This window comes from Harmonia axyridis, chromosome 4, assembly GCF_914767665.1.
Source record: "Harmonia axyridis chromosome 4, icHarAxyr1.1, whole genome shotgun sequence".
Lineage (NCBI taxonomy): Eukaryota > Metazoa > Arthropoda > Insecta > Coleoptera > Coccinellidae > Harmonia > Harmonia axyridis.
The window spans coordinates 16593437-16716863 of NC_059504.1; the positions used below are offsets into that span (position 1 = coordinate 16593437).

The 123427-nt window shown below is 35.3% G+C and overlaps 2 protein-coding genes across 2 annotated transcripts; both read right to left on the reverse strand.

Moving 5' to 3' along the window:
* Positions 1-2576: 2576 nt before the first annotated feature.
* LOC123678426 (insulin-like growth factor-binding protein complex acid labile subunit) lies at positions 2577-119613 on the reverse strand. Its single transcript, XM_045615450.1, has 3 exons — positions 118983-119613; positions 19966-20581; positions 2577-3966 (listed from the first exon to the last, which is right to left on the reverse strand). The coding sequence occupies exons 2-3, from the start codon at positions 20578-20580 to the stop codon at positions 2803-2805; spliced, it is 1779 nt and encodes a 592-aa protein (XP_045471406.1). The 5' UTR covers position 20581; positions 118983-119613; the 3' UTR covers positions 2577-2802.
* On the reverse strand, positions 97856-100428 carry LOC123677866. The gene is made up of 2 exons (XM_045614600.1): positions 99191-100428; positions 97856-98996 (listed from the first exon to the last, which is right to left on the reverse strand). Exons 1-2 carry the CDS (start codon positions 100426-100428, stop codon positions 97856-97858), a joined length of 2379 nt encoding a protein of 792 aa, XP_045470556.1.
* Positions 119614-123427: the final 3814 nt, after the last annotated feature.

Here is a 123427-nt window from a genome sequence, read left to right on the forward strand (position 1 = left end):
ACAACTAATGCTTCTGAGGCATGTTATATCTATATTTTCTTCTGTATATTATGATCACAAGTTTCATAAGCATTTATTTTTGATGAAATAATTGATGAACGAACCTGACGAAAATTTTTTGGACCCCTCCCAAGAAAAAAAAAGATCTACGCCCTTGGTCCTGATTCAATCTTTCTCTTATTTAAGCAAAGAGATGTTATAGCTAGACTTTTTTCACATTCACCTATTCGCCTCTTGAAATCAAAATCACCCCAGGTTTCAGTTAACATATTTTCCAAATAAAAACGTGAAAATAATAAACCTTTGTGTAAAATTCGCTGGATTTCGTCGTATTCGGGCGATTCCAATATTCCATCTCCAAATCCTCATTTTTACTCCGCTTTGTTCCCTCCCAAACAAAGACACTCGAGTTAGTCGAGCTTCCGTGAAATTTCGAAAAGCCCTGTTATTAGAGCGGTGAAACAAATTCGAAACTTTGTGATTCGTGTCCTAAAAAAGTGGGAGCAGAAAAGAAAATTCAATTCCAGCCCTTTCATACCTAGAGAGGTCAACAATTATTATACCATAGAAGAGCATCCAACTTTGAACTTTCACATTGCACTTGAAGCTAAAATTATTATCTGGAATTCAATTTTAATTGTATGTTGGAGAGGGACAATATGGCACTTGAAAGCTTCGGAAAATAGGAACAGAGATCAAAGTGCATACTTACCATTGCTAAAATCGCTTACGGTTAGGATTTGGATGTCTTTGTTATGTCTGTAAACATCGATTTTCTTTTCTTCTTCTTATAATGGAAAATATACCTATGTTAGCTTAATTCAATACCCACCAAAATAGATCTTTTGCATTCGGCAATTTAAAAAATGAGTTCCGGAATTCTCATAGTTTTGTTTGCCTGTGTTTCAAAGATTCTTTCTAAATTTTTGTATTTATTGAATGAATTTTATATAACAAATGTGAATATATATAAGGCTTCAAACATTAACATTTCGTACATCGTCGTATTGAAAACATGTACCATAGTGTCAATATACATGAAAAAAGGATATACTGAATTAAAACAACTTGTATTTCACAAAATTTATTTATAGAATCTGCATATAAAACAGTGGAAATCATTACAATTGGAAATGAAACAATTCAATTCATTTTAAGGAATATTGATATCATTTCACATATTTTAACGATAAATATAAAACTTTTGATATGATAATATAATCATATACAATTTTCATTTCAAATAATAAACATTGCTCAGCTTTGAGAATTCAAAAAACAAAAGAACGTTAGGATCTTTATACAGGATATGTTGACAATTTCGAAGGGTTCGAATATATATTTTTACAGAATAGTCAATAAGAAATCGAATGAAATAGTTATGATCGTCTAATAATAATGGCAGTTCATATAGGAGTGTTTCAGAGAGCTTTACAATACAATACAATACTTGAACAAGAACAAAACTTCCCAAAATAATTTTCCTTTTTCGCATCAAAACATTTTCTTTGTGTTGTATTTTCTTTTGAATAGAATTGGTTCTACAAAACTTAACAGTCAATAAATGAATTACTGAACTGATGAATATAGGTTCATTCTTCGGAAGTTGAGTAATAAAAACTGTTTCCATTGATGGAACAATAAGTAACTCAATATTGAACATAAATTGCACTTTACACAGACAGCGTACAAATCATTAAAACTTACTTCATCATTTATGAGCAATGGACTGAATATTTATTCAGTATATTTTACATTGCATTTGCATGGTTTCATATTATATTAAAAGATTGCAAAACAACTGAACACTTTCTGAAGGAATAAAGGGAGATATTTGATAGAATAATAATAAAGTTTTTGAGCGATGACAATACATCTAAACAGTGCTATCAAAAATCTAAACGAAATTGATCAATTAAATATAAAAAATGTAACATGAACACTCATCAGAAAAGATTGAGTGGGAAAATGAAAAACAAACTTATCAACAAGAAAACTTTTCTCATGGAAGCCTATTTTATATGAAATTGGGAGCTTCCTCAGAGTAATAAATATAGATACAGTGAGCATATATGTCATTTCCAGTAAGCAAATTCTGTCCCCAACATGAACTATCAAAGTTTACAAGATGCTCGCGGAAATGAAAACATCAGTGATACGATATTTCACTCAATTCGCCAGTTTCTCCACCGAGAACGCACTTCTTATGTCTCATATTGAATCAACGTTACAAATCAACTGAAAATATATTGAAATAAATACCTCAATATATCAGAAATTCAAAAACAAACTTCAAACGCGCCTAAAGACGTGAAACAAATCATTACACTAGGAGACCAAAAGTTGTCAAACCTTGGATTTCAGCAGGTAGATACAGAAAATACTAAATATTCTGCTCATTATAAATTCGACTATAAAAAAAGATCGGATTCCAAATATTCAATTTTCATATTTGATCGGGAATCTCAAATAAATATATTTCATTTAATATAACATACATTCATAATGATATAGTAAAATTGTGGATTTGAAAATAAATCACAATCTGACAACGTAATCTTACCATTTTGGGGACATGTAAAAATTGCGTATACTTCCTCTATCTATGTTTATTACTCTATGGGAGCTTCAAAAATGAAATGTTTGTAGACTCTCCAAAACACCCCTCGAAATTCGAACCCCTTACCGAATTTGCAATGACCTATGTACATTTCCATTCACAGAATGATATAAACTTACCCAATTATATATCACAATTACTGATTCGCATCAGTTAAACCGAACTAGGGCTCTGAGTAAACTTCAAATTACAGTTCCATTCGGTACACATGACGTTTGCGTATGACGTTTAATATCGTCTATCGTGCAAACGCTGACCTTGTTCTCCGTCAGGTCCAGGGGAAACTTGAAGGTTATGTTCTCCTTGGAGAAGACCGCCACCGGATCCGACAAACTGGCGATCTCGCGTTCTCTCTCACGCTTCTCAAACTCCCTAAGATTGAGCGTCCTTCGTCTCATACAGGAATACACGACGTATATCACAGAAAAAGAAAGGAGCACCAGAAAGCACAACACACCTACTAATAACGTAGATATATCTGTCCCCAAAACACTCTGTTTGTTTTCACCGCCACTTTCCAAGTTTTCACAACTTGTTAAGGCAGCCAACCGCAAATTCGTCAGCTTAGAACCCTTCAAATACTTCGGGGAATCACAAGTGGAGTTCCAAAACATGTTTGTCCGGTTTACACGCAATAAAATTGAGGTTATGTGGCACAGATCGCATGACCAAGGGTTTGAGGAAAGATTAACACTCTTTAAAGTTTCTAGCTTAGCCAAGACTCGATCGTTGAGTCCTTTCAGTCTGTTATGGGAGACGTCAATTATTTTGATTTGTTGTGGAAGCATTTCTACGCCTAGTTCCGTTAGATTATTACAAGAAATGTTCAACTTTCTTATTGTGCTGGGTAGGAAGTTTTCAGGTATTTCTTTGATGTTCATTTGAGCCATTTGCAACTCGTTGACCTTGTAAAGAGTTTGTAGGATGTCTCTTATCACCAGGAGGTTGAAATTGTTACCACTCATAATGAATTTCTGCAAGGTACTAGCAACGTGTTGCATCGCCAGAGGTTCCAGCTTGTCCAGTTTATTGTAGCTGATGTCCAACTCTTCCAGGGATGTGAGGTTCTTGAAGGAAGTGTTGGTTATCTTCGCCAGGCGGTTCTTGGCGATGTTCAAGTATTTCAGCTGGGTCTGGTGGACGAAGGTGTTTTCCAGGATAACAGGAAGTTGGTTCCCGTCCAGCTTCAGGCTGTGTAGTTTGTGTAGGTCTGTGAATTCGTCGGCTTCGAGGAACTGCATCCGGTTGTTGCCGAGGTCTAGATGGTTCAAATAAGGCAGCAAGTGGTAAATTTGGGTGTTTATCCTCCGCAGTCCGCAGCTTCGGCATTCGAGGGTTCGAACTTCCTGTAACAGGGATAAGTGTTAGAGGGGCGGGCGTCTTCGTAGAGGGTAATTTAAAGATAACATCATGTTAATGGCGAATGGGAATGGGTAAACGTTTGCGATAAAGGGGGAGAATTCATTATGAAGGCGAAATAACCAATTCATTATGGAATTTGGTGGAATCCGAAGAATTGGTGATTTAGGGGGAAGCTATTGCTAAGTCTACACGACTCTGCAGTGATTATTAAGGAAACTATTTCGAGTATTATTCTAAAGGGTGTTTTTGAACGCTCATTCTGCAAATTGATCGGAATGGTTCTAACTTGTAATGTTCGACTTGCTGACGAGGAAAACGTCTTCACATTTCATTCTGATTATGATAAGTTTCGAATGCGTTTAAGTCTGATGAAGCAGAATTTTACTAGGGCTCTTATAAATATGTGCATTACATATTTTGTTTTCTTCTTAATTTCAAAACTATAGATTCGATCTAGATAAAAATTCATTCAGATGCAAAATGACAATTTCCAGCCTCGTGGCTTATTGATCGCGTAATCAGAAACATAGGAAAGTCGAGGAGTATATCGAAAAGAAATAACCCAATGATTTTGTCACTCCGAAAAGCGGATAGGAGATTTCAGTTGTTGATATGCAGTGAGAGATTGAAGGTCATCAAAAACATAGAAAATTTAAGTGACATACAGGAAAGTAAAATCTAATTTTCTGTGACGTCATGACAGTCCCGATGGAATTGAATGAGATTTTACGTGTATATGAAGAATAACCATATCAAGCTCCGTGCAAGCTCTCGTGTGCATTGGAAATTCGGGCAGAATATCAGAAAATAATAACCAGATATTTCAGTGACAACACTGAGTTGAATTTCTACATGTATACAACAGCAATTGCGAAATTTGGAGCTTTTGAGCGCTCGTTCATTCATATTTTCCTAAGGGCGTCCTTGGACGATGTTCGAAAACATCGATATTGCAGTAAACCAAAAAATAAAATCAGAGATATTCAAATTCCGACCATGGCATGACGAAAGATGAAAAATCTTCCCCTCTGGGATTGCCATTTCCCTAACCCTGCTTTTTTTGAATGTAAGTGCTGGCTGTGGTCTACTTTGTTTATTGTATTTTGAAATGAGCGAAACGAAGTAACTTGTATTGAAAGAAAGGTTGACACATATGACAATTTCCGAAACTTAAGACTTGGGCGAGATTCGATAATCGATTATGTAACAGAACAAGTTGTCCAAGCTTACGGATATATTACTGATGCATTATCAGAATATGACGAAAATCGTACAACTCGCCAACTGTCTATTTCAGCACAGTGCAACGTAAAACTGTGCGATTCACTTTACCGTAAACATAGAGCACGATCAACAACCAATACGGTAGCATCTATAGAGTAAATCGCACACCGAATAACCTAAGAATAATAAACATAGAAAGAGGAAGCATATGTCATGTTCAGTAAGCAAATTTTGTCCCCAACATGAACTATCAAAATTTGACATGAAGAGAGCGGAAATAAAACATATCAGTCGTATGATATTCCACTCAAATCGCGATTTTCTCCAGAAAGAACGCACTTCTTATGTCCCATAGTGAATCAACGTTTCATATTAACTCAAAATATATTGAGATGAATTCCTAAATATACAGGGTGAGTCTTTGACTTGTACATATATTTTAACCGAAGATTCTTGAGGTCAAAAGAAACACTTTTTTCATTTACCATTTTTTCCGATTCGGCCCTGTTAAAAAGATATAGCCATTTTAAATTTTCATAATGAGCTAATTCACCCCTGGTAACCGGAACACCGAAGTTTTCGCAATTATAAGATCTACAATTTGAAACTTGGAAATAAGCTACTAAATTGGAAAAACCATCATAAACTCACTTTTAACATTCCATTTGTTGAGAAAGTAGTATTTATAATACAATAAATGAGTTATTCCAATTTCACTGACGATAAAGATTAAATATTTTTCTCTTGATTTTCTATTTCATTTTCGATAATCATAACGAATTGAGCTCGCTACCACCCATATTAGCTTAGCTCTGATATTCATAATTCATATCCATTCATTTATTATATCGCATTTATAATATATCGTTGTTTATTTCAATTTCGTAGAATTGCAATTTAACCTTACATTCTCAAATAAATAATATTCATCTGTGACAGTTCTAACACAGACTAGTAGTCTGTGGTTTTAAGTTTGAACCTAAGATGCATAGAATACCTGGTGTGTCTACTTATACCTGTAAAACTTTCAGACAAAACGGGAGATTTATACCTACTTGATTTCGAGGGATCGCGGGCTTTTCAGATGGCGCATACATCGTTTGAATTTGACATTTCTCTCAATTCTCGATACTTGTGAACCAAGGGCGTAGATCTTTTTTTTCTTGGGGAGGGATAATCGAAAAAAAAATTTTTTATGACAACTTTTATTCATATCTGTAATGTTAGAAAAAGAAGTTTGATAATGAAGTTTGAACCAAATTACTCGAAATAATTTTTGTTGTTACTAATTCGGTTGTTCTTACCTTGTTCTCAAATAAGAGTTACGAAGGAAAATGAGAAATTACTTGTATAATTTTGAGAAAAAAAAGTTTCATGAATATGAGCCCACAAACGCTTTGCTTTCAATATACAGGTTGTTTCTAGTGTGTCGTACAGTTTATCAAATATTTATTAATCTTCGCTACAGATTAGGTAAATAACTACCAAAACTTAAAGTTAATGCATTCATTAGAGCTTACTAGCTGGATCTTTATAATAATTTGGATTATCCTGAGGATTACTAGAGATTCTCTCTCGAAATCGATAGCAGATACGACAAAACTATAACAAACCAAAAAGTGTAGTACTGGACCAGAGTTTTTTTCTACATTTTTCTAAACTAACAGCCATTCACCAAAATATATTTTTGGTGGAAGGAAGCAGGCATCCTTCCAGAAAATATATCACCCTGTAGATTTGCATTCAAAATTAGCATATCACATAGTGAAAACTTTAAACTGGAATATCTTTGGCCAATTCATATTAAATATCTTGTGAAGGGAAGGTTATACGAGAAAATAACTTGAACTTCAACACATGTATCTCAAAACTAAATGTTTGGGGACTCATCTTATAGGACTTTTTTTCTTGAAATGATCCGGAAATCTGTCATTTTCATTTATATCTCCAATTTAGGAGCACCGTGTAATTACCCCCAGAATCCCCCTATTTCTACGCTCTTGTCATGAACTTTGAGTATAGAACAATAATATTTTATATTCTATGGTCTGTCATTATATTCCATTCATTTCAGTAAAAATTCGATATGAACTGAATTGTAATTTATTGTGAATGTTTGCAGTGTCTAAAATCAGTATTTCCTTTTTAAACGGCACCAGGGCAGATGCGGGAATTCGAAAAATTTTAAAGAGCGCCACCTTACAGCACTCTGGTGAAGCAGACCACCAAAGCAACAGGTGGGTCTCTCAAAAAGTCTGAAACAATATCGAATCAGTAAACACACCAGGTATTCTATGCATCTTATTTGAACCTCAAATTTCGAGTGTTGCAAATTTAAACACAGCAGTTCGAATTATCTATGTTCTAACTTCTAACCTAAAATGTAAAATATTCATTTACAGTTTACACTGTTATTGTCTTATGATATTTGCATAAAATGAAAATCATCGAAGATTTGAAGAAACCCAACAGAATATTGAAGTTCCATACATATTTTCAAGAAATTTAAAAACAATTTCCAAAATAATTGTGTGGATACAAAATAAATAAGTGTGCATTCTGATAGAAAGTAATTCCTTTATGAAATGAAGCATTTGATTTGTTCCAACTATCTCATAAAAATAAAAATAATGATCTGCTTCAATATTTTTGGAGCCATCAGTGTGAAAATATGGAAATGAAGTTTTATGGCTCTGTAATCAATGGAAAATGTTAGACTCCACTTGTAATCAAATTTGTTCTATAATATGTACCTACATTATAGCCAACTCTACTACTTGATTCTTCTTGATTTTGCCATTGAAAATAAATGAGAAGTATTCAATATAAATATCCACAGTTGAATATCCTGTTTCTTTCAACTCACCTATTTGTTTTCATATTAAAACAATTATGGCACTCTTGGAAGTATGTCAATCATATGCTCTAGGATGAATTTATGGAATAGCAAAAGAATAAAAGTATTTAATCTCAATCACATGAAAATTTGTCTAGTATGTACTTAGTGGTATGTTTCGATATGAGTTTGAATGACCCTCGAAGAATACAGTATTGTTCGATAGCAGCAGTCTTTAGTGGGATATTGACTGTTGTCATTATAATGGGACTATTTTGTGAAAACTTTTTTAAACATGGGCTTTATGGGAAATCTGGACTTTTCAAAATAGGATGTTGATTTTAATGAAGTATCTACTTTTTATAAGAGCTGTGTCAAAGCTCAGTAATTTGTAATCAAATAGAAGAGTTGAGGTGAGCTTATTCAAATAACTTCATTTTCAAACCAAGTTGGCTAGTACTTCAATTCTAAAATCTGAGACATGACATCATAGTAAATATTCATTTCTGTGGTTTTTTTTCCACAACAGAACAGAGTTGCATTTAGCCAAAGTACCCAATTTTTCGAATTTCACAGATAATTTTTTTTTTTAAGATCAAGTTACTCGAAAACGGCGCTTTGTAGGAGAAAATATGAAGAGTACTTTTATTTTCCAAATTGGCCAAATATTGTTCAATGAACGTTCAAATTACTTTTAAGAGTTGGGTTCTTCGAATTTCTGGTATTTTTATGTGATGTAATGTTCATAATGAAGAAACTAAAAGATGTGTAGGGAATCTTGTGTTCGGAGAAGATGTATCACATCAAGGAAAAGCTATATTTCAAAAATCATTTCCTTCTATAGAACCATTTACGAGATATAGCTGAAAATCACATTTTTTTATCGATTTTCAACAGCCTGTATCTTTGTAACCGGGCCGAATCGGAAAAAACTATAAAGGAAAAAAGTGTTTCTTTTGACCTCAGGAATCTTCGGTTGAAATATATGTACAAGTCAAAGACTCACCCTGTATATCAGAAATTCAGAAAACGAACTTCAAGCGCGCCAAACAACGGATGACACCAGAAGAGCAATAATTGCAATAACTTGGATTGCAGCAGGTAGATACAGAAAATAATAAATATACTGCTTATTACAAATTCGACAATTAGAAAAAGTATCGTTTTCCAAATATTCATATTTGCATATTCAATCGGGAATCACTCAAATAAATATATTTCATTCAATATAACATACATTCATAATGATATAGTAAAATTGTGGATTCGAAAATATATTACAATCCGACAACATTATCAAAACATGTTGGGGGACATGTAAAAATTGCGTATACTCCCTCTATGTTTATTACTCTATGCGAATAACCAATAACATGAAACCATTAGTAGTTTCCACGGAAACGAATAACAGACCGCGTAGCCGATTATTTTTCGACGTTTTTTAATTATGTCACGATTTGCCACCAGTTTTTGGATTTGCCTTTGTTTTAATGGAAATGAATGCCATCGTACGAAAAGTAAAGTACACAACTCGAGTAGTAGGACAATTCTAAATTGCATAATTGTCTCACATCTCGAGTTGTTTACTATACTTTTTCTAGTAGTGCGTAATATGCATCTTAAAACCCATGTTAGGTAATATACCAAACAAGAATCAGGATTGAACCAATTGATTCTAAGTTTTGTATTCTCAATAGAAAGTTTTTCAACATACTTAAAGAACTCGATGACATAACTGACCTTTATCACAGTGAAGAACATCATACAACTTTTAGAGAATACCCTACACAGACTTTATTTAGAGAATTAGAAAACACATAATGTACTTTTTTTTGGTTTGGAAGTATTAATGTATATGCAGTGTAATAGGCTGAAGGATCTCAGGTCGATGGCCATCAATAAACTTTATCCTTTTTTCTCTCTACTATTATTTCATCAATAAAAACTTTACACTGCCAAGTTGGTTTGTAAACAATGCCTTTTGAGTGAAATTTTCGGCTATTATTTGATGTGGCTGGTCGGAATGATTGATTCAAATAGACTTCCATCCTATATAGAAAAAGCAGTGCCGGTTATTGGTTAAATGATACGAGGCGTGTATTTGAAGTAAGGTCTCCAAGGCCATTGTATCGCCGCAAGTAGCGCTAGATGAGATCCGACAACACTGTTAGGCCCCTCTCCACCTGGTGGAGCTCATCAGGACGCTCAGTCTTGACGTAGCAGCTATTTGCAATGGAAGTGCCGGTTGTCGCTTCCGCCAGGTGCGAGTTACGTTCAGTCATTAAGTTTTTGCACTCAAAAAAAAAACTCCACCTATAGAAATTCATCGTCGATTGGAAGAATTGTATGGTGAGAAATGTATGGACGTGAAAAACGTTCGAAAATGGTGTAGAGAATTTTCTGCTGGCCGACCAAACGTTCACGACGAGGAGCGCAGTGGCAGGTGGTCACACTCGGAAAAAACAGTGCGGAAAGTTGAGGCGCTTGTGCTGAAAGATCGCAGGTTGACTCTCAATGAGTTGGTCGAAAAACTTCAAGATGTGTGCAGTAGAGACTCTATCCATTCAATTTTGGTGAATAACCTGCAATACCGAAAATTGGCAGCCAGGTGGGTCCCGAAAATGCTTACCCCGGAGCACAAAGTCAAACGTGTCCAATGTGCCCAAAACTTTCTCGACAGTTTTGAAGAGGAAGGGGAAGAATTTCTTCATTCAATCGTCACATGTTTCCTGCTCTTAAAAAACATCTAGGAGGAATGAAATTTGCGAACGATGAAGAAGTTCATGAAGCGGTCATTTCGTTCTTGCGCGAGGCGGCGGGATCGTGGTTCGAGGAGGGGATACAAAAGTTTGTCGTACGAATGAGGAAGCTCATCGAAGTGAATGGCGATTACGTAGAAAAAATAGCTTAGATTTCAAGCTTTACAGCAATGTTCAAAACTTAGTAAATAAATGTTATTTAATGTGAAAAAACTAAATGGCGACCTTACTTTAAATACACGCCTCGTATTCGAGATGGTTAATTACCTAACGCAAATGGACCAAATACAGTGGTGAAATAATCTCAAAATGAAGCAGTAGGAAATTTAACCTGAGATTCTAGCGATTCTGATCCTCACAAAAGTAAAGGTTATGAATCCAGAGCTCATCGACTGAGGTAACCATACCAAATAACGAGTATACTTCACAACAAACCCCAATTGACGTAATCCAACCCGTACCGGGCCGAGTCCCCTCAGAAAACTCAGCCTACTTCCTGCATCCATATTTCCATGTTATCAACCCAGCACAATCGCAATCCAATTATGAATAACTGGCATTGTTGCAATCGCGTCAATCCATTCGGAAATCTTTCCGTTTCCCGAATATAGCCGAGATGAAAGATGTATTCAAATTGGGATTCCGTGCCGGCCAGGATGTGTGGAGATGGAAATTGATGAGCGAATCCATTTGTTCGTAAAAAGTTCCCCGGAGAATCAAATCGATGAACACAAAAGAGACGCGGAGAACTCTAGGCTCGTGAGGGAATTTCCTGCTGGTGCAGATGTGGAAGAAGAGATCCCATACATATATTGATCTCATCTATAGCCAATTTGGATCCGGGACATTCAGGTTTCCGACGATTGATAGTAGAAATCGCGAAGATTTGTTGCTACAGGACCGTAGCGAAAATTTCGAATGACCGTTTCAGTGCAAAAAATAAGTTTTTCTTCAATTGATATCCAAAATAGGTATTTGACAACGCAAACGTCATCATTTTCGAAAACAAAACACTTTGTCGCTTATAAGCGACTAAATAAAAAAACGCTAGCTCTACCAATTATTAACTATAAATCGAATATGAAGCTCAAGCATCTTTTCTGAGGAAAAGAGAACGAGCAACAACAACAATTCAAAAATGCATTGGTCAGAGTATCCAATAACAACGAGAACATGACATCTTTCATTTGGGTGGAATATTTCCTAAGTAATATTCTATGTGAAGTGAATCAGCAAAAATTGAGAAGAAAATGATTGTAGTGATTTTTCATGTTTACCTCCTAAAATTGCAAATCCTGCTTAAGTAGCGACATTGAACCTATTGCCAGATAAGTCGTGGGGGAAATATGAACAGCAGTACGAACTCTCACATGGTGAAATTCAAAGAAAGTAATTATGGTTCTCTTTAGTTAAAAATCTAAAACTATGAACTTTCTATACTTTGAACGGTATACTCAATGCTACGATCTGGGTTATCTATAAAAAACAATATTGACATCAGCCAAAATACGAAGTTAATCGCTGTTTTGGAGTTGACTCAATAATAAACTACTGTTGACAGCACAAATGGAAATTTTTAAATGATGTCGTTGAATGGTCAAATCTTTTCAAAGCTCTTCCTCAATGGTGAAAATGGAAAATGGACCCATGACGAGCCGAGTCACAAGAATTCACTTAAACATATTAAAATCAGTGAACACACCAGTATTTTAGACATTTTAATAGCATATTCAAAATGCCAATCTGAAGGATAACAAAAAAATTCTTTTTCAAAGCGCCAGATGAAATATTTTCGATGAAAAAGGTAAATAACACCGGATCACTTTTGAACGGGGAGAAGTGTAACGTTATTAAGGTATTTTACGCAAAACAAAAATACACTCACACATTTACTCAAGCAGTTGTTTAGTATAATTAAATATACAATTGTAGTGACTCTTCGCTATTCCAGCAAAGTCACCCATAACACGCTGAAATTGTCAGCACAAGTTAGAATACTGAAGCCAAATCGTGGTTAAGACTCGGATAGGTGACAACTATATGACCACGCTATAGAAATGGAATACTACAATCACTGAGTGCAAACGCAATCCCCTCAAAAAATTAGCTTGGGTCAAGTACGTTTCGCCAATCATTGTATTCGGAAAATTCGAATTACCAGCAATATAACAAAAATAATTCAAACGTGTCTATTTGCCTTGTTAAATACTCAAATATATGAACAATTTTTCATATTATTATATTTATATTATTTTATATTATTCAACTGTTCGATGAACGGTGAGAAGTGTAATGCTATTTAGGTATCTTTATAATAATTTGAATCTTCCTGAGGATTAGCAAGGTACCAGATAATTGCTTGAAATTTTTTTCTCGAAATCATTCGAATACTACAAAAAAAACCAAAATATGTAGTACTGGACCAAAGTTGCTTCTCACATCCTACGAAACTACCAGTAGTTCACCAGAAATAAATTCTGGCATCCATGAGAAAAAAAATTGACTATCGCATCTCTGAAACAATCGAAAACAGAAAAAATCTTATGACACCATTAGAATCTCTATATTGGATAATGACTATAGACCGAATTTCGTGAAGTTATCTCCAGAAACAAATAAGTTATACAGAAAAAAAAGAAAATCTCGATTTTCAGTTCTTTTGAGATATCTCGGGAACCATTGGAGATATTTCGGATCTGTTATCACCAACACACTAATCCCTAAATAACGCAACTTTTTTTGTAATTCAAGCCACCCTGTATCTCTAACGATTTCCGATATCTCTGTAGTGCCCTTCTAAATAGTTCTAACCCTGTACAGTAGATGATCTTCTTGGAGTTCTGTATTCATATACTGAATTTCCCACATTGTAAACCATGGAAATTTGAGGAAGGTTATTACTTTTAACGAATATCCATTATCAGCAAAAATGAGCCAGAATTAAAAAAATCTCTACTAGGTTGACGGATTATTATCCCACCACTTTCCTCATTCATTATCCTCATTCTACCGATTAGTCCATAAAAATCCTCAGTCCTACAGTTATAATTACTTTCGAAAAAACTATCGCGATGGTACGATTAAGTTTTCGGAACTTTATACATTAATTAGCAAAGTTTTGAACTTCGAGATAACGAAGGGATTATTCGCTATGGTTTCCCAATACAAATATGAAACTCGTATCAGGGTAGGGAGTTGTTAGTTAATCCCCTTAGCGTCGTCAATATTCTTGATCCCCTTTGTTGTTTAGTTCATCAATATCACATGTCACGACAGAATTCTCCTTGTGATTTGAGCGGTTAATAGTTATTTATAATACAAGTGCAGAAGGCATTGATATTCTTCCACGAGTTCAAAATTCAAAAACGAGCCACGAAGTGGCGAGTTTTGGAATGAACGAGTGGTAGAATGAGCCTTCTGTACGAGTATTATACATTATTTTCTCTAATTCATTGCATTTTCATTGAAATTAATGAGATATTTCCATAAATATATTTTAGTGATTTTTGCATTGAAAAATATTGGATGGCAGAACTGATTTCTTTAAGGCAAATTGATTAATTGACAGATAAAGCCGTGGCGGAAAGTTCGGAGTACCAACATAGAATAATAAAATATAACCATGAAAACTGTGCGTTTCTGATAAATTCTCGCACGATTTTGTTCTACAAGATGTGGAAGAATGAACGGAATAACCACAGAATTAGAGAAAGATTATTTCCACATTCAATGCTAACCGGCAATTTCGTTGCAATTCTCATGATTGGTAGTGGGAGTTTCATTACCTACAACGAGTTGATGAAAGACTGTGTTGCGAAAACTGAACTTTTTTATTATTTGATCGACCTACTTACGCTACTGAAGACTTATTGGAAAGAAAAATAGCGAGCTTTTGTTGTTTTCCTTTTTGGCGTTGGTTCCGTGAATAGAGCTTAATATCATTTCATCACGATGTCTGTAATTTTCGAATTTTAGAGCTGGGATGTTTCCCAAGTGATGAGGTTGTTGGATAATGATAATTTCTAGCTTGATGCAATATTCAACGTTGTATCGTTGAAATTCATGTTACCGGTTGAGTTCTCAACGTTGTGAATTTATTTTTTCAATGATCAGTTTTCTGATAACTGTAATACGTTATTTTTATATATGATTAATATGTTGATATTGAACGTTATTTCGACATTGTGTTGAAACCATTCAATGAAAACCTATCTTTAGAGCACGTTAATTATACGTTTTTTAATAACTATATCAATACGTTTCCATTCAACCTTGTTGAAACATATCATTCTTACTCTCTGTCGTTTATTTCGGTAACATACACGTTAGTGTTCAACATTATTTCTTCGTTCATTTGAATATAAATTTTAATCGATCTTTCAACTTTTTTTTATCTCAAATGGCCGATAGTGATAATGGTATATCCGTATTAAATCCATGATGAAACTGCCATTTATTCATGTTACTATATCACGTAGATATATGCGCTATTATCCTTAGTTATTAGTATATTATCAAGCAACTTTATTTCCCTATTTTCTCAGAAACTTTCAACAAAATTTTTGTTCACGAGACAACCAAAAGTTAAAATGAAAACAAAATTGAACTTGTGTCTGAACTATTTAATGGTGACAACTGGTTGAAGCGGCAGAATAATTTATTTTTTCTTTGAAATAACGGGTTTTCCTTAATAAATTTTTATGCCTGTTTTCGTTAGTTTTTCGATAACATATTCGAATAGCCCGTGAAAAATACAATCATATTAATAGGTCGCTTTTCAATTTTGCTCAATGAATCAATCACAAAATCCAGTGACTCTCTCACGTGAACTACTTTGTACAATATTTGAATTTCGGTAATGTTTCTTATAAGGAAAAAGATCTATAATACAGAGATCTTTTTTGAATAACCTAGAAGTACAAAAATGATATTTCTTTATATTTATCTGTGATGTCCAAACATTCACACATTTACTTAAGCTGTTGTTTAGTATCTTATAGTGGGTATTGTTTTTATAGTGACTTTTTGCTATTCCTGCAAAGTCGCCCATAACATGCTGAAATTGTCACTTCACGTTAGAATAGTGAAGCCAAGCAGCGTCGAGCGCGGTTAGGATCACAGTAGGATCTGTTGTCACTGTAATAGGTGTTGTTTGATATTTTGCTCGCATATTCTATGATTCTGAACAAGCTATCAAATCGAAATTTTTCACGTAGCTCGAAATTATTCTTTCCGTTATCACGAAATATTGGCTGATTTTCTTTCCATATTCTTTTAAAATTTTTTATCTTTCTGCTTAAGCGTACAACATGAAACATGGAGTTTCTAGATCCTTCCGTCGCGTCGGACGGACATAATCAAATTTGAGTGGCTCGAATCTCATCATTTGAGACTATTTCTGGTTCAAAATTCTAAGGGAATAGGGAAATATGTTCAGGGAAAAGGCGCCAAACAATATTGTTTTCACCACCATTATTGCAATATATATTATCGATTTCCTGCTCAATCAATAGATATATTCATTTAAATCATTAATTTTTTGCATTTCTCTCACTAATAGAATCATTAAAAAGAAACCGATTTCGAAAGAAATATCATCCAGAATATAATTTCAACAAAAACTTGAACGGATTCCAGGATGAAAACTGTTAGAATTTCAAAAGAACTTCGAAAGGTTTCATTCCAAGAAATAATATCAAAACCAGTTCAACTGATCATTTTAACAACGAATATTGGATTCGATCGCTTTAGAATTAACCATTTTCGCACTCTGAATTGAAACCATAACTTACGAAACATCCGGTATAGTGACAGCCCATTCCTTGACACCCCAAATCCCCCTTAGCAGGCTATGTAACCGGGGGACACCAAAAACCGAACCTATTATTTTTGTGCTTCCAGCTTATCTCCCTCTAGCATCGTAAAACTGGAGGCTGCAGGATGATTTATTATCTGATAGCTGTTTTGGTTCGAAGCCATGATCGATCACCTACACGAAGTTTGATCTACAATATTTATTCGTTTTTTATTTCAGCCAGGGATGTTGAAGGCACGAAAAACGATCCTGAACTTTCATCACTGAACGAAATTGGCTTTGGAGCTACCTCCCCCAATTCTTGAATTCGATTTTGTTGAAAAATCGAAAATTTGGGTTATTCGGAACTGAAGGATCTACTATCGTTTACTGTTCTTTTGTAGCCCTGATGGTTTTATTGAAATTTGAAAATTTGAAAAGAAAAAACAGTGAAAATTGGATCTTTATAAGGAGCACTGTATTTCCAAAACTATGGATCACCACTCCTTCAGATAAAATGTTTTCTGTAGACTAAGAGTGCGTCTGTACCACACTCTAATATAAAGTCGTGTATTGACGTGTTACAACTTCTGGAATAATGAACTTAACTCTCAATTGAGTGCATTTTCGTAATCAACGATATGAAATTAATGAATGAAGTAGTATGGAAGTTTAAGAAAGGAACTTTTAATTATTAGAAAATATTTTTTTTTTTTCGAAGTGGTCGAATTTAATTGAATTAGATACGAAATTTGACTGATTTGGGATCGTTCATCCTAAAAATGTTTACCGTTTTTTCATAGACCTAATAATTTTCAAAAATCAAAATCAAAATTTGAAAAAAAAATGAAACATTCACCTTCACATGAAAAGATGTATCTTCAAACTATGAATCACAGACCAATCGAATGGAATTGTTTTCATAAATCAATATTTGACTGCTTACATACCAACATTTCTTGTTCGTATCTGGCCTCAATAAAAGATCGCCCCCTTGTGAAAGTTATAAAAGTTTTTTCGAAAATTACAGTTTTTACTTTATTGTGAATTCCGAAATAATGAGTTGATCTGCCGACTAATATCATCATATTTCCCTGGAGGAATTTTCAGTTTTTTTAATTTCTAAGAATTGCATAAATTTCATTTGGAAATTTGTGAATTTGTAAAACGTAAACTGTTAACACATATGATGGTTTGTTTTTTTTTGTCAAACGCTGCCAAATCTGCTATAAACACAATATCAATAATATAGATCGTCGCAGCTCCTGTTCTTCTTTCAATTTCAATAATACATTTTCAAATTTTATACTCATGAGAGTATATAACGCCTCTAAATAAATTCCGAACCTGTCACACAGATGGCACCACCGATGCTATACTATTTTTATCCTTAGTGCAATACTTTAAAAGATGCTCGTCAAATTTTCGGGATATAGAGTTAAGTCTGAAAAGAGATATTGAAGATTAATTGAGGCTACATTTGTTGTAATTTGACAAATTCATGAAAGAGTTTCGTCTATTGTGCAGTGAAAGCAAAGCAACGATTTGAAGTTAATCTGCTCTATCGATAAAAATGGTTAAAAGAATGTAGAAGTGATGATGATGTCTCGAAACGAAAGAGAAAATTTTCTATTGAAAAAATAACAGTTTTTTGCGATAATGTTACTGAAACATGGATATATCAAAATACTCCTGAATCAAAGAGAGCATCAGCTTAGTCAAAATAAGTCGCTGAAAACCGTCCAAACGACCAAATCCCAAACATTAGCTGGCAAGGTTATGGATTCCGTATTTTGGTACGTTCATATATAGTGTTCACGGATATCTTGGAATAGATTAAACCATCAACAGTGAGTACATTATGATATTGTATCGATTCAGTTAAAAAAAAAACGTCTTTTTCCACCAAGATGATTCTGATTGTCACAAATCGTTGAAAACTATGGTCAGATTGGACGAATTGCACTTCAAACTGTTCAATCTGACCAAATTGATTACTGGCATTTTGAAAAATGAAAAAGTGATTGCCTATTTCGAAAACAAAGAAAAATATTTCGTCGAAAAAGGTAGTAAAAAGTTAGAGGAGTGTTGGATTTCATGCATCACCCTTAATGGTAAATTTGCCGACGAATGAAGTCGAATTTTTGAGAAAAAATGTGTGTTTGCTTGTTCGGCCAGAGACTAATTTACTAAATTGGTACTTATTGACAAGAAAGTGAAAACTGAAAATGGTTCACAATGTTTCGGAATTTCCTATGAATTCGATAAAGCTGAATATAATGCCGTTGGAAAAGAATTAGATCTTATACTTCAACTCGACCTCTCTGCATTGGCTCATTACGTAAGTGCGTATATCCCCCCACAACAAAAAAAAACACCTCTCAAATTCCCCTCCGTAACTTCAGACGCAGTCGAAACTTCCAAATCAATGATAAACTACTGTTGACAGCACAAATGAACATTTTTAAATGATGCCGTTGAATGGTTATTTCTTTGTAAAGCGCCACCTTACCGAAGAAAATGGAAAAAGACCCATGACGAGCCGAGTTGCCAGAATTCACTTTAACAAAATCTAATCAGTGAACACGGCACTATTTCAGACATCTTAATAGCATATTCAGAATGCCAATTCGAAAAATTCCAACCAACAAATTCTTTTTGAAAGCGTCAGATGAAATATTTTCAACGAAAAAGGTCAATAACACCGGATTGCTTCTGTACGGTGGAAAGTGTAATGTTATTCAGGTAGTTCACGCAAAACAAAAATACATTCACACATTCAGTAAAGCAGTTATTCAGTATATTATAAATAAATTTGTAGTGATTTTTTGCTATTCCTGCAAAGTCACCCATAACACGCTGAAATTGTCAGTTCACGTTTGAATACTGAAGCCAAATCACCGAGCGCGGTAAGGACTTGGATAGGCTATCACTATGATCCCTAAATAACGCAACTTTTTTGTAACTCAAGCCACCCTGTATATCTAACGGTTTTCGATATCTCTGTAGTGCCCCTCTAAATAGTTCTGACTCAGTATAGTTGATGATCTTCTTGAAAGTTCTGTATTCATATACTGAATTTTCCAAAATGTAAACCAGGGAATGTTGAGATAGGCAATTGCTTTTGACACTGCTTATCGACAAGAAAGTGAGAACTGAAAATGGTTCACAATGTTTCGGAATTTCCTATGAATTCGATAAAGTTGAATATTATGGAATATTATATTGGAATGGAATTAGATCCCATACTTCAACTCGACTTCTTTACATTGACGTATTATGTAAGTGCGTAGATCCTTCCACAAAAAAAATACCCTTCAAACTCCCCTCCGTAACTTCAGACGCAGTCGAAACTTCCAAATCTACTTACGGGAATGTCCTTGAAGGCCTCCGGGTCCAACTCTTCGAAAGGATTCCCGCTGAGTCTCAACACGTGCAGTTTACCAAGTTTCATAAACATCCTAGGCACTAGTTCCACTAATAAATTAAACCTTAACGACAATATCCGTAACTCCGTTAAATGCTTAAACACACCACTCTGCAGATCCGATATCCGATTGTGGTCCAGGTTCAGCTCGACTAGATTCACCAGGCCCCGAAAGTTATGGTCCAGCAGCGTGGTTAGGTTGTTGAACGTAAAGTCTAGAACTCTGATCGTAGGCACGCCCCAGAAGGAGTGCATGCCGAGTTGCTTTAATCTGGATCTCTTCACTGTCAGTTCTTCCAGGTGTTTGAGGTGTTGGAAGACGGGGCTTAGAGTTAAGGTGTTGGGAGTATCTTCGGGAGCGTCGATCTCGAGGACTTCGACATTGAGGTCCAGTTCTTTTGTTGGCAGGTCGGTCATTCCACCTTTAAGGCATGATGTTTTGTGTTTGCCTCTCTGATCTTTTTCGCAGGAGCAGTGAGATGGGCACGAGATGCTAGTTGTTGTACAGATCCAAAGTAAAATCAGCCATATGAGTGCATGGTGCCAACTTATTAGCATCCTGAAACAAAAAAGGGGATGAGTTTGTATCATAGAATTTATTATATTGGCTATTATTTACTGTAGGTTTTTTTATAGAACATTTATTCAGAGAAAACCTACATATATTAGTCATGACTCGGATTTTGCAAAGGTGTTAAAACGACACGAAAAAAGTATCAAAAGATCTAATCATCAGGAGGGTCAGGTAGAAAAATTCAATTTTTATGATATTTTTTAGGTGCAGGTATTCAATGTATGTATAGTTCATTAAATATATTCGAGGATTAAAATTTCCTTTCATATCATCAATTCTAAGCTACAAATGATGTGACACTGAAAGAAAAAAGTGAGTAGGCCTTCGCTACCAATTATTTTTCAAGTGATTTTTCCAAGAAATTTTGTTAATGAACATCCAAGTCAAGTGAATTTTCGAAATTCATTATGTAGGTAAAACGGTTTCTAAAGAAATCTTAATAAACAGAATTTTTTGCGTCGATATGTAGCAGTATATGGAACATGAATATATATCCATATTCCATATGTTTCACATATGTGAAATCCCACAAAAGCTACCAACATGTCAAACCTTAGCTGACAAGGTTATAGCATACGTATTTTGGGTCGTGGGTCGTGCATTCTATATTGTTCATTAACTTACTTGACAAGAGTAAAACCATCAACAGCGTATATAAGATATATAACGTTATTGGATGGATTGAGTGCAGAAACTAATAAGAATCGACCTCAAATGCAAGAGAAAAAAATTATCTTCCACCAAAACAATGCTTCTTGACACAAATCAATGGGAACTATAATTGAATTAAATGAATTTCGCTTTCGACTGTTTGAACAGCCAGCTTATTCTCCAGATTTGTCAAAAGTATTTATTTGCATACTCTTAACTCAAAAGACTGCTCCAGGGAAAGAAAGTTGGTTCTAATGAACAAATGATTTCCGACTTTGGAGCCTATTTCGAATGCAGAGATCAATAATGAAGGAGAGGCATTGAAAAGTAAAAGGAGTTTTGAGAAAATGAACCACCCTTCAAGGTGACTAAGTTGAAAAATAAAGTCGAAAAAAAAGATTTTACTGGTTAGATTATGGACTAGTTTATTGAAGTGTTACACGCACAATTCCAAGTCACTCGCAAATTTTTGAGCTGAATCATAAAAAACTAAAGAAGATTATTACAAAAAAAATTAAAAAGGATTGATTAATTCACAAAGGGTACCCTTGGAAAACATAAATATCTGAATATATATGGTCTCACAAGGTTCAGTGGGCACATGAATGAACGAGCGATTAAAATATTTCCTGACAGTATCTAATGGCGAGAGCATCTCTGATGGGGCAATATAAATTTTAAGATCGCGGTGAACTGAAACTCCTATAGACAAATGGACAATGTGCTGTGTTCAATTGGTAAATTGCAATTAATCTGCAGTAACCATGCGATGTGTGGTCCCTTCATGCAATATAAGTACAACTTAGGTATTACTGAGCTCCTCCTTCTCCGGTGGGCAATGATTTGATAATGTCTGAATCACCTGCATCAGTAATGGACATCGTGCACACTCGGAAATATTTTCCACATGCTGTTCCCAATTCTACGTTATTACCAGTATAATGGTATATAAGTATTACAATATTGTTATAAAACGCTCTAAAATTCAATCCTCCCTTCTATAACAGACCTTTTCACTCCGGAACCATCACACGTGACGCTTCCACACACCCTACGATTCACCCGTCCCTGCCGGTCCGACCGCGTATTTCCGCAACGGGTCGCAGCTGTGTCGACCCGCGGTCACGGGCTGAAAAAAAGGTGCATTCAAAGGTCCGTTAGCCGACTTGTTTCGGTTTCATGGACCATTCTCTCCCGTTGATTCGACCAGAGAAAGCTCTTTCGAGTTTTATGAGTCACAAAATATGAACTGAAAAAGGAGGAGAGAGAGCGGTGATTTACGCGGCGAATTTTCCGCGTTCCGCCCCGGGCGCGGTCAACAAATCTGGGAAAATGTATTTCGTTTTTTCCTCATTCGGTGGGTTTTAGGGGGCAGGGGTTCGGTATGGCGCGCACCTTGGCCCGCTATGATTTAGTAGGAAGCGCGGATGAAAAATTCGCCGGTTTGGGACTGCCGCGTGATGCGGAGGCGGTTAACGATGATGAGGTGTCTACGTTTTGACGGGAGATTTGGGGAAATGTTGTGATTTTATTTCCGTCTTATGAAATGTTGGAAATAATGGAACAAAATTAATGTCCTGTATTTCTAATATTGATAATTGTTTCGCCGTTAATTTTACGTTTCGACTAATTCAAAACAGAACTCATAAATAGATTCATGCAGGGTTTTGAAAAACCTCTATGACAAACTTCAGAACATGATAATATTGCTCATTGTTTCCCAATTTATTTATTCATTTATCCATTCATTTTCGTCTCCCAAGCAGTAAAATCTCAGTTCAAACAATAGTTTTTAAACAACAATGATTCAATTTCAACAAAAATAAAACAACAATTTCAAATACAGAAATACATTACCGAAACTCAAGGTGCACCTTGACGTCACGGCACATTTTCTGGATAAATATTTTTGTTACAGACTATATCAACTGCTACAGAATTCAAAAATCGATACTTTCATATATTGGAGAATTCTGATTCTGATTCTGTTCTCCCGAAGAACGAATAAATTATTCTTCACTTTGTAAATCAATTTTGTTTCTTCTAATTTTCCAATTCACTTATATTCTACATTCGATGAACATATGTTCGATGCATTTTTGTCCAGAAGTAGCGAGAATTGATATTGACTGTAATTAATCTGTCAGCCAGAGAGGTGGCGTTATGGGGATCACGCCACACTTTAATGCGGCCCCGGTGGGTTTAAAGGAGCCGCCGCGTTGCAGCAGAATCACCTCTCCACGATGGTATGCGAAGATGTTTCATGGAGATCTCTGGATTGCCTAACTGAAGAGTCGATCAGAGATCTCGGGACACAACACTGTAATCCCTTGAGAGAGGGCGTTTCTACTACATTTGGCTCGAAAGAGCCTCGCCAAATGACAACTAGTATTTTTTCAATGTTTTTCAAAAACATGCCCACTAAAAACGGTATAAACACAATGCACATGTATGGGCACTGCAAAATTCTTAAGCCAATAGCATAAAAAGATTTCAGCAGAGTTTTGGGGTCAACGTTTGGGGTTGGATCTCCAATAATAATTTAATGAGAGTAGATGTTGTAAAAGTACGTTTTATGCAGGTTTGTATGAAAGGTTTTGAAACTCAACCATTTCGGCTTCATTGATGACCTAGAGCTAAGAATTATTGGGAATATGAGGTATCAGCAAGATGATGCACCACCATACAGTGGGAGACAAATATTCCCGAATAAATGGATACGTCAAGGGGGACTAATGCCATGGACACCTTGTTCACCGGATCTCAATCCATTAGGTTGTTATTGTATTCGTTGTCTATCATGTTGAAAACGTTTCAATCAATTAAATGAATTCAAATGGAGCAAACCAAATGAGAAACAAATTAAAACTGATCCGCCGAGTAGCGTATGATTCAGTTCGTGTGAGGCTTGCGTTCAAGCCGCAGGTAGACATTTCAAACAATTATTATTGCTCATTGTTGGGGAAGGTTGATAGAACGTTCGAAGTTGAAACTTATTTCTGACTTCGAAAAGAATTTTTTTTTCAATTTCGTGCAGCTTCTAAACAAAAACGCATCGGACCTATGATAAAAACAGTGAGAATGAATTCAGCAATCATGTGTTTAAATTTGTTATAGATCTTTCAAAACATTTTTTATTCCATTAAAATTATGTAGATGAAGCGTTTGAGTTAGTAACCAAATGAAAAGATTCACTTTGTTGTCATTTGTGAAAACTACAAGGTTCTGTGAAGAGAGAAAATATAACATTGACATTTCTGATTGAATAAAAAATGACTTACGCAGCCAGTAGGTAGAAACATTTCTTGAGGATTTCCAAATGACACAGTTGAATACTTTAGATTATCCGATTCATCTTCCTACATGAGGAACCGGGCACATCAACATTTTTGCTCCCCGATACAGGTGCTGATATTAGCATTAAAAAACGCCATGATAGTTGAAAATCAGGCAATGTTGCAGAGAGTTATTCATGGAGACATAAAAGAATGATTTCTAAGACGATTTTAAGGCGCATTTTCAAGATGATTGTAACTATTGAGTAGTTTACATGCTGACATTTGCTGCGATAGTTTGAAGTTATCATATCTCATTTAAATTAATTTGAAGATTAATTGATAAGAGTAGTTTTTCCTCCACGATTTCGTGCCAATCGTTACTATCACTATCACACTATGGTGCTTGAACTATCACCTTGAAAATGTGCCTTTATGATGAAACATTCGGAAAAAGGAAATCAACCTTCAAATTTCAGCGAGTTGAAAGTAGTGTATAATAATATACCAAAAAGCGCAATTAATTCTCATCTTTGGATATTCTGTATCTATAATTTATGGCGCATAATAATCGCTTCATGTTCTTTGTGTTAATCTCGTGGATGAAAAAAAGGATATCAAATTTGCCTTACACTTTTAAACATTTCGAGAATAATTTGAGTTTCATGAAAAAGCACAGGCATACATAAATCTTTTTGAAAACATCTAGTTCACATCTCGTATGGATGCCACTAGTTGAAACATTCAAAATTTTTCACGTTCTGAAACAGATATCGATTTTTTGAAGGCTACTGCCAAATTTCATTGAAGTATATAAAGAGATAAGATATCAAAGTTACGATAAAAAAAAATTTCTCATCGAAAAGAAGTTAGCATCGCGACGGAGAGATGACTCAACCCCCTCCTACCCCCAAACATCGATCGGTCCCCCAAACCACCCCCGAAGAAATCAACGCAACTCCGCTCAAAAAACACCAATACATCCCCTGCCTCCTAATGCTTTCCGATAAAAAACGCGCCCATCAAAAAATATCGCCGATCCGAATTTCCTCCGTCATTTTGCAGCTTCATTACTTCCTTTCAGACCGGTACAACAAGAGGGCCGGTCTCGGGCGTGGGCAGGACGAAGGGAAAAATTATTATCAAGCCAGGAAATAATTTTCAATCTAACTTGTTTCATTCGGAAACCGGTTAAATCACAATTTCGTCCGATATGTCGCTCGGGTTAAACCCGCCCCGTGAAAATTGGCGTGAAATTGTTTCGCGGCACTCGGAAAATACGTTTGTTACCTTTAAGTTGGTAACAGTGGATTTGTCAAAACTCGATGGTATTGATTGATGATATTGAATTGTTGGAAAGAAAAATAATTTGAGAGTGAATTTTGGTACGATGATCTAAAAGGGCGCCACCGATTCAAGATCAGCGACTACCTCAGGTGGTGAGCTAGGTGAATCGGAACCTGAAATGCTAGAAGGGTGGAAAAGGAGCCTATAGAAGGGTGAATAACAATCACTCAAACTATATATCTCTGGAGCTATAATTATCTGATAAAACAACAAATATATACAGTAGAATTTAACGAGCTCTGCAAAATAACAATAAATATAATAGAGAAATATTATAGTTCTTTAGTGTAGTAACGTTTGTGAATAGTGAAATATCTGAATAATTATTAAAAGATGACAATGTTCATCTTTTAAATTATCCGATCAGATTTGATCGAATTGTACAGATTTTTCGTACCAAGAAATAGTATGGAAGAATTCATAGAAAAATACTTATTGGATCAGAAATTACTCACAGCTTTCGTTAACTAACTTTAATTTGAACTCGTTATCTTTCGAACGATTGTTTTTTTCGAGGTATATAACTTAAAGTTAGCATTACTGTTCAAGATGGCGACCGATTTAACAGTTGTCAAGTGATTTATTCTCATTTTGGTTTGGCAATTGATCATGAATAGACTCACGCCTGAACAACGTTTGCAAATAGTGCAATTTTATTTCGAAAATAATGGTTCTGTGCGGAATACGTATCGCGCACTACGTCCATTTTATTTTGTTTAGCGATGAAGCGCACTTTTGGTTGAATGACTACGTCAACAAACAAAACTGTCGCATTTGGAGTGAAGCTAATCCTCAAGTGTATGTCGAAAAACCGTAACATCCAGAAAAACTGACTGTTTGGTGTGGTTTATGGTCATTCATTGGTCCGTACTTCTTCAAAAACGATGATGGCCAGAAAGTTACAGTCAATGGTGATCGGAATAGAGCCATGATTACTAACTTTTTCATTCCTGAATTGAACAATCATGATGTCCAGGAGCTGTGGTGCCAACAAAACGGCGCAACATGTCACACAGCAAGTGCCACTATCGATTTATTGAATAACACGTTTGGTGACCGCCTAATTTCACGTTTTGGACCTGTGAATTGGCCTCCAAGATCTTGTGATTTAACACCGCTAGACTACTTTCTGTGGAGCTATGTAAATTTATTGGTCTATGCGGATAAGCCACAAACCCTTGACCATTTGGAAGACAACATTCGCCGTGTTATTGCCGATATACGGCCACAAATGTTGGAAAAAGTCACCGAAAATTGGACGTCCAGATTGGACTACATCCGAGCCAGCCGTGGCGGTCATATGCCAGAAATCATATTTAAAATGTAATGCCACAAGATTATCTTGCGGATAAATGAAATTCATGTCAATCGAATAATTCATCGTTGTTTTATTGCAATTTAAAGTTCTAAAGCTCTGAAAAAAAACACCCTTCATTTAAGAAATAACACCTAAATACCTATGCGGTCCACTTACAATGTCGATTCCTGTACAAGAACAGTATTGGGAAGCCTCACCTTCAATGTTCACTGAAACTCTATACAAACAAAAGATACCATGAATATATAAGTATTCTTGGACTTGAAAACTATCAAAATACTTCTTCAATACTCGAGGTTTATATATTTTGAGGCAAAACTTCACAGAATAACAATACAACATGTCGTTTACGACGTAACCCAGCCTAAAACGGTGCGAAGATGAAATAATGAGAGACCGATTAGAAAAAAAAGAGGAAATACACGGGATGAGAATCGCCTCCAAATATCCGCAAATGCGATCAGAAAAATGCCTCTATAGGATCACCCAAATTTCAACTTGAAAACTTCCACTCAATACATCTATGCCATTTAATAAATGAGAATTAAGTCTCTTCTGATCCTTTACACGGTTTGATTCGACATTCTAAAAAGCGCTTTTCCATAAGTAACTATATCTAACTGAATAAAATGGCCGATTGCAAATCGAGCGCTGACAGAAACTATTTCAAGTCTGGGAAAAATATCCAACGTATCGAACCTGAACGATCTATAATCGTGAAAAACTGAGTTGAGTACCTCAAGGCTCCTTTCGGATTCCTTCGAAATGATTCTGGAAATAAAATAATGTTAATAATTATGGTGTTCATTTGTGAGTGATTCTCGTTTTCTATGATGAAAAATGTAGGGGTGAATTCATTACAAAGCATTCTTCCTAAACTGCAAACAGTTACATCTTCTATTTTATACCATAGTCTGTGATTACAAAAATAAAACCGTCTAACTTTTTATTTAGCTAGAGACCATCTTTATCCACATCTCTTCTATGGTCGTCCCGGCTTTCTTCTTCCATTGTGATGTTTGCAGACGTATGCAATTTTATTTGACCCCATCCTATCAATATGGTATATCAATTCCCTCCTTCTTTACCTACTTCACTTGACATCCTGTGAACCAGACTTTTCTGTTATTGCCTTATTGGTCGGTCTGTTTCTCAATCTTACTCCTGAAATTCTCCTTAAGATCTTAATTTCAAGCGTTCTGAGCTTCTATATGGTTCTTTCTGATTCCACACGGATTTTTATGACGCAGATCAAAATTGGTAGAACCATTGCCTTGTGAAGTCTCAACTTATTTTTCTGTAGCATATATTTGTCTTGTCAAACTATTATGTAAAGAACCACAGCTATCTGCACCGCCTTACTGGATTGATGATTTCATCTACGAGATATTTTAAGCTTATTTTCTGTTGAATAGCGGTGTGCCTTCCAGTACTATTTCGCATCGATCTGGTTCTTTACTTATCACCATGCATTCATTTTTGTCAATAGATATCTTTATGTTGTATTGTTTGCTGTTACCTGATAATATTGAACATATGTATCTGTATATGTATCTCTGTAAACCAATCCGCCAAAAGAAGTGCATCATCGTCAAAGCAAACAATGTTAATATTGTGGCTTTCCATGAGGTACTTTCCTCTCAAGGAGTAAATAATGCGGTCCATTAGCAAACTAAACAGGAAGAGGCTCAGTGAATCTCATTGTAAACGGTAATAGGTTATATGTGTTCAAATTCGCACAGTCTGTTAATTATAATCTGCCGTCAAGCCAATATAGTACAGAAGATTTCTCTTCAGCAGTACCACAATATATCGAAGCAAAGCTTGTAACAGGAGAGTAAGCTTCTTTGTGTAGAACCCAACCATTGTGATCGATTCTGAGTGGGTATTTCAATAAGGAGATTAAAATCGACTATTTGATAATTTTTCGACAAACCGATAGGTAACGTTAATCATCAAGTCTTTGAGGAGAAGCAGAGTGTCGTGATAGTTTAGTTTGCCTGGCTATTTTTGACTGTTTCATCTTTGTGTGGCTTCCGCAACAAACTATCAGATTCTGGAGGTTTGATTGTATCTACAAAGTATTTGAAAATAAATGAATAATACCACTAATACCCGATTTTTACAAATGAATCAGTCAAAAATCTCGAAAAGGAGATATCTTATAGAAAAATTTTTCGAATGAGAGGTTGATAATTTTGAGGGAGAAGGCCAGAATCTTTTCCATTTAGGGTCAATTTTGATAGAATTTTGGAAGGAAACCTCTGGTGTTTATTGGAGATTCATATTTCACAACCAAAAGACAAAAGTGTTGTTCATGAATCGTCAAAGATAACTCTGTATTCGAGTTAACGTACGCGATCAATTAATCTCTTCTTCTTTCAATGCATATCCATTGATGGATGTTTGCGATAACATTTTCCATTTGTTCTTTATTTCTGGCGGTGTGTATCAATGACTGTACATCGCGTAGTCCTGTCCATTGCCAGATGTTTCGCAGCCAAGACATTTTCTTCCGTCCGATTCCTCTCCGACCTTCGATCTTGTCTTCAATTAACAAATGCAAGAACTGATATTTCGTGTTTCGAATTATATGCCTCAGATATGCTATTTTCCTCTTTTTGATCACCTCAAACAGTTCACGTTGTTTGTTAACACGTCTAAGAACTTCCTCATTTGTCATCCTAGCCGTCCACGGCACCTTAAAAGTATTCTGCGGTATAGCCACATTTCGAAAGCCTCCAATTTGTTTACTGTGCTTGCCTTCAATGTCCAACCCTCCATACCATGAAGAAGATCCGAGCAAACGTAGCACTTTAGGAATCTTAGTCTTAGGTTCAGGTCAAAATCGGAACAGGTTAGCACTCTTCGAAGCCTCAGGAATGCCTGCCGGGCTTGTTCAATCTCAACAAGCATCAGGCTTCCTTATCTGATGTCCAGTCTTCACAAAGCCAGACGCCCAAGTATTCAAATTTTTCTACTCTCCCTATGGGCCTTGTGTCAAATATCAATGTGGAGTTTTCAAACATAAGAGGGTTTCTGGAGATAATCATATATTTTGTTTTCTTCGTATTTCGTATCAATTAATCATCAATTAATTATCAATTTGTGGTGGCTTCTCATAAAGCTCCACATAGCAACAATAAACACAGCACTCGGTGGCCTAGAGGTTAAGAGTCTAGACTCACTCACCGAGATGCGACAAGGTTCCGGGTTTGAGTCCCGGCGGCTCCCGATAATAATAAATTCCCCAAGCGTCTGTGACACGGCACACACAAATATACCAAAGTCACACTGATGAATTCGATGTGTGTGCCAGGGACGAAACGCATAAGTAGGCATATGTGAAATCCTACAAATTAATCATGTATTTCATATCAATTAATCATTCACATGAAATTTGGACGTTTCGTGCTGAATTGTTTGTTTTCAGTACATGTACTGTCATTGATCAATAAAAAATGGCAAAATTATTCGTTCTTGGTTTTAAATAGATCTCATTGATCAATAAGGATGTATCAATTGAAAGAAGATTATTTTAAATCCAGTAAAAATCTCCATTGAGCTATTTTTTAATGTTCAACGGTTTCCATTGTTTCAAGGAATAGTTGGACAATTTTCGACTAAAATTCCATGTTAATGAAAATTGAAATCGTTCAGACAAAAAATTAATAACAGAGCCATCTGCGACGATTCATGAAAAATTGTTTTATATTTTTTGCCGTAGAATACGAAGCTCCATTAAATAATTTGAGTTTTCGTTTGAAATTCCCTCCGTACCCCTTACAAAGGAAAATTAAAGGAAAGAGGTGCTCAAAACCAATAATCTTTCATTGAAAACATTTTTCCTTTCCAAATTTTTATCTAATTCAACATTAAAAAATCATCCAGTGCTTTACAAATTGGTGAATGCGCGGGTCTATACATACCGGGTCCAAATTCATTTCCAATTACCCTTTACTAAAAAATTCAAGAACCAAAAATAAATATCAACAATACTGAATCCCTCCTGCAGCAATTAAAAGGATCCATCCAATGATTCCATTCAATGTTCCACAGCATCAGGAATGAATCGAAAGATTCTTTTTGTGATCTGACAAGTAATCGAATAATTTTTCATCCATTCTCATTGTGATCTCCCTATTCAGTCCGAGCTTCAATCCCATTCCATTCCTCCTCAAATAGTCGTTACTCTAATTAGATTCTTGCAAGGATAAATAAAACCGGGTTTCATTGAAAGTATCGCGAAGGAAACGAAATGAAGAAAACTATCCCACTTTATGAACAACCTTCAACGGACGTCGGTTTCTATCGATCGAGTACACAAAATTACAGAAAACTTTAGGATAATTGGCAGAATAATTTCGGGATTGGAAATTTCGTTCTTCTTCGGAAACTGTTATTGCTCAGATGGAGGTTTATAGATGAACTTTCGCCAGTAATGTTTGGATACAATCAAATATTCGAAGTTTGATTGAGACTTTTGAAACTCCTGTATATCTTCCCGGATTTCTTTTATGATTCCTATATGAATTGAGTATATTCCGAATGGCGAAACATTTTTGGTCGATACCCTAATGGAAAGTTTTCAAAATTATATTGAGGCATTCTTATTCTTCTATCTCCGGATAGAAGTTTCGAAATTGGTTTTTGATTTTGGTCTGGAATAACCAGAATCGAATTCTTTATTTCAGTTCTCTATTATATTGGATGTTGTTCTAGATTTTTGAAGGAAATATTGTTAGGACATTTTCTGAACAACTGATTTGGGGATTTGATAACATTTATTTTTCGGATACTTTAGCACTGGATCGGTGTTGAGATTACAATATTTTTATTAATTTTGATTTGAAAGAATAGTTAGGTATACCTAACCTACATACTTGATTTTCTATTAAAATCCTTTGAAACTAGAATTTCTGTTTTTCGAAGTTTGATTGAGACTTTTAAAACTCCTGTATACCTTCCCGGATTGCTTTTATGATTCCTATATGAATTGAGTATATTCCAAATGGTGAAACATTTTTGATCGATACCCTAATGAAAAATTTTCAAAACTATATTGAGGCATTTTTATTCTTCTATTTCCGTATAGGAGTTTCGAAATTGGTTTTTGATTTTGGTCTCAAATAACCAGAATCAAATTCTTCATCTCAGTTCACTATTATATTGGATGTTGTTCTAGATTCTTGAAGGAAATATTGATAGGACATTTTCTGAACAACTAATTTGGGGATATGAATACATTTAGTTCTCGTAAACTTTAGCACTGAAGTTGTGTTGAGATTACCACATTACTATTAATTTTGATTCAAAAGTATAGTTAGATACCTAACCTAAGAAAGTACTTGATTTTCTAATACAATCCCTTGAAACTAGAATTTCAGTTCTTCTTCTTCAAGTACCTATCCGAATCGAATGTTGGTTATCATATTGGCAATCGTATTATCGGTCATTGAATTCATTGAATGAACGTATTTGTTGATTTTGGAAGTTTTCAGAAATAAAAAATAAAAATATCATCTTGTTATTGCACCCCGTTCGAATGAACAAAAAGAAGGAAATATTAATTGTTTTCTAAAATTTTTTTATTATTGTACAGGGTGGGCAAATTTCGATGTTTTAGCACTACAACTTTTGAACCAGAGGAGATAGACAAAATCTGATACCCACTTCTCGATCTCTTTTTCTGAGAAACTAACAAGGGTATTATTCATTTTCGGCCACCTTCTTTTGTTTTCGAGTTATAAGCGAAAATTGGAAAAATGGCGATATCGAAAAACATTTATATCTCCGCTTATACTGATGATAGAGCTCTGAAATTAAAACATTATACAGGCACTTTTTGACGTAGAATCCAGTGGCGTGCTCATTTTTCCAAAAGGGTTTTTAATTACGAAGCTATGATCCAAAGTTATGTTTTTTCAAATGAGAACACTAGATTTTTGTGTCATTTTCTGAAAACTTGATTTTTCCTGATTTCAAAAATATATAACATTGTATGATTCGGATCAATATAAATAATAGAAAATGACCAAAAACCTCTTTTCACCTAAGAGTCTCAATATTTCTATGGTTTCAACTGTTGATGAACACAGAAAAATTGAGCTTTCTATAACAAGAGCAGTGTCCTTCCGTCAATCTGATTATTTCTATGCTTTTCACTTATTTCTACAAAATTCAAATCTAGATATGTTTTATAAATTTTTTATCTAAAAATTGATTTGGAAATAACGGAGAAACCACAAGATCGAATTTTTCAATCGAAAGAGTTGTATTGAGATGCATATATCAGGAGATTATTTACATAGGTCTCCAGAATCAATACGCACAAGTACTAATCCATTTTAAACAGCATATGAAACAATGCATATATGATTGAACTCAACAATTTAATTACGAAGGGACAAACAAGAAATAATATTTAACCTAATAATGACAACAATTGCACAATGCACAGTCGACACCTCTTCTCGATATTTCAATAGATGAATATTTGAAACTGTGTTCAAGCTACCTAGAAAACTTTTTCCAAGTTCGTTTATCTTTTCGAAACTATTTGTATAAAATAAATATAGATTCGAATTTTGTAGAAATAAGTGAAAAGCATAGAAATAATCAGATTGACGGAAGGACACTGCTCTTGTTATAGAAAGGCTCATCAACAGTTGAAACCATAGAAATATTGAGAAAAAAAGGTTTTTGACCATTTTCTGTTATTTATTTTGATACGAATCATACGATGTTATATATTTTTGAAATCAGGAAAAATCAAGCTTTCAGAAATTGGCACAAAAATCTAGTGTTCCCATTTGAAAAAACATAACTTTGGGTCATAGCTTCGTAATTAAAAACCTTTTTGGAAATATGAGCACGCCACTGGATTCTACGTAAAAAATTGCCTGTATAATGTTTTAATTTCAGAGCTCTATCATCAGTGTTAGCGGAGATATAAATGTTTTTCGATATCGCCATTTTTCCAATTTTCGCTTATAACTCGAAAACAAAAGAAGGTGGCCAAAAATGAATACTACCCTTGTTAGTTTCTCAGAAAAAGAGATCGAGAAGTGGGTATCAGATTTTGTCTATCTCCTCTGGTTCAAAAGTTGTAGTGCTAAAACATCGAAATTTGCCCACCCTGTACAGGGTGGGCAAATAAGCGAGGTAAACGGCTATATCTCAGGATCCACTCATCGTAGAGGCTTGCGGTAAAAAAATTTACCACTAAACTGTGCAAGAGAACACACTGGAAATTGTTTTGAAGTTCATACCTCTACCGGTAGGGGGCATAATGGCTTCCGTCGAGTAGAAAAACGAATTTTACTCGAAAATATTTCACATGAAGTTGGAGAAAAAAAATCACCATTGTAATCCTTGGAAAATTCTCTATCTTTTTGAATTGTCACTTTCGATTTTACTACATCAAATAAGGGTATGTGAAAGGGAGAAATCTGAATGATTGAAACGCCTGTAACTTCAGTTTGGCTCAACATTTTTGAGCAAATTAGATCTCGTCTGATAGATAATATCTTGTTGATGGAGGACAAAATATATTCATGATAAATTTGTTTTTGCTGCTTTCGATAGGGGGCGCTAAGTCAGAAGTTCATTGTTTTGTTCATTTCACTGCGGAATTTCAAATGTAATGATAGGATTTTCTCAACAGAAACAGAAGTTCCATCAAATTTGCATGAAAAATCCTGAAGGTCGCAAAGCGATAATTTCAGGCGTTCTGAAGTTATGGCCGAAAGAAGATATTCTTCAACTGATGCACCGAGAAACTAAATTATGTCTTCTTTCGGCCATATTTCCAGAACGCATGAAGCTATCGCTTTGCGACCTTTTGGTTTTTTATACAAATTTAATGGGATTTCTGTTTCTGTCAGAACTTAAAGACACAATTTGGTTTTTCGCAGTGCATCAATTGAAGAATATCTTTTTTCGGCCATAACTTCAGAACGCCTGGAATTATCGCTTTGCGACCTTTAGGTTTTTTCATGCAAATTTGATGAAACTTTTGTTTCTGTTAAAAAAATCCTATTATTACATTTGAAATTTCGCAGTAAAATGAACAAAACAATGAACTTCTGACTTAGCGCCCCCTATCGAAAGCAGCAAAAACAATTTTATCATGAATATATTTTGTCTCCAATCAACAAGATATTATCTTTCAGACGAGATCTATTTTGCTCAAAAATGTTGAGCCAAACTGAAATTACAGGCGTTTCAATCAGTCAGATTTCTCCCTTTCACCTACCCTTATTTGATGTCGTAAAATCAAAAGTGACAATTCAAAAAGATAGAGAATTTTTCAAGGATTACAGTGATGATATTTTTTTTTCAACTTCATATGAAACATTTTCGAGTAAAATTCATTTTTCTACTCGACGGTACTTGTACACTTTAGTGGTGAAATTTTTTACCGCAATTCTCTATTTGCCCACCCTGTACATTTAAATGTAACAGCTTAGATTCTAGCGTTAAAACTGTCTTACAAAAAAAAAACATTAATTTATTTTGGATATCATGATTTCGGATTAGAATGTGACAGTAATCATTTCTTATTCCATAAAAGTATTATGGCTCAAAATACATTGTGAATACAGTGCTCCATCATCAGCACTGAGCGATGATGACATTTTTTTTCCAAGAGAGTTCGAATACTATTTGGATATTTATTCCAAACAAAACTCAGTGGAGATAAAGTTAAGAGCTTCAATTTCGTATTGCAACAAAAATATGGGAAAGAACGAAGAACCAAGAATATCAAAATCCAGTATGAAATTTTTCTATATCCCTTCTTTTCTGCTCAAGTTCCAATATCAGCAGAAATCTTATGTATTCAAATCAAAATTAAGTTTTTCATTCGTGTTAATACTCTATGCTGATGTTATTTTCCAGCCCTGTAAGCTGATAACATTTTCGAAATCCCCCAGGTTTATAGGAAAAATTAAAATTAGTAGTACTAAAACCCGATCCATGTGATATATAGCCTGGATAAATGGGAATGCGAAACGTCCAGGAGTATGAAAACATTATCACGGAAAATGTTTTCCGGTCACGAAAAACTTATTTCCTGTTTGAATACCGAGTTCCGATCTACAAAAATAATTGGATAGCCATTTTGTTTCGTCCTACAGGTTATGTCGTTATTGTGTTCACTCAGCTAATTGGGAAAAAAACGTTTCGAATGTGAAAAGTACATCTAGTTGGAAATTTCATTTTTTGACATTGGGAAAATGTTGAAAAAGCTAGTCGAATGAAGTAATAATTATAAAAATATCCTTTAAAAATTAGTTGGTTCTTCATGGGCTGCTGAATACTGTTCTGTTTGGATCAATAGTGCTCATGTTCAGAAAATTGATACACACCCTAACGTTTCTATGAGAATTATCAGTGTAACTATTAGATCACATTGGTTACCAATAAAAACCATACAAAGGATGTTCTTTTAGAGCTATATAACTTTAAATTGCAATAAAACAACGATGGATTATTCGATTGACATGAATTTTATTTATCCGCAAGATAATCTTGTAGCATTACATTTAAAATATGATTTCTCGCATATGACCGCCACGGCTGGCTCGGATGTAGTCCAATCTGGACGTCCAATTTTCGATTAATTTTCCAACATTTGTGGCCGTATATCGGCAATAACACGGCGAAGGTTGTCTTCCAAATGGTCAAGGGTTTGTGGCTTATCCGCATAGACCAATGACTTTACATAGCCCCACAGAAAGTAGTCTAGCGGTGTTAAATCACAAGATCTTGGAGGCTAATTCACAGGTCCAAAACGTGAAATTAGGCGGTCACCAAACGTGTCTTTCAATAAATCGATTGTGGCACGAGCTGTGTGACATGTTGCGCCGTCTTGTTGGAACCACAGCTCCTGGAAATCATGATTGTTCACTTCAGGAATGAAAAAGTTAGTAATCATGGCTCTATACCGATCACCATTGACTGTAACGTTCTGGCCATCATCGTTTTTGAAGAAATACGAACCAATAATTCCACCAGCCCATAAAGCTTACCAAACAGTCAGTTTTTCTGGATGTAACGGTGTTTCTACATACATTTGAGGATTAGCTTCAATCCAAATGCGTTAGTTCCGTTTGTTGACGTAGCCATTCAACCAGAAGTGCGCTTCATCGCTAAACAAAATAAAATGGACGTAGTGCGCGATACGTATTCCGCACAGAAATATTATTTTCGAAATAAAATTGCACTATTTGCAAGCGTTGTTCAGGCGTGAGTCTATTCACGATGAATTGCCGTACCAAACTGAGAATAAATCACTTGAAAGCTATTAAATCGGTCGCCATCTTGAACAGTAATGCCAAATTATAGTTATATACCTCGAAAAAAAAGACACCCGTTAGTTCCGCCTCATATTCGTAAACAAGTCTCAGTAAAGAAATCTTGGGAAAACTTTCTACCCAAACTTATTTCCAATTGTATATTACCTCCCAGATACTAGAACTGTCAATTTAATCAAAGTGACGAGGAAACTTGGCATTCGGAATGGAGTTGTTGTAATGTCTTCAACAAAAGTCTAATCGTTGATCCTTCAGAAAAAGTTCTCGGTTTCAATATTCCTTGGAAAATTTGGTGGATCTTAAATCCACTTAAGACAGGTCATAGTCGTTGTAATAATATGCTCTTCAAATGAATTCTATTGATATCCCACTATGTGAGTGTGGGGTAGAAGAAACCATTGACCATATGGTGAATACTTGTTCAATTTATGAATTTCAAGGTAGTTTTCAAGCTATCTATTCAATCAATGGATGTTTATTTCACTGTGAAGAGGATGTTCATTTAATTGCCTCTAAAGATGAAAAACAATATCAGCCAACGATCAGTTGTATGTCGTGCATAACTTCACGAATTCCATCTCAAACGTCTTGAATCGATTGTGGAGCATTGACATAGACCTTACCTATGTATTCAGAAGCCCCAAACAAAATAGTCAAGAGGTGTTAAATCAAAAGATCTCGGTGGCCAATTGTGATTACCTCTTCGAGAAGTAACACGACCAGGAAATTTCTCTTCAAAAATTGTGATTATTCCTTTGCTTGTGTGGTACGTTACAACGGAAATAAACGTCGTCCACAACAATATCTCCCAATTTCGGCCATAAAAATCGCTAATCATTGCTTGGTGATCTCATTGCTTTACCGCCAACCTCATTTTAGAATAAGTCAGGTCCAATTCCATCACCAGCCCAAAAACCGCACCAAACAATCACTCTAGGATCTAGAGAATGAAAAAATTATCCAAAAACCATAGCCCCAAATTCGCCAATTCTACTCATTAACTTAGTTTTGGTAAAAATGTGCCTCATAAACGAAAAGATGAATTTGCGATAAATATCATTTTGATGCATTTCAAGAGACCAATCAGCGAATATAGGACGTTGCTGATGTTTGACCGAGTTATTGTATACGGTGTTATGTTGTTTGTGGAATGCCTAATTCCAAGAAATAACAAACCTGGGTTTTCGTCAACAGTACAGGCTCAAGTGCTCAAGTGTCAACAGTACAGCATCAATATTTTCAGTTTATCTCAGATCATTCAAATCATTAACTTGTCTCAATAGCTTAAATTCTTCCACCAGTTCTACTATTGCCGGCCAAGAAGGTGCTTCCCGTCGATCCAAAAGGAGATCTGATTTTCAGAATAATTTTTTATAGACTAGCCTCATATACACATACAATTTCAGCGATATCTGATGATTGGATTCTGAGATATCGAGTTTTGAACAAACTTTCAATGATACACTAAATCTCGTTAATATTTAGGGGAAACCATCATCTTACCTGAAGCATTATCGGTTTTTACTCCTCGTCAGATGGTAAATTATTAACTTTTAGGAATTAAAACGAGAATTGTTAACTTTCAGACCAAAATCTCACTTTATAAAGAAGGCAATATTAAATTTCACTGAAACAATATAACACCATGTAAACAAAGTGCTCATAAAAGTTTCCCTAATGGAAATCTGTAAATCCGAGGAAATTCACTTCATCTGTTTCCCACTAGCGCCTGTGGAAGAAGTTTAGACAATGGGATTGAAGAATCTGGAGCTGCTACAACTTTCTACATAGTTGCAATGGGAAATATGCAACTACGGCCAGAACTGAATAAATAGTTGGAAAATTTCGTCTCCCAAGTTGGAAATCAGCTGGAGATCGATAAAGCCAAGAATAGGAAGAAGTTATGAATAATTTTTGTTGGTTTTCATACTTGAGCTCCAGAGGAATCCAATAACAAGGAATTATTGAAGAATTTTCAGCCCATTCAGTCAGATATGAATTCAATATTGAGGAATCCGCCGTGAATTCGGAATTCAGAGTGGTGATCACGGAGAAGTGGAAAAAAGGGCTCTGCTATTGGGACGACCACTCAAGGGATTAGGCCTCGGTATAATTTATATTTTCTGCACTTTCGGAAGAATTGTAAGAATAAGTTGTCCTGTAGATGTCAACTTAAAAACGTCCTCTGTTTCAGTTTAAGAGTTATAAGTTCATTTTTTGATCGAATTGCTTCGAATTGAAAAAGTCACCAAGTTTGACAGCTGTCATTATCATGAATTTTGTTACGGAATTTATTCAAGTGGAAATTTAAATTGAAAAAACTTTGGGAAAAACAGTGATATGAACCTAAGAGTTTGGAATCTACCTTATCCAAAGTTGTTGAGCCTCCATCAACAAGAAATATTTGAAAATTTCTGTGAGTACTCTCAGGGATTCTCTTCATCTCAAAATTATATAATTTTGTAGCCATATCATCCTTGCAAAAAATTCTATGAACTTTCGTGAATTTATTCTTCAACTGAATATAAACAAGATCTGAAGTGGTGATCCAAAATTTAATTTCACTATAGATTGGTGGTGTAGGATCAGAGAAACAGGAAAATGATACTCTGTTAGTTCGCCGACGTTTCGGAAAAATTTATTTCCATCCTCAGGGCTCTACAAAATTTACGGAAAACATCATTTGCAACATTGATGAAGGTGTTTACAAAATAAAGGAAAGATGAGCATTACTAAAAGTTATTGACTAGAAAATATCACAGAAAGGATGGTCTGGTATAATTTATATATACAAAGAAGCATTATAAAATTCAAAACATTTTTAGTTTAAAATAAGAGTAAAAATAAAAAGTAATATAACACATATAGGTATAAACAAAGTACTTACAAGCTAGACAAATGTATCTTCCCAAAATCATCTTATTAAAATTTAAATCAATTCTCCAATATTTTACGTGTAAAGAAATCATAATATGTATATTAAAAACCGGGGACAAACAATGCGACCGATGCATAGATAGTATGTCGACAGACGGAGGTGAAATCAAAGGAACAGCGGACTCGAAACAATTAGGGTAAAAAACTTTGACGTATGTATGTGATGCGCTGAAGTAATGAAGTCGATAGGGGCTAGAAATCTTTATTTTGTTTTATTATTATTCCGTAGTTGGGTATTTGTTTTTAATAAGGAAAAATAGAATCGGCTAAGTTGTTGTATGTCAGCTCTAGAATTTACTGAGTCATGGATACTTATTTGTAACATCTCAAAAATTAGCCGATTGCTCAAGTATGGCTCCCTATTTAATATTTTGACGTCTTCAAAATTAAAGTTGTGACTTTCATTCAGGCAATGTTCGGCCAAGGCTGTTTTAGGGTTGGAGATCGGCAAACGGACAGACCTAATATGTTCCTGTATTGGCGCTTATGTAAACAAGTGACCATTGTCCAAATTGCCTTCGGTTGAAAGGATCCTGCATATATCAATGGTGTCTTTCATGGACGACACTTATAGGAATATATATCTCTTCATTGGATGTCCTTGAAATGTCTCCTCACGTAATTTCAAAAAATTGGGATTTCAATTTTGGCTTTCATTTTGACATTATAGCTTTTATTGGTTATGGGTTGTTGTATGTTATTCTATAAATATATATAAAGAAAAAAATATTGAGTTGGCCATCGCTTAATATTATCATTGCCATGGAAACGTTCTTCTGTAAGTAGCCATTTTTAAAATTGCCTGAAATTTATTCACAAGAAAACAAGATTTGTGTTTTTGAAGCTATTATTTGAAATATAAGTAACTTACGAACATTTCTGTTGAAAGTTGAAATATTGTTCCTTCGGAAAAGTTCGCTTGAATTTTTTTTTCAAATCATTTGCAGATTACAATGGTTGATCTCCAGCCAGTAGTAAAGAGTTGTGGCTATAACGTCTGCGAAGATAGTTCTTTCACACGAATATTGAGTTTAACCAGATGATTTTGAATAAAGTTGTGGAGCGGCAATTCCTTATAACTCATGGGCTGTTGTCGTGTCACGCATTTTGCGAAAAATGCCGGTCAAGAGTAACTGCGGACTTTGAAATCTTTTTAGATGCCGCAATTATTTAAAAATGCCGGTCATGAGTATCTGCGGACTTTGAAATCTTTTTAGATGCCGCTATTATTTAAAATGTAAGTAACTTACGTACTTTTATAACTTGAAATATTGTTCTTTCGGAAAAGTTCGCTTGGATTTTTTTTTCAATTCATTTGCAGATTACAATGGTTGATCTCCTGCCAGTAGTAAAGAGCTGTGACTATAACATCTGCAAAGAGAGTTCTTTCACACAAATATTGATTTTAACCAGATGATTTCGAATAAAGTTGTGGAGCGGCAATTCCTTATAGCTGGGGTGTTGTCGTGTCACGTTTTTTGCGAAAAATGCCGGTCAAGAGTATCTGCGGACTTTGAAATCTTTTTAGATGCCGTAAAGTGATTTTTATGCCAGAGCATCTTTTTTCATAAGGTATTAAATTTCTTTTTATTTTGCTTGATTTATTTGTTTGGGAAAAAGACTAATTTGCTCGTATAGAATGAATTGTTTTTGAGAATAACGTCATCAAACTCTACATGTTAGATATTTTTAAGAGTAAACGTGCTTAGAAATCACTATTTTTATAACGTTTCTTCAAAACTTCTTACCCATCCAGCACCCTTGTTCACTCCCTATTCCGTACAACAAATCAGCAAAAATACTTGTTTGCAATCATTGATATTGTATTGGTGCTGGACGGTAAACTGATGTTGTGAGCTTCTTTTATTTTGTTGCTGACTTAAGGTTTAGGAATTATTTTTTTTTGGTAATTAATGATTGCGAACTAGTTTTTATGCTGAATTACTGTTTTTTTAGATATTTTTTTTTAATGTTTTCGTTTCTGAGAACGACATCAAACTGCAGAATTACAAGTGTGTAGTTATAAAAGGTTAGGTTATGGTTATGTTAGGTTACGTTTAAATATTTTTGAATAAAAATTGTAGAATTTTTTTGAATTGTTTTTGAGAATGACGTCATCAATTTGCAGAATCACAAGTGTGCAGTTATATAAGGTTTGGTTATGATTATGTTAGGTTACGTTTAAATATTTTTGAATAAAATTTGTAGAATTTTTCGAATTGTTTTTGAGAATGACGTCATCAAACTTTACATGTTAGATATTTTTAAGAGTAAACGTGCATAGAAATCACCATTTTCATAACGTTTCTCCAAAAATTCTTACCCACCCAGCACCCCTGTTCACTTCCTATCCCGTTAAACAAATCAGCAAAAATACTTGTTTGCCATCATCGAAAACCATCAAGAATCATTGTAGAATGCACATTTTCAATGAAAAATAACAAAAAAGTGAAAAATACGAGGAGGCGTTAAAGTAAAATATTACCGGCTTCTTGTTCTCAGAAATACTTACAGAAGAATTCTGATGTCTTAAGACAAAACTTTTTATACAATAGTTATGGCTGAAAAAAAACGAACATCAAGGTCAGGACAGTAAACGCGAGAGTCCATCATGATGAATCTTACTCATCTTTCAAGGTTTTGATGATTGAAAAAATAGGAAAACTTTTCGAAAGACATAACGTCGAACCAGTTTACAAACCATTCCAAAACTGAAAAACATCTTAAGAAGTTCTGAGAATAAAAGTGATGTCTTTTGTCGTTTGAAAGGAGATACTTTGCAACGGACTGTAGAAAATGTTACATTGAGGCTTCAAGAAAAACATTAGTCCTGGAATGTGAAAAGTTTTTCCTATTGGATCAAAAGAATTGACCAACGGACACAAATTTGTTCTCAAAAATTGATTGAATATGAATACTATCAAACTCTATAGTGCTGGCAAATCAGGCTTGTCGGTGTTCACTTTGTTAAACGTTGCCGAATTTTATTGCCACTTGGGGCAGCTTCTGGATTATTCTCCTTTTCCATTCTCCATTTAGAATGTTGATTCTTCAGAATCAAATGTGAAATATACGGGAAACGATTCCATTTCATTATTTCCAACTTATTATTCTTAAGAAATATAAGTTTCTTGATTCGATACCACATTCCATTATATCATTTCATACCCCTGTAGTTCTCTGGCTTTTTTTATCTCCCTTTTTATACGTCATTGCTCCGGTATTCTGTGGTGGGAAAATATAGTCCTGGTCAGTAAGGTCAACTGATCAACCAGATGTTGCCTCCCATACTTAAGCAGTTCACTTAGGATGCCATCTAGTCCGGGGCATTTTCTGTTCCTCAGCTGTCCAAGTACCAAGTCTACGTCTGTGTTCTCTATTTCTATGCTGGTATGTGGTCGTGGTTGATCTTCTTTTCTATACAGTGTTTCTAGATATTCAACCCAGGTTTTCTTCATTATGTGTTTCGGTCCAATAAATTCGTTCATTTCCTTTCTTTGTGTTCTTATCAATCGCCACATATTTTTTTGCAGTAAAAGTTACTCTCCATTCTTTTAGAGAATGGTTTTAGCTGATCTCATGAGCGAGTTTGTTTTGTTGTGGATATTTTTGTTCTTATCCTAAAGATACCAAAAAAACGGAAATTTTCTGTGTTGGACCAGAGACAATTATTACGCATTCATTGGCTGCGATAGATCTAGCTCGAACAATTCTCTTCATCATAACACCTACAGGCAGCAAAATAGCTATCATCCCTACGCATTCGCGGAACTCTATTCGGAATTCGACACGTAACATTCCAAAGTCTAAATTATATGAAATTATGCACATAACACGCCCTCAGGCCTCGATTGCCGCTCAAACGCTGATGTCAATGGGAACGGTAACGAAGTCTCGAGGGAGCTGTCGGCCTACCGCAGTCCAAGGAAATTAGCGGTGTGTCAACATCGCCGACATATGGCGTCCGATCACGCATAATCGAATTTTACGCCGTTCTGATCGCAACGACATTTCGGTCACGATAAAGGGCCTCGGAGGTCTCGGATCCTGAGCAATTATTAATTTCGTAGGTCCTATTATAGTTGCATTGTCGGAGGATGCTGGGCGTATTGATTGCGAAGGAATTTAATAAAGGCCTCTATGTGTGGGGTTGGGATGGGGATGCTTCCGCTGATCTGGATGGAGGTATGACGCGGTGGGAGGTGGAAAAAAGTGGGGATGTTTGTTGCTTGGGAATATTTCGATTCAAGGAAAAATAGTTTTCTTCTTTAGATTAGATATGATTTGAGAATTGGATCTTTACTTCTTCTTGTTGTTGTTGTTTATCCATTCCTCTATGAAGGCATTAATATTATAACTGAATCTGCATCGTTGCGGCTCTATTAGACTTCCGAGAACTGCGATCAAATTGATATTTCCTTCTTCATCCTACCTATTCATACAAGCCCAAGGAGACCGTCGATACTGTTTACGAAGCCGATGACATCCTTCGGAGCCTTGGCTGTTTCTTCGTGGGACTGACTTTCCCATATAAGTGGTTCTTAGGCCAGTCAACCGGACTATATGTGTTCACCTGTTTCTACCTACTTTCCAGGGAGCCTACAAATCTCATCTGCAGACTAACCCATGCGGTACAAAAGGTATTTGTACCGACAGTATTCTGTCAATAGTTCCACCATTACTCGAAGCTTAGCTCGTGGTAGCTGTAAGAGGTTACTGGTAAAGGTCCAGAGTTGTACCGCTGCCGCTCATTATCTTTTTAAATCCCACAGAAAGAATGAGGACCAACAGGTGTTAACCATGATGCTCTCTTCGAAAATACATCGGCTTTTTTGTTTCCTTCAATACCACAATTTCCCGGTACACATAGTAGAGGTACTTTATTGCCTCTGTCCAGTTGCTTCATAGTATAAAGGCACTCCCATGTCAACAGAGATCTCAAGAGCGCATATATAGACAACAAATGTCTCGGTTCGCATCATAGAAGGCTCACTTTCTATTTCGTTGGTTTATTAAACTATCTATTGTTATTTTGACCAGCCACATGTCCTACTCATTTCTTATTTTTTTTCGTATTACAACTACCACTTTATCAGTTATTTATCAGATTTCTTCTTATATTATTCTGTCCCTGAGACTTTAACCAAGCATCACATGTTTTATTGCTCTCTGCAACATCCTTAATTTATTCACTAACTTTTTTGAGTTTGCTTGTGTCTTGTCTATTTGGTGGCAATGGCAATAAACAGTTGCAAAAATTCTTCCCTTCTGAAAGTATGGCAATGCGGGTATTTCTCAATAGGCTGAAAACCAGCTTTATCCATTTTTCAGCTGTGTTATATACCCTACTCGATAATTAGCAGGAATTTTTTTCACCATATTTGTAAATCTGACAATAGAAGTGTGTTTCTTAGACTGGTTTTGTGGACATTTGCTGAGTATGCGTACAATTTGCATATTTCATCTGATGACAGGCTCTTGCACAGAAGTCAGTGCACCGTCAACAGTACCATAATAACTTAAAAAATATCATGTGGCAGCTGCAGGAGCTTCTTTGGGTAGGGTAGATATAATCCCATGACTCTTTTGCTTGTGTAAGGGACTCTCCTTGATATCCAATTGCTACCCTGTAGTTTTGTCTAACACATGAACACAATGAAGGGATTGTTCAGATGGTGTTACCCTTGATGCTCTTCTGCAAGTTCATCAGCTTGTTCATTGCCTTCAATTGCATTATGCCGTGGTATAAGTGAGTCTCGTTATTATTAATATTATCATGTCGATATTGCATGGTATTTCAGAATTACTAAGTCAACAGAAAGTATTACTCATGATCTTAATACTTTGCTCAAATTTTCTCTCTGAACTCTTTGAGATTATTCAATCAAATGCTATATTGATACTGACACAATTAAAAAAATTCTCGGGCATTTCAATTCGTATTCTTGTAATTTTTCCACGAAACCTCGCAAGAAACTCAAAACCATTATAATAAAATACAAATACCTACCATCAGAACATAGAATTATGTGATACTTTCAACAATTCTTCTTCTTATAACTTCCGTCGAATTTCCACTGTTTTCCCGCAAAATTATCCATATTCGCAGTTTTTTCAGGCGATGGAATAAAGAACGATCTGAGTAAATACAAAACGGTTTATTGATCCCCATATTAGGGTACTTTATCAAGATTTCCATGGCACGAACAGATCGCTCTCCTTATCGGCACTAAATCCTTTAGAGTGTGTAGATAAGCTTATGGGTTATTTAGCTGCGACCTTCCTTTGGTCTCCTGTGATATAGCGACTACGAAAAAGTCTACTCGCATTTCTTTTTTCGGTTGGAATGGTCATGGCAAACGACGCGATGCTTTGATTCGAATTTATTACGAGATTATTTTGCTTTATTCTGTAGCCCACTTTCTCAGATATTTGAACAAGGAAGATTTGTTATTTGTACAGCGCTTTAGGTTACGGTGATTCATAAACGCATAGTTAATTATGGGAAATGAGGAAGTGTTTTATTTTATGAGATGAATTCAATGTTTAAATTAAAGTACAACTTTCAAGACTCTACCTGTATATTCAGATAGCCTACATATATCTATAATATATTCAGGAATTATTGATATCCCTGCTGGCTTTGGCAAATCGAAATTGAGTTGGTAATGGTCCATTCAATATTATTTTGATTTGCAGAATTCGAATTGGTATTGAAAATGTTATTGAAAGAAGATACATATATATTTTGAATTTATTTTTGTTTGTTTATATTATTGCTTTCGATGTAATAGAGTATGCTGTTGAAGTAAATATAGAAAATACTTGCAACAGAATGTGAAATTAATTCATCTAGATGAAACTTGGATATTTGAAAATAGCAGTCAGACCCGACAATGGACTTTTGAAAGTAACTCAAAAATTTGCCAAGTATATTCATGGGTGAAGTTAGAAAGTCACTATTTTGAATGCTAGAACAATTGATGGATTTCATCCTGGTTATTTAACTCTTGCCAGTGGTGATTATAAGGAATAACACAAATCTATGAATGTACTATCATTCCATATATTCTTGTGTTAGTCCACAGCTCAGATATTGAATTTCAAAAAATCTTTGTAAAATTACTGAAGCTTGGATTTTTATGGAACGGAGACAAAAAGGGTTGGACAGATAATCAACAAACCTGACATCAAGCTATATAAATGAGATCTGTAAGCAATAAATATTGCTCGCCATTTTCATATATAGTTTCCTTTTTTATATGTCGAAATTGAATATTGTTGACTCTGTTTTTTTTGTTCTTCAATGAGTAATCTGAGAATGAAGTAAATTCTAATTCTTTTTAAAGAATTTTTAATTTTACAGAAAAATTTTTTTGGAAGAATGTATTTATGGATTCCTCCAAATCTTGATCATTTGAAGATAATAACAGAATGCAATTAACTTTACTAATTCACGAATTAAAAATAATTTCACAACATGGATAGTTTCAATACATAGTGACTTTTTAAAGTGTCTTACATTGAATGGCTGACAAATTTGTTTCCATTTTGAACATTAAAGATCAACTCGCATTTTACCTATCACAACTAAAACAAACCATAAATCCTGAGTTAACATTAAATTACACATTTAGAATTATTATATGATAAGAATTCGCAAACAAGTACCCAGCGTCCATCAAACATGCAATAATCAATGAATAGCTTTCGGTGAAAATGAACATGATCTTCAATGGGGTCTTTCATGGGCGTCTGTTATATAAGTTTCATTGGATTTCCTTGAAATGTGATAGCATTATATATTTTTTTTTGAGTTATCGAACCTGAATTTCCCTGATATATGAAATCATGGCTGTATGCCTTCCTTTGTAATTTAAAAAATTTGGAATCTTTGAGATAAAAAATGAGGAGAATAATATATACTATTATTACTATGATGAAACTACAGCAATGTTTAGTAATAACCACGACTGAACCAAAAAATTTTTCCTGCTCTAAAAGCATCAATAACAACATGACCTCCCTCATAACCACCCTTTCAAACAAAAAAAAAAAATACAGCACCTGCTCCGATGATAATATATAATTCCCTCCGAAAATTGATCAGGATTACAAACATGTGTTCCGCTGAGAACATTTGGCATTTAACAAAAACTTGTTTCGAATGCAAAATCGTAAGAATTTTCTATATGATGAATGTGTAAACATCGGCTTCCAAATAATTCGAATGCTAAAGTAATGTTGTTTTTTGTCTTTTTGAAATACCTTATGTTTTTATCCCTCTTTCAATAAGGGTAATAGGGAATTCTGTTTATATTGGTTGCAAAGGTGTTTTGGAGATTTTCACTACTGAGAATGTTGACAAACGCAGCGGAACATAAAAACCCCATGCTGTTCTTAAAAATCAAGGTTTAAATATGAAAAGTCGGCCAGCACACTAGACTAACTTGCCGCCACTCAAATAGTTGAAATGATCGATTCGCAGTTCCATTCCTAACGCCGGCCTCGGAATGGACTATAGTTGTCTTAAAGAATTAGATGTCGTTAAAAATGAACGACGATGACGCTTTCTGAATCGAAAACCCTGTGGAATAAAATCTAATGAAGCACGTATGTAGAAAAATAGTTCCTTCCTCGAATTCTTTCTCCAACCCAACTTAGAATTTAACGGTCCAATACATGCATTCCAGTTACATGTACGACATGCAGTAGACTTGTCATTCTTTTTCTACGTAAACTTCCCACACAGAGTCCGGAAGTATCTACGAAGTTTTATCTCGAGTTAGTTCCGTTCCTCATTCCTTCGTCCTGTATCTAACTTCGGGAACACAGGGGGAATGTAATTAAGTGGGAAGTGGGATTTATCTGTGTGCGATTTGGAATGCTGATTTCTTGTCTATTCTATCGCGAGAGTAATGCGAAGAATCTTCTTGCTTCAACACCCGCCGGAGTCATTTGAAATTTTTGGACGAGACGACTTATAAATTAATTCAGGACTGGAGGAGATTACAACTGTCTTCCTCTTCATTCTTCCACCTGTGGAAGACTTTGTTTGGAGTTTCTCACCTCTCGTTGAGAAAACGACATTTAACTAATTCTGTGGAAATACTGTTCATTTCGGCCAACCTTGTAGAACAAAATCATACGGAAATATCTCAGTTTCACATTAATTTCACGGTAAAATTTCATTATTATACAGGGTGTTTCCTAAACATGCGGCAAAAATTCAGGGGGTTGTTCCTTGGACTATTCTAAGAATATTTTGTCCTTTGATGATTTTTGAAAAACCTATTTGTTTCGAAGATATAGGGGAAACAAAATTTCAGATAATAACATTTTATTATGAAAAATTTCATGAAAATTCAACTCAACCTACAAAAACTGTTGAAAATGACCACCTCTAGCCAGCATACAAGCATCCAATCTTCTCCTCATTGACTGCCGAACCCTTTCAAAAACACCAGGATCATTTCTTATTAAGTTACACCCAGCAATCATCCGATTTCGCAAGTCTTCCACATTTTCTACTGGAGTGGTATAAACTAATGATTTTAGATGGCCCCATAGGAAATAATCTAAGGGGTTTAAGTCCGGGGAACGAGCAGGCTATAAATGAGGTCCACCTCTTCCAATCCAGCGATCTCCGTATGTTAATTAATTTTTATTTAAACTATTATTAACTTTAAAAATATGAAAAATGTTGTTCGCCCTGTATCTTCGAAACAAAGAGGTTTTTCAAAAATCATCCAAGGACAAAACATGCTTAAAATAGTCCAAGGAACAACCCCCTGAATTTTTGCTGCATGTTTAGGAAACACCCTGTATTTTGGTAATCGAAACTTTGCTGCATAAAACTGTTCTGCCAACCCAGATTTTTCATGTAGAAAAACAATGCTTATGGAAATATTCCATTGATTTCAATAGAATTTTAGTGAATTTGAGAAAAAGCTTTTAATTTTCGTGAAAAAGGCTCATTCTTACGATGGTACCTTCAAAAACTCGACACTCCGTTGATCGTTCTCAAATTTGAGCTTTTAAGAGGATATCAATGCCTTATGCCACTTGTATTATAAATAACCATTCATTTATGTGCAGTTTGTTACCCATTCAATCATGGAAATATACAAGCTCCGCCAACATTTAGACATTGAAATCAGTGCTCGGTTTTGAATACTGAGAAAATTTTGAGAGAAATTCATTATTATATTCGCTTTTATTCAATTAGAGTGAAATTTCGTTAAGGCGCTCCCATTTAAGACGATTTCCTGCATAATACGCTCTTCTAGGTTGGTCCCTTGAATTTTTCAATGCTAATACAGTAAAATAGTAGGTTCTCGGTAATTCGCCACCACTGAGCCTGTGGGGTGTGAGAGAGAAGAAAATTACTCTAAAGAAGACGACGATCATTCTCCCACACCTAAGTACAGTTACTGCTGGCTTGCAAAACGAGGATGAGCTCAGTTATATCCACTTTGAAAAATACATCGGACATGCTATGTTTCAAAAAAAGAATTGACGACTTCCTCTCCACACATGCTACAAGTTTCTGGAATATAATGCTTGTTTCAATAAAAACAGGCATGCTTTTGAAATATTTCGTATTTTGATTTGCAATCATGAAAATTGGAGGTGAAAGTGACAGGACTTCTTCATAACAACTTTTGATATAATACGTTTCGAATCTTTTCCCGAAGTTGCAGTATCTAATGATTGTTTCATTGATCTTTTGGAAGAATTACAACTTCGGAACAAATGGGATCTAATTCAGCTTAAATGCAGAAATACTCCAAGTAATTCCGAATTAATTTCTCCAAAATTTTCAATTGGTCGGAAAGCAAACGTACAAAAATTTTGGACATATGTTAGATAGTTACTCTGACGACCAATAGCTCGAAGAGGAAGACGATTAGAGAATTATCATATTCTTCGTGATCATCATTGGACTTTCTGTTATCTGGAAGATGAACACTCTTTTTTTCCTCTTTTGGCAATTTCCAGTTATGCAAAATGAAGATCTCGAGTCTATCTCTATTATTCTATGAAATAATTCATTCGAAAAATGTGTATGATGCAAATTTTGAAAACGAATCCTTAATTTCATCACCAGCAGTTTGTTGAATGACGTTTTCATCAAGAACTTTTAATGCATATTATGAAATTACCATGAAATAAAGACATAACCCGCTATTTCAAGGAAAAAGAAATACGAAGAATTTGTAAGTCAGACTCAAAATGGCGGAAGCGCCGGGGGTCCCGCAATTTAATATCCTTGAAATTTCTTACTACGGGCCTGTTCAATGGCCTAACCTATTGATAACAAATGATTTCAGAAAAATTAGGCGTAAAACTTTGCTCCCTCCGTTTTGCAATAGATGGCTGTGGCGGTAAGTGATAGTCGAAATAAATAGATCGATGATGACATACAATAAGTTTAGGCATTTGTAAACATAACGCCATCGAAATATTAGTCGATTTGTGTCTGCATCATAAATTTATTCTCAATTGAACATGTCAGCCTTCCAGCCAAATTCTCATAATTTGCGGGAGGTTTTAATTTTCTGCTTTGATATGAAGAATGCTCTCAAATACGTAAGGTGAGGCCGTTATTCGTGAAAGAACGTTTCAACGCTTCAAGAACAGTGATTTTGACGTCGAAGACCATCATGGAGGTGAAAGAGAGAAGGTTTTCGAAGATGCAGAATTGGAGGCATTACTTGATCAAGACTCGTGTCAAACGCTACAAGAATTGGCAGGATTATTGAAAGTGACGCAAAAAGCCATTTCGAAACGTCTGAATGTCATCAGAATGATTCAGAAACAAGGAAATTGGGTTCCGTACTAGTTGAAGCCGAGAGATGTTGAACGGCATTTGTTTGCTTGTGGACAGCTGCTTGCAGAGGCCAAGACGGAAGGGATTTTTGCATCGCATTGTGACTGGAGACGAAAAATGTGTTCCTTACGATCATTCCAAACGTCGAAAATCAAAGGGATATACCGGCCATGCTTTCACGTCGAACTGAATCAATCACAGGCAATCGTTATCGAACGCAATTAATACGTTCGAGCCGAGCATTGGACAAACGACCTCTATACAACGAGAGACATGATACAGGGATTTTACAGCATGACAATGCTCGACCCCGTGTTGCGAAAGTAATCAAGATATACTTGGGAACGTAGAAATGGGAAGTTCAACCCCACCTACTGTATTCTCCAGTCATTCCTCCTTCGGTCTATAACTTGTTTCGATAAATCGCACACGGCCTGGCTGACCACCGATCTTAGGAAGAAGTAATAACTGGATCGATTCGTGGATCGCCTCAAGAGATGACAAGTTTTTTCAACGTGGGATTCGTTCGCTGCCCGAAAGATGGATGAAATTAGTTGCCTCGAATTTCGGAAAAAACGGCAGAAGCAAAGTTGTACGCCTTTGTAATACACAGTATTGTCATTGTAACAATTATTGAATTTATAATTATTCCTTTTGGAAAACTCCTTATCTACTCCAAAGAGAATTAATTTTTTGAAAAACTCCTTGTCACTCTGTGGAAATGAAAATGAGCATACCTTCCCCGAATCAGTGCTCGTAAAATATTCATTTTTTCCAACATAATCACAATCACATTATTTTAACTAGGTTCATCCACAACGATAAAGTGATAGAGCCAGAATGCCGAGCACTTTAACGGTGAAGTGTTCAAAAAGCGGATTTCCACTTAAAATATGGAAAATAACCCGGTTTTCCATTCGGATCCCTTGGATTCCCGCGGCCACAAACTGCATTTCATGCTGACTGCGGCACTTCCCAAAATGAATTAATTCCAAGCGAAATCCGCCGCACTCACTGTCGTCTGTTTCCAGTGCAAATAAAGCGTTTTTCACTGAAACACACACTTTATTATTGCTAACATAAGGGGGCGAATAGAATGCAAATGAAAATGCAAACAGGATGTCGAGTACGCGTCGAAAAATGGTAATTGCGTAAAAATTCCATAAATTCGCGAGATGTTTTATATTAGGAAGGCGCCAGAAACGAATTGTGGGTTGATGAAATCCTTCAGTGCAATTTGCATGATTTTTCAAATAATATTTTGTGATTATATGCTTTGCGGGACTATTGCGTTTGAAGGTAGCTTTGGGTAATGCATATAACAAGCCAATTGAAAAGTCTCGGTTTATCATAGTAAAACACATTTTTTTTGGCAAAATTCGATTGAGTTGCCTCCGAGGGCGATACATCGATTATAGTGATCTTTCAACTTTTCGATACCATTTTTGTAGTACGATTTGTCTTTCGCTTCAAAATAGGCCTCAGTTTCGGCGATTACTTCTTCATTGGCTCTAAATTTCTTTCCAGCGAGCCTTCATTTGAAGTCTGAGAACAGAAAAAAATCGATGGGGGCAATATCATGCGAATACGGTGGGTGCAGATGCAATTCGAAGCCCAATTCATAAAATTTTGCCATTGTTTTCATTGATTTGTGACAGGGCGTATTGTCTTGATGAAACAGCACTTTTTTTTCTTCAAATGGGGACGCAAATATTCAGGTTTATTGCAGCTTCAAACTCTGCTCAGAATCATTAACACGTTGTTGCTTTTGGTCGATTGTGAGCTCGCGCGGCACCCATTTTGCACACAGCTTTCTCATGTACAAATATCCATGATATGATGTAGGTACACGTTTAGATGAATATTTCCCTCCTGTCAAAAATTCTATGTATCTGGAGAACAATTATCGAAAATTACAGCGATAATTGCATTGTAGGAAGCGAAACTGCACTGCGATAATTGTTCTGTTCATAGATGCTTAGTTTCTATGCATCTTACACAGTTCGAATCTATGGCAATTCCATTCTAAATCAGTTTGACAGGTAATGTAACAGTTTATTCGGGAAATATTCCCCCGAATTACACTCGTGCATCAAAATGACCGGATAATTTCGCATTCCAGCGTGTTTTCTTTGAAAAACTGCATTCGGTCATTTTAATTTTTGGAGAAAGAGCCCTCCACCTTCGGTGTGAACTCATGCAGTTTTTATGACAACACGCTGTCATGCAAAATTATCGGTAATTTTGATGCACTTGTGCAATTACTTACGATAACTTCACAATGTTTGCTATCTCGATCAACTTCAATTTACTGTCATCCTAAATTATTTAACGAACTTTTTTTATTTTTTCGTGGGTGACAGCCTCCTTTGAGAGTCCTCTGCGTTCGCTGTCTTCGGAGCTCATTTCACCACGTTCAAACTTAGCATACCATATTGGCCTAATATAGGATGAGTCTGTACCATAAAAATATTAATTTATTCGCACATCGTTTTTTCAGAGAGACATTTCACTCTCATACTGAATGAAGCCGAACTCAGTTTTTTATATTCTTCTGGTAGTTTGTTGTATAATTTCAGACAAGTGTGATTGGGGCCTTGTTGAGTTGTCTTAATTCTTGCTGATGGATTGGAGCATAATGTAATAAACATAGATAGAGGGAGTATACGCAATTCATTTGAATGTGTATTATGAAAATTTTGAAAACGAATCCTCAATTGGAATAGTTGAATTACTTTTTATAAGAATTTTGATTAATGTTCACAAGTCCCCAACATGGTAAGATTACGTTGTCGGATTGTGTTATAATTTCAAATCCACAATTTTACTATATCAATATGAATGTATATTATATTGAATGAAATATATTTATTTGAGTGATTCTCAATTAAATATGCAAATTTGAATATTTGGAATCCGATATTTTTTCTGAATGTCGAATTCATAATAAGCAGAATATTTAATATTTATTGTATCTACCTGCTGAAATCCAAGGTTTGACAACTTTTGCTCTCTCAGTGTCATCGGTTTTTTTTTTTTTTGTTTTCGTTTTTTGATATATTTAGGTATTAAGAGTTGATATGAAACGTTAATTCACTATCAAACATAAGAAGTGCATTCTTTGCGGAAAACTCGCGAATTGTGTATTTAATATATTGCATCACTTATATGTTTCCATTTCCGCGTGCTTCATGTCAATTTTGATAGTTTGGAGGTTTTTAGGGAATTTGTTCTGATGTTGATGACCGATTTACTCATGCCAGCATGAAAGCTCCTGTTATGGTCGAAATCCTTACACCTCTCTACAGCTGTTTGAATTTTTTACTCCGAAAATGGCCCTCATCGACTTCTTCTGCTGAAGAAGAACTCAACAAGCATCGACACAGGATGACACCATATACAACCAATATTTGGAAAGATGAATAATATGTTAGCTTTGCAATATTTGTGTTAGAAATTATTCTCATTCATTGATCATGAAAATGAAAGTTGAACTGCTCTACACAAACTTGATATGTGATTCTCCAATTCCACTCTCAGATACGTAGGTAATCGACTAGTATTCCTCACTTTTATTGATAAAAATATTTTTTTATGTTTTGGATGCATTCACTTAAAGTACATCAGCCAAAAACCAATTACTAGCACTAGAATCATCTCACTAGATTCATCTCTTGAAATAAAACAATTTTTCATTCACCTTCTTATCAGATTCGGCTCAGGTGAAAACTTTTAAGCAGTCAATAGTTTCATAATGGGTTGTAATGCATTCCTGTCCATTCGTTTACACCATAGATTACTGCTTCCTCATTTAGATTATATCACAATATGCACACGTGGAGTATGAATTATATTATATTCGATAGCATGCCTCTGGTAAGGAACGGAATTATTTATACAATGGTTTCCAATAAGCGGTTTCCTTTTGATTGGAAAAAATGAATAAATGTAGGATCCAGTTTATTGTTTCCCTGTAAATAATGGCGATGGTCAACCGGAACCTATTAGTTTCTTTTAATGTCGAGGGCATGACAGTTTCAATAGATTTACAGGGAACGTATTGTACATAATGTAAAAAGGATGTGCTATTCTTCGGGATGTCGAGGAATGTCACATGTCGATGGTAAAACTTAAGGGATTTATGGGGTTGGATTTATGGGGTTGGGAAAGGTTTCGGAACAAGACGATTATGCCACATGTGTTTCATGCTTTTTCTCAGGCCCTAGTTCTTCTAGAATATTCCAGGAATCCGGAAGATCTTTGGGGGCGGTATGGCAAAAATCCTATTGGACTAGGGGGATGGTACCTTCCCCTAAGGGTGTGGTCAAACCGAGACAGGGTAGTTCCAATCGACAGAGAGGACAGTTAAGATTAAGCCGAGGACGGAAACAGTTAAGATTAAACCAAAGACGTGTACAGACGGTACAGTTTAACTTAAGTCGAAGACGAGACAAGTTCGGTCGGTCAACTTAAGACGTAAGACGTAAAGACGGTTCGCGGACTAGATTAAGACGAGTCGCGAACAAGTTAAAGACGAGACGACCGAAATCTTGAAGTACGACGAAGACGTTTCGAGTTATCAATTAAACGTGTTAAAGACGAAATTCAGTACCGTAGTGGGAAACTTGTAATTAAGACGTAATTAAGATCTTCCCAATACCGAGTTTGTACTGTATAATTGTGGCTTTGTAAATAGATGTAAATAATTGAAAAGAGTTTAATTATTACAAACCCAACAAAGTCACGGAAAAAAAGACGAAAGGCCAGGTAATCGAATCATACCTCTAGACGATCGATTAACCAAGCCTACATAAATATATTTAAAAAATTTTTTTTTATCAATTATAAAACTTCTTCCAACCACGAGAAATTTTATAACGGGCTCTAAACGCATAACCTAATTTTTGCAAGAAAAGCTTTTTTTTCGACTGGTGAACATTGTGAATTGGTTGAAGCTCCTGTGGCCATCGTTCAATAATTTTTTTTTCACAAAAACTAGGGTGGCTCGTCTCAGCGAGAATAACTCCTGAAGATGACCAACAATCTAACTTACAAAACGTCATCGATTTAACCGTATACGAAATTATTCAATTCATATGCCTTCCAAAGAGCAGATAGAATATATTGATGAGATTATAAGCAAAAACATTGCAACTTTACAGGACTATCCGAATGAAATCAATGAAAATTGAATCGACTCCCACAAAATTTCATTTCACTCAATAGAATAATGAATGCCGAAAAAATTCAGATTAGAATCTTCTATTCTGAATTTTCATGCAGTACAGAATGAGATGTCATCGAACATGCATATATCTGCGCTGATATATTTTTCATCCGATAATAAAAATGATAAATACCTCTATAAATTTCCAAGGATAACGAATTTCTTATTCGTGATACCCGAATTTTCCTAGTTACTTTGGAACAGCATAATTTATCGGAGTACCCACTTGGAACATTGATATATACGAATTATACGACGAAAATATCATATGTATGGTAAAACTTTTGAAACTATTCCAATGGTGAAATATACCTAGCTGAAAATTCATGGATTTCAGTCATTTTTCTCAACTCCCATTATAAATATGTGGATAATTCGACAGTAGTTTGATTTTATAGCCTCCTTGATAAATGTTGGAGAGATTCTTCTTTAAACAGTTTGGTCCATCATATCTTCGCAATGTTTATAATTTTTCGATTTTTAGACTCAAATGGTCTCAAAGTATGAATTCAAACTTATCGATTTGGAATCCGTGATCAGTAATCCGTCCTCAAATTCGATTCTGTTCATCTGACTTCAACTCGATTCAGGTATCTGAATCTGACCAGTTCGTAAGGTGTATTAACACTCAGTTCTGGGATTGGTGGTTCTTCGTTGGGGAGAATCTTCAGCTTCCCCGGTAGCTCAACGTCTAGAGCATCGGACATGTACTTCGGAGGTTGCGGGTTCGAGCCCTGCTCGGGGAGGTACTTTTTCCAGAATTGAAAAATTGTCCGAACGCCGTGAATTTAATTTATTATTATTACATTGGATACAGAGTTGAGTATAAAAAACTATATTCATTAATATACAGACGTGAAACCATTATTTATCTATTAAACTTCATGTGAAAACCGAAAAACAACCCTAGAAAAAAATTGACAAATGAAGTGTCATATCTTTCACTATTACGATTCTTCAATTTCTTTATACAAATACAATGTATGAACTAACTTCCATAATCACACTAGCTAGACAACGTTAGACATTATTCAACTTCAAGCGTCTGGGATGCGAATGCAATGGTCGTTCGCAACTTAATTAACATGCAAATTACCACCGACAGTCTAAACTTCTAAAAGGTTTTAAATTAGTTTTGAAAAGTTCAACTTCCTGCTATATTCGGCACGCTGTGATGTTGCTGGTAAGGCATGGAATTTTCTGCGTGAAAATAGGAAGCCATACATGTTGACCACGTCGAGTATACAGGATGTTACTAAATTGGAGGTACAAAGGAAAATAAACATTATTTGGGTAATTTAAAAAGAATCTATCTCAGTTCGTACTTCCAATTAAGGACACCTTGTTAAATTGTACCTATTGCCTTCCATGAGACCTGCTCTTGAGATTTGGTTACCTAATTTTTCCTCCATCGGAACTCTTGTGTTTTGGAACTGGTCTAATTATTGTGTAGTTTTACACAGATATTTATGGCAGCTAGTAATACCAATCTGAGTGTATATTTTTAATGTGAATGCAAATGGATATTGATGTGGTGAAAAAATGACACTTTTTTTTTTAATTGTCACCGATGATATTCATTTTTATACAGGGTACTCTTCAAGCTTTTTGACAAACTTTGACAGATGAACATTTTTTTCTATGAACATAGGTCTGATCAGTTATTGTTTAGAAGTTACAAGATTTCGAAAGAGAACTTAAATTTTGTTGAAAGTTTCTTCACAAAGTCATAGATTCATTACTCTTGACATGTGTTCTGACAAGTCTTGTTCCATAAACAATCATGATAAACATCTAGAGCATTGCAAGATTCATGAGACATTAGACCAAGACGATTTAATCAACAACAGATTTTCAACGATGACTTGATGACCCTTAATACAGATTTGTATGCAAACTCGTTGAAGAAAAACCTTCATTGATGATCTAGAGCTCAACAATGTTGGAAATATGTGGTATCAGCACGATGGTGCACCGTCATAGAAGTAGCTACTTGATCAAATGAAAATTTCCCGAATAATTGGAGTAAACGAGTATCAATATATGGATCAGCTTGTCTATCAGGTTTGAATCACATTTCATCAACAATCACTTGCAAGAGTTCACAATGCAGCAAACCAAAAAAGAAACTACCCAAATCTGGTTTGCCGAGTAAAGAAACCTTCAGTTCGTCGATGTGAGGCTAACGTTCAAGCCAAGTGGACATTTCGAAGAAATTCCATTGTTTATTGTTGGAAAAATTTGATTCAAGTAACATTATAATTATATTTCTTATATCAACATGAGAATTTTTTTTTTTTCGATTCTCGGAACTTCTAAACCAAAATGAATCGAAGCTTTGGTTATAGGAATAGAATTGTCATAAATCTTGTAGAATACCTTGTAACATGAAATATTTTTCAGTTAGTGTTTTTGGGATAAAATATCAAAAAAATATTTTTATCGAACACAAAAACGATTGAATATATTAATTCCGTATAGCCGAATCGCGCCACTTCTTGAAATTTCTGATTACGCTATAAATCAAGGTTTTATTACCTATAATTTTCTCATAGGAAATTGGTATGATCATAAAGCCCGCTTTTGCATCTTCTTGCTGCAACGCCCAAAGTGGCATGTAGCTAAAATGAGCAATCAATGTGAGCGCGGCTTAATGCTTAACTAATTAAATTAATGCCACTGCGGTTGCATTACAGCTCGATTCTATTAATATTCTGCACGCTACTCCCAAACAGCGCCGCAAACTACTCTGAATGTCTTCAGTGGTATGGCTAATTCCCTCAGCTAACATTACTGATTGTAACAGGCGGTTTACAACTTGTTGTTCGGTCCCTTCGATTTGTTGCCGTAAAAACAGTCTATGAGGAACCACACGAGATACATCGACAATATCAACATATATTATTTTTTTCCTCATTCGAAAATTTCATATTGCATTCAAATTATGTTTGAAACACTTTCAGTTTGATTGAGAGAAAGGCTCAAAATAATAAAGGACATTCATTGATAGCAATCGGTCCATAATTATACTAATATTTCAATACCTACTTGATAATACTGAAGAGTGCCATATGGTACTACTTTTTCAGATTTTCCTTCTTGAAAAGGGATTCATCTCAAGACGATCTGACTTTAATTTTCTATCTTGAAATCCTAATGGTGATATGAACGTTACAAAAAGAATACAAGCTTTCATAATTCGAGAGAACCTCGTTTCGTAACTACTTGGAACATTGAAATAAACGAATTATACGACGAAAATATCATATGTATGACAATAATTCAGAAAATATTCCAATGGCAGAATATACCTAGGTGACACTTTATGGAATTCAGTCTTTTTTTCTCAACTTTCATTGAAAAATATGGGCATAATTACACAGTAATTTGATCTTATAGCCTCCTTGATGAATTGTTCAGCAATTCTTCCTTATCGGTCCATTATTTCGTCACAATGCTTATGATTTTTCAATTTTGAACCAAAATTGTCTCAAATAATGAGGTTTGACTCACTGATGAGGAATCAGTCCTTAAATTAAATTCTCTTCGTATACATGATAACACCAGAATTGAAAATTATGAAAAGCAAACAATATTCCAATGACCATAAAACTGACGTTTTTGAATGTTTTGGATTGAAATTTCCATCTTTTTGCAGAATTTGAAGCTGATGACAAAACCATGAAAATTCAAAAAGAATATTGAAAATGAATATTCAATATTTTCGTGACAATAAATCCAATCAAGATAGAATAACAAGTTCAAGATACAGAGGTCAAAACCTACTTGATAATACTGAAGAGTTCCATATGGTAATACTTTTTCAGATGGTCTTGAACAGAGATCAAGACTTCACTTTTTTATCTCGTAATCATAATGGTGATATGGATGTTTCATATAATGAAAGCTATGATAGTTCAAGAGTACCTCATTTCGTAATTCTGCAGTTAAGGAGATAGGTTTCTCCTCCAATTTATCCTGTCAAAAATCTCATTACTCTTACCGATGGACCGATAATGATCAGAAGCCCTTAACAACTTTCTTCACGTCATTAATCAATTTCAATTCCGATCATTACACGCTCAATAGATACCGAAGTGCAGAATTACCTTCGCGAAAAACTCTCCATTCCCATATAAAATTGACTATCAAACTTTCAAGCTCCAATAACCGATTCTCTCCAGGGTTTGTAGTTTGGATTATCCATCAAATCTAACGTCCGTACTCTCAAGTCGACCAATTTAGCGTGATTTCCAGGAGTTTCTCGTGTAGCGTATAGGTGCAGAGGAGCGATATTCATCTTAGTTACTATCAAGAACTGGATTGGGAGTTTCCGTGAAAAACGCGATATACGATGAGAAGAAAAATGTGGAAGTATGTCTGAAATATGGACGTAATTTTGTTCGTTCATTAATATCGTCTGGCATAATCGTAAGATTCTGAAAACTCGCAAGAGATTAAATCTGAGGAGCTACATGGCCAAGAATAAATTGGAAATTCCTGATTTGGCGTCTTTAAAGTTTTGGTATGGATTCCTCAAATATTTCTCGTCTGAGGATCTGGTGAGATCTCATGGGATCCTAAGACTTCAACATACATACAAAATTTCGAGTTGAAAGCGTTGGCAGTTCATCAGTTGTCATCAGATACAGATTATCGACAAAAAATGAATATAGCACTGACATGAAGTCAGAAACCTTTGAGTGCTCATTCACCCAAGCATTGCATTTGAATGGAGAATAACAGTTTCAAGCTTCGTGCGAAATTTTATGATGATTGCCTAACCAGAATCCATAGAAAATATAAAAACGAAACGAAAACAAATTACGCAAACATTTTTTTTGTTAGTATTGAGGTAAAATAACAATTCATTCATACAAGATTGTTCAATGGCCACATCAAAACAGCTATATTTGTGGGAGTTGTTTCTATCAGCTGGTGAACAGTAGATTCATCATCCGAGAGGATAATTGGAAATATTTAGCTGCACATCATTTTCGACGCCAGCATAACATACAATTCAGCTTTCACTGATGATAGAGTTGGATCTAGTTTATTGTTATTTGTTTCCAACTATGTTGAATAACTGATGAAAATTTATAGTTGAGTTGAAATAATAATTATTCAGCAATTTACTCCAAACAGATTTAATGAATAAAAATAGCAGATGGGACGATATGAATGTTTACTAATTATGTTTAATATAACACTCGGCTTGGTTATTCACTATTGTGAAAGTTACCATCTGTTTGACGTCTACGAGAGCATATTTGATTAAATAATTCGAGCTTTTGACAATGTATTCATACGACTCAAATATGTTTGGTTGATATGAATTTGGTATGTCAATCGAATAGAAGTTAAACTGGGTATATTATTATATCGAAAAGTAGAGGAAACCGGTCAGCCAAATATTTAGTCATCCAAATATTGGAAAGTAAATTCCAGATCATTATACCTGAATATAGTTACCTTCAAGAGTGACACATTTACTCTAATACTCCTCTTATGGCGCTCACTCACTAGGCTCTTTGGAAGTCAGCTTCCAGTCTAATTACAGTTGAACAGCTCGAGACTAGACCGCCCGACTGCAAATCAAATACTGAACTTGTCTGCTCGACTGGAAGACGCTCAAAAACAGGAGTCTGGTGAGTGACGGGTTTAACTTATCACCTTTTCTGTAGCAAGATTGGTATTCGTTTTTCAGATTGGTTCAACTTTGAAAATCACTTCTTCGTTAGAGCTGAATTTTGATCCTTTGAGCATTTTTTTGTGGTCTTCTTAAAGCCAGTAATCACCGAAGGCTAGATATGGAGAATAAGGTGGGTGGTGAAGCAGTTGGAAGCGTAATTTGTCCAATTTGATCAGAGAATTTATCTTCTTTACATTTTTCTCAATTTCTGCACCCTAACGATGCAAACAATAACGATATATTATTATTATTGTTTAATAACAATAATAACAATATTTTTACAAAGGTGGAACCATCAAAACCATCACATAATAATTTATGTGATGGTTTTGATGGTTCCACTTTTGTCAAAATAGTCAATTAATATATCATGTACGTCCCAAAATACGGAGCCATAATCTTGTCAGTGATTTGGCCGTTTTGGACGGCTTTCATCGACTGCATTTCTCTCAGCTTACATTTACTCTGACCCTGGAGTGTAGTGATGAATCCATGTTTGTCCATTGTCACAAATCGACGTGAAAAATTTTGTTTATTCTTTGTTGTTCACGAGCCAAGTTACGAGATGCGCCCTCTCCCAGGGATTTAGTGTTTAGTCCCGAGATCGCTGGTGGACCCTTGAGTTGGCTATCCAGCAATCTCTGCCCAAGACACACCCTCTCACACCATCGTGAGAGGTGACCCTGTTACAACGCAATGACCCTTCAAATATGACTGGGCCGAAGTAGTGTGGCGCGAACACCCATAGAGCCATCTATGACCAGATCGAGTCACTACATATATTCGTATTAGAGAGCTGCAAAAATCGTTCGGAATCGACGATACTGACCAGCAGTGATCAAGCTCGGCACTCATTTCGAGAAATCCTTATGGATAAAATAGTGAACACACTGCCTTCTGATATCTTCAACTTCACCGCTATCTCACGCATCTTCAATTAATGATCCCTCATATCCATTGTGTGAACTTTTTTGATGTTTTCTGAAATAACTTTATGTGTCCTGAGTGTTCAGCATCGTAGGCAGTTCTTACTATGTTAAAAGGCTGCAGAACACCTTTCAACCGTTGTTGTCAAGAGAGCAGAGTATGGATAACACTTATCAGTAATTGCTTTGCTTGCACAGTGGTACTCGGTACTAAGGAGAAAAGAATAGGAGATTCAAAGGCCAATGAAAGATTCCTTGGACGCTTTTGAGAAAAATAGCGCGGACCGGCAAAAGTCCTACTTATTTGTTATGATTATACCCGTTTATGGAATCTTTATTGATCTTTCTTTAGCGATTGGGTGAATAAGTACCGAAACTTATATTTAGTGTGTTCATCACAGCGTACTAACTGGATCTTTTAGATAATTTCCTGAGGATAACTACAGAATCCTTTTAAATCTTATTCTTTGAATTGGTATTCAATACCACAAAACTACAAGACACTAAAATGTGTAGTACTTGACCAGAATTCCTTTCTACATTTTCTGAATTACTAGTGATCCACAAAAAAAAAAAGGTCCAGAGCAAAAGAGCGGGCACTGTTCAGAAAAAATATCACCCTATCAGATTTTTATTCAAAATTAACATATCACACGATTATAACTTCAAATTGGAATATCTAGGAATGCCTAATTCAAGTTGAATATCCTGTGTGGGGAAGGTGCTATGGGAAAATTAAAAAAAAACGAATTGTAACACCCTGTACCTCGAATATAAAACGTTTGCCTATGTTTATATGACTTTTTTTCTGAAAATGATCCGAGAAACCTGTCATTATCATTTCTATCTCCAATTCAGGAACAGCCTGTAGAGTGACATGGTAAATTTATATTTCAATAAAAACCTATCCATTGGAACATTTCTAATACAGAAAAACTGACATCAATCCCTAGGGGGAATCGCCAGATCTGAGTAGCAGTAATGCTGAAATATCCCATTCTCCGCAGCATCCACCAATGTATCCGTATCATGGGATAACGAACAAAGGATGAAAGTTCCATATAAATAAAATACGTCACATTTATTTTTTCAGTATCGTTAAATCTCATCCTCGAATAATTTCTGCTTTTTCTGGGGCAAATTGTGCGAAAATTCCATTTACCGATGTACATTATTTGGCTTTCTGCGTAACAAATCGTTTTCTCAACAAGGGGGAAAGTTTTCCTCAGAATATCTCAATTTTTCCTGGACCATAACTTAAGATCGTTCTCTTGGGAACGGTGATTTATTTTGTTCGTTCATTATGCTAATCCAACCTCATTAACAAAGCAACTTCAGGGTTAATTTAATTTAAAGTATAACGGAAAAATTAATCTTTCGCTATAAAAGGTGATTGATACTCAACTAACTTTGTTTTCTATCCATATTGCGTTTTCGAAAGAAGTGCAATTTTTACAGCCGATGAAATATTGTGAAATAATCAAGAATTTTTTTCAGTTTTGAATGAGATTGTGTTTACAATACCTAGAAACCTCTGAAAATGTTTGAGTACCTACCATATTTCTAGGAGAGCAATAACACTACTCATAGGGATTCACGGCTTGACTCGATATTTAAGATTCAAGATACCCAAGTTCAGGTCGAGTAGTTTTTCAATGTAAAGTCAAGTGTTCATTTATTAAGTACTTGACTCAACACTGAAAAACTACTACTCGACTTGAACTTTAGTTGATTTCAAGTCAAGATCAAGCCAAGCCGTGAATCCCTTTCTACTTATATCGGGGGAATAAATAGGGTTTCTCTATTTCAGTATCGTAATGAGTTCATTACAGTTCTTAAAGCAGTGCTGTTATGAACTCATTACAGCATTGTTTTCGGTTATATTTTTCATTTTGTGGTTTTCTACCCATACTTCCAATCCTATCTAAATTCAACATAATATGTCAATTGAGAATGTAATATAATCTTGATTTAGTGAAATGATTTGCGACATTATTCGCAATTTCTCTCAATTCTTTTGATGTTAAATCGATTTCGTCAGACATAATTCACGAATTTAATGCGTAATTATTAATTATTTAAAAATTCGAAAAGTACGATTCAATTCGAATTCCGTAAACTGTCAATTTTCGTAACAGTCACACAAACTGCCAAGATAAAATACAAATAGCACTAGGATGTTTAATCTGAATTGTTGATTGAATTTCGACTCTTTCGTCGCTCGTTTTCGAATTTCGCATTCGTGTTGGAATAAGAGCCCATTCTGCAACTTCTTTTAGAATATACTATTATAATTCAGACAAAAAACGCGCATATTTTTGCTTTTTTTTACGATCTGCAAAATTGTCACCATTTCTTTGGTGAATTTTAACAATATCAATACGTGTTTCGTTTAATTTTTAGTAATTGCCTAGGTTTCACGCTCTCCATTCAGAAAATTTATCTTTCAAGAAATATTTAGAGTTTTTTCATCAGAAAAATGAAATCAAAATAATTAATGAATATATAAATATGGAAGAAGTTTAATGAACGTAACATATGATGCAGTTGCGAATTATTTTCCACCTGATACAAATCACCATCTCCAAAAAGACAAGAAAAAGTCCTCTGGTTACTTCCCTTCAGCTAGAAATAATTAAAAACGTTTCAGTCAATTCCAGACTGGTTGGAAGTAAATAAGAAAATCCGCTCAGCACTCAAGATGGACGCGTCCAATAAAAACGGCCTGAGCTAATGTATATCGAGGTTGCTCTTTGCTCCAAATATATCACAAGAACTGAAACGAAAAAGAAAGATAGAAAACTGGAATTTCTTGATTAGCCAACTCGAGGTATGTGGAGAACAGGGCAGAGCTGTCGACACGTCGACATCTGAGATACGATGGAAAACATACCTTCTATGTTATTCGCGTTCTGGTATCATTATTGCGACTGTGATGTTGAAGAAAACCTTGGTTTTCGTTGGGATGAATAAAAGGTGGTGATAAATGGCTTGTCTTTTCATCTCTGCATCCGAGCGTCAACATTTCAACACATTAATTTCATTTTATCATTTATTATGAATTCAGGACCTATGGAGGGAATAATTATTCAAGAGCGAAAGAACTGGCATGAAAGTAGTGTATGTCGTATTTCATAAATCTTCAATATTTTGCCTCAGATTCACCCCACTAATGGGATATCGAATCACATGCCATTTATTATTCCAAGCAGTGTAAATGAAATTTAGAGATTCACGGCTGATAGTATTTTTTAAATGTCAAGTTCAGTATTTTTTTTATTTATTTTATTTCCACACCAACACCATGATACATAGTAAATACAAATGCAAAAATTGAATCCCTCAGGATTTCCAAGTAGTCAAAAAATATAACCACATCATTATTCATAAGAAATTCAATATAGACAATCATTATCTTGTTTATAGTTTAACAAGAAAGAGCTCTTTATTATTCATCCTTAAATTCAACTTGGAAATCAATAAAATCAATAAAATTACAGTTTTGATTGGTAATGATTTTGAACAGAAATATCACTGAATTATACCTTCTCCTTTTCTCTGATGTGTACATACCGAAATCTTGTAACATGGATATACAGGGTGGCCATTTGAAAAAGAAACAGACGAGATTACAGACGAAATAAAGTTTTTCGATAGAAATGCTCGGACAGGTCGATTTCTGTTTCGAGGGGGACAACTTAAGATGTAGGTTACGGACGCATAGCGCTTCAACCCTTGCTGCTACAACCCCCACCCCCAATTTTTGAATAGGGAAGATGGGGTGAGTGATACTTCAATTTGAAGGTATTTTTATACTGATTTCAGTATAATTGCTTTTTCATTTTATGCATTAGTTCTCGAAATATTCATGCGTTAGTTAGTTTCGTTTTTTATTAGCCACGGACCCGGTTTCTTGAAACTTTGACACTAATTCCAAAACATACTTCCTATTAACATGTTTATCTAATTGATACTTAGTTAAGAATATTTCGAGAACTAATGCATAAAATGAAAAAACAATTACTGTGCTGAAATCAGGATAAAAATACCTTTCAAATGAGGTATCACTCACCCCATCTTCCCTATTCAAAATTTGGGGGTGAGGGTTGTAGTAGCAAGGGTTGAAGCGCTATGCGTCCGTAACCTACATCTTAAGTTGTCCCCCTCGAAACAGAAATCGACCTGTCCGAGCATTTCTATCGAAAAACTTTATTTCGTCTGTAATCTCGTCTGTTTCGTTTTCAAATGGCCACCCTGTATATGATTTCATGAAGGGATTTATTAATCAAGTACTCGAATTCTTTCAAGCTGCTTGATTTTTAGCAGTTTTATTGTGTAGTATCAATGATTTTGAAATACACATATTGAATCAATAATAACAGAATGAAAAATGAAAAAAATAACAATACAAATTGTCAATATTGCGAAACCTCGAAGCACTGTTTGAGTAAATGATCAGGCTTTTAGGTTTTGATAGACATCAAGCTAGAAGAACCAGCGATTTCTCCGACAATTTGAGAGCAGAAAATGTTTCAATAGAATAATAAATAAGCCTTTATGACCAAAAACAAAACTAAAGTTTCAAAGAGGTTCTGCTAGCTTTACTGGGGTAAAGTTTTCTTCCCTAATAACTTCGGGTATTCCCAAGAGAGAGGTAGGTATTGCTGGAATAGATGTGCAACATAATATATTCAAATACAAAATTCTTTGAACATGAGTGTTCGGGCTACAAGATAGAAGATACTTTTCGAAATTGCATCTGAAATACTAAATAAAAAATACTTATCTCATGAAAAAGGTTGTGTAATTTTCAGAATTAGAGTTGATCAATTCGATTCATGATTATCAATATTTTTGATGTTCTTTTTTAATACTTTCTGTGATTATTCATTCTCTAAAGATTCAACAATTCAACATTAACCATAGTCTCATAAAACAGAATTTTCTAAATCTGCCACTTTAATTTTCCGATGAAATTCCAGTTACATATTTTTTTCACGTTATGGTATATTTTCAACTGAAATTTAGATCATCTGTTTTGAGTGAGATGCCCTAAGTAGATTCCATCACTGTTTGAAATTATTCTCAGATCACAGCCACCAAAGAAGTTTGAAGATTTTATTATGTTCGCTTACATTCTTCCAAAATCAAGCAAAATCTCATTGAATAATGAATTGATTCATGGGAACAACCTAGGCATCCCAATTCCCAACCGTTTCTGTACCTTCGTGTCTCCATCGCCAGAGCTGATAATCGAAATGTTGAATTTTTAAAAACACAAGAATCTACCAAAATATTTCTGTCTACTAAACATTGCATAGGAATGCGAGAGAACTACTAAAAAAGTCACACTAATTACATAAACGACCCATTCATTAGACTGAATAAGAAAAATTGTCAGTAATAATTAAAAAATTATTTTCAGATATAAAATATTGAAATATTATGCATTTTCAAAGTGAGGATAAACACCCCCTCCATGAGTCAACTCTAGTTACAAACTGCTGGTGATCGCCTCAGTCATCTCGTGGATTCCCTTATTTTTTCTAAGCGCGCAGGAGCTTGGAGAAATATATGAGGTACAACTCGACCGTATCAAGCTGAAGTTAAATTAAGTAGCTTGATATTGAGTCAATAAATATCTATAATAAAATCAAGTCAAGTTCAAGTATGTAATTTTTCACGAGCTTCATCTTCAAGTCAAGTAGTTGGTTGAAATATCAAGCTAATTGGCTTGATGAATCCCTAATGAAATTGTCATTCTTGAATCTTACAAATGAAATTTGTTTCAAATCATCAAAAATTGTATTTCATGAAAGATTAATAAAATTCAGAATTCTCTATTATTACTCGAACCACGCTTTCAATTCAGAATTTCATTAAAACTAGCTCTTAATTGTATGTAATATATCCCAGGCAAAGTTTTCATTGAATTTCCAAGTATAATTGCCATCATTTAATCGACCGTTGCTCTTGTATCACGATAATAGAATAACGTTACTAATTTGTTGCATATGAGAGAAATCAGAATTGGATACATCAGAATTCATATGATACTCAGCCATATGAAAGCAATTCCATAAATGCTGTTTCCAATGAACCGTTATTTTTAATTAATTAGTCTAGGCTATCAAATGGACTGCAATTAACTGATATCATTGAAATAATTTCGAGTATTGAATATTGGAATACCGAATAATTATATATATTATATTATCGAATTCATTTAAATCAGAAATCAGTGAGTATAAATTAATTGGAATAACAACAGTCCTTGAGACTAGTGGTGAAACAAGAATATTCTGAAATATTAATGAACGTTATTATAATAATTATTGCATTAATACCAATTACATGCTATTGGAAAAGTCAGTAGAGATGAAAAAATAGACATAAATATGTCAATGTAATATAAATATTCAATAAACATAATATAAAGAGGTACAAAAGTGTGTTAAAAGCTACATTCCATAAATTCATACAGATTACAGAATGAGTATTGCAGCAGGAGATCTTCGAGAGATTTTTTTTAAATCACTAGAGATTTTTATTTTTTTCATAGAGATTGATAACTTAGTACAACTATATACCAGTAAACGATGTGCTCTTTGCAAAGGAAGTTGTCCAATGGACCGAAATAAGGAGTACATTACCATGACTTGTCTTATAATTCTGATTGTTAGTATACATATATGCCGGGTAGATATAAACAAATGTTTTTTTGAATGTCGCCTATTCAGAAAGTTCGCTTATGAACCCCGAAGATAAGATGTAATATTTTCTCTTTTGATATTTTTTTTCGAGAATCTAGAGTTTCCCCAGAAATATTATAATATTATAAAATAAATATTGTATTCCATAGTATATATTCATGAGTTATTGTTGAGAGATTATATTTTCAAACTGTGAAATAAATAAAGCATGAAAACTACTACATATCTTTCTTGAAATATAATCAGTACATGTTGGAAAAAACAGTAATCAGTCAAAAAACGTTCCAAGGAATTTTGTTGTCTCAGAAGACATCACATCCACATTTTTAGGGGATCATTCGTTATGTTGAATTTCGTTCCCATTCCCATAATAATTAAATGATTTTTTAAATACCATTTGGTAAAAACATCAGAAATTGAGCTCAAACTATCTTGCAGTTCTTCAGGAGAATTGCCATAGGTTGCAAAGTATTTGGCGACAAAAAGCAATTAGACATAATATCTGTGTCTAGCCGGAATTGTCGTCACAATACTCAATATAAAAAATGTACCTGCATTAGTGTAACAATGGTCTTTCGTGATACTTATGTATACAACTTTCTCTTGCATAGGGTTCTCAGAAAGATACAATAAAGAATATCTATATACTACACTAATTAGTGTGCAGGTATCATGATACCATTGCGCAGGCACACAACTTAGAGAATAAGCAAAGGAAGAAGAAAGTCACGGTGTACCATATGATTTTATGTTTAAAACCCAGGTAAAAAACTGGGAAAAAGAGAGTTCAGTGATGTAAGTTACGAGGTGATGACAAGTTGAGTAGAGTGTTCAAGGATGTTTCCAAGTGCTGTACCACAATAAAGTTCTCATCTGTCGTCCATCAGTGTTTTAATATTTTCCACGAAAACGTGATATCCCAAAAAAACATCATCCGCATATATGACCTTACACTACACATATCTAAATTCTACTTGATACGTAATTAACTATTGAACAACAGACTTGGACATACTAAAGTCCTCAAATTCGCCCATAGAAATAAACCGAAGAACACAAAAACCTCCCTTCTCAAACTGATTTACATTCAAGACCAACAAGAGACAATCATAATCTGATTGAACTGACAAGGCTATTTCAAATTGATGGAATTCAGAAATGATCCTGTTCTACATAATACCCATGCGACGTTCCAACTGTGTACTCACTGCGAACATAAATCTCGGTTAGAGAAATTATCGCCTTGGGACACTTCACCTTTGCCAACTATTCATGCAAACACCATCTGTAGGACTAAACTGTCCGAACCTGGCAATGAGCCTTAATATGGGTGTCCGAAAACGTGACTCTCAGATCTATTCGTGCTATCATTACAAGAGTAATGCAGGCTTCTGTGTAACATTCGGGTGAATATGTTCGTTAAGTCTAGGATTTTGTTCCGTCTTGTTTAAGGGTCGTCTTGTATTATTGCAGTTGTCCTTGTATTGTACACGTAGATGTTTAAGCTATTATATGACCGAACTTTCTTGATTTATCTTGTTGAGTTTGTAGAGGATATTAAGCGAAAAGAATAGTTCAGGGTGGTCTTTTTTATTTAATGTGAATACGCAAGAGTCTACATCACAGATATACTAGGTGGTTCAACAAGAAATTAACACCTCGATTTTCCGGTTTTAGAATGAAAATGTGTCAAATCACTTCTGATTCGAGGAGAAACCAGTTTTTTGCTATTTTCATCCCCGTTACTTCAATTCCCTAATGGGGGTAAGCAGAAGCCCTAGATTAGGAAAAGGGATGAGGGGTGTCACGATAACTAAATTTTGAAGATCGTAGCGAGTACCATCTGACCCTGATATTTTGCTGCAAAATATCCATCGATAATGAAATAACAAGGCAAATAGTGAAACAGGTAATATGGAATTCATTTCGAGAATATTATTCGTTCGACCCTTTTCAAAAGTATTCAGTAGTAAGAACTCTTCATTTTACGTGTCATTTCGTTATCGATGGAAATTTTGAAGCGAAATTTCAGGATCAGATAGTACTCGATAAGATCTTCAAAATGAGTTATCGCAACATCCCTCATCCCTATTCAAAATGAAGGGGTTGTGCTCTCCCCCGTTTGGGGGTTGAAGTTATGGGGATGACGTTAAGTTTTAATTGGACCACCTAGTATACAACTGCAAGTAATACATGTGTTTGACATTCAGAAGAAGAATTTGAAACAATAGTGATAAAACGAGAAAAAACCAGAATCATAAATTGGAAGATGAATAACCTGTGATAATCACAACTGGGTTAACTGTCGATCGAGACGGTTTTTGAAAGCGTTTATTGACGGGGCTCACACAATTTCACTAGGTATGGTGTTTCACGAGCGGAATAAACGATTATAGAAGAAATGCAGCTTGGGACGATGCTCACGATGGTCATCCCCTATTCAGCACAAAAAGATATATCATATCATCCCCGAAGAGCACGTCGTGATATCTCACAATAAGGACAACCCGATGGTCAGAAAAAGAAGGTAGAGACCAAACAAACTGAGCCTATCCTCGTACGCTGGACGTAGGTACCGAATGAAATCCTCGTAGCTCTCCGCTGAACTGTGTCTAGGGTTTCACGGTCTCAAGGATAGTCAAGTCGAATTATTTGTTGGTCTCCACTGAGCAACGATGAAATGATCTCTCGATAAGGTAAATAAGTTTAATAGCTCGCTACACTCACAATGTATCGGGACCAACTGATGTCTTCGGCTATAGTAAAGCCTTTTGAAACTGGGTAACATTCACCAAGTGGCCATCAATGCAGTAGTTTTGCTTTGGATTTCACTTACTCAAGTGCATAATCGCGAATTTATCAATGTTCAATGGCAGTAGAATATAGGATCCAAGTCCCGCTGCAAACTAACACTTGAGGCAGGATCAGCAAAGATCTTGGTGTCATCGGCGTACGAAGAGTGATGACAGATCAAGCTTGTCGGAAAATCAGTCACGTAGGCTAAGAATAGGATTGAGTCGATGACAGATCCTTGAGGCTTGCCACTGCTACATGCAAAACTCTGGAAAGTAACTTAAGCAACCCCAGTTGGAACTGGCTGTCCTGCAAGAAAGATTCCATCCACTGAAGCTGTCTCTACATGACACCAAAATGTTCAAACTTGTAAAGGTTTCTCCTATGCATTACACGATCGAATATAAATAGGCAACATCTATCGGAATGTTCAGATCAATTGATTTAGTCCACTTATCAACATTCCTCAGGAAGACGGTTATAACAAACCCCTTTTTTTAGATAACCGTGCTGATCGACCGGATCAATATAGGTCAACAGAAAAAATTATAAAATCCCAGTACTGATCAATCTCTTGGCAATATTACCAATAATCGAGAGTAAACTTATAGGTCTGTAGATTGAGGCATCGAACTTGTCCTCTTCTTATAGACTGGAGTCACTTTGGCACTTCCAGGCAGCAGGCAGCGATAGAGTCGAAGATATATTCGATGGTCTGGTGGTAGGGCCAGTGAAAAACTCAGCACATCTTTTCAGTATGCCATTGGGAATGTTGTCAGAACCTGGTACAGATGTGGGATAAAGTGATATCAGGATATCATTAATTTCTTCGGATCTGAAAAGAAAGTCTGACTACATCTTGGTGCGGGAGTTATGTCATTTGGCTCTTATGTGAATGATAAAGCAAAGAATCTTTGATCTTCGCCAGAGACTTTTCTTATCTGCTACAAATGATCCTCGGGTGGTACATGCACTGGACGTTTGCACTTGGACGACAAGTCGTGAAGGTAGTAACTCCAATAATTGATTAGTCTTTCGATTTTTTAAAATTGATACATCCGGTGCTTTTATTCAATGCCACTTTTACGAACAACGACATCTTTCGGTATAGAATTGACCATTAACTTTGTAGAGTCATCAATCTACGGTTACGGAGGTGTGGAAGTTGGGAACAATTGACAGTGCTGCTGGTAATTTAATCAGTGATCTCTGAATAGAAAACAATGTCAAACAACATAAAAAAATCCTTTCAGTAGGTCCGCAATGACAATTGTTCGAAAAATATCGTTCAACGTTATCCGATGATGAACTCTAGTTACGAGGCTGATACATTGTATTTCACCGAGAAACTAACTCGGAGACTAGAAGATCCAATGATTTAATATTTTGCGGACTAAATAACATAATATTGCCATCCCATACTGAAGAAGCTTCTTCACCTAATTCTTCAGGGGTAAGCCTTGAACTTGAATCCCTAGAGATGACTATATTACATTCAAATATCAGGGATTTTGATAGAACATGAAGATTCAATCAAAGCGGAGCTTATTGTAACAAAACAATGGATCGACAAAGTGATTGAATTGTTCGTCAGTTCGTATCCTGAAACTGCAAGCAGTTTGATGAACTTATTCCAGATCACCGAATTCGAAATGAGACACGTTCACTCTATGCATGCATACTGAACGGTATTGGGATTACGGTAATATGTAGTGGGTTTTTGGGTTGTATACATGTATAGGTATATTATCTATGTACTGGCAACTCATGTTGAATAAGCTTTCAGGAAATATTGAATACTGAGTGAAATTTGATGTGCATCATCTAGAAGAAATTTTTTCTTCAACTTAATTTGTGTTTGAAATGTGTACGTTAAATGTTTGTTCATACAGCTAGTGCAATAGCAAAAAGAACTGACAGTAATAATGAATTCATCACAACAAACTTTTGTATCATTATTACTGAGTGTTTTTCTACGTTACTTGTGACTCTGATCTTAATGGCTGTCTAGAACTCATTTGACTTGAATGAACAATATTTGTGGAGGATATAATATGCTTCACAAGTGACAATGAACCTGATTGAACAGTTGTTTCGAAAAAGAGCTCAACATTAGCATTTAATCGATATTATAATTAATTACTCATTTAAAAATCCATATAAAAATTCAGTAGATTCATAAAATATAGAACACATCGATAAAATGAAGTAATTTTCGTGTCCAACGTCCAGTTCGTGAAAGCACCTAACATAACTAATGCATTAAACTGTCCATTTCAATTCCCTTCCCTTCTGTCGTTATTACTCGAAAGATAGCGATCATATAAAGGTTTTTTGTACTTTTTTTCCTCGCTCTGGCGTTTTTCCTGCTGGGAAACGGTAGAACGGTCAATTTCGAATGAATTGAGGGCAACGAATTCTATCAAGTCCTTTCTAATTAGATTTTTAATTCCCATCGCTGTTCAAGAGATTCTTCTCTCTATTAGATCATCAGAGTAATCCACTCAAATCCTGAAGCTGTACCATTGCTCTTCAACCATTTAATCAAGTTAGAGTCGATGAATAGACGCACTGTCTCTTCTCTCATCACAAGTATATTTACTTCCAACTTCAAGACGAATTTTCTTGTTACACTATACAGGATGACAGAAGTCGATACGTTCGAATTAAGAATCCTATTTTCTGAAGAAATAGTTGAATGATCTGACGGCCATGGACTCATTTTAACGTCTCTACAAATGTCACTTGAATTCCTGTTTCAGGAAGGTGATTTTGAAATTGGATTTGTGAATTGAGATAGAATTTTGTGGCTAAATGAAAAATCACACGAATATAAAGAGCGTTTAAGCTCTAACTTCGAGTAAATGCTCTTCTGAGAAGAAGATCTTCATTTGTATAACTTGTTTTTATTTTATCATTTTATTTGAATGATCTGAGGGCCTTGGACTCATTTTAACGTCTCTACAAATGTCACTCGAATTCCTGTTTCAGGAAGGTGATTTTGAAATTAGGTTTGTGAATTGAGATTGAATTTCGTGGCGAAATGAAAAATCACACGAATATAAAGAGCGTTTAAGCTCTAACTTCGAGTAAATGCTTTTCTGAGAAGAAAGATTTTCATTTGTATAACTTGTTTTTATTATATCTTCTCATTTTGAAACAGATACAGTATACATAGAGTGCTGACAAGTTGTTATATCAGAATGTTAGATCAATGTGTTAGAAAGAAATGTAAGTCAACGAAAAGGAGACAACGTTTTCTGGTGAACACTTCAGTAAGGCTTTCTCAGCGATATCTGCCTAAGGAACACCCTCTCACACCATCATAGAGAGGTTCCATTGCAACGACCCCTCTAAATCCGCCGAAGCGAAAACTCATAGCGCCATCTGTGAGCAGACAGAGTAACTACAGTTCAATTGTCTCTTTCGTGAGAGCCCTTGCCTAAGTAAGAATTATCACTCATTATTTACTCCTTGCTTTATGATCTATATTTCACCAAAAAAAAATTGAAATTTAAACAGCTCCTTCTGAGTGATGCAGTTTTTTTGTCAGTTAGTATATTTAGATCTCAATACCTACAATTTTTTTTTAAATCTACGTCAAATTGAAATTTGTAGCAATACATTTAGGTAGTGAATTTAAAGAATTCTCTAGTCCAGACGGGGCACTCGAAGAACTTCGTAAGTCTGATTTTTTGGACCTTCGGGGGCCTTATAATATCAGATCGGTCAAGAGGGAGTGCTCCTAAAATTCATGCTAAGAAGGGGAGATTGAGTGAGCCCTTATCCCTTGCTCTCGCCCGGTCATCTGTCAAGGCAGCAGTTCGAAATGGCATTATTCGCATATCTTTCCCCGTTCTGAATATAAGCTGCCTTCGACATGTCAAGTCGAGACCATTATATGGATTGTCCGTAAAATTTATTTTTCGACGAAAAGATTCTGAGCGAAAATTGTGAAGAGACGGATTTCACAAGGTATTGCTGCGTCGTAGCAAGTGTAGACAGAAAATTAGGATTCGATTTCAGTATTGACATGCGACGTATCGACAGGTCAGTGAAGGGAATTAATTTAAAATGGATTGGAATTGATGTGATAGATCGAAAAAAAGACTTATATAATCAGGTTCGAATGAAATGGGAAAATCACAGACGTGAAGCCAGGAACTGTTACGCGCATTTTCAAATTCGAATTCTTGTAATTTTTCTAAGAAGTTCCGTATTATACTTTGAACCGTTAATTTAACAAAGAAGTAGTATATCGTATATAAAATTTTCAGGATGATATACCATGATAATTGCTGTAGTAAAAAGAAATCAATATTTTTCCAAGAGATGACTTTAGTTTTCTGTATACTTCGCATTGTATAAGTCCGAAAGGGTTCAACTCGATGGCCTTAGAAAGATGAGATTTTGTACTACAAAAAATGTTCATGACATTTTTTTGATTAGTTTACTCAGTTTAGTTCGAGTGCGCGTCAAAGATGGACACTAGCAGAGACGAAATACGCTATATTTTACAGTTTTTCTTCGATAAAGGCGACAATGCAAGCCAAGCGTTTATGATTCTGATATCAGGTGCAATTTTGGTTTCGTCGATTCCGTTCCGGTAATTACGATGTCAAAGATGCACCACGCACTAAAAGGCCAATTGTCGGAAGTGCCGATAAAATCATGAATATTGTCGAGTCCGACCATCCTAAAAGAACTGTTTGGATTGCCCAAGAGATAAAATTTGCACAAAAAACCGTTTGGAACTATTTGCATAAGGCTGGTCTCAAGAAGAAGTTGGTGTATGACTACCACACAAGTTAACGCAAAAAACGTCATGGACCGAAATTCCATATGCGAATAGCTGCCAAGTCGAATCATTTTCAAAGCAGTTGGCGACTGGTGATGAAAATTGGATCACCCACGATAACGTCAAGCGAAAACGGTCGTGATCGAACGCGGTGAGCCTGTGGAAACGGTAGCCAAGCTAGGATTGACAGGCAGGAATGTTTTGCTGCGTGTTTGGTGGGATTGACAGGGAATTACTTACTATGAGCTGCTCCTCTACGGCTCAACTGTTTACTCGGAACTTAACTGTCAACAATTGGACCTTCTGAAGGAAGCAATCAGCCAGAAGCAGCCAGTTGTGGCCAATAGGAGAGGAAATGTGTTTCATCAGGACAACGCCAGGCCACACACATCGATAGTTACTCACCAGAAGCTCCGGGACCTTGGCTGGGAGGTTATTATGCATCCACGTTATACTCTGGACCTGTCATTAAGTGGTTATATCTGTTCCTGTTCATGGAGAACAATTTTACTGGTGAAAAATTTACGTCAACAGAGGTCTATTAAAATCAACTGTCCAATTTTTTTGCCAATAGGGACGATGGCTTCTATGAGAGAGGCATAATGATATTAACTTCGAAATGAAAACAAGTTATCAAACAAAACGGCGCATATTTGACCTGAATCGCATCATTCTAACTATGGTTATTAAAGCCTTGTTTTTCATGCAAAAATAATGGATCTCTTTTTACTTCACCTCATAATACAGATTTATGTGATACTTTCAAGAGGATATAATTCAGTACATTTTTTCCAAGAAAACAAAGAGGCATAAAAAATAATAATTGGATGCATGAAATATTTCTCTTTCAAATACTGGGTGTTCCTAAATTGGAGGTACAAAGGAAAATGAGACATTTCTTGCTCTCGAGATTCCTTGTGGTCTTACTTTATTGTGATGATTATACCGGTTTATCGCATCTTTAGTAATATTCGATACAGATTGGGTGAATAAGTACTAAAACTCATAATTAATACATTCATCATAGATTATTGAAGGGATCTTTAAAATAATTTTGATTTTCCTACGAATTACTAGAGAATTGAAATTTGAAATTTTTTTCACGAAATCAGTAGAAGATACGACAAACCTACAAGAAACCAAACATTGAACTACTGGATGAATGTTTTTTTCAACATTTTCCTAAACTATCAGTGGTCCTACAAAAAAAAGTTCTAGGGTAAAGAAGCGAGCGCTGTGGCAGAAAAAATATAACCCTGTGGATTTGCAATCAAAATAAGCATATCACATGATGTCCATGATGAAAACTTCAAATTGAAAAATTTATGCCCAATTCAATTCAAATATCTTGTGGAGGGGAAGCGTTATGAGAAAAAAAGGGGGAGAATATAAAAATTTTACACCCGTATTCATTAGACTTTGTTCTTAAAATGATCTGAGCAATCTATCAATTTCGTTTGTCCCTCCAATTTAGGAACAAAATCATATAGGAAGAATAATTGAATTTGTCTACTACTGATTGAACTGTTCTCTGTACTCATTAAAATTTACACATTTTGAAAAAAAAAAATATGCTCCGTGTTCTTTTAAGGCTCTAAACAACGAATGAGAATTTTGTGATGAGTTTTTCAATATCGTACTGCATACGTATGTACTGCATTCTGTCAACCAAATTTTCCATCAGTTTTCCATTTAAATTTGACTGTATTTCACAAACGTCCAATGTACAATGTAGATTTTCGATTGCCCAGTTGTTGTATCACGACCTAGGTAGTCCTCTTCCATTATTTAAATATCAAATGCAATTAATTCGCTTGAGCTGAGCATTGAACTTGGGATCCCAAGTGCAAAAAATCATGGGGATATCCCGGTCATGCTTTCACGACGACGGCCAAACCGAATATCAACGGTTCCAAGGTCATGCTCAGTATTTTGTGGGACCAGCTCGACTAAGTGTATTATGAGTTGTTCAAACCGACTGAAACAATCACAGGCGATCGTTATCGAACGCAATTAATGCGTTTCAGCTGAGCATTGAACTTAGGCGTCGACCCAATATTGAAAAAAGGCAGAATTAATACACAACTCTTCATAATTTCTCAATCAATTTCGATTTAGCCCTTCATTTCCAGCAAATTCATTCATCAGAATGAAATATAGTGTTTAATCAAGTCCAAAGATTTCCTTGGACTGAAAACGATTAGCTCACACGTCTATAGGAATATTCAGATTGCATGACGTATAGTCTATACGACCGGTGATTGCGAACAAACTCTGATGGATTTTCGATATCAGTTCCATTAATACGATATTAAAAGGACAAATATCACGAATTCCCCTAAACATCCTGCCGGAATGACATTTTCTACGTATGGGCCGGTACGAAACTTTATGGCAGCATATTAGTCGAATTGTGTCTGCATCATAAAGTTTTTCTCGATCGAACATGTCAGCTTACGAGCCAAATTCTCCTCATTTGCAGGAGGTTCGGATTTTCTGCTTCAATATGAAGAAATCTGCGGCTGAGGCTCATCGAATGCTCTCATATACCTGAAGTGAGTCAGCTTTTAGTAACAGAAGTGCCGAGAGTGGTTTCAACGCTTCAAGAGTGGTGATATTGACGTCAAAGATCAGTTAGGCTGTGGAAGGGAGAAGGTTTTCGAAGATGCAGAATTGGAGTCATTATTTGATCAAGACTCATCATATCAAACGCAACAAGAATTGACAGGATTATTGGGAGTGACATCAAATCATTTCAAAACGCCCGAGAGTCATGGGAATGATCCAGAAACAAGGAAATTGGGTGCCGTATGAGTTGAGGCCGCGAGATGTTGAACGGCGTTTGTTTGCTTGTGAACAGCTGCTTGCAAGGCAGAGACGAAAGGGATTTCTGCATCGCATTGCTACTGGAGATGAGAATTAGGTTCATTACGACTATCCCAAGTGCAAAAAATCATAGTGATATCCCATCCATGCTTCCACGACGACGGCAAACCGAATATCAACGGTTCCAAGGTCATGCTCAGTAGTTGTTAAAACCGACTGAAACAATCACAGGTGATCGTTATCAAATGCAATTAATGCGTTTGAGCTGATCATTGAAGTTAGGCGTTGACCCAATATTGAAAAAAAAGAGAATTAATACACCACTCTTCATAATTTCTCGATCATTTTAAAGTTAGCCATTCATTTCCAGCAAATTCATTCATCAGAATGAAATATAGATTTTAATCAAGTCCAAAGATTTCCTTGAACTGAAAACGATCAGCTCACACGTCTAGGCATATCCAAATCGCATGACGTATAGTCTATACGACCGGTGATTGCGAACAAACTCTGATGGATTTTCGATATCAGTTCCATTAATACGATATTAAAAGGACAAATATCACGAATGCCCCTAAACATCCTGCCGGAATGCCATTTTCTACGTATGGGCCGGTATGAAAATTTATGGCAGCATGCATTTTTCCATTACCCAAATTGAATGGTCGATACAGGCACCGTTCTCATTTCCTATACGTTTCGTCCTAACGGAGTTCTTTGATATATATGCGTCAGCCTTAGCACATTAAATTCGAAACGGCCATATTCGGAGCATTCGCGAGAGATTGAAATATCAATTCGAACATCTAACCTGGATGTATTCGACTGAAAATAGAGACTCGAATGAATAGGATATTCATCAATTCAACGCATCAGAACTTGATATCAGAAAATAAAATATGATTGCACTGGTTGCTATATCAGTTCTGATCAAGAATTAATGTGTCAATGCTCAAGATCATAACATAAAATTCACTTATGAACGAGAAGTAAACTTCATTCTAAGTTACCTAGACATACATTTAACACGCAGTGATGATGACAAGGTGTGGACAGATTGGTATAAATAACCAATGGCATCTGGTCGTTACCTCAACTTTAAATCTTCACACGACTTCAAACATAAAATCAACCTCAATATAGGATTAAAAAGTCGAATAGAAAAGTTAGTGAGCCCTCATCTATTGCAGTCTAGCCTCCATAGATTACGTCACCTCCTCCTTAAAAATTCTTATCCTGCTAGACTTTTGAATAAATGTTTGTTTAACAACCCTGGTCGCATTACAGAATCTGGCTCAATGGTGATACATGATAACCTTCCATCCATTGATGAGGAGAGTCCAGTTGTTGCAAAGAAATTCTTCTCTATTCCTTACCATCCTGCCATCACACCTTCCATTATAAGAACTTTTAGAAACCATGTACCAAACAATCAAGATCTAATAATTGCTGCACGCATGCTTTGCACTTTGGGTAAATATGTATTTTCAAAAATGAAGGACAAAACACCAACATCCAACAAGTCTGGAATAATTTACTCCATAGATTGCATGGAATGTAATAGACCATTATAGGCCAAACTGGCAGAAATTTAAATACTAGAATAAAGGAACATGTTAGAGATTGTACAAAAGGGAGACAAACCACCGGATTATCTAAACACATATATGAAACGGGACATACTATGAAGTTCTCAGAGGCTAGGTGCTTAAGATCTGAGCGAAACAAATATAAACGAGAGTTTTCGGAGGCGGTTGAAATCATGAGCCATGAAACAAATTTAAATATCTACTCAGATTTTGATGGTATTAATTCCATTTATTGCAACATCTTTCAATTGATTAATATGAGTCAAATTAGATGATTATGCATTACAGATGATTCCCTCACTATAAAACGCCTTATGATTCCTCATTTTGTGACGTCACTCGTCCTCTGTTGTCGTTCCTCTCTGTGTCTCTTGTCTTTGTGTTTTTTCTATGTTTTTAACCTTTGACATTATTCGTTCATATGTCTTTTAAGATTCGACTAGTTTGATTCTGTTGTTAAGATTAAGTAAAATATAGTTATTCCTGCCAAGTTACATATTATATATGAACATTGTAATAATTTTAACATTTAAGACTCACATTGATGTAAGTTATGCTGTATTGATTTCTGTGTGTTTTTCACAACTTTATGAAATTTTCAGTAGCCCTGAAGAAGGACAAGTTATTGTCCGAAAGCTTGGCTGAAGCAATAAAGAGATAAAATTGTTCAAGTTTGACTACACACCCGATATCCTTTCTGTTTCAAATAATGTGTCAGTATTTGAGATAGCCGACATTACTGAATTCCTTCGGGTACTCCACCATTGCCGCAAAATCTAGTGTTGTTCATACTTTTGTCGTTGTGTTTTTATCTTTGGAATGAAAATATTTATTAGAAGATCGTTGTATTTCAATAGAATCTCAAAATTCTTCGTATATCATTTTTTCCGGCCATTAGGTCCCAAGGCGGTTCACTGTTCCATGGCTACTGAAATGAAATTCTTGATAATTTATCATTCTTGAAAATATTTTATCCGAAAAAGCTACTGGTTAGTGAAACAATTGTTATTAATATTTCAGTGCATTTGACATTTTTTGTAAAATAGCGTTACTTGTCGAGTGTGTCGGTGCAAAAATCTTTTGTACCTCATGGGGAGGCCAACAGATGAGATTTGCAGACTCTGTCAAACGGAGGTAGAAACAGCTAAACACATGGTGTGCAAATATGCGGGATTGACTGACCTAAGAACCACTCATATGGGACACTCAGTCCTGGATACACACGAGGTAACAGCCAAGGCTACCAAGGATATTGTCGTTTTCGTTAACAGTATGACGGCTCGTTTTGATAAATGTTACGGAATTTTATTTCCACTTGGATTATTTTTATTTTCAATTCTTCGATCAGAATTTGATTCCTTCGAATGAAATACAAAATATACGCAAAACGATTCCATTTCATCATTTTTAACTTATCCATAAGAAATATCAGAAGTTTTATCATTGCATATTACATTCCATTTTATTATTCATTTTTTTGTTGGATTAACTAGTGTAGGTCGTGGGCGCATTCTCATTAAAATAATGATTCATCCCAATAATTTTATTGTTGTATTGATAATCTTGAAAAAAATGATCATGTTTTTTAGTCAAAACTGAGCAGAAGAACCTGACATTACAGCATTATCAGTTTTTTCCGAGAAATATGGATTCCTGGAAAAATAGATTGAATTTTTCCTCAATTTCAACGAATTTCAAAAATGATTTTTTTTTGTAATTAAATTCCCTCATCTTGAACATCTTTGCATCGAGAATGTCTGCAACATTTATTCGAATTAAAAATGATGGTTCATCAGCAGCATTCGGTTGTTTTATTCAATCATATAAAATTAAAAACTCATCGATGCAACCAACCCGCCCCTACCTATCTTTTGCTTAGTACAGAACCTGCAAAGGCCGACTCGTAATTTTACCGGTGCGGCAAAAACGCAAAAGAGGGCCCTGAAGCCCGATTATCCAATATCAATGTTAAGCATTCTGAAGAAAGCTTCTGTTAGGGCGGCAAATTGGGTCCCTGCCTAGGGCGACAGTTTGGCTAGCGACGGTCCTAGAGTTGAAACTATGTACTCGCAGTGCCCGGAGGGCGGACCGAGTCTCAACAACACTGATTCAAATGATAATAATGGTAAGACACCTATCAGAAGATGAATGCTTCAGAAGTGACAGCTGGTCTGATAGCGCACGGGCGTAGCCAGGGAGAGTCTTTGGGGGTTCAAACCCCAACCCTCCTCCCCCCGAAATGTTTAAGATGTAAAAATTAATTAAAACGAAAAAGCGGCCAACTGGCGAGCAGATAAACTGTCGACCAACCTTCGCACAGCCGCAGTCGATAATGTATTTTTTCAGGTGCTGAATCCGAATCTTAGGTTTACCTCCATAATTTCGTGACGGAACATTGCAAAAAAATACAAAAAATTTCAATCTTTTGGCGTTTCCTTCCATCAAGTTTTTTGTCTGATAAACCTGGCTCAAACGATAGTTGAAAATTGGCGTATTGTATCTATCTCTCCTAAAACCCAGTTGTTGAGGTAGATTTGATTTCTTCGGTTCATTTTTTCTGTTTCTGGGATACAGAATTCGAATCTGAGATTTGCCACCAAAATTCCATGGTAAAACATTGAAAAAAATGCAAAAAAGGTGGAAATTTACATTTTTTGCCGTGAAGCATTATAGTTTAAACCCATCTGGATTGTACTAGAAGAAGGAATTATTGGATAGAAGATAAGTCATGAATGATAAATCAGAGTTTCGAAGTGGAAAAAGTGGGTTTCTGTAGAGACAGATAAAATTTTCAACTATCGTTTGTGCCAGAACGTTTGATCGAACGGAAAACCTTGATAAGAGAAATTTGTAGGAAATTTGTTTACTTTGTTCGTATATGGAAAGGTCATTCATGAAAAATTAATGTAAAATATATACAAAAAACCACCAAAAACCGTTTTTTTTGCAAATTTTTTCAATATTCTGTCACAAAATTTTGGTGCAAACCTCAGACTCAGATTCAGCATCCCAAAAACATATAAAATCGAAAAAATCAAAACTACCTCAATAAGTGGGTTTTTGAAGAGACAGAAAAATACGACAATTTTCAACAATCGTTTGAGCTAGAATAACGGTTCTATATACGCCCTTGTCTTAAACCCGCCCCCGAAACTGAAACCTGGCTACGCCCGTGTGATAGCGGGATATTCAAAATGAAACTTCTTCTTAGAAAACCCTTTATTTTCGATTTGAAATGAATTTTCTTCAAGTAAAGGCCGAGTTCAACGAATATTTCGAATAAGTTATTGAAAACCTCAACTTTGAACACCTAACAATTCATATATGAAAATGTAGATGCTCAAGTTTATACTATTTCATATTTTATTATATCAGACTTTGAGCTTCCTACATGTTTTTTCCTCGACACTCAAGTTGCATACACAGCGTTGGCGTTACCATTCGATAAGGCTATAATAAATAAAGCAGACATGAGTGTATAAGTCCTAGAGGAATAAAGTTCGATTCCGAATATCCAATCCAATATCCGACTCTCTGAATAACCAAATATATAACAGAGTGACAGGTGAAGTTGAGTCCGAAAAGCCATCAGAAAGAGATACTCGAGTTGACAGTTGTCAAGAAATTAAAATATGAGAAAAAGTCCACCCTTCTCGACGGCAATATTTTATTTGTCACGAACAGGATATGCTTTCCTGTATAATACTCATAGAAGGTACTTCGAATGACACGAGTATTATATCGCACATATATCCTCATCGTATAATGTGAAGGAAATATCCGACGCTCTCACTCTTCGATTCCAGAAATTTGAAGGCAGCCTGGGGTTCATTTTCTCTGCATGAATACTTGAGAGGGCGAAGTGAACTACGCTCCTTTATAATAGTCACGTACTCCAGGAAGTGAACGGAGGGAGATATCCCCCGAAGATGGTATTCACTATTAATTCAAATATTGACAGGAATTGTGTCTTAAGGTGTTATCTCTAACGTTGGTATCCGTTGGGATTGCTATGCAATGAGGTAAGATTGATGCAATTTTCTTTTGCAGTTCGTAATGAATGAACGATGATCTGAAGGAGGAATAACAGTTCACTCAGTAACTCCCAGGCCTAACCATTGAATAGAAATTTTGTTAAGAGTCATAGGTACATGTTCTACAACGCTTCTCAAGCTTTTCAATGCATTTTCTGTAGAAAGATTCTTATTTGCTTCCAAAATTTTCTTTGAACCTCAACCATTACTTGTTCGTTAGAGCCAAATTGGTTCCTGGAACATTCTCTAGAGGTTTGCAAAGAGCCAGTAATAACTGGAGGAACAAATCTGGAGAACAAGCTGTGTGGTCGAGCAGACGGAAGCGGAATTTTCTTCATGTGATCATGATTTGTGAGAAGAAAAATTGTCCTGATGGAAGAGAAAAACCTTTATAGAGATAGTCAATGTACAACATACCATGCACGTTTCAAAATAGATGTGTCATAACTTTGAAAGCTGATGTTTGAGATTTTGGTTCTGGAAAGCTTTTTTCTACTCTTTTTCACTCATCTGACGCTTAAAATCAAATTTATAATATAAGTACTGAGTAGAATGGTTCAAGTGATGTCATATGAACTCTAATGGACTTATAAGGTAACGTTTGCCTTGTAAATGTTAATGAGTGAGTTCTGCTGATATTAGTAATCTGAAAGAATTTGAATTAACAGAAGAATTCAATATCTACAAACAAATAGGATGACGAAAAATGCAGTATCGACTTAATTTTCAAAATTATCAAAGAAACCTCGGACCTAGTTTTCAGATCAAAAAAATCATTTTGACCGCAGTAGTCTCTACACAGTGATGAGTACTTAAAGTTTCGGGAAAACGACTGAATAATTGTGGCAACATAAAGATAATTTGAGTTGAATCAATTCTAATGACATTGTACTCTATTTTTCACCTTGTACAGGGTGAGCAAATAAGCGAGGTAAGCGGGTATATCTCAGGATCCACTCATCGTAGAGACTTGCGGTGAAAATTTTCACTACAAGTGTATAAGAAAACACTGGAAATTGTTTTTGAAGTTCCTACATCTACCGCTAGGGGGCGTAATAGCTATCGTTGAGTAGAAAAATGAATTTTCCTCGAAAATGTTTCATATGCAGTTGATGAATATCTTTATTCGGTCATATCTTCAGAACGCCTGAACAATCGCTTTGCGACCTTCAGGTTTTTTCATGCAAATTTGATGGAACTTCTGTTTCTGTTAAGAAAATCCTATCATTACATTTGAAATTTCGGAGTAAATTGAACAAAACAATGAACTTCTGACTTAGCGCCCCCTATCGAAAGCAGCAAAAACAAATTTATCATGAATATTTTTGTCCTCAATCAACAAGATATTACCTCTCAGACGAGATCTTATTTGCTCAAAAATGTTGAGCCAAACTGAAATTACAGGTATTTCAATCAGTCAGATTGCTCCCTTTCCCCTACCCTTATTTGATGTCGTAAAGTAGAAATGACAATTCAAAAATAATACAGAATTTTCCAAGGATTACAGTGATGATATTTTTTCTTCAACTTTATATGAAACATTTTCGAGTGAATTTCATTTTTCTACTCGACGATAGCTTTACGCCCCTTAGCGGTAGAGGTATGAACTTCAAAACAATTTTTAGTGTGTTTTCTTATACACTTTAGTGGTAAAAATTTTTACCGCAAGTCTCTACGATGAGTGGATCCTGAGATATAGCCGCTTACCTCGCTTATTTGCCCACCCTGTATCAATTCCTTATTTTACTTGTATTTGTGAACAATGAATGTCTCGATAAATCTCAATTGAAATACATCTTCGGTTTTATCAGTATTCTTGTATTGTTGAGAATATGATCATGAAGTGAGTTCAATATTTGAATACTCTAAATAGAAAAAAACAACTGGGTTCAGTTTCATCCCTTGAGGACAGAGTTATGAAACTCACTTTCAGATATAAGCTTGGTTTTTTGACACAAATGCGGTACATGTTTTGTTGTTCACGTTTCAGTAATGACGCGGATAATTAAAAAGAAAACTAAGCAAATTTTACACAGAGCTTCATTATTTCCTACCACATCCTTTCGGTTTATTATATTTGCATATGGAATTGTAACAGAAAATTTTTGAAATGAACTTACTGAGAAGACAATGATCCTGGAATTGAAAAGAATTCGACACTGGTACGTCATTCAGATCTTCGTGAGAATTACAATATCATTAGTTAAGAAATGAGCTGCCATCTTGAAATTGTTTCTCGATTAGATATTTCAGTTTTAGTGTTTAGTTGACCAATTGAATATTTTTTGTTGGTAAATTTAATTAATAGTAACTTTGGATAAGGTACTTTCCGGGTATTTCTTGATGAAATTAAAGTTGAGATTGATTGCAATTCAAATATAACAATATTCAAGATAACTACTCATGTTTTAAGTCCTCCGATCCATGTATTCAGAAATAAACCTCGAAAAAAATGTTCATCATACTCCTTGGAAGCACCAATACAATATTATGACCTCCATTATCAAATGATGATCGAAAATCCATCTGAAAATTGAATTGACCATAAAAAGCCCACAAAATACGTTCCAGCGAACATTTCACAATTTATCTGAGTGTACAGCTCTCAAATTCATGAAGAACGTCTCCTCCAAACGATGACATATATTCTCCGATCGACGTTGACATAAATTTCCCAGATAGGATGTTCCTAGTCGGTGGAAAACACAATTTTCTTAATGGGCGCGGCATCGGTTCCGATAAAAATTAACTGGTGGAAAGTGTTAAACTAATTTGTAAACTTCAATTGATTTATGCTGCATGGGGAGGAATACTGAGAGGTTTGTTTTGCAGCGGTATTCTGCCGAGTATAAGGGAGATTTATATCGATCTTTGAGGGTGAATGCGTATCTCAGGATTGATAAGTGGGCTAGTGAATAGAGTTTAGATCTTGCGAGGGTGCGTCAAGATAACTAGGCAATTTGGGTACTCACAGAAAATTGTCAGATAGTCTCGAAGAAAAGGAAGATGTATTTGAATAACAAGCTTGATCTGATTCAAAGATTTTCGGGAAATGTGATGGATATTTCGATTCACAAAGCAACGGAAAATGTATCCTTCAGATCTTTCACACAATTTCTTGTCTCTCGCACCTTACATTTTTCATATCATTATCTAAACTTGTGTGAAATCCTTATCATATAGAAATAAAGGATTATCAATTGAGAGGTGTCATTTTGAATAGCCCATAAAGTAATGAACAGATAGAGGGAGTATACGCAATTTTTACATGTCCCCAACATAGTTACATTACGTTGTCGGATTGTGATATATTTTCAAATCTACAATTCTACTATGAATGTATATTATACTGAATGAAATATATTCATTTGAGTGATTCCCTATTAAATATGCAAATTTGATTATTTTGAATTCGATATTTTTCCTAATGGACTAGTTTTCATTTTTTTGTTAAAGATTAATTCTAAAAATTTGAGTAAAATGAAACAAAAATGTGGAAGAATCATTTAAATATCTCTAGAAATGAAAAAGTTATGGGACTTTGAAGTTGCGCTTGGAAGAATAATTTCATAGTACGTGTAAGTGGCGTGACGTCACACACTAGACGATTGGTATTCGCAGAGTGCTTACGAATTCATTGGTGTTCAATCACTTGTGCCGTTCGTGTCGTGTTTTGTTCGTTACACGATGGCTGAAATAACTTACTATATACATACATATAAATTACTTTTTTCTCTTTTTACTTTTTTCTCCTCACATGAATATGTTTTGCCATTGATAGACTTCAACAACCAGTACTCAACTACAAACTGTTTATGAAACGTTTTTTAAATAAATCATCGTTATAAGTTGAACCATGATGAAGCAAACTCAAAAGTAGATACTTACTTGAAAAGTTCAACTCCTTTTATTTCAGCACTGACATAAGATGGATTTGAAGAAAAAAACTCCATCACTGCGAATATATCTATTTTAGGCAAATTGTCACTTTGTCGTTTCACGAAGCCTTCTTCCATTATGGTGACATAAAACAAAACTCGAGTTAAAACTACACTGTACAACTACAAACGGCGCGAGAGCTTTGGCGCGACTAAGTATTTAAACGTAATTTATGGTGTAGCGATCACAGGCAAGTGCCGTGACGTCACAGACCAAAGACGTTCCGCGCTAAAATACGTAAATTCAAATAATCTCTTTCTCAGTCATTTATTGATGGATTTTCAAAATTTTTCCACTGATTTATCAGTTTTGCTCTATATTTTAATTCTATCGTGTCAAATATAGTATTATCAACATCACTAAACTAGTCAATTGTCGAATTAAGGGTAGGCAGAATATTCATTATTTTCTGTATCTACCTGCTGAAATCCAAAGTTTGGCAATTCTTGCTCTCCTAGTGTCTTCGGTTGTTTCACGTCGTTGGGCGATCTTGAAGTTGGTTTCCTGAATTATGGATACATTTGGGTACACATTAATAATCTCAATATTTTTTCAGTTGATATGAAACGTTGATTCACTATGGGACATGGAAGTGTGTTCTTTGTGGAGGAACCCGCGACTTGAGTGAAATATCATATCACTGATAAGTTTGCATTTCAGCGCACCTTTTGTCAAATTTTATAGTGCATGTATGCTTCCTCTATCTTTGTTTATTACTCTGAGGAATATCCCGATGTTTGCTGTCACTTTTGAAGCTGTCATCTTATGACATTTGACAAGTAAGAACTACGCCATTACTTAAAATGAAGTGTCACATAGCTTCAATAACGCATTGAAATGTTTAAAATTGACTACAAAAATTTTTTGCACTCGCAATTCGCTTATCTCTTTTGAGTCGTCATGAAGCACCTTCTTGGGCAGCAATATTAAAACTGGTGGAAAATTTTGAGCTTTTGGGACAAGTTAGTGATGAGAAGAATCCAAACCATTTCTCCCAACAATCCATTTCATGAAGGTTGAGTACTGTCAATTGATTCGTTCAAGTTTTGAAGCAGCTTATCAAATTGTCACCATGTGACACTCTGAAGAGTTTTGCATAATGCTACACAATGATTCAAGCCGTCATTCTGAAAGTTCGAAACTCCTGAACAAGTTTTGCCCTCTCTGCAGATGTTTCTTCGTGTTGGATAGGTCCAGGTAATTTTTTTTTTTGTATTGTGCTATCAGATTTAGGATGGTAGCTAAAATTATCGAGGCAAAAATCACGGTACTGTTATAAAAGACTAATGGATCTGAACAAACAAGTCATATCTACTTAAAAACACGAGGTTGCGCTGTCTACTGTACCATTGCTACTGAAATGAAATTGCATTCCATCCCGAAATAAATTACCCTTCTTTAACCTTACAAAAACGTGAGTTCCTATGTAATAAAACTATAATATATGCTTTTGAGGAAAAGCATTACAAAAAATTGAAGCATGTATTGATAAATCTCATTATTCAGCAGAGAAAAAATTAATGGAGCATCATACAATTCAAAGTATATGTAATACAAGAGAACAAATCAAAACTCTTCCCGTATAGGTGTGGTGATTGGTTTATGTATTCGTTTACAAAACAAGTTGACATATTTATATTGAAGGGCTTCTTCTTCATTCAAACAAATCCTTTCATTCTCTCTTTTCACCAGATGTTGACGACGCATATTTTATAATATATTCGATTTAATTATAGTTAAATCTGAAAACAAAAAAAAAAACAGAAGCGGAAAAGAGTAATTGAAGTTATACTTTTCATTATATACCACATCAAATGAAGATAGTTGAAATCTCCATAATGAATTGGTGATAAAAAAAAGGATAAGTGAAGGATAAGGAAAATCATATCGGAATTCATAGGCCAAAAATTGTTAGGGGGTTTGTACAGGATGGGCAAATTTCGATGTTTTAGCACTACAACTTTTTAACCAGAGGTGATAGACAGAATCTGATACCCAATTCTCGGTCTCTTTTTCTGAGAAATTTACAAGAGTAGTATTCATTTTTAACCACCTTCTTTTGTTTTCGAGTTATAAGCGAAAATTGGAAAAATGGCGATATCGAAAAAGATTTATATCTCCGCTAATACTGATGATAGAGCTCTGAAGTTAAAACATTATTGAGGCACTTTTTTACGTCGAATCCAGTGGCTCGTCTTTTCAAAAGGGTTTTTAATTACTAAGCAATGACCAAACCCTTTTGAAAAGACGAGCACGCCACCGGATTCGACGTAAAAATGTGCCTGTATAATGTTTTAATTTCAGAGCTCTATCATCAGTATCAGCGGAGATATAAATGTTTTTCGTTTTCGCCATTTTTCCAATTTTCGCTTATAACTCGAAAACAAAAGGAGGTGGTCAAAAATGAATACTACCCTTGTTAGTTTCTCAGAAAAAGAAACCGAGAACAGGGTATCAGATTTTGTCTATCACCTCTGGTTTAAAAGTTGTAGTGCTAAAACATCGAAATTTGCCTACCCTGTACATATCATAGCGAAAAATTCAAAGTGATAAAAAATTCGAAAATGATGTCAATCTCCGAATCAGCAGTCCAGCGTTCTATCCTCTAAGCCACCTAGAAAGCTATCTGCACGCCACTACACTATTACATTGTAATAAAAAATACTCTATCAACTTCACCTTTCCGGACCAATTCAACACCACTAACTAATGATTTTTCAAAATAACAAGCTAGACCTGAAACACAACTCAATAGGCAATCTATCAACACATAACCTGCTGAAAATCCTTTTTCACGGAATTATTCTTGCCATGGAGGTTTCTTGGAGAAGGATCTCCACTGCGTCATTATCTATGGCCAATATATACAAAATAAATCTCTCCTATCCTTAGAAATCTCTTCAATATTCAACCAATATAGATTCTCCAAGCGATGATTTTTCGAATGCTCAGATGTACCAGGATCGCTAGTGGCTACATTGCTAGCTATTGGGGAATCATCTCCCATCATTGTATTCCATTAAAAAAGAAACGTTAAAAAAATACGAAGTAAATATGACAACTTATCGACATTGTACTAGCTTTGAATAAATACGATTGGTTCAAATATCTACCAGGAAAAATTTCATCCATACACCAATTGGAAATTTATAGGACCCCAATCATAAAACTATATTGGTTGGTGTTAAATTATACCGCACGATAACCTTTTCCAAACGACATATATAATAGAACAATAATTTAGCAATGAGGAACTATGAACCATAGCAATTTACAAGACACTCCACTTTTACGACAAGCATGAAGGAAATGTGAATTATATTTGCCAACTTTATACGTCTTACCGGTTGCATTATGCGCTAGTGCATCTTATCACCAGACGTAAAACAGTAGGTTAGGTGCATCACGCGGAAAGAAAATGAGAGGGATGTCTGTAGATAATTCAACTTTAAAATTATTCCGCACACCATTCCTCGCTTTCGGTTGAACCTTGAAATATGCACCCCAGCTAGGTAATATCAGGTTCATACTTTCCACACGACTATGAAGAATAATCTCGTAAATATTTCATTTTAATGAAAAATTTAGTGGTATGTGGCTGCTCGCTTATGAATGGAAAACGATTTGTAATAGAACACGCAGCACCGTGATGAAAAAATCTACAGGACGTTTTAAAATCATGAGGATTAGATTCTAGTGCGGATTATAAAACTTCACTTTTGGTCGGAGTCCTTCAACTTGAATTTAATGGCCACAAACTTTTCACATGCAATTTTTCATATGAATATCCTGAGTCTTTTTTTACATATTTCCACCTCACTTGTTTAACGTGGAGGAATGGAATAAACAGCTGAAAATGTATGGAATGGAGATGAATAAGCAGAAAACTAAAGTTATGGCAATCATGCAGGAAGAGGAAGAGCTACGGATACAGATAGAGGGAGAAGCAATCGAACAAGTACAACAATTTACATATCTGGGAGTAAAAATCGACAACAATAGAAAACAAGAACATGACATACACGATAGAATCGACAAAGCGGGTAAACTATATCATGCATTGAATTGGAAATTCTTAAAAAAGAAGGAAATTAGCACGAAAACGAAGATGACAGTATATAAGACAATATTCAGACCTGTGCAAACATACGAATGCGAATCATGGAGCACAACAAGAAAAATAAGAAGAAACATACAGACAATGGAGATGAAATTTAAGAGGGTTTTAAAGGGAATAACAAGAATGGACCGAGTGAGGAATGAAGATGTTCGAAATGAACTGGAGGTGAATTCAATAGAATCATATGTAGGAGAGAGACAGATGGGATGGTGGGGACACTTACAACGTATGGAAGATGATAGACAAGTTAAAAAGGTATGGGACTCGAGAATAGAGGAGAAGCCAAAGAGAGGAAGACCACAACAGACTTAGGAAGAGTCAATTAAGAGAGAAATACAGAAGAGAGGAAAGAACCTAAAAGAAGCGAAAGAGTTAGCGACTTACAGGGTAGAATGGAAGAAATTCATTAGAACATAGTTAAGTTTTATTTATTGGAATGTATTTTATTTGAAATCCAAACACTGAAAGGTAAAATGGATGTAGATTATATATATATTTCGACCTCACTTGTTTAATTTATATTCAGATGCAAATTCTAGAGTAAGAACAATTAAAATCGGGTGACCAGCTTGGACTAAGCCAACGTTTTGTCTATATATTCAGAAAACATCAAGTCTACCAAGACAACAAACAAAATAGGTTTGAGTTGCAATAACAAATGTAATATATAAATAAGACGTACAAAGTCGAAGTTCGAAATATTTCCGTTCATTAAGTCGAATAAAGATTATTTGTTCGGGTACAGAGAATATTGGGAAAAGAAAGAACGACATCAAAAGGTATATTATAAAGTTGCAATCTATGTCAGAACAAACTGTTGAATGAGTAATATTTTGATTTGCATAAAGATTTCATGTTTTTTATTTTGCGTGTTTTTTCTGTTGCCTTGATAAAGTCTAAATACTTATGTAGTTCAAATTGGTCGGCTGATTTCAATGGTTCTAAACCTGCAATATGAACTTTAACATGTTTACTCAAGGACGTGAAAGGATCGAATATCTTACTCATGTTGCTAACTATGCACTTGAGGCAATTACATCGACATTCCAAAATGCAAATCGATAACAAATTATATGGAGAGCTATAAAAAAAAGCTAAAAATTATCTCGAGCTTTCAGCTGCTGAAAGCCACACAATATTGAAAAAACATAATTCTAATCAATAGCGGAATAATTCTTTGTGAATATCGACATATGTCCGAGCTTCACCGCTCCTCCAGTCTATTTTAATTCTGTTTTAATTCATGAGCTGAATAATCTCTCTGATTCAATGAATATATTGCTCGTTGAATCCCTATTATTTACAAAAATAGTGTTGGGAAGAATAACAGCCGATGAATATATCCATTAACTATAATATAATCAATCATATCTTGAATTGATTAAAAGAAGAGCTGAAGGTTTACATGAAATAGTTTCGGACTATTGAACAGAAAACATGATAAAGTATTGATTGTACCTACTCCTCTTGAATACCGTTCATACACTACACTGCTAAAATATGTATGTATGTAATGACTATGTCTGCTCACAGGTGGCGCTATGGGTTTTCGCGCCACACTACTTCGACCCCGGCGGATTTAAAGGGGCCGTTGCAACGCAACGATGGTATGAGAGAGTCTTAGGTAGAGATCGCTGTAGTCCAGCAGCGATCTCGGGCGAAATACCAAACCCCTGGTAGATGGCGCACCTCGTAACTTGGCTCGAGAAAGACTCGCCGAAATATGTATAGTAAAAGAAGAAACCATTAATAACCTAGATTTCAAAATGAAAACGAGTTTCCAATGAATTGTAATGAATTATTGAAAAACGGGAATAAATTTCCTTCAAAGAGAACGATACAAGTTCCTTCCAGGATCATTAGGTTATGATCTTTTTTCAAATATCGTTCCTTTCGCATTATTCGACTAGACGCGTTTCAATTCCTCCTTTTCTTTTGTGAATCAATGCGAAACTAGACGCCAAACAGAAAATCTACACAGTATCTCTAAAGTTTCCTCAATAAGGACTCCAAACTTTGTACAAGACAGTAGTAATTCCGCTCCTCGTAATGAAGACGCTTTTTATCAAGTCTTTCGGAATTCTTCGAGGCAATAATACATCTTTTCCTGCTGGCTGAATTCTTTAATTTGGTGTGATTTGCAGCATCGTGAGAAGTTAAAAAACAATTTGTTTCACAACACACCAATTTTCGTTAGGTATCAAATTCTATTATGTTTGAAAAATTATCTACCGAATTAAAAAATTAAATATATGGTGCGCCATTTCGAATAAGCCCAATATTAATGTTCAAATTAGTCATCAATGTCTCATCCCATTTTGAACACCCAGCAGGGTTCTCAACGAATATCGAGTCAGTATACTAACGTTCTTTTATTCAATTTCAAAATCTCATTCGAATTAATAAATTCATTTCGGAGCTGTGAGGTTTTCCTCAGAGTAATAAACATAGATAGAGGGAGCATATGTCATTTTCGGTAAGCAAATTTTGTCCCCAACCCGAATTATCATATTTGAAATGAAGCGCGCGGAAATGAAAGCATATCAGTGAAACGATATTTCACTCAATTCACGAGTTTCTCCTCAAAGAACACACTTCTCTCAGTATATTGACGTTTCATATTAACTCAAAATAAATTGAAATCAAAACCTGAATATATCCGAAATTCAGAAAATAAATTTCAAGCGCGCCAAACGGCGTGAAACAACCGAAGACACATCAAAAGTTGCCAAACCTTGGATTTCAGCAGGTAGATACGGAAAATAATAATCATCATAATCATAATCATAATCATAATCATAATTTATTATTCTCTATATAAAGATATAGGAAGACGTCATATGAATATAACAACATATAAGGTATATAACAAGTACACATTACAAATACAATAATTACATTATAGATTTAATTAAATAGAAATCATGTAAAAATATCACTGTCTAAAAATTCCTGTACACTATAGAAAGCAGTCTTCAACAGCATCTTTTTCATCTCCAGACTGAATCGCTTTTCATCCAACCTCTTGAAAGCATTTGGAACTTTATTATAAAAAACAGGACCCCAATGGTCAATGAACTTTTGGGATGAGGTAAGTCGATGGTAAGGTATTTCTAGAGCAGATTTATTCCTTGTGTTGAAAGCATGTCTGTTCATATTTCTTGGAAACTGTTCAATATTTTGGTGAACATATTTTAAACAGGCTAGGATATACATGCTTGATATTGTAAGTATCCTCCCTGATACAAACGAACTCCTACAGCTGTCTCCGGCTTTAAGGCCGCAAAGTGTTCTGATTGCCCTCTTTTGCAGCCTAAAAACTCTAGATGCTTCCGATGTTCCTCCCCAAAAAACTATCCCATATGAGGCCAAAGAATGGAAATTAGCGAAATACGCTAACCTAGCTATCTCGTCTGAAGTGCACATTTTTATCCTACGAATCGAAAAAAGAGCCGCTGACAACTTTCGGGTTAAGACATCTATATGGGTTTTCCAACCCAACTTACTCTCCAGATGTAGTCCGAGTAACTTGATAGAGGATACTTGTTGAGTTGCATGTGAAAGCGAAACTTGTTGAGTTTTTGAATCGTTCAATTTCAACCTATTTGCCTGAAACCATTCTTTTATCCTCTCCAACACAAAATTCACCATCTCACGAATCTCTTTCGGGTTTGAACCCTTAACCAATACAGAGGTATCATCAGCATACAAGGTGATCCCATAACATTCCATACTATCTATGATATCATTGATGAAAATGAGGAATAACATCGGTCCCAGGACAGAACCCTGCGGCACTCCCTTACCAATGTTTCCGACAGCCGACTTTCGATCCTTCCACGCAACCTGTTGCCTTCTGTCAGCCAAATACGAAGATATCAGATCGAGTGATATCCCTCTAACACCATAATATTCCAGCTTCTCGAGTAAAATGTCATGATCGACGGTGTCAAAAGCCTTTGTCAAGTCGAGGCAGATCAATTCCACTATTTCATGATTATCCCAAGCAGTAGTAGTCTTCTTAATAACTTCCCATATTGCCGATATGACTGATTTTCCCTTCCTGAAACCATGTTGATGTTTCGAGAAAATGTTATTTTTATCAAAGAACCCAACCAATCTTTTCTTTATTATGATTTCAAATACTTTAGACAGAGGTGGCAATATTGATATGGGTCTATAATTTTGAGGTAGGTTTATATTTCCTCCTTTATAGATAGGAACCACTAGGGCTCTCTTCAGTTTCTTAGGGAATACTCCCTGCTCCATACATTTGTTAATAAAACTGCGAGAGGGAGGGATATTTGCTCCTTAACTTCTTTCAATATTCTCGTTGAGAAGTCGTCTATATCAGGAGTCTCTTTAGATTTGAGCTGACCTATGATGTTTTCAATTTCGCAAGCGTCAGTAGGCTGAAGAAAACATGAATCTTTGTTTTTTATCCTCACATTTCGCATATAATCATGTGCTGACCCATCGGTTGGTAGCACTCCGTTATAAACATTTTCTCCTAAGCCACAGAAATACTCGTTTAGTTCCTCAGCACAGAGTTCAGAATCAGGTGATTTTTTTTTCCGCGTGTTAGTTTCTTTTCTGATTATATTCCAGATAGTTTTCTGTTTGTTTTCGGAATTTTGTATCAGTCTCGAATTTTCATGTTTATGGGCTCGAAGCAGTTCTTCATGATATCTTTTTTTGAAGATTTTATATATTTCATAATCAGTATCATTTTTGGTGGTTATTGCTTTCACTGCAAGAGCATCCAAGTGATTTTTCATTTTCTTCTGCTCTTCTGACATATGCAAATTTCTCATTTTTCTATTTCTATATTTCACTGGAAAACACTGCTCAAAACCCCCCAAGATTGCATCATATATACAGTTGAAAACTTCTTCCGCAGAACCATCCTCCAGAAAATCAGACCACTGACATTGAGAAAGCCTCTCTCTAAACTTATTGATGTTGGTTTCATTTATTTCTCTCATTTTCACTCTTTGTTTTTCTAGGTGTCTTCTGTTTTTTGAGGTAGTAAGTATTTGAGCCCTATGATCAGAGACGTGCAACTCCTCCGCTCTCACAACGAAGTCATTTGTATCGAGGCTCGTGAAAATGTTATCGATGCATGTCGAACTTATATTTGTTATACGCGAGGGTTCAGTAGTACTCAAAGTCAGACCAAAAGAGCAGAATAGTTCGATTAGATCTCTTGTTTCATTTTTACATAAAGAGAAGTCCATATTAAAATCACCCATAACATAAATTTCATGTGTGTTGAAGTTTTCCGACAAGTTTAGTAGCATCATTTCCATATTTTCCATAAAAAGCTGTAAATTTCCCATTGGTGGTCGGTAACATGCCACAAAAACACACTTCAGCTTAGGGACCTGCACCGCAGATAATTCAACATGACCTTCTATTGATAACTCCACTAAACCCGGAAGATTCTCGCAGAACAAGCTCTCATGAGCCAAAATCATTGTTCCACCGTGTCCCATATTTAATATATTCTGCTTATTATGAATTCGACAATAAGGAGAAATATCGGATTCCAAAAATTCAAATTTGCATATTTAATTAGGAATCATTCAAATAAATATATTTCATTCAATATAATATACATTCATAATGAAATAGTTAAATTGTGGATTTGGAAATATATCACAATTCGACAAAGTAATCTAACCATTTTGGGAACATGTAAAAATGGCGTATAATTTCTCTATCTATGTTTATTACTCTATGGGTTTTTCCAAAGGCTTCATGAAAAATCGAATTATTTCAAAAACAAACTTGGGTCATTTATTCCATGCAATCCAAAAATGAAATAAAACAATAAGAAACATATACTTGATTATTTATACTTTTTTGGTATACCTTGTGTATTCCCAAACAATTTGAAAATATTGATCTTACATAGTCCAACCATATCTAATGTCTCGAAAAAAATAAATAAATACATAAAATTCAGATTCAAATAAAAGTAAAAAGTCAAGAAAAGTTCGGAAGTAGTGGCAGCGATGGGCTCGATAAAATACCGATCTCAAGAAAGAAAATATGAGAAACTGTCGATTCGTTGGAAATTTCAATAATATCCTGATTCATATATTGCAGATACTCGACAATAAATCAACGATACACAGGCTTCTTCCCCATAAAGCACCAGTTTGGCAGCTTCGAAATTGTTCTGGCACATGTAATATGTCAGAATATGATTCATTCCCGCTGAAATTTGTTACAAAGTTACTTCACCTCCTATCGAACAAAATTCTAGCATTACGTTCACGTAAAAGATTTAACAAACTTCGTGAAATGTACTTCGAAACGCAAATATACTCAACAACTCCGATAAAAATATTTTCAATCAATCTTACTCCATACATTAAACTGGGTACGAAGTTGGAAATTTTCAAGGACACGGTAGAATCGATTGATTTGAAATTGCTCTCAGGTGAACAGATTTCGTTTTTCTTTTCGCACGATGAAGCTTTCTGGAGTACTTACGGCAATTTTTGTCTTTTTTTTCAGTATAACGTTAAATTGTGCAGCATATTAATATTCGTGTATTAGTGAAACTGATGTAGCAAAAACATCACTTTTGTATAGTCTACACATTTGAGTTTTCAATAGTTAGTGAATCAGTTATTCGACCAACTGGAGATTTTGGTTATCGGCGGATCAGATAGGTTGTTTCGACCACGACCGTTTTTGCTTGATGTTGTCGTAAATGATCCACTTATAATCTCAAGTTTGCAACCACTTGAAAAATGGATCGATTATGTTGCAATTCGTAGATAGAAATTCGGTCTATAAGATTTTTTGGGTTAACTCGTGTGGTACCCATACATCGAGCTAGTCTTATGTACACGGTTGACGCTTTCAAATTCAACTCGATTAATCATGAAAATTTTTGGTATACAAATTCTCATCTTTTTAACGTCATCTAGTTGTACCCAATCGGACTAATACAAACCGAGATACAGATAACTAAAGCTATCTAATGAATTTCTGTTAACTACACCTAATAGGTATATCAATTATGTTTGTTGATTGATTGAAATTGATTGCGGATATGTGATCTCAACATAAATGACTAGTTGAATAAATAAGTTCATTGAAGCAGAAAAAATATAAGGAAAAACAGTTTCTGAAAAACAATTAATTCATAAGCCACGCATCAATAAACAAATTACAACCCACAAAAGTATATACTTGTTCGTGGGGGAATAATATAAAAACCATAAACTCCAAAAAACAACTACCAATGAGTTCAGATAAAACAAATACAATATAAGTACAACAAAACAAATGTGTCAAACAATGTTAACCCTGTTGAAAATTTTCCTCGAAAATTCATTATCCTGTGACTTGATCCATGTCTTGATTCCACTGGTGGAAAGTGTTCGAGAATTAACTGTCCTTAGATTTGAAGGTAAGATGCTATATGAAACCGGTGCAAGATAAGTAAAAGTTCGCAATTCCAATGTTTTTCCGACTTGCGGTTGCTGTACTGGATGTCCCCTGATCTCATAATGTCTAGGTATAATCTGTGGTCGTTCATACTGGTATAACAAAAGCGATCTTCCATATAATTGCCTGATGCTGAACACCTCAGCCTCCCTGTACAGAATATCAGTAGGGTATGTTATATTTGTCCTATACATTACTTTCAAAATCCATTTTTGTATAACCTCAAGGGGTTCACAATAAAAATCCGCTGGGCCACCCCAACTCAAAATGCCATAATTGAAATGTGGTTCTACCAACGCCAACGCGCAATATACTCGCCTGAGCTCTTTCATCATATATCTCTCAACATTCTGAACACAGGTACCAGTTGTCGTAATTTTTAAACAATATAATCTGATTGCATTTCCCATCGTAAGTGATTATCAATGTCAACCCCCAAGTATTAAATGTCATCTGTTTTGAATATTTCTGTATCTCCCACCTTCAGACTTTCAACATTTGGAAATTCCTTCTTCTTGCTTGTGAATAGCATGTATTTAGTTCTGTCATAATTTAAAGTTAGCTTATTTACTGTGAAATAATCTAGAATGATGTTAAAATGATGATAAAAAGAGATTTGGATTTCAATGCTTCCCAAGTTTGTGCTTCAAACAAAATAACTGTGTCATCAGCAAGGCTAATTATCTCACACTCTTATTGCAAGTCAAATAAGCTATTTATGTAAATCAGAAAATATAGGTCCAGTACTGTACCTTGGGGTACCCCACATGTTACTATTCTCTCTTCACTAATTACATTATCTATTCTGACCACTTGTTGCTTCATATTTCCCCATAAATGAGAATTTAACAGATTGAGGTCCAGATTTTTCGGAACGAAAAAGAATCGGAACTATGTCCACAGTAAAAAATTTTCAGAATGAGCACACCTATTATCTATATTGCAATGTTTGTCATAAAACTTGTAGAACACCCGATATAAGTGGGTTTCAAAATGATACAGTTCGAAAACAGAATAGTTTCAGTCAAGTCAAGCTTCAGTACAGGTAGGAGATCCTAGGATTATATTCACATCCAGAAATGAAAATAGCAATTACTACATGCGCTCTCGTAAAACAAAAACGGCGAAAAACAACATCAAACACTCCAATAACTCCACATCGTTCTAATGGACGAAAAAATTACTTCCATTGGAATCAAACAATTGGAACACATTTCAAACATCACGTTAAAACTTATAGAGCCGAGTGTGGCAAAACTACCGTAACGTTCCAGTGATGTTCAATGGCACAAAGGTCCGAACAATGTTTTCAGAACTTCCCTTACCCCGTCCACAATAAAATCAGTAGCGGCGCTAGATATCAACGTTGTCACCGATGATGAGCCCACTCAAAAAAGTTGTGACTATATTTCTATATGCATGAGTTGATGTATTTATCTATAATCGCAGATTGAACAGTCAACAACAATATAAAAGTAAGCAATTCAGTATGCGAATGGTTGATTCTTTGTGCTTCTTTATGTTTTGTTCGTTACAAAATTCCAATTTTATAGAGTAGTTCGAAACTGAAGGTGAAAACGAAAATGAAAGATTTCTTAGATAACTAAAAGAAAAAAATTCATTTGGATATACACTAGACCGCAATCGATTTGCTTTAAAGATACAAAGTGTTTCTTGTTGTCCAACTTTTTTTGTGATGATTATACAAGTTTATGGAATCTTTATGAATTATTGCTACAAGTTGAGCCAATTAGTACCAAAATTAATGACTGAGTTATTCACCAGAGCTCACCTTTTGCATTTTTATAGTAATTTGGATTTACCTGAGGATTTCGAGAGAATTTTGCGAATAATTTTTATATCGGTAGCATATACAAAAAACCTATAGGCAGCACAAAAGTTTTGTAGAGTTCAAAGTTTATTTCAATTTTTTCGAAGAAGTAGTAGTTCTTTCAAAAAAGTGCTGGAAAAAAATTATTTCAATTGAAATCACTTTGTAGTTTTGTATTCGATATTGGCATATCACGTGATATTAAATCAAATTGGAATATTTATGGTGAATTTCAATTAAATATCTTGTGTAGTGCGAATGATAAGAAAAAAATCAAAATTTATATTTCAAAAACGAAACATTTGGAAGCTCATGTTTATGGGAAAATTTTTCTTACAATTAACTGACAAACTTCTCATTTGTGTTTGTATCTTCAATTAAGGAACGCCTATTCGCAGGTTGCAGCTTTACATCATTTATCTTTATCAGTATGAGTGAAGAACTATGAACATCGGTTCCAGTGGAGCTTGAAGTCGCTATTCATTTGTTACATTCATTTTGTAACTAGATTCAAGAATTGTACAATGTAGAATTTTAATCCAGGAGCTCGATTGTTCGTGGAAAAAATAAGCTATGTATTTGAGTCCCATTTTGACATACCTATGGGGCAAAGAAAAAAACGTAATCTAGCATGAGAAAATACTGATCAATTCAAATCATTTTCCAAAGCCATAACTGATTAGGACCCACTTGAAAAGTAAAATGACCCAAGAAAAACTATTTGCCTTATCAGTTATCTCAACCAAAGCGCAAATAGCGACTGCTAATTAATACTAATAACTCTATTCAACCTGAATTAAACCTTCTCCATTATTCAGATCACAAGCCACAAGGTGGGGAAAAAGGGGTTTTCGGTAAAACATCATCTAACTGAATTCAAAGTACAACTATAAATTATCCTTGTGTAGGTCAAATTCAGTAAACCCAAAATATGACAACCAAATCACCTTCTCGATATTCATAATAAATATTATATCCACAAATATTATCAACAAAAATAAATCGCAGATGAATAATGACACAAAGGTCATAAATAACATATGGCATATAATAAAAAATCAGTTTCGAGTTACTTGAACGACTTAACGTCCTTATTCTCTTAGTTTCAACAGTGGCATCAAACTTTCTCTGAATATCCTTCATAAGATTTCACTCCGTCATTTATGTTGGCTATTATGAAGGTTTAATGAGTCTACTTGATGAAGGATATTCAAAATGAATATCAAAAAATTTGTGTCTATTCCTCCACGATAATATATTTCTATGATATATTTGGGTTATTTTCGTCTTGGAATATAATTCAAATTCTAAAAATGACAAAATTAATAACCAACCAAAAAGAAATTCAGAATAACTGAAACTATACAAATGGAGTAAACGGTTAACAAAGTGAATAACTGAATTAACTTAAAGACAGACGTTCGTTTTGGAATTTTTGTATTCAATAATACAATTTCTCATCAGTTACTTAAAGTTCAACAAAATTCCTGAATTTACCTACTTACCACTTTTATATCTACTTTACAAAAATTGCAATTGAGGAACTGAACGTAACTGTTTCTCTAGTGAGGATTCGCAGAGAAAGGAAATTCTTCATAGATATGGTCATGTTAATTATGATGAAATTCTGAACGAATTCAATGGGATTGAAGGTTGTGAAATCAATTAATTTGAATTACAATTTGAATAAATCACATAATAAATTCGGTTAATAGTCTATATTCATAAGTTGTATCCTTTCTGCCTGGTATATGGAAAATACCCCACAAATCCGATTTCGCCGAGGTCTACATTTGGTCTAGCGACGCCACTGTGTGACATGCACGAAAAATTAATCCGATTCGAACTCTACACCGTTTCCAGAAGCGCCGGCTAGGCGTGATGAAAAATTGCAGCCGTTGATCTCCCGGTTAAGCCCATGGACGCTTTTATCTTACCGGTGCCAATTATGGCTGCTGGATAGATAATGGACGAAATAAACGTTTCAATAAATAATCAGCCCGAATGGGATGTCCTGACCCCCATCTCGACGTGGCCGGCGGACGTGCAGACGCTCCGGATCACTTTACCGCTTTTAATTACGCCAATAAAGCCGTGATGTGTGAGGTGGAGGGGGTAATGGTGGGGTCTTTTTAATGGTAAGGGGATCGGTATCGATGGTTCGATAGGGTTTTATGGTTGCTTTTAATTTGTAATCGACTCGGTCAGTTTACTGATGTTTCGAATGGTTATTCATGATTATTCAAGTGAAATTCTTTAATTTTTTATGAAATGTTATTGGATATGACATCGTTTTCGGAACATAAATGAAAATACTCATTAAGATGAGACAGTTTTAATTAATATCGAGATGAATTCATATCGAGTGAAGATCGAAACAATCAAACAAATGAGAATACTGAAAATATTATTCTTTCCATTTTCAGAATATCTCGAAAAAATACTACCATGTGGTACTCTTCAGCCGTGTCAAGTTAAATTGATAATCTTTCATCTTTGGATGAATATTTATTCCCCCAAATGTGTGATGACGTATGCTGAGATCACTTCAGAATATTATTGAACATTTTACCCCTTTGTGGACTTCTTCATGCCGAAGGTTAAATTAACCACACTTTATTGCTGAAAGTTTTAACGGTCGTATAACTTCGAACCGTTCGTTATTAGAGAAATCTTGATAAATATCATGAAAATAAAACAATAAGAATTTGGTTACTCCAACCTTGCAGTACTTCAAGAGAAAGTAGTACCATATGGTATTCTTCAGTCATGTTAAGTCATTCAATAAGGAGAAGGAATTTTCTCAATCTCCTCAAATGCTTTTCAAATGTTCAGCAGTGTGAGGTTACTTTACTATTGAGCTTATTCCTCTAATAACCAGCTAAAGCTGTGTTATTTGAATAGTGTGATATATGAAATGAAATCGTGTATGTATACACGATAACATTTGAATGGAAGGACATGAGAACTTGAAATTTGCAAGGTTAGTTTGAATCGGAATTGTCGAATTTGAGTCTATTGAATGACAAAATCAAAATTTGCATTGAGATGTACAATAAAATATAATCCAAAATTTGTTTTGATCCCATAAATTAAACCATGAAATATTCGAGAAGAATATTTAGAGAAAACTACACATTAATTCAGTGAGCTCAGAACTGATGAAATTGAGATTCAATTGAAGCTGAAAATCATCAAAGCCAACAAGAATATTGAGAAAGAAATATTTAATATTTCCGAATCTGATCGGATTGGGATTTTGCATCGAGAATGGTCATTTTACGCGTTCTGCCAAATGCCGTGATTGATTTCAGTGATAACCGATCTGTTCAGGTTGAAATTTTGCATGTATATCAAAAATAACAATTTCAAGCATCTTGCAAAATTTCGTGTTGATAGCGTCGTCATCAGAATCCGTAAAAATTTAGGAATATAATAACTCCGAATGAATTGAGCTGTTGAGCGATTATATGCCAATCGCTCTATTGGAGACCGCATAAATGCCTGTACACAGTTCTGTGGTCACCAAGGGTTCAATTGGTGCATGAATGAACAAGCGCTCAAAAACTCCCAACTTCACGTCAGTTCTCTTAAATGTCGGCATTCTTCAATGAGTTCTTGTTTACTTCATTCCATCCAGATATGTTAATGAAAAATTTTCCAAAATTTTTTTTAGCGTAAATGGATATTCGTGTGATCTCAATGATTTATTTTTTCATTTCTTATTTTCTCAATATGTGATGTTCTTGTCATTAGCTAATTTCCTGTTGTGTCTAATCATCCAACGTTATAATGACCACGTCAATGTATGAATAATATATTCGAAAACAAGTCACAGAATAAGCTGCAACACGAGCAACAAAGAGCTTGTTTTCGATCGCATGAGTGTTGGAATTGCCTTCTGCAACGAGTATTAGATGCTATTCTCTCTATTTCAGTCAAGCTTTGTGAAATATTGTCGAAATTCAATGAAAAATTTAAATTATTCATTCTTGTGACTTTTGCATTGTATCTTGGCAGTTGGTGTGACTGTTACGAATATTGACAGATTGAGGAATTTGAATTTGAATGGTACGTTTCGAATTTTGGAAAAATCAATAATTATCTATTCATTAATTTCGTGAATTGTGTCTGAGGAAATCGATTCAACACCCCCAGAATTAAGAGAAATGGCAAATTTTGTTGCGATGCATTTCACTTTATTCATGTAGGATCCAGTTACTTATTGTTCCCTGTAAATAATTGCGATGGTCAACCGGATGCTTGGAAACCTATAATTTCTTTTTAGTGTCGAGGGCATGGCAGTTTCAATTGATTTACAGGGAAGGAATTGTTATTGTACATAATGTAAAAAGGATGTGTTATTCTTCGAGGTGTGGAAGATATGTCAAGAGTTGTAAATCTTGAAGAGATTTATTGGGGGGTTGATTAGGTTCGGAGACAACACGGTTGTACCAGATGTGTAACATCTGTTTATCAGGTTCTAGTCCTTCTAGAATATTCGATTTCCAGGAATCCGCGAAGATCTTTGTGGGCGGTACGGCAAAGCTCTTATTGGACTAGGGGATGGTACTTTTCCTTAAGGGAACTTTTAGACGATCGATTAACCAAGCCTACATTCATATTATATACTATTGACCATTAGCGTGTGTTGAGATTTGATAGGATCGGAAGTCAATATAGACAATCACAAACCAAAAAATATAACTGAGAACAATGCTGTAATGAGTTCATTATAGCACTGTTTTGAGGACTGTAATGAACTCATAACGAGACTGAAATAGAGAAATTCAGGTACAAAAAATTTCATGAGATGAAAATTCTAAATACTGCCTACCACCAAAAATTGTTCACTTCCCAAGCAAAATTCCGCCAAAATATAATGACGGAATTATAAATCCCCCAGTTATTTCCTACCGAAGTCCCAACGCTAAATAACATATCCTTCCCGCATAAGTCCACACGATAGAAAAACGACTCTGCGAGTTTCCCGCTTCTGCACCGGATCTAGCAGACACGTCCTTTCTTCCAGCGCCGAACGAGGTTAATGAATGCCTAATCCACTTTCCGGTATAATTGGAAGGTTCATGAAATAACCTTTTCAGTTTTCAGGGCCTTTTCAAATAAGTTCTGATGAATACGTCGAGTGGTGCGGCGCAGCAAATACGCCCGTCTACGTAAGGACGTAGTGACCTGGCGCTCAAAAGGCAAATTCCCGGGACGCACGCACTCATTTTTCCGGATAATCATACGCGTGGCGTATTATGCGAAAGTTCCGCTTTTGAAAACGGCCTACGGTTGCAACTATATACCGTTCGAAGGCTCGGTAACAAGTTGGAACTAGGGTCTGATGAGGGCGTATGGATTTTAATTTCCACTCGGGTATTTTCATAACCTGGAATTACAAGCGTTCTTTGGATAAATTGTAAGTGAGGTTGGAGTTACAAGGATAAGGTTAGATAAATATGTATAAAAATTTAGAAACATATATTATTCAAGAATTCACTTTTACATTAACAATTGTTTTTTTTTTAGATCAACGAACTCGTTCTTTTTCAATAGTTCATTCATGTTGGATCAGCATCTTCTGGGTATGATTTCGAAAATATCCTCTTTCAGAAACATTTGGTATGCCCATAGATTGGGAAGCGTAGTGAGTGATTGATGGGATCCAAATTGGGACTATGCATTTTTCTGCGTCAAAGGTTCTTATATGGTTATTGTAAGAAACTCTTTATTCGTACTGTTTGTGTAAGAAAGAATTATGGAATTTGGCCGATCGTGAAATATCATAAGCTTGCGCGTAAACAATATCAACACAGATGGCTCGATCCATAACGCAAGATACATATAGATCAATATAGATTTGAAGATTGATTCGTACTTAGTTCGCTAAAATTGTGCCTGACTTTTGTTATTATTCTTTTGACTTTCCGCTTTATTCTCTTGAATATTTACGCTTTCAAAATACCCGCATTATTCGTCGATATTGTCTTTTTGCTTACTCATTTTGTTATTGTTTTTGCTTTTGAAACCAGAAAGTTGAAGCTGATGACCCGCACCAAGGGCCCTGTGAAGAGCTGGGATTTGTACCAGAGTCGATTTGTTCTTCAACCTGATGCCCCATTTGGTAAGTCATCATTGTTGACCTCAATTTTCACATTATTATTTTACAACATTAATATTTCGCTGTCGCTCCATCTTCATATGCTCGCAAACACAGTCCATTTTCCTCTTAAATTCTACTTAGCTATCAGACGTAACACATACAGTTGCGTTACTAGAATTGTCTCATGGAGGCTACCCCCACTTCGAAAAAGTCAAATCATTCAATTCTGTATATACATTTTTTTAAATGTTAACTTACAATTTTTTCTTATTTCTTTTAATCACTAGAGAGGGGTACTGTCCCAATAACTCCACCTTGTAATGAGTAATAATAAATAGGTAATTGAGGTAGATATAAAATTATCCACTCAAAGGCGAGGTCTAGTAGAGCTATTCAAATTCATCCCCTGAGTAGAGAAAAAATCGTATGAACACATATCTACTTTGATTCTCAAACTGGAGAAAAATCGCAAAAACACCAAGAGGAATGAGAATGAACAATAAAATATGAGACTGAAATGATAGATGACGTCTTCCAGGATCACTCAATTCGTAATATTACCATGATTTCGTTGCAATGTTGTATGGATATCGCTTATTGGCATCTTCATAACAATTTCAGGTTTAAAGAGAAAATCGATTGAGGGTTAACGATTATGATGAAGCAGTTTTAGATCAGTAAATGAATACCTCAGCAAGGAATTCATATGACCAACTGAAAAAAGAGAGCCAAGGGATAACATGCCAGAAAGACAACATCGATGGTTCGGTACCCAAATACCAAAAGGCCGAATCATGAATATCGCTAGAGATAAATCACCACTGGAAAAACGAAGCTCAGGAAGGCCTGAAAAACGATGGATGGATAATCTGCCCACGAAGACGACTCATCATGATATGTAACAGGCATTGCGCCCATTTGGACGTTGGAAGAAACAGAAATATTACAGTAAAGAATGATTTCGTGTAGTTAAAACACTTCTAAAACTCCATTCATTTAAGATCAAATTATCGTCTTGACCCCAGAATCTCGAAATCATTTCATTTGTATATTCTTTGAAATGGAGTTTTTTTTTCAATTTTTTCAACTTTACTTCCTTGCTTCAAATATTAATCATTCAATTCGGACTGCATGATCTCCAGAAATTCGAATCATCCTGAATCTCAACGACCACCATTTCAAACGCCCTCCTCATGAAAAATAAAAAGGCACATAAAATTCCACAGGACACATAATGAACACCCATTGTTGAATCATAAACGTCCCCGCACTCTAAATTCCCTCAACAAGGTGAGAGAGCTACGAGCAGATTCCGGATAGACGACATCGTCAACAGCTCTCCACTCCGTGCAGCATCCCTGCCGCCGCCCGCCACTCCAAGTGGAAACAACAATTGGGGGTGAAAAAACGTTCTGCCACTCAACAATAATAACCCAGAACGCATCAACACGAGCAATATTTTTGTATGAAAGACCCCTCATGAGGGTCCCGCGGTAGCAAATAACATATTGAGTCGCTCCACGGCCTTCCATAATGGATGGCAGTGGGCGTGAGTGAAGCTGGTGGGCGCGACTGCTGATTCCGCATTTTTCAGGATGAGATTTCCTGAAATGTTAATTTTTCCTCGGGCTTTATCTTTATAAAGTGGGTTCTGGGGAGTAGGGAATGAAAAGGGAATTATGAAAAGAATATGCGGGAGTTAACGCTTTGCAGAACAGCGCTTAAGGAAGGGGAGGAAAGGACTGGGCGTCAATACTGGTGATGTCCCAGTTGAGAATAAGATTCTTTTCTCAGAGGTATGATTTTTTTTACATGGAAATTTATAATTATACTTCGGTAAATATTTTCCTGGATTGCTTCGTCCTGTGAAACGAGTGAAAGGTTCAACGTCAGTAGCGGTACGTGAATGAGTTCTTGCAGGTTTAGACGTCACCATTTTGCAAGGAATTCTCGTAGTTTAACTAAAGACAGTTCAATTCTCTGTGGACTACTTCTTGCCAAAGAGTGAAGTAACCACAATTTATTGATGGAAGTTTTGACAGTCGTATTAATTCGAATATTTCGTGGTTATCGAAATCTTGATTAATATTCTGAGAATAAAAAAAAATTGGATTCTTCAACCTTACAATACTTCAAGAGCAAGTAGTACCATAGTAGTACCATAAGGTAATCTTCAGTCATGTCAAGTCATTGCGGGTTACCACAATTGGGAGTGAAAAAACGTTCTCCCAGCCACAATAAAAATCCAGAACGCATATACATGAGCAATATTTTTGTACGAGAGTCCCCTCATGAGGGTCCCACAGAAGCAAATAACATATTGAGTCGCTCCACAGCCTTCTACAATGGATGACAGAGGGCGTGAGTGAAGCTGGTGGGCGCTAGAGCTGATTTCGCATTCTTCAGGATGAGATTCCCTGAAATGTCAATTTTTCCTCGGGCTTTATCTTCATAAAGTGGGTTCTGGGAAGTAGGGAATGAAAAAAGAATTATGAAAGGACCGGGCGTCAAGTGACATTTGTGATGTCCCAGTTGGGAATAAGAGCCTATTCTCGGCGTTATGCTTTTTTTTTCATGAAAATTGTTGAATATGATTCGATGAATATTTTCCTGGATTGTTTCTTCCTGTGAAGCGAGAAAGAGGATCAACATCAGAAGCGGCACGTAAATGATTTCTTGCAGGTTTAGAAGTCATCATTTTTGTGGAATTCTCGTGGTTTAACTAGAGACAGTTCAATTCTCTGTGTTACTTCAACCATACAATACTTCAAAAGAAAGTAGTACCATATGGTATTCTTCAGTCATGTCAAGTAATTGTGAGGTTTCATAATTCGGAGTGAAAAAAAGTTCTGCCACTCAACAATAATAACCCAGAACGCATTAACACGAGCAATATTTTTGTAGGAAAGACCCCTCATGAGGGTCCCGCGGTAGCAAATAACATATTGAGTCGCTCCACGGCCTTCCATAATGGATGGCAGTGGGCGTGAGTGGAGCTGGTGGGCGCGACTGCTGATTCCGCATTTTTCAGGATGAGATTTCCTGAAATGTTAATTTTTCCTCGGGCTTTATCTTTATAAAGTGGGTGCTGGGGAGTAGGGAATGAAAAGGGAATTATGAAAAGAATATGCGGGAGTTAACGCTTTGCAGAACAGCGTTTGGAGAAGGGGAAGGAAGAAACAGGCGTCGAACGACACTGGTGATGTCCCGGTTGGGAATGAGATTCCATTCTCAGAGGAATGATTTTTTTTCACATGGAAATTGATAATTATGCTACGGTGAATATTTTCCTGGATTGTTTCGTCCTGTGAAACGAGTAAAAGGATCAACGTCAGTATCGGCACATAAATGAGTTCTTGCAGGTTTGAACATCACCATTTTTTAAGGAATTCTTGTGGTTTAACCAAAGACATTTCAATTCTCTGTGGACTACTTCATGCTCAAGATTGAAGTAACCACACTTTTTCGATGGAAGTTACTCCGATTATTTCATGGTTATGGAAATCTTGTGAATGTTATAAGAATAAAAAACAAACACTTTTTTTACTTCAAACATAATGGATGGCAGAGGGCGTGAGTGGAGCTGGTGGGCGCGACTGCTGATTCCGCATTTTTCAGGATGAGATTTTCTGAAATGTTAATTTTTCCTCGGGCTTTATCTTCATAAAGTAGGTTCTGGGGAGTACGGAATGAAAGGGGAATTATGAAAAGAATATGCGGGAGTTAATTCTTTGCAGAACAGCGCTTGAGGAAGGGGAGGAAAGGACTGGGTGTCGATCGACATTGATGATGTCCCAGTTTGGAATAAGATTCTTTTCTCGGCAGTATGATTTTTTTACATGGAAATTGATGATTATGCTTCGGAAAGTATTTTCTGATTGTTTAGTCCTGTGAAACGAGCAAAAGGATCAACGTCAGTAGCGGCACATAAATGAGTACCTGCAAGTTTAGATGTCACCATTTGTCAAGGAAGTCTCGTGGTTTCACTAAAGACAGTTCGGTTATTACTCTGTAACACGTCTTGATGTACATATATTCATATTGAAGATAATGAGCACACCAGAAAATCATCAACGGTAATATGCGCTAGATCTGAACTTTTCGAGCTCTCGATATAACACTCCAAGACAGCAATTATACAATAGAAGTGTAGGAATAAGAGAGGGCTTTTGCAATATAAAGATTCACACCACCGTTTAATAATTAATTCTTGTTGTTTAACTAGAGGCAGTTTGGATATAAGTATGAGAGTAATCTTGATGGAATCAATTTTTTGTAAAAAATATCCTCATTGTTATTTGGAAAATATACTGCGAATTTTTAGAATGATCGAGATGATTTCTTCTCGGAGAATATTGCAAATCTGAAGATCATTGAATGGCAACTTGTGAAATGAAAAAAAGTAGTCTACTTTCTTCGAAATCAAACCTGAAGTAGTGCAATTATAGACCTGGCTCGTATCCCACTTGGTTATTCAGAGGGTGATGTTTGTCAATGTTCAATCGATATTGATATCAGTATTACATCAGTTGGTCAGAGAGAAAAATAAAACAATTCGTCACTCCAAAACTATTTGAATTAAAAGTAGAACTTATTGTAATTTAATTTTAGAACTTAATCGTGCGGGAATATATCAGTTTCACACAGATTTTTTTTATTATATATTTCCATACAGAAAATAGTTCTACGAACCAACATTTTCCAATGCAAAATCAATCAAATATATTTATGGATATATTTGATTAATTTCGATAAAAATAATGTTGATTACAAAGAATAATGTATAATAATCGTACAGAAGGCTCATTCTAACACTCGTTCATTCGCCACTTCGTGCCTCGTTTTAAAGATTTTAAACTCGGGGAAGAATGTCAATACTTTTTGCACTCACATAGGTATATCATAAATATAGAAATATTTCGACTAGAATTGCCGATAATGAATCTTCACTTCCTATTTAGTCATTTTTCATCTCTAAATGAACGTTGGAGATACTATTCCTGGCACTATTACTGGGTTTGACTGACGATTTCACGCTCTTATTGAATGAATCAATCAGGAAATCTAGACATTCGAATCATCGATGATCCAAACCATAGAGTAATAAACATAGATAGAGAAAGTATACGCAATTTTTACATGTCCCCAACATGGTTAGATTAAGTTGTCGGATTGTGATACATTTTCAAATCCCCATTTTTACTATATCGTTTTGAATGTAAGTATATTTTATTGGATAAAATATATTTATATGAGTGATTCCCGATTACATATGCAAATTTGAATATTTGGAATCCGATATTTTTCCTAATTGTCGAATTTATATGTCCCCAACTTGGTTAGATTACGTTGTCGGATTGTGTTACAAATCCACAATTCTGCTATATCATTATGAATCTACATTATATTGAATGAAATATATTTATTCGAGAGATTCCCAATAAACAAATTTGAATATTTGGAATCAGATATGTTTTCTACTTGTTGATTCTATAATAAGCAGGATATTCATTATTTTCTGTATCTACCTGCTGAAATCCTAGGTTTGGCAATTTTTGCTTTCCTTGTGTCATTGTTTGTTTCACGTCATATGGCGCGTTTGAAGTTTGTTTTTTGAATTACTGATATACTTAGGTATTGCAATATATTTTGAGATTCACTATGGGACATAAGAAGTGCGTTCTGTGTGGAGAATTTCGCGAATTGAGTGAAATATCGTATCACTGATATGTTTTTATTTCTACGCGCTTCATGTCAAATTTGAAAGTTCATGTTATTGCGGATGGAATTTGCTTACTGAAAATGACATAATATACTTCCTCTATCGATGTTTATTACTCTAAGATCCAAACTCAACTATTGACTCTGTTTGGTCCATCAAGTTCGGTGTTTTCGAATGTCTATCATAAACAATTGAAGGACAAATATTGAATAATTCTGCCGTTATTCAGAATTTTTCATCTTCCATTCAGTCCATGAAGAAGTTCATTCCATTCGTAATTGATATTTTCTCATATTTTATAATTAACTCTGTTTTCCATCTCATAACGTATTGAGGACTCTTGAAGTGACTAGGTTTCATTATGAAATAAATCGACAGAATCATCGCAAAAATTCAATCACTTGTAACAATTTTATTGATTTCAAAAACAATTTCATTCATTACAAAACAAGGTACCTATAGGTACCAATAATGGGATAGATCCACAATTCCAATTCGAATGAATCGTAAAATTTCATTTGCGTCCAATTACTTCCATTCATATTAATTTCCAATAACAAATCAAATGCACTAAAAATATGCCATTGACTCCATGAAGTATAGATGCATGAAAGAGGAATTCTATTTCACCATGATATACGATAGTCAAGAGCAAGCATAAAAAGTGACAATTCACAAGAGTTCAAAAGGGATTCAATTCAGGTCGAACTATACGATATGCTGAATAGCGGCAAGCTACCAACAAATATTTACGCTTGCATACGAAAAATTCTGGAGTATTTACGATGAAAAAGGAAGTGAAAACTACGTGTTTGTGTACGTATCCCGCCTTTGTGCTGACAAATGACAATGGAACGCAGGTTGGAAAACAGTGCAGGGAAAATATCTCTTTCGAATTCGTACAGCGGAATATTTCAGTAGATTGTTCAAGAGGTTTGTTATTGAAGTGATGACGTTATAAATTAAATAGTTTCTCTCTGAATCTGTAATTTATTTGAAAGCTGAAGTAACCACACACTTGTTCACAGAATTTGGCTTCAACTATATTTGAACATCGATGTTTTATCTTCAGTAATTAAGGGTCTAACCCCAACACTAGATTTATTTCACCTTACTAACTGCTACGTTTACCTAACCCGCTCTTACTGTTTTAGTTTGCAGATTGAATTATGAAGTAGCAAAGGGTTAGGGTCATTATTAAGCTAATTAAACATAATACTCCAATAAATTCTTTATTTTTCAAATATGTTATATTGAAATATTTAGAGAATTTTTTATGACAGAAATATTGAATTTGCTAAAACATTACGAGCGGCAACAACTTAAGCATATAACAGATACCCAACTAGAAATTTTATTGCCAGATACAAGGAACATCATTTTCAAATTTTTTAATTAATTTGTTGAACACACTAGAAGGTATTGAATAAAATTTCATTGTAACAATTAATGATTTTTCTTTGATTTTGTGGCAAATCCATTCATTTTCCCAACCCTTGTAGATTAACAACGTCCGAAAATATCTCGATTCCACACATATTTAATGGTAATATTTCACATTTATATGTAACTACTCGAAATTCGTCTGTCAAATTTGGTCAAAAACACTTGAAGATATTCATGGAAATACTACATTTTTTATCTATACAGTTTCAATGAATTAGAGAAAATATTGTATAATACTCGTACAGAACACTTTTGAACTTGAGGAAGAATATCACTATATTTGTATGGAAATAACATAGTTATTTATAATACAACTGCAGAAGACATTCACATTTTTCCACGGCTTCAAATTTTAAAAACGAAAAACGAAGTTGCGAATGTTTGAAATAACGAGTGTTAGAAAGTGGCTTCTGCACGAGTATAGTATTTTATTTTCTTTAATTCAGTGATTTTTTATTCAAATTAGTGAAATATCTCCATAAATATATTTTAGTGATTTTTGCATTAAAAAATGTTGATTGGCAGAACAGTTTTCTGTATCTCAAATTTGACAGATAATAGATGTATTCATGACAGAAAAGTTCTTAGTACCAACATAAAATAATAAAACATAACCAGCAAATTTGTGTGAATCTGAGATATTCTCGCACGATTTTGTTCTAATAGATGTGACGGAATAAACGGATTAGCCACTTAATTAGATGAAAATGTGAAAACTTTTATAGTCGATTTTGAATGGGTGACATCAAAGCATGTTATATTGTTACATGATACACAATTGTTATAAACAACAAATTTCAATGAGAATTGTGAAGAAGTAGCTCAATTAATATTGAGAGTTGTTGTGTTCGATATTTTGAGTCAAACACTCCCAGTACTTTGCAGAACATTGAAAAAGTGATTATTTATTCGTATCCATTTATTTCGAAATAAAAAAATTGCCTGGAAGAAACACGAAAATTGTAATCAAACATGTAGTAATTTTTTGAATTACCTATTTTATCGTAGTTGTGAAGCGAAAATAGAATTATTTGGGAGTTAGTGCAATTAATAACAAATTAAGAAAAAAAAATTGTACAAATTTTTCAGGAAATGATGAAATTAAAGGAATAAATTTTAGAGTTATCTTAATAAGCCATTTCATCATATAATTCAAAAGATTTTCTGAAATACCTAATCTCTTCCCCCAAAAAGAAAAGATTATAAAGTTGTCCCGAAAAGTATCATTTTGGAACAAAATTAAATAAGTCCCAAAATAACGAAAAGTATATGACTCAACGAATTTCTCCTAAACTTCTCGACTAACCATAGCCCTGCGTCAACAAGAACTCCAAACATTTTTCCAATTATCCCTACTTTTCCTCGGTCCGAAGATAAAGAAGTCAGGGCGAATAACTTTCCTGCTTAGAAAACAAACTCAATAACAAACTTCCAAATCCATAAGTAAACAAAGAAACCCCCAGAGAAAACTAACCTTGTGAATAATTTCCAATTTAAAACTCGGCCACTAAAACTTCTTCCCACATCTTCAAACAAGCGCACATCTCAACAATTCGACCACTCAAACTGCACTTTTTCCGTCTCAACTTCACCTCACCAAGTCATACCGTGAGATTTTTGAGTTGCCGTCCTGTAGCGAAGTTTTCACGATCAACATCCTCGGGAAATCTTTCGCCACGTGACTGGTCTACGGGAAATTCAGCCATGACCTTTCTTCATCGTTAGGGGCGCGATACTAGGAGCCGGCACTGTTTGGAGATTTGAAATGCTGCTCCTGAAATAACAGAAGTTGCGCCGTTTGGACATGCGCGCTGACAGAGTAATGATGAAATATTTTGCGAAATATTTTCAGTAGGGCTTTCACAAGGTTTGTCCAACCCGCAATAAATTCCATTTCGAAATATTCCACCAATGTGGCTGGCCATCCTGTGTAGGTCTGTTGGGTTTTCCTAGGTAAAATTTACTTTGATGTTTTTTTTTATTTTTTTTTTTTCGTTTTTTCTTTTGCATCCAGAGAGCTTGGAAGAATATGAAAGAAGCCAAATGGAGTTTTTATCAATGTAACCAAGTTTATAGTAAAAGCAAGATTGAAATTGCCATAAATGGGAAAGAACTGAGAGGCACATATCAAAGATGAAATTATTAAAAATTGGATTATTTGAATTGGCCTAGAATTCGATTGTTCTCAAATCATGACAGAAATTGATAGGGTACAACATTCACCATTCATTCAACACGCTGGATATTGGAATTTTCTAATAAAAAATTTCATTTCAAGCCGCCCTTACCTTAATTCCAAATACACCTTGTCTGAGAAGTACGTGACGAGTCGCTGTGTCAACATAGTTCATTAGGAGAATCAACAAAATTTCAAAAACCAACCTCAACAGCAAGAACATGACGAGAGCTATCAATACGTATGCATGTTCAATTCTTACATACTCTTTCGGTATCATTCCATGGACCAAAACAGATATAGAAAACCTGCAACGCAAAATGAGAACCTTGATGACGAAAGCACACAAGCACCATCCGAAAAGTAGCATTGAGAGGACGACACTGCCGAAGAATAAAGGAGGCAGAGGTCTGCTGGACATCATGGAACTTGCCCATGGGCAAATTGATTTCCTACGAACATACTTCAAAGACAAATCAGGCATGTCAGAGATCTACAAAGTACTGTGTGAAGCAGACGAATCAACACCTTTACAACTGCACAAGGAGCAATTGTCATACAACCACCAGACAATCCAAGAAAAACTGCAAAGATGGAGAGAAAAGCCCCTACATGGACGACATTTTCACGAGGTGAACCAGGATCATGTCGACATTGAAGCGTCTATTGGCTCACATCAGGTGCCATGTATCCAGAAACGGAAGGATTTCTTTTAGGCATCCAACAGTTTTGACTGATAAAACAGTCCCTCACAATTGGCCAGATATATTGCTAGTTGATAAACATCAAAAGGCAGCAATACTCATCGACGTAGCAATACCTAATAACAACAATATGCGTCAAAAAGAGGTTGAAAGAATTTCAAAATATAGGGATCTCGAATTTCAGATAAAGCGGCATTGGGGAATGATATCAACGAGAACTATTCCAATTATCATCTCAACAACAGGAATAGTACCCAAAAATCTCAAGAGAAATATCAAGCAACTAGGACTTAGTGAGGAGATATGTAATATCATGCAAAAAGCTGTTCTTTTAGGTACTGCAAGGACGGTGAGAAAATTCCTAGGAAGCGAAGGAGAGGTCCAAGATTCGCGTGTAAGAGGACCAGAAGTTCGACGAGAACCAGGTGGACCACAAGGACCGGACACGACCGAGCTCTACCCTTCTGGTATTTTAAATATCTGGGGCTGAGTGAATGTTCCTCTTAGCGATGAGTGAAAAGCCGACGGCGAGGAGAAATCCTACGCATATAGGCAAAAGTCGGGGATAATAATAATAAGAGAGTTTATTCATGAAAATACATTCAATAAACTCTATCTTCTCACATTTTCGAATTTGACTACTAAAACTCAAATGATACACAGTTAAACAACACATTGAAATCAACTACAAAAATGGTGAAATTCACCGTTCGCAAAACTGAAGCGCTCTTGGATCGTCGTGAAGCACCCTCTAGGCCGGCAATAGTGAAACTGGTGGAAGAATTAAGCTGTTCGGGCAAGTAACTGAAGAATCAAAACCGTGTGCGTCGCTCAAGAACAAGCGCTATGTGTCATACAAGCAACGAAACGAATGTAATTTTGCAAGAAAAGTTTCCTGGATATGTTATGTCTCAACGAGGTGATCACAATTGGCTTCCGAGTTCTTTTGATTTAACACCTTTAGACTTTTTTCTTTTGAGTCTCGTGAGAGGTTAAATCATTGCCAACACTTCACATTTGATTAAAGACCTACAAATGCAATGCGTGAAGTTATTGGAGACATACAGCCGAAAATGTGAGAATTGGTCATGAATAATTTCATGGAGGGGATATGGTGCTACAAACCGTAACCGTGGTAGCTATCTGGCTGATATCGTTTGCTGTCGTTAAAGGAAAACATCCTCTTCACAATGAAATAAATACTCATTGATTGCTCTTGAATTATAACCGTTTTCTTTTTATATCAAAATGAAATTTCTCATTGGAAACCCCGTCATTTATATCTTGTTTTTTCCAGACGGTTTCTTTCAGATCCATGGCTACAATTTTTATATCCTCTTCAGAGTAAATTTCTTGATGTTTCCTTGGTATCAATTTTGATTGCATCTTTGGCTGCAGCCTTTCTATGATTGTCAAGTAAGCATAAAATTAGTGAAAACAAAATTATTCCGATCTTATTTGATCTGAAAATTATTCGTATAGCAGTTATCATGCAGGTAGAAAAAAATTATCGTATGATAAACGTGTGGAAGTGATTTCGAACGAAACGTCCGACCCGTTACGTGTGCTTTAAATGTTCACTTATATGTCCAAGAAAGTAGCACCATATAGTACTCTTCAGCATTGTAAAGTATTGAAGTTTTATTAATCATAACTTAATCTTAAGGTGGTACTGTATGCCACTCTTCAGCGACATTGAGTATTTCTGCTACGGGAACAGGTAATAAAACTACGTCATGGAATTATTAAATGCTATATTATTTAAAATGATCCCTTTTTATATGGGATGGAAGCTAGTTGGCATCTCTGAGACGAATCGAAGCCTTTGAAATGAGGGTCTTTCGCAGAACGCTCTAGATTTCTTCGACGGATGAAGTGTTGAATGAGAGAGTGCTAGTCAGTGTTAATGCAGATACAGAGCTATTAACCTATATTAGAAGGCGAAAACCGTCCTATTTTGAACAGGTGTGAAGTGGTGATCAGTATCAGTTGCTCCAGTTGATCATAAAGGGTGAAGAAGAAGTAAACAAGAACCAAGAAGGACACTCCACTCCTGGATGAAGAATACAAGAGACTGGATAGGGATAAATGTCCAAACCTCAGTTCACACCGCCCAAAAGGGGACCGAATTTTTCATGGTTGTCGCCAATCTTCACTAAAAGGGCACTGAGAGAAAAAAAATGAACGAAGTGCTCTGACAAACCTAATCGAATTTGAGGATGAATTCGTTTTTAGTGATACAAACCTCACTATTTGCGACCAGTCCATTGAGGAAGGAGAGATCTGATAGCAGACAGGTATCCGAAGATTGTCGAATATACATGTCATAATTCATTGTATCATTAGTTGAGATTGACGCCAAAAAAAAAATTTGGAAGAATAAGTTGATTATTTCATACATGAAATATGAAAATCTTAACTGAGGATTCTTTCTAAAATAGAACAAATCGAACGGTAACTGATGTTTTCATTCACTCTTGTCAATTGTTGTAAATTTCTCTGTCAACATAGTTTTCATTCTGCATTTAGAAGCAATTTCCTGTGACCATTGAATTAAATTCCCAAGTTCCTATCATTAGCTATAAATTTTCATGTGGCATTAAAGTTCGATAAGAGTCGCTTTCCGACAAGCAATCATTACCGAGAATCTAGTATGAGGAGTTTTCAAAACTCTTATTCCCTAGTCAAAAAGTCCCCTTTATTCCAAACTCCAACAATCGAAAAAGTAAGCAAACTTATCCTAGATAAAAAATTAAACCCTCCCCTAATAATAATAGCGTAACGAGAGTGCAGTTACCCAACTTCACCGAAAACCCAAATTACCCACCATCCGAAACGATTCAAACTTCGGTAGAAGAACGAAAACTACCTTCCTCACGACTGAAAATCCGCTGTGGAAGAAATCCCGACCACTTTTTGTTTCCATTTATAACGGAAACAACGGCTTTTTGCTACTTCTGATAAGTGCCGGCTCACAGGATGTAGAGATCCAAATAAAGAGGAGGATAATTGGATTCTATTAATTTTAAGTGGCGGTAT

Coding starts and splice junctions, on each gene's coding strand:
- LOC123677866 (XM_045614600.1), bottom strand. CDS start 100,428: ATGGGACACGGTGGAACAATGATTTTGGCTCATGAGAGCTTGTTCTGC. Junction 98,997..99,190: donor ACAAATGTATGGAGCAGGGA/GTATTCCCTAAG, acceptor ACATGGTTTCAG/GAAGGGAAAATCAGTCATAT.
- LOC123678426 (XM_045615450.1), bottom strand. CDS start 20,580: ATGCTAATAAGTTGGCACCATGCACTCATATGGCTGATTTTACTTTGG. Junction 3,967..19,965: donor AGGCCTTCAAGGACATTCCC/GTAAGTAGATTT, acceptor TCCCTGTTACAG/GAAGTTCGAACCCTCGAATG.